The sequence below is a fragment of the Aquarana catesbeiana genome, linkage group LG05, assembly GCF_042186555.1.
Source record: "Aquarana catesbeiana isolate 2022-GZ linkage group LG05, ASM4218655v1, whole genome shotgun sequence".
Lineage (NCBI taxonomy): Eukaryota > Metazoa > Chordata > Amphibia > Anura > Ranidae > Aquarana > Aquarana catesbeiana.
In genome coordinates, this window is record NC_133328.1 from 468,875,170 (window position 1) to 469,019,348 (window position 144,179).

Sequence of the window (144,179 nt, forward strand, 5' to 3'; positions counted from 1 at the left end):
AGAAATTTGGGCCTTAGGTGTTGTTGTGGCCACAACACTGTAAGCCCTCACAGGGCCCTGCTGTGAAATATTAGATCAAGAATTGTAATTACATGCCCCTGTTGACCAGGGGCAGAAAAATTGGGCCTTTGGTGCTGGTGGTGCTGGTGCCACAACACTGTAAGTCCTCACTCGCTCTTGATGGACGCAGAAATGGGCCCTGCTGTGAAATATTAGATCAAGAATTGTAATTACATGCCCCTGTTGAACAAGGGCAGAAAAATTGGGCCTTTGGTGGTGGTGGTGGTGCTGGTGCCACAACACTAAGTCCTCACTCGCTCTTGATGGACGCAGAAATGGGCCCTGCTGTGAAATATTAGATCAAGAATTGTAATTACATGCCCCTGTTGAACAAGGGTAGAAAAATTGGGCCTTTGGTGGTGGTGCTGGTGCCACAACACTGTAAGTCCTCACAGACACTCTAGTTGGAATGCAGGAACGAGCCCTGCTGCAAAGTATTGCATCAAAAATTGTAATTACACGCCCCTGTTGAACAGGGGCTGAAAAATTGGGCCTTAGGCACTGGTGCTGGTGCCACAACACTGCAACCCTTCACAGATACTCTAGTTGTAACGCAGAAACGAGCCCTGCTGCAAAGTATTGCATCAAAAATTGTAATTACACGCCCCTGTTAAACAGGGGCTGAAAAATTGGGCCTTAGGCACTGGTGCTGGTGCCAAAACACTGCAACCCCTCACAGATACTCTAGTTGGAACGCAGAAACGAGCCCTGCTGCAAAGTATTGCATCCAAAATTGTAATTCCACGCTCCTGTTAAACAGGGGCTGAAAAATTGGGCCTTAGGCACTGGTGGTGGCGCCCAGAACCAAAAATGTTCTTACAAGCTATCAGCGTGATCATTGATGAGGAAGAGGATAATTACTCAGGGATAGTCACTCAGCATCAGCATAGGCAGTCTTTGAAGGGATCTGAGATTTCAAAAAAAATTATTCGGTTACATCAGCATCAGGTGCTTGGTAGCTAATGGTGATCCAAGACTGATTCATTTTTAGATCGACCGAGTCGGTGGACAGACGCACCCTGTGATCGGTTACAAAGCCTCCAGCAGCACTGAATGTGCGTTCCGAAAGAACGCTGGATGCAGGACAGGCCAGTAGCTCAATTGCATACTGTGCAAGCTCTGGCCAGTGATCCATCCTCAAGACCCAGTAACCCAGAGGATTTTCGGTGGGAAAGGAGTCCAAGTCAGATCTTGCCCCTAGGTATTCCTGCACCATGTAAAACAGACGCTGGCGATGGTTGCTGGAACCGATCATACCTTGGGGCTGCGGACCAAAAAATTGTCTGAACGCATCGGTCAGACGGCCACCTTCTCCACCGCTCCTTCTTTGACTGACCGAAGCCTCAGCAACACGTTGTCCAGAAACAGGAGTTTGTAACCTCCCAGTCTCTGGGAACGCGTTGCACAGACTTTTCTGCAAGGTATCCCGAAGATGTTTCATCCTCTGCTCCCTCTGCGATGGCAAGATAAGGTCCGCAACCTTACCCTTGTAACGTGGATCATAGAGGGTTGCCAGCCAGTATTGGTCCTTCTCCTTGATACCACGAATACAAGGATCCTTACGCAGGCTTTGCAGGATCAGGGAGGCCATGCAGCGTAGGTTTGCTGGGGCATTCGGTCCGGAGTCCTCTGGGTCACTAAGGACGACATGGTCCGCAGCCACCACCTCCCAGCCACGTACAAGTCCATGTGTTTCTTGGGACTGATCCCTTAAAGACTGCTGCTGATGCTGAGTGCCAGGCTCCACCTCCATACTGACACAATCTTCCTCTTCCTCCTCCTCCTCCTCCTCGTCCTCTTCCTGTGTGATCGGCGGGCATGCAGGAACACTGTCTGGATAAAGGGGGCCTTAAGAGCTAAGGAAGTCCTCCTCTTCCTGCCTCTGTTCTGCCTCAAGTGCCCTGTCCATTATTCCACGCAGCGTGTGCTCCAACAGGTGGACAAGGGGGACAGTGTCACTGATGCATGCACTGTCACTGCTCACCATCCTCGTGGCCTCCTCAAATGGTGACAGGACAGTGCATGCATCCCTGATCATGGCCCACTGGCGTGGGGAAAAAAAAACAAGCTCCGCTGACCCTGTCCTGGTGCCATAGTCGCACAGGTACTCATTGATGGCCCTCTGCTGCGTGTGCAGCTGCTGCAGCATGGCCAACGTTGAGTTCCACCTGGTGGGCATGTCACAGATTAGGCGGTTCTTGGGCAGGTTAAACTCCTTTTGGAGGTCCGCCAGCCGAGCACTGGCATTATAAGACCGGCGGAAATGCACACAGATTTTCCTGGCCTGCCTCAGGACATCCTGTAAGCCTGGGTACCTGCCCAAGAACCGCTGCACCACCAAGTTAAGGACGTGAGCCAAACGGGGCACATGGGTCATTTGTCCCTGTCGGAGGGCAGAGAGGAGGTTGGTGCCATTGTCGCAAACCACCATTCCTGCCTTAAGTTGGTGTGGCGTCAACCACCTCTGAACCTGCCCCTGCAGAGCTGACAGAACCTCTGCCCCAGTGTGGCTCCTGTCCCCCAAGCACACCAGCTCAAGCACCGCATGGCATCTTTTGGCCTACGTACTTGCGAAGCCCCTTGAACGGCTACGGAGCACCGCTGGTTCCGAGGAAAAAGCACAGGAAGAGGCCATGGAGGAAGAAGAGGAGGAGGTGGAGGAGAGAGGTGTGTCACAATCATTAGTAGTGGCATTTTGGAGGCGTGGTGGCGGAACAACCTCCAACACTACTGCACCTTGTCCTGCATCCTTCCCAGCTGCCAGCAGAGTCACCCAACGCGCCGTGAAACTTAGGTAACGTCCCTGTCCATGCCTGCTGGACCATGAGTCAGCGGTAATATGCACCTTACCGCTGACCGCCCTGTCCATCGAGGCATGGACATTGTCTTCCACATGCCGGTAGAGAGCCGGAATCGCCTTCCATGAGAAAAAGTGGCGTTTGGGTACCTGCCACTGAGGAACCGCACATTCCACAAACTCACAGAAGGGGCAGAGTCTACCAACTGAAAAGGCAGCAGTTGAAGTGCTAGCAATTTTGCCAAGCTAGTATTCAACAGCTGAGCATGTGGATGGCTGGGAGCAAACTTCTTTCGGCTGTGCAGCAGCCGGGGCAGGGAAATTTGCCTGGTACAATCTGACGTTGGTGTACCAAAAGCAGATTGCCCACAAGTACTTGGCTGTGACACACCTAATTCTACACCTTCATTCCTCTCAGTGCAGGTCTCAGAGAGGACTGAAGGTATAGTGGGGTTGGAGATCTCAGCTGATGAGGAGCAAGGAGAGGTCCTCTTTGTTCTTTGGTGTGGGTCTTTTAGATATGTTTGCCAACGAACTGCATGGCAGGTCAACATATGTCTCGTCAAGCATGTGGTACCCAAGTGGGAGATGTTTTGGCCACGTGAGATACGCTTGAGACATATGTTGCAAATAGCAGCGGTGCGATCTGATGCACTCGTCTCAAAAAAGGCCCACACCAAAGAACTTTTTTGAATAACGTGCAGAGACTGCAGCGCCCTGCACATGTGGAGCTTTGGGGTGTGATGCAGTCAATGTGCTGCCCTTAGGCTGGCCCCTGGAGGGCATCCTGCCTCGTTGGTGATGTGCCACCTCCTCCTCCTCCTCCTCCTCTCTCCTATCAGGCACCCACGTTGAGTCAGTGACCTCATCATCCTCTCCCTCCTCATCACTGGAGCAAACCTGGCAGTATGCTGCAGCAGGGGGAGCATGACTGCCAGATTGCTGTCCTTCTTGGGCACCCCCTCTGTCCGTGCTCATGTTACTGCCTTCATCGAGCTCAGTATCATCATCAGAGCCTTCCAAACGCTGGGCATCCTCCTGGAGCATGTACCCAACACTGTGGTCAAACAGTTTGAGGGACTCCTCAGGAGGACATGGTGGGGCTAGGGAAGGAGTCACTGATGACATTGAGCCGAGGGAAGAGGCCGCTGCTTTGCCAGACAAAGTACCCTGAACATGAGTGAGAGAGGATGAGGAGGATGAGGACGGCTTGGTCATCCACTTGACCAAGTCTTCGACATGTAGCGGCTCAACACGGCCAGCTGCCGAAAAAAAGGCCAAGCGTGTCCCACGGCCACGTGCTGATGAGGCCGTCTCCACGACCAGCACTAGACACAAAGCCTGCTTGCCCTCTTATTGGCTTGTGACTGTCTGCCTCTCCTTCTTGGCCTTCCAGACTTACTAATGGCCTGTAGCTGCCGTAAGCTGGGATAGAGATATATATATATATATATATATATATATATATATATACACTGATACTGCAGCTAGCAAAATCAACTGCCTGCCTGTAGTATGAGAACACCACCAACCTTCTACAGGTAGCTTTAGTTGAACACTGTGCAGAGCTCGCAAAAAAATAACTTGTAGGTTTAGCTGAACACTGTGAGGAGGACGCACCACACTAACTTGTAGTTTTAGCTGAACACTGAGCAGGACGCACTACACTAACTTGTAGTTTTAGCTGAACACTGTGCAGAGGTCTCACTACACTAACTTGTAGTTTTAGCTGAACACTGTGAGGACGCACTACACTAACTTGTAGTTTTAGCTGAACACTGTGCAGAGGTCTCACTACACTAATGCCGCGTACACACGGTCGGACTTTTCGTCTACAAAAGTCCGACAGCCTGTCCGACATACTTCCGGCGTACCTTCGGCGGACTTGCGGCAGACTTTCTAACGAACGGACTTGCCTACACACGACCACACAAAAGTACGACAGCCTAGTACGCGGTGACGTACACCAAGTCCGACGAGACTATAAAACGGAAGTTCAATAGCCCGTACGACACCCTTTGGGCTCCTTCTGCTAATCTCGTGTTTATCTCGTGTTAGTAGAAGTTTGGTGAGAGACGATTCGCGCTTGTGAGACTCGTATTTTTCAGTTCGTTTTAACTGTTGTTCAGTCTGTGCTTGTGAGGTTTGTATCTGCTTTTCAGTGCGTTTGGTCAGTTGGCATTGAGAAATCTTTGTTTTATTGTCCGCTCGTTCCTGATTTTCAGGTCGTTCTTCACAGGCCTTGCTGTTCTTCAGTGCGTTCTGTTTAGTGCGTTCTGACCAGCCGACCGTTTTGAAACCATGTTACCTGTACGTACTCGTCGTCGAGCTCGTGCATTGTATGTGTTTGGTGCTGTAGTTTATTCTTCAGACCAAGACCAGTCCATGAACAAGGCGAGGAGGAGTTCATGGACCAAGAATTGGTTGCTCCAGCGTGACCAGTTCTGTCACATGCCATTGCTCCGTGAGATCCGTGAGAATAATCCTGAGGATTTCAGGAACTTTCTCCGGATGACGGACCCCGTTTTTGACCGTTTGTTGGCTTTGCTGACCCCCTATATCAGCAGGCAGGATACCTGCATGAGGCAAGCCATCACTCCGGAGCAGAGGCTAGTTGCCACGTTGCGGTACTTGGCAACAGGGAGAAGCCTGCAGGACCTCAAGTTCTCGACAGGCATCTCCCCCCAGGCTCTGGGGATCATTATCCCAGAGACCTGTTCTGCCATCATCCAGGTCCTGCAGAAGGACTATATTAAGGTAAGATATTTTTCTTTTATTAGCATCACATGTTCTTTTATGTAATCTTTGATAATGTAATGTATTTCTTGCTTTAAACACTACTTACCATCATTGCAATATAGTGTGAATGTCCCCTTTTTATCCTCACACATGCTGGATTTTTTTCCTGTTATTTTTTGTCATGCATGTATATTTTCCTTCAATAACCTCCCCAGCATGCAATGATGGGAACATATCCACCTAGTCTACTCATTTTGAATGTATTTTGTTTGAGTGTATTTAGTGTGCTTATAATTAGCAATTAGCTAGATTTACCAACCCCCCCCTAAACTCACTCCAAATAGTGTGCTGATAATTAGCAATTAGCTTGATTTCCCAACCCCCCCCCCCACACCCTCGTAAAAATTTGCTTGAATGTTCTGTGGTGTTGATTTGTCTAAAGCAAATATATGTTGCACTTTGCAAAATGCATGTGCACTCTACAAGTGCATTTGTTCCAGTGCTTTAGTAAATGAGCAGAAGCTCTGCTGATTTCCATCATCAAATCATATGCAAGCCACAAAGTGTTTTCATTAATTGCCCTTGCATGTGATTGTGTACTCCTTGCAACATGAATGCCTTTTTACCTTACCTCATTTACTGTAAGCTGGTTAGCAACTGCACCTGCAGAGTGCGACAACTGCAGTCTTGTAGCCTTTTTAGTCCCTAAATTCCTGCGTGTCCTAAAAGTAATCTTTTTTAGGGATTTCACAACCCCCTAAAATGTAATCAATGTTCCATCAGAGGGGGTGAGCAATCTGATAAGTGTGCCTTTCCATATTAGTTATTCCAGAAGAATTAAATTATTTAATGTTATACTGATGCTGGGGAATAATGTTTTTAATTGTATAATTTTCTTGCAATGTTAGCTTCCAAATTAATGATTTTGGTTTTCTTGTTTGATTCCCCAGTTTCCGTCAACGCCACAGGAATGGCAGACTGTGGCATCCCATTTTGCCAGCCGTTGGGACTTTCCCAATTGTGGAGGGGCTATAGATGGGAAACATGTCCACATCGTGCCACCACCCCATTCGGGGTCATACTATTTTAATTATAAGGGGTTCCACAGTATTGTTTTAATGGCGGTGGTGTCGGCACACTATGAATTTTTATATGTGGACGTGGGGAAGAATGGAGGAGTATTTGCCCAGACGGAGTTCTGCCAGCGTCTCCAGAGTGGTGGCCTGGGATTGCCACCTGATGCGGATAACGTGGAAGGACTCCCCTTTGTCTTCATTGTCGATGAAGCCTTCGCTCTGAGCAAGCACCTCATGAGGCCATTCCCCCAAAGAACCCTCACCCCGGAGAGGAGGGTTTTTAATTTCCGGCTGGCCAGAGCTAGATGAGTGGTTGAGAATGCGTTTGGAATTCTGGCCAGCCGGTTCCGCCTGTTTCAAACATCCATTAATTTGGCGGAATACAAACTTAATTTTATCATTTTATCGTGCTGCATTCTGCACAACTTTTTACACAAACATTCTGTAAATTATATAGGAACAGTTGGGCCTGAGGCCGGACTTATAGATGACAACCTTACGGGCCTGGATACTGTCCGTACTGGCTTGGCCCCCCAAAGTGCCCGTCAAGTTAGACAGCAATATGTTAATTATTTTATGGGTAGGGGGGCCATTGCAATGGGCCAGGATATTTAATTTTTTTAAATAAAAAAAATATTGATGAAATCTGGAATTATATTTATTGCTTGCCTTTCTTTTGGGCTTTCTCCTAGGTTATGGTCGAGCAGTTGTAGTGCCAACTGTATTTTCCTTTTAAATGTCTAAATAAGCTCCATTGCCACTGTAAACAACTTTTTTACAATTATAACCAAACTGATACTGAGCATTGAAATAACAAACCACACATTTATTTAATTCCTATAAGGAGATGTTTTTATTAATCGTTGTTATGCATTCAGTTATGCATTTAGTAGAAAATGTTCATAGACAAAAATATAATCATATCTTAATAATTTGCAAAAATATTATTATATTTAAATATTTCTACATAATCCACAAAAAAATTTTTTTGCCTTTTTGATTTTCGCAAACAGGCTTTTTTTTTTTTTTTTTTTTTTTTGGAAATCCTTTTTTGTTTATTTTTTTGGTTTTTTAAAATCCTTTTTTTTTTATTTATTTTTTTTTTTGGTTTTTTGGAAAATCAAGTTTTTTAATTTTTTTTTTTTTTTGAAAATCAATATTTTTTTTTTTGTTTTTTTTAAAATCAAGTTTTATTTTTTTTTGGGTTTTTTTAAAATCAAGTTTTATCTTTTTTTTGGTTTTTTTAAAATCAAGTTTTTTTTTTTTTTTGGTTTTTTTAAAATCAAGTTTTATCTTTTTTTTGGTTTTTTTAAAATCAAGTTTTATTTTTTTTTTGTTTTTTTTTAAATCAAGTTTTATCTTTTTTTTGGTTTTTTTAAAATCAAGTTTTATTTTTTTTTTTGGTTTTTTTAAAATCAAGTTTTATTTTTTTTGTTGTTTTTTTTAAAATCAAGTTTTATCTTTTTTTTGGTTTTTTTAAAATCAAGTTTTATTTTTTTGTGGATTTTGTATGTATTTTCTAGAAACAGCCCTCCTTTTTTAAATTATGTTAAACAGCCATATATGTTCAGCCAAAAAAATAAAGAGAAGGCCCAGAATGGGGTCAGCAAAACAGGAAATGAAGGACATGATCGATGTTTTGGGGTTTCAAAAAGGGCATTTAGATTCTACCCAAAACATCAATCATGTCCTTCATTTCCTGCTGCATACGATCCAGCCGATTACGCATTTCATCAATCTCCCTGTTCCAGGCCATTATTTGACCAATTAGCCGTTGGGCACTGTCTGAGGTGAAATAGTCACTTCTTGTACCTAAAGTGGAATGAAACCAAAAAATGTGTTTAGAAATATGCACACATACATAGTTTACCTTACCATAATAAAGCTGTTGTCTCAGACACTGACCTGGTGGGGTGCCCATGTAGCATAATTCCTCCACATCCTCGGGGGTGGCACTGTTGCTTGAATCAAGCACAACCAGATCCCCTAAAATAGAGTAGAAAAATTACATTAAAGAAAAGACAGCCATGCATAGATTACCGTAAGCTGGTGTGTCAGACACTCACCTGGTGGGGTGCCCATGTCGCCCACCTCTCCTTCCTCCACATCCTCAGTGGGACTTGGGCTGATTTCCCAATCATGTTGTTTGGCTTGGGGTGGACTGTCTTCTTGTTGGCTGAGTGATTTTTCCCCTATGTGAAACAAAAAATTAGTAATCTACTTAGCACACAGATATTTTAGTACATAGTAATTTTCAAACATTTGGAGTGAAGTGGTTTGTGTAGAGTTCCTATTTTACCTCAATATTTAAAATTATAAAGACATATCGGATAGATAGATATCTAGATATCAATATCTCGAAATATAGTTAATAATCTTTTGATCTCTCTCTCTCTCTCTCTCTCTATATCTGGAACAAAATCTAAATATATAACTAAATGTAAAGAAAAAAAAAAAAGATAACTTAAAATATTCCAAAAGAATGTTTTACATTTCTATATCTATCTATCTATCTACCTATCTCTATCTCTCTCTCTCTCTCTCTCTCTCTCTCTCTATATATCTATATCTATATATATCTATATATATATAGATATAGATATATATATATATCTATATCTATATATATATCTATATCTATATATATATATCTATCTATATATCTATATATATCTATATATATATATATAGATATATAGATATATATATATCTATATATATATATCTATATATACACACATATATATAGATATATACACACATATATATAGATAGATATATCTATAGATATGTAACGAGGTTTATTAAAAGATCGTTTGAAACGATGAGCAAAAAAATCGTATAGGAAGGAAAAACACATGGAGCAGTATACAAGGTAATAAACACAAGAGAAAAACACGACAAGTACTTACTTTTTTTCAGCACTTTAAGGATCCGTCTGTATTGATCCGGCTCCCTGAGCTTGAGGTCAGACCATCTTTTGCGAAGTTGATCCTTGGAGCGCTGGACCCCAAAAGAAGCCTGTAAAGTGTCCACCACCTTTGCCATTATTTTGGCCTTGCGCAAATTTGGCCGTGCGTACGGCCCATACTTCCCATCATAGTCCTTTTTTTGAAGAATGGCCACCATCTCCACCATCTCTTCAAAACTCATATTAGAGGCCTTAAATCTAGGCCTCACAGATCCGGTTGACGTTCCAGCCTCCGGGCTTTTTTCGCTACCTGAGGTAGATAACATGTCAGGTGTCTCCGCCATTATTTACCCCACTACGCGCCGTAACTAAAAATGGGCGGAGAACATGAGTTAAAATCGAACGTCAGGGGCGGGCGACGCAGGCGGAGTTTCACACATGCATAGTGTATAAAGAGGGGCCTTGCGCACGTGTTGTACGTACGTTCTGTGCGTCGAATAAGGGGGCGGAGAACATGAGTTAATTTCGAACGTCAGGGGCGGGCGACACAGGCGGAGTTTCACACATGCGTAGTGTATAAAGAGGGGCCTTGCGCACGTGTCGTACGTACGTTCTGTGCGTCGAATTAGGGGGCGGAGAACATGAGTTAATTTCGAACGTCAGGGGCGGGCGACGCAGGCGGAGTTTCACACATGCGTAGTGTATAAAGAGGGCCCTTGCGCACGTGTCGTACGTACGTTCTGTGCGTAGGTGATAGTGGACCAGGACGTTACAAAACGAAGGTAATTTTAAATATTTTTTTGGTTTTAGGTCATGACTTTAGCGGCCTATATGGCTTGATAGATTGATGAGGCCTACATAGGGAGAAGATGATGAGGGGTTAGCAGAAACCTAATAATAAGTGTTTTTTGTCTTGTGACTTTATCTTTTCCAGATATAATGAATCCCCTATTTAAGGATCCAGAGTTCCTTACAGCTTTCATATCTAAATATCGAGAGATGAGGAATTTGTGGGAGGTGAAACACCCTCAGTATTATGCAAAGCATGTGAGGAAGTCAACGCTGGAGAGACTTCTGTCTTTTGTCCAGGCGACCATCCCGGAAGCAACAATGGAGACATTGCTCAAGAAAATTGGGGTCTTGAGGAATATGTATAAGAGGGAGCATAAGAAGATCCAGGAATCAATGAGATCAGGAGCATCAGAAGATGATGTTTATGTACCCAGGCTGTGGTACTACAATCAACTCCGTTTTCTTGATGACCAGAATGAAGCTAGGGCATCACTTTCAACCCTTCCCTCCACCCTTCCCTCCACCCTTCCCTCCACCCCAGCAGAGGCTGATGAGGAGCAAGCTGGGTCTTCCATCCTGGATGAACCGGATATGACCATCTGGAGTCAGGTAAATTATATTAGCAAATATTTACTGTACTAATATTAATGATGTTAACTGGATGTTATAATTGTCTAAAATAATTTTGGCCTCAAAATTGTGTATACATATCAATTGACAGGAGTGGCTAAATATGTTTGGCACCTGCTATAAAAAATTAGGGTGTCTGATTAGACTCTTTTATTAAAGAGATGTATTGAATTTGCTGGTCATGAGAAGCAAATTGTGTGTCATTGATGAACCCCAAATAAATAAATAAAACTATGTCCTTTTTTTATACACAGGATGAGTCCATCCAGGAGGAATGTGTGGAAAGTGGCAGGCAGGAGGAGACCGGGCCCATGAACAGCCTGGAGGAGGGCGGATTCTCCATCATCCTGGAGGAGGCTGGGCCCAGTGTCAGGCAGGAGGTGGCTGGTCCCAGTGAGGTGGCTGGTCCCAGTGAGGTGGCTGGGCCAAGTGAGGTGGCTGGGCCCAGTAGGAGCATGACCCAATCACAAGTGCTTCCCCTCCACCTTCCCAAAAAAAGGGCCAGGAAGGGGACGGTCACACAGGAGGCATCCCTGCGCCTCATGCAAGAGGCCACCCGTTTTTTGAAGAGCCCCCCCGAAGCGGAAGAGTCCTATGGCTGCTACTTAGCCAGCAGGCTTCTTCAAATGGATTGGGAGCAGCGCCTCATTTGTGAGCGACTATTTGGGGAAACAATCCAGAAGGGGCTGCAGGGCACGCTAACACGAAACACCCAACTACATGAGGCAGCCCCCCCTCCTCCTCCTCCTCCTCCTCCTCCTGCCACAACTGAAACACCAGAGCCACAGCCTCCAAAGAAGGCTACAGGGAAGGCTGCAGGGAAGGCTGCAGGGCAGCGTGGAGGAAAGGCTGCAGGGAAGAGAAGAAAGTGATGACTTGGGTTCAGTCTGGTCTGACAGAAGACGCAGGCTGTTGTAGTACCACAGTCTGGGGACATCTATATCATCTGCTGGTGCTGTTGATCTCTGGGATTCTTGGACCAGATTGTGCTCCCTCTTATATGGACTCCTCAAGATCCCCATTTTCTTGTACACATACTTTTTCCAGCATTGACTTCCTCTTTATTTTATTTAGACCATAAATAAATGGATATTTTTTCAGTTTAGGTTTTTTATTTTAAATCATAGATTTTAGACACAATGTTTTAAATTAACAAGGGACAACAATCTCATTGATTTTGCAAAAACACAACAAAAATAGATTAAAATAATGTTAATAATGTTCGAGTGGTAAGTATTTAAAAAAAAAAAGATACATAACCAAAAACGCTTCTTTGGGTTAACTTTATATAAAAAAAAAAACAAATCACTATAAAAACAAAAATTATAAAGGGTTCTTTGTGGTAACTTTACAAACATTAAAAAAAATTTAAAAAATATATATAAAAATGGGTTCCCTGTGGTAACTTTACAAAAAAATTTAGAGATAAACAGAAAAAAAGTTCCACAACAATCATAAAATAAATATCTGGATAAAAATTACAAGAAAAGATGACTCCACCAAAAAAAAAAAAGTTTAAAAAGTATTATTAGTATGGAAACATTGTTTTGAAAAAGCATACCATGTCATTCATGAGATCAAAGAGAAAAAGAATCCAGAAATCTGTTTGGGAGAACTCTGTTTGAATATGAACAGCAAAACATCTTCGTTCTTTATAGCATTCGTAAAGAAGACATTAAATGCGCTGCATTCAACGATCACAGATTTTGCAGCGTGAGGAATGTGCTACCTACAATACGAACACTAGATTTACTAGACCGAGCGCTTCCGTTTAGTTTTTGCTTATGAGCATGCGTCGTTTTTTTGTCCGTCGGACTAGCATACAGACGAGCGGACTTCGGGGTCCGTCGTAGTTACGACGTAAAGATTTGAAGCATGTTTAAAATCTAAAGTCCGTCGGATTTGAGGCTAAAAAAGTCAGTTGAAAGTCCGGAGAAGCCCACACACGATCGGATTACCAGCCAGCTTTAGTCCGTCAGCGTCCGTTGGACTTTTGTAGACAAAAAGTCCGACCGTGTGTACGCGGCATAACTTGTAGTTTTAGCTGAACACTGTGAGCAGGACGCACTGCACTAACTTGTAGCTTTAGATGAACGCTGTGCAGAGCTCGCAAAAAAATAACTTGTAGGTTTAGCTGAACACTGTGAGCAGGACACACTGCACTAACTTGTAGTTTTAGCTGAACACTGAGCAGGACGCACTGCACTAACTGTAAATAGTCTAGCTGCCTGACTGTGGTACTAATAGGATCAAAAGAACACCAGCAATTTTCTTCAGGTAGCTGTAAATACTGTAACAAGACAAGCCTGCCTGTCAGTAAGAAGATAACAGGAATGGATCTAGCTAAACTGAATACAGTGTGTATCTATCTATCTGTCTATCTGTCTATCTGTCTATCTGTCTTTCAACGCCAGAACACACACTACACAGGGCCGCCGTGTAGGCGGCCTTATATAGTGTGGGGCGTGTTCTAAACCCCCTGAGCCATAATTGGCCAAAGCCACCCTGACTTTGGCCAATTACAGCTCTCTCTACCGACGGCGCTGTGATTGGCCAAGCATGCGGGTCATAGTGCATGCTTGGCCAATCATCAGCCAGCAATGCACTGCGATGCCGCAGTGAATTATGGGCCAGTACGCGCCACACGAATTTGGCGCGAACGGCCCATAAAGTTCGGAATTCGGCGAACGACCGAACAGCCAATGTTCGAGTCGAACATGGGTTCGACTCGAACACAAAGCTCATCCCTACTTGATAGTTGAGTTGAAAACTATCTGGGAGCAAACACTCTCAATATAGCGTAGACATGCAATCCTTAGATCAAGAACTAATAGCCCTACAAAACAAACATGACAGATTAAAGAATAATGTCCTTTTTGACAAAATATGGCAGGAAGTCAAAGAATATCTCAATAAACTGAATTAAGACATTATTCACAAAAAACAAACTAAAATGACAAAGGATAAGACAGCCTTCACTGAAGGCTATGCCTACCTTTGGCAGAATCCCCCATATGCTAGAAGATCAGGAAACATGCACAGACCTCAGGGTCCAAATAATACACACGCATCTAGGGATGAGGATAACTAATCTGATTCTTCTGCATCTACTGCTTGCACACAGTCCACATAGACTCAGTCGACATCTATACGTCCTAATTATCATTTAGGCCCATGAAAAAGGAATTACAATGACAATGGCCACCAGATACTGCACCCTAAAGAACGCCAAGAGGATCATACTAGACATACCACACATCCCACGATGCATCAAGGTGAGTCTGGTGGTCCTGGAGGCAGGTCGACTGGACCCACCATGATCCAATGTGATACGTACCTGGGTCCTGTTGCTGCTCAGGCTCTACAAATACTTCCTAATCAACCTACATCGACTTCTACCATAGCACTTACTTCTGTGTCAGCTGCTTCATCTATGCCTACGATCTCACCACATACACTATTGCCTTCACCCAATGTTCCCACCACTCCAACACATTCACAGCCTAATATGGCCACACAATTACAAATGTTCACCAAACAGAGCACCCTTGACCCTCACCTAGCACAACTAGGTTCACCACCAACAAATTTTACCCAGGTTCTGATGAACCCAGCTCTCACTTAAAACTTAGTGTTATTAATAGGCTATATGGGTAGAGATCAGTGTTTATAAACGTTTTTTATATATGTACCATCATCCCTGAAGTAGTAAACCAAAAAATATGTAGAAAATGGGATTTTAAAGGTACCCCTAATATAGGAAAAGACATTATCTACTAAAAAATTATCAAATATTTATTAAAGCAGTTTTACAAAAAAATATACAATAAAATGTGAGAACAGTTTTACATTCACAGTCAAAGGTATACATCCTCAACCTAATATTGACAATGAAAAAAAACTGTGGTCACCAAGAGTTCAAAGCATAACCACGTCTACATAATTTCAACATGTTTCGCCCAGAAGGCTTCATCAGGAAAATGGACGAGGCTTTTGAATTATTCAACAACAATATTCACGATAAAAACAACCTTGGATGTTCAAAAGAGAAAAAAGGTAAATACACAGAAAAAAAATACATAAAACATTAACATTTATGTAACTTGAAAGCTCTTTAGCTTGTGCAACCATAACTCCACCAAAACCACCCTCCAGAAACAAAAACAAAAACAGGAACAAAAACCATCCCACCCCCCCTCCCCAACAAAAAAAAAAAAAAAAAACCACCCAACAACCCCCATCACACAGGCTCACACCCAACCCTCCCCTAATACTCCCACCCAACACAACCACCGCATCAACTCCATACCTCTGTAATAGAGTTCTGGGGAAGTCGCAGGATACGAGGCGTCAACTGAGAGAAGAGGGGAGGAGGGGTGCCCCCAGAAGTGACTCCCCCCTGTGTAGTCCAGATGGATGCCTGATCACCCGTAGGGAGGGATGTATATTCACATGGATGAAAATCATCAAAAGCAAAAAGGATGATTACGGTATCTGTAACAGATATCATAGATAATAAAATTTCACACATATTACGGGTGAAGAGAGAGGTAGACTACAAGACAAACTAGACAGTGGACACCACTCACCAACCCCCCGAAGAGTATTTGTATTGGGAGCTCATGAGGACTGAATGGCACAATATCAATTGTAAAAAAGCTCCTGTGTAGGTGAAGACAAAGCTGCTCCACAGTTTCTGAAAAAGTATATAAAAAAAAAAAAAAAAAGGGAAAGAGGGGTTCCCCAAGGTTTGGGTGTGGTCATGATTGACCAGACGTTTACTATTCCTCTCGCGACTAATTCTGGATTAGCTGTCTAGGCCAGAATTGCCTCTATTAGAAACAATACATCTTTTAGAAAAGGGATACTAACATATATTGAGTCAGCTGCAATGATATGCATATTGATACAGCTTTTCATATGTGGATGTAAATTAGTGGCGCAATGTTGTAGACAAATTATTGTAATGTGCAATCATGACCACACCCAAACCTTGGGGAACCCCTCTTTCCCTTTTTTTTTTTACCCCTCCCCAGGCTCTATTTTCCCTCATTTTTACCCCCCCCAGTTCAGTGCCATTTGATCCCCGTATGGACGCCCAAGGGTGTATACTAGGTTGGACACACATCCCCCTTGGGCTTTTCTTTCCTGGGGGTTGCCAACCCGGTATGCACCCGCCTTGTGGTGTCCTTATAGTCCTTGGCATACCGGTATAACCGTATCCCACACCCATCTTTCCAACTGTCCAAGTTTTTCTTCTTGGCTCAGCACTGTCCCCAAAGGGAGTCTTAGTGCTGTTTTGGGCACACAGGAAGTAGTTTTACTTCCTGTCTGTCGTTTCTGGTTCCGGGTCATCAGTCCTTGGACCAGGAACCTCCTCTTTGCGTCCACTTGGCTCCAGTGCAGTGTGATGACACGCACAGCATTCTGGGGCCATGGGGAGGGATATTTAAACCCCACACATTCAGATGCTTGCTAGCAGTCAGGGAGCTCATGCTAAACATGGACGCCGGCACCAGGTAAAACTAAACATTGACCGTTAATTGGTTCAACACTCTGTGATATGTCTAATTGTAAACTAAAGCACCACTTTTTGGTGCTCTATTTCCTTTTAAACAAATCTATAATATTTTTTTTTTTCATAGGAAGTGACTATTTTTTGTGGCCTACTACTTTAGGGTGCCCCTTCAGCAGCGCCAATAGAAATGTGACGTAGCTTCTTACATAACGATGTGATATCTTTTCAAGGTGAGCAGGTGCTCTTGAAGATTTAAAACTGCAGCGTACATATGTTCCTCGTTGCATTGAAGTTTAATATAGCTACATGCATTTTTTTTTTTTTTTTATATACTTTTTCAGAAACTGTGGAGCAGCTTTGTCTTCACCTACACAGGAGCTTTTTTACAATTGATATTGTGCCATTCAGTCCTCATGAGCTCCCAATACAAATACTCTTCGGGGGGTTGGTGAGTGGTGTCCACTGTCTAGTTTATCTTGTGGTCTACCTCTCTCTTCACCCGTAATATGTGTGAAATTTTATTATCTATGATATCTGTTACAGATACCGTAATCATCCTTTTTGCTTTTGATGATTTTCATCCATGTGAATATACATCCCTCCCTACGGGTGATCAGGCATCCATCTGGACTACACAGGGGGGGAGTCACTTCTGGGGGCACCCCTCCTCCCCTCTTCTCTCAGTTGACGCCTCGTATCCTGCGACTTCCCCAGAACTCTATTACAGAGGTATGGAGTTGACGCGGTGGTTGTGTTGGGTGGGAGTATTAGGGGAGGGTTGGGTGTGAGCCTGTGTGATGGGGGTTGTTGGGTGTTTTTTTTTTTTTTTTTTTTGGGGGGGGGGGGAGTGGGATGGGGGGGTGGGATGGTTTTTGTTCCTGTTTTTGTTTTTGTTTCTGGAGGGTGGTTTTGGTGGAGTTATGGTTGCACAAGCTAAAGAGCTTTCAAGTTACATAAATGTTAATGTTTTATGTATTTTTTTCTGTGTATTTACCTTTTTTCTCTTTCTCTTTTGAACATCCAAGGTTGTTTTTATCGTGAATATTGTTGTTGAATAATTGAAAAGCCTCGTCCATTTTCCTGATGAAGCCTTCTGGGCGAAACATGTTGAAATTATGTGGACGTGGTTATGCTTTGAACTCTTGGTGACCACAGTTTTTTTCATTGTCAATATTAGGTTGAGGATGTATACCTTTGACTGTGAATGTAAAACTGTTCTCACATTTTATTGTATTTTTTTTGTAAAACTGCTTTAATAAATATTTGATAAATTTTTAGTAGATAATGTCTTTTCCTATATTAGGGGTACCTTTAAAATCCCATTTTCTACATATTTTTTGGTTTAGTGTTATTAATCTCACTCCTCGTGTTTTTTCACCTGATCAAATACAAGTGCTTACATTTGCATTGAGTTTTTGCCCACTGGCACCAATAGATATATAAAAAAACGATCAAGGATCTATATCTTTTTACTAGGAAGCTGACCTTCAAATTTATGTATGACCAGGATCGCATGCGGCGTAAACGATATAGGGATTAGCCTGAAAGTATGAAAACTTCACTATGGAGGATTTCCATGCCCTCCGAAATCTAATGCTGCTCCTTGAAGAAAGTGGCCACTCTGTGACCACAGGGATACCATCTGAAACTCATCATACTTGTTCTCAATCTGTTGACACTACCCTTTCCTTTTCCATGAATGTAGGTAATCACTTTAAATTAAAATCCAAGAAATTCCCAGATTTAAACACCAATCCTCATATTTGGGTTTTTCTCACAGTTACAATGAGCAATTTGAAACACATGTCCCCTGGCTCTCCTAAGAGTAATCTATTCTCTATACAATACCAGGCCCTGGCCAAACTCCGGATTTGGTAATAAAACCATCTGATAAGGGAGGTAACATTGTTTTGCTCACCAATGCACAAAATGAGAAGATGTGTGTGTGTGTGTGTGTGTGTGTGTGTGTATGTTCTCTCTAGTGATGAGACCGTGTTACCGAGTGGCCCGCCCTTGGATATATAACAGCAAATATGTGCTACTTTACAGGCAGACTAAGGGGACCCCCCCCCCGGGCACAACATTTAAACGAATATTTCATTTTTATTGCTTCACTGCTCCTTAAAACACGTTTGTTTTAAAAACTTTTTTTTGCATTGATACATGTCCTCTGGGGCATTACCCAGGTCCCCAAACACTTGCATATAAGCCTTTAAAATTAGCACTTTTGATTTTTCACGTTCGTGTCCCATAGACTTTAATGGTGTTCATACAAATTTTTTGCCTGTTCGCATGTTCTGCTGCGAACCGAACCGGGGGGTGTTCGGCTCATCACTAGTTCTCTCCAATCCACAATGGTATCAACGAATAGCCAGTACATTAGCTTTTCAAACGGAATACAAAAAACCTATTGTGAGGCGTACCGGAATGGACTTATTGATCAGGACATTTTATACCTTTTTGAATAATTGCTTCCTGTGGGAAGCAACTTTCTACACGCTACCAAAAAACCTCTTCTGCCCCTTGGAAGACCTATTGTATCCGGTATAGGATCACTCACAGAAAATGCGAGTAGATTAGGCAATTTTTTTCATTATGCCTCCCAGTTGACATCATACGTGAAAAATACGGGTGATTTACTCAAACAAATTGAAGGATTGGTAGACCCTCCTGATGCCCTGCTCATGACATTGGATATGAAAGCTCTGTATTCCGGCATCCCTCAAAAGCAGGGTGTCAGAATGGTACGCAACTTCCTCATGGAACAGGATCATACATCCTGCCCATTTAATGAGTTCATCCTTAGGCTTCTTCTCTATATTCTCACACAAAACTGGTTTGTTTTCAAGGACTCCCACTACCTTCAGGTACAGGGTCTGGCCATGGGCACATGTTGTGCACCGGTCTATGCCAATCTGTACCTGGAGGGTTGGGAGCAAGAGATATTCTCTGACAAATATTTGGGGGCATACACTAGCCATGTATTAGTATGGCTATGTTACATAGATGATATCACTATCATCTGGACAGGGACCAGTCAATTGCTTGATACCTTTGTGGGGATGCTAAACAAGAATACATTCAATCTGAAATGTACTGTAAACAGTCACCCCAATACCATCACATTTCTAGATCTGCAAATTTTTAAAGATTCTGAGAATTACTTGGCTATCACCACTTGTCCCGAAAGGCAGCTGCAGGGAACACCATCCTGCATGCTCAAAGGGCTTGTTCATAGCATTCCATACGCGGAATATATCGGACTGTTCACACTTATCAGATTTTAGATACCAGCCTAAGCTGTTGCATCAATGGTTATTACAGAGAGGATATACCAAATCACTTTTACGTAAGGCTTTCAATACAGCCCCCAGTCAACCCCGTAATGCACTCCTGTACAAATCAAACACTAAAGAAAACCATACCCCCACCATGAGATTTCTTACCAAATTTTCAGGCCAACAACAACTTAGGAACATTCTATCACACCATTGGCATTTGTCGTATGATGATCCCACTCTTAGGAAATATATTTGCAAGTACCCAGAGATTACCTTTGGACGTGCCACCTCACTTCGGGACAGGCTGATGCATAGTCATTACACCTCTGCCCCGAGTGCAGTGGCATGTGCTAGAGGGATCTATAAGTGTGGTCAGAGTACATTTTGTCTATGGATTTCCACTGGTTCCCGATTTATACTCCCAAACGGAGAAACTTTTTACCCCAAATTTGTGGCAGATTGCAAACCCAAGGTGTGGTTTATCTTATGCTATGTAAGTGTGGGGCCTGCTATGTTGGGAAGACTATTCGACAATTAATGCAGAGGCTCAATGACCGCATTTATTACTCAGCCAATGGCAAAATGCTCACTCCTCTGAGCAGACATCTTGACCTTTATCACAAATTCAACACGTCCCTTGTCACATTCCTGGTTCTGGAGGTTATCCCCCAGGACCCCAGGGGTGGTGACTGGGACAGACGAATACTGCAATGAGAAACCCTCATACAAAAGAACTACAACCCCTAAAGAGGGGGGGGAGGGGGGACTATTGCGGTACTTGATGTAATGAAAGTTAGTGGGAGAAGGGAGGGGACTGATAGGAGAGGAGAGGGGGAAGGGCGGGGGGAGGGGAAAGGGGAAGGGCGGGGGGAAATAAGAGAGGGAAGAGGAAGGGGGATGGGATTGGGAGGGGGGGAAAGGGAGGGGGGGAGTGGGAAAAAAGGGGGGGGAGGGGGAGGAAAAAGTGGTGTGAAAACCAAGACCACATAGGGACCTCATAGGAAGGCCCTGTAGGACACTGATTCATTTAAACCAGGGGGAATAGTGGCGTTGAGTCGCTCAATCCACAGAGATTCTCTCTGGAGTATTAAGCAATCCCAATCGCCACCCCTGGGGTTGGGTTTAACAACCTCCAAAACTAGGAATTTAACCACGGAATTATCGAATCTATGATGTAGGCCGATGTGTCGGCCGATAGTTGTTAGTTTGCCATTTTCTGAGTCATACAAGTGGTCCCCGATTCCCTGCCTAAGTACCCTAATTGTTTTGCCCACGTAGAAGGCTTTGCATACGCAGTTCATGAGATAGACTACCCCTTTTGTACTGCAATCGGCGAAGGTCCGTGGGACCAGGGTCTCGCCCTTGGGTAGAACCACAGTTCTGCTTTCAAAGATCCAGGGGCATCTGGGACATTCTCCACATTGGAAGGTGCCGTTAGGACCACTCCTAGTAGATCTAGTAGGGTTGTAATGGCTGGCGGTTAATTGGTCACGTAGTGACCGTGCTCTACGGAAGACCACTTCGGGTGTATGTCTAACGTATTTGGTTAATACATGATGATCAGCCAGTAGGTGCCAATGTTTCGCTAGGATGTTACGGAGTATACTGTGGTGTGCAGAATAAGTCGTGATCAGTTTTACAGTTTCTAAGGGGGGAGAAGGTTTATTATTTTTAAATAGTAAAGAAGTCCGTGGGCGTGATAGGGACTTGTTAAATGCTTTGCGCAGGTTGGTGGAAGAATAGCCCCGTTGTAAAAGGCGTTCGCGTAGTGCTTTGGCTTGACGTATAAAATCGCTATGATGTGTACAATTCCTGCGTAACCGCAAGTATTGGGCATAAGGAATGCTCCGTACCAAGGAGTTTGGGTGAGCACTAGTGGCAAACAACAAGGTGTTTCCAGCTGTGGGTTTCCTATAAAGGTCGGTGCCCAACGTTCCATCGGGTTGTTTAATGATAAGTAGGTCTAGGAAGGAAATTTGTTCTGGCTCAATTTTGAAAGTGAATTTAAGATTCAGGTCGTTATTATCCAAAAGATGTAAAAATTGTAAGAGTTTGACTCTGGGACCAGTCCATACCATAAACAGATCATCAATGAAACGGTACCATAGGAGAATATTGTCCAGGAATTCTGTGTATTGATTATGGGCATGAATATGTCGCTCCCAGCCGCCTAGATATAAATTGGCATAAGCTGGGGCACACGACGTCCCCATTGCGACACCTTGTATTTGTAAAAATAATTGACCATTAAAAGTAAAATAGTTTTTGGTCAATATGAAATACAATAGTGTCAGTATAAACTGGTTCAAAGGCCAAGTAGTAGTGTCTTGTTCGGCCAAGAAGGAACCAGCCATCCGTACACCCTGCTCGTGGGGGATACTGGAGTACAAAGCCTCGATATCAACAGCCACGAGCAGGGCGTCCGGAGGGATCTGGATTCCCTCAAGGCGCTGCAATAGGTCGGTAGTGTCCCTGATGTAGGACGGGAGGCTGCGAACATGAGGCATTAGAAAAGCGTCAACAAATTTGCTTGCATTATCCGTTAGAGAGCCTATCCCAGACACTATGGGTCTTCCCGGTGGAAAACGCGCCGCTTTGTGGGTCTTGGGTAGGGAATAAAAGGTAGGGGTGCAGGGAAATTTAGGGACCAGGAACTCCAAGGTGTCTTTGTCAATGAGGCCCATAATATAGGCCTCAGTGCAAAGAGCCCGGAGTTCCTGTACAAAGGAGGATATATATGTGGGAGGGATGGGTCTGTACCATTGTTTGTTATTAAGGATAGCAAGGCACATGGATTCATATTGGTGATTGGTCATCAGAACAATATTGCCGCCCTTGTCTGATTGTTTAATCACAACATCAGGACGATGCTGCAAGGATCGAAGAGCTCGAATCTGACTGGGATCAAGGTTTGAGGGATGATCGGGCCATTTTTGTTTCTTAAGGTCACTGATAGTGGCTCGCAAAAAAGCCCAAATCTCAGGACAGGTGTTGAGATCGGGGAGTCTCCGGGATCGTAAACGGAAGGGCTTGATTGAAGGAGTTGGTTTAGTGGTAATTGGGGGACCCGACCTGTTAGATGCAGGGAGGGTCGGTGGAAATGTCCCTGCTCCACATTCACTTGAGGGGACAATAACGGGGGCCCCTGGGTCTTGTGAGGATCCGGGGTCTCCGGTGTCACCTTCATCGTATAAGAGCATCAGGTCGCGAAGCGCCCTGAACTCATCCATGGAGAAGCCTTTGGTGCACTCCGCGAGCTCACGCTCCAGTCCTAGGTTAACACGATCCTTATCGTAGATGAATCTAAATGTTAAATTGCGTGCAAAAAGATACAAGTCTTTAATTGTTTCAGTGACCCTAAGTGCATCAAGAGGACAAAAACCCAGGCCTAATTGTAACAGCGAGATTTCCTCGCTACTGAAAGTAAAGGGGGTAAGATTTATGACGTTACGGTCGGTGTGGTCTGGGGGAGAGGGTTTTGTTGGGGCAGTGAGGGTTTTAGGACGTACGCATCTAGATTGCTCTGATTGCTCTAAAAAAATTGCGTCCTCATTGATTTTCCTGTACTTGTTAGTCAGTAAAGTAGAGTTGAGGATTTTGGGAATTGTGCAATGCAAAGTGGAGTGGCCAGTGGCCCCTTCTACGGGGATATTAGTGTCATGTGGGGTTTGTGTGGAGGGTGTTTGAGTGGATCTCGGGCCTTTTGGGCCTTTTTTGTCTTTTTTAGGGTTCGTTGGTGGGGTGTTACCCCCAAAACGAAGTCTCTTACGTGATGAGTTGAGTGCAGATGAAGTGTTGGGTTGGGTGGTGCTAAGGTAGGATACAGTGGAGGATAAAGATGAATCTGATTCAATGTCAGTGGTAAAGTTCCTATTATTAGTTCGGAGAGGGCCTCGTCTACCCCGGCCTCTCCCCGGCCAATGGTAGGCCAGGCCCTCAGTAAAGGCAGCTTTGTCCTTCCCAAATTTGATCTGTTTTTTAATGATGATGTCTTTATTCATAGTTTCCAAGCGTTCTCTAAGTTCTTTCCACTTGGTTTTGAAAACCGTATTGTCAGTCAGATGGGAGTATTCGATGTTGAGTCGTTCGATGTTGCTATCAAGTGAGGTCATATCGAGGGTATATTGGGTAATAAGTAGTCCAATTAACTCAAGACTGTTTTTGGTTAGAATATCTTCCCATGTTTTTTTAAAGTCCACTGAAGGGTCTTTGAGAGTGGGAAAGATCTGGCCCCTTAGGCCCAGGGGGCAAACCCTTTCACTCACATATAGTTTAAAGTATTCAATATGCCAGTGCAGATGTGACTTACGTTTAAGGAGTTTGGACATTCGCATGAAAAATGTTGAGATATCATCATCAATTTTATGTTCATTTAGGCATACAGTTTTGATATTGGACATAAAGCCTGACCAATCTGTGCCTAAAACATCCATAATGTACCTGACCACCAACGGCGACCCCTAGCGTATGTTGTAATGACAGGATGTCAAAGCTAGAAATCACAAAAAATAAAGGTTAGACAAAATCAGATGAATAAAAAAAAAAAACGCTACTAAATATGTGTCGATGGGTGTGGCTGTTCACCCAGGGGCACAGAAATATGGGTGTGTTATCCACCCTGTGTATACTATGAGGAGGGAAGAGCGTTCTTATCAAAAAGATAAATAACCAAGTAAAAGTACCATCATCCCAAATGTCTAATACAATAATAATGAGGATGAGGTAGAGAGCGGTCGCAGTTAGCTGCCTCTGTTGGCCAGCATCTCAATACCCCATACAAAAGAACTACAACCCCTAAAGAGGGGGGGGAGGGGGGACTATTGCTGTACTTGATGTAATGAAAGTTACAGTGAACAGGGATGGAGAAAAAAAGCAATAATGTATTATAAAAATTCCATTTTAATAGAAAACATGATTAAAAGATTGTAACAATGTCACATAACAGTTGTAATTTAAAAACGGAAGCAGTCAATACAACCAATTGGATTACAACCCATAGTGATAGTAGACACAAATAGAGCTTGAATTCTCGACCGGTTTCGCGGTTTTACCGCTTCCTCAGGAGAGCAATATCTGTGGTGCAACATACGATAATTGTAGTAAGTACAACACACAAAAGTTGCATGGTAACGTTATTAATGCAGCAAAAACATTTAGACAGAATATTACACAATTATATACAATTTAGGTAGGAAAAGGATGAGCTCACCCGTTCTATAGTTCCCTGTGGGTATACACGGCCCCAAGCGAATCCCCCTGCGGTGGACACAGGGGATAGCTAAACAGCCTCTGAATAAATAAATTTAAATGGTAAGATAAAGGGGATTGGACTGGGGAATAATCAGAAGGAAGGTAGGGTGAGGGAGTGCCATTAGTGTGCCTCTACGGTTGAAACAGTGTGCAAGAAAAGGGACCAAAAGAAGTGTAGATGGAAAAGGATAGGCAGTGAGGGAAGGAAAGGAGAGAGGGTGGGGGGGGGAAAGGGGAGGAAGGGGAAAGAGGGGAGGGGTGGGGGGGGGGAGGGAGGGAGGGAAAGGGGGGGGAAATAGTGGGGTGAGTGAAAGGATAGCTGCGGATGAGTATGCAGGAGAAGAAAGGTTGGGAGAGATTGCACACAAGGTATGGAACTAGCACTCACCCCTAAGGTACTGATGTGTTATAAACACATAGGTTGAAATGAGTGAAAACCAGATACAGATTGTGTGGTGAACGAAATGAGGCCAGCTGCTGTTGGATTGGTAGTAAAGGATCCCCCAGGAAGATATTAGTATGCACTGGAAGCGATTACAATGACAACTGTAACGACAATGGTAATGAAGTTGCAAACGGAGTATGCAGGTTATAGGCGTCAAGGAACAGTGCCCACAGGAAGAGAAATCTGCCTGAAAGCAAGAGAGGTGGGGGGCAGCAACACTTACCAACAGCAGTGGTCCTCAATTCGCCAGCGTCCAGGGGCTGTAGGCTCACATAGCGGCCATGAACGGCCGCTATAAGAGCACCCCAACCCGGAAGTCAGGGACGGCATGAGAGGCGGTCCCTGACGTCACCGGGTCTGCTCGTCCGCACTGCGCAGGTGCAGTGTGACACGCTACTGCGCAAGCACACGCTCCAGTCAAAGGGAATCAAGTTCCCGGACAAGGAGACGCAAGCAGCTCTGGGGCTGCCAGGGCGAGCATGTGTCCGCCGCCAAGAGAGGACTCAAGGCAGAGCAAAGCCACAGGAAACCAATGGGGGAGGTCATCCTTGTACAGCAAAAAAGTAAAAAAATATAATACACCAAAACGAATAAATATATGCAAAAGAAATAATCTGTAATATTATAACTAAGCAACAAACAGTCAGTAACAACCATCTAGAGAATTAGCCTAAAATGGAAAGGTATCATAAATGTTGAGACCCAGTAATACAGGAAGGGAAGGGGGAGGGAAAAGGGAAGGGGAAAGGGGAGAAGAAGGGAGGGAGGGGGGGGGAAGTGGGAGAAGGGAGGGGACTGATAGGAGAGGAGAGGGGGAAGGGCGGGGGGAGGGGAAAGGGGAAGGGCGGGGGGGAGGGGGGGGGAAATAAGAGAGGGAAGAGGAAGGGGGATGGGATTGGGAGGGGGGGGGAGGGAGGGGGGGAGTGGGAAAAAAAGGGGGGGAGGGGGAGGAAAAAGGGGTGTGAAAACCAAGACCACATAGGGACCTCATAGGAAGGCCCTGTAGGACACTGATTCATTTAAACCAGGGGGAATAGTGGCGTTGAGTCGCTCAATCCACAGAGATTCTCTCTGGAGTATTAAGCGATCCCAATCGCCACCCCTGGGGTTGGGTTTAACAACCTCCAAAACTAGGAATTTAACCACGGAATTATCGAATCTATGATGTAGGCCGATGTGTCGGCCGATAGTTGTTAGTTTGCCATTTTCTGAGTCATACAAGTGGTCCCCGATTCTCTGCCTAAGTTCCCTAATTGTTTTGCCCACGTAGAAGGCTTTGCATACGCAGTTCATGAGATAGACTACCCCTTTTGTACTGCAATCGACGAAGGTCCGTGGGACCAGGGTCTCGCCGTTGGGTAGAACCACAGTTCTGCTTTCAAAGATCCAGGGGCATCTGGGACATTCTCCACATTGGAAGGTGCCGTTAGGACCACTCCTAGTAGATCTAGTAGGGTTGTAATGGCTGGCGGTTAATTGGTCACGTAGTGACCGTGCTCTACGGAAGACCACTTCGGGTGTATGTCTAACGTATTTGGTTAATACATGATGATCAGCCAGTAGGTGCCAATGTTTCGTTAGGATGTTACGGAGTATACTGTGGTGTGCAGAATAGGTCGTGATCAGTTTTACAGTTTCTAAGGGGGGAGAAGGTTTATTATTTTTAAATAGTAAAGAAGTCCGTGGGCGTGATAGGGACTTGTTAAATGCTTTGCGCAGGTTGGTGGAAGAATAGCCCCGTTGTAAAAGGCGTTCGCGTAGTGCTTTGGCTTGACGTATAAAATCGCTATGATGTGTACAATTCCTGCGTAACCGCAAGTATTGGGCATAAGGAATGCTCCGTACCAAGGAGTTTGGGTGAGCACTAGTGGCAAACAACAAGGTGTTTCCAGCTGTGGGTTTCCTATAAAGGTCGGTGCCCAACGTTCCATCGGGTTGTTTAATGATAAGTAGGTCTAGGAAGGAAATTTGTTCTGGCTCGATTTTGAAAGTGAATTTAAGATTCAGGTCGTTATTATCCAAAAGATGTAAAAATTGTAAGAGTTTGACTCTGGGACCAGTCCATACCATAAACAGATCATCAATGAAACGGTACCATAGGAGAATATTGTCCAGGAATTCTGTGTATTGATCATGGGCATGAATATGTCGCTCCCAGCCGCCTAGATATAAATTGGCATAAGCTGGGGCACACGACGTCCCCATTGCGACACCTTGTATTTGTAAAAATAATTGACCATTAAAAGTAAAATAGTTTTTGGTCAATATGAAATACAATAGTGTCAGTATAAACTGGTTCAAAGGCCAAGTAGTAGTGTCTTGTTCGGCCAAGAAGGAACCAGCCATCCGTACACCCTGCTCGTGGGGGATACTGGAGTACAAAGCCTCGATATCAACAGCCACGAGCAGGGCGTCCGGAGGGATCTGGATTCCCTCAAGGCGCTGCAATAGGTCGGTAGTGTCCCTGATGTAGGACGGGAGGCTGCGAACATGAGGCATTAGAAAAGCGTCAACAAATTTGCTCGCATTATCCGTTAGAGAGCCTATCCCAGACACTATGGGTCTTCCCGGTGGAAAACGCGCCGCTTTGTGGGTCTTGGGTAGGGAATAAAAGGTAGGGGTGCAGGGAAATTTAGGGACCAGGAACTCCAAGGTGTCTTTGTCAATGAGGCCCATAATATAGGCCTCAGTGCAAAGAGCCCGGAGTTCCTGTACAAAGGAGGATATATATGTGGGAGGGATGGGTCTGTACCATTGTTTGTTATTAAGGATAGCAAGGCACATGGATTCATATTGGTGATTGGTCATCAGAACAATATTGCCGCCCTTGTCTGATTGTTTAATCACAACATCAGGACGATGCTGCAAGGATCGAAGAGCTCGAATCTGACTGGGATCAAGGTTTGAGGGATGATCGGGCCATTTTTGTTTCTTAAGGTCACTGATAGTGGCTCGCAAAAAAGCCCAAATCTCAGGACAGGTGTTGAGATCGGGGAGTCTCCGGGATCGTAAACGGAAGGGCTTGATTGAAGGAGTTGGTTTAGTGGTAATTGGGGGACCCGACCTGTTAGATGCAGGGAGGGTCGGTGGAAATGTCCCTGCTCCACATTCACTTGAGGGGACAATAACGGGGGCCCCTGGGTCTTGTGAGGATCCGGGGTCTCCGGTGTCACCTTCATCATATAAGAGCATCAGGTCGCGAAGCGCCCTGAACTCATCCATGGAGAAGCCTTTGGTGCGCTCCGCGAGCTCACGCTCCAGTCCTAGGTTAACACGATCCTTATCGTAGATGAATCTAAATGTTAAATTGCGTGCAAAAAGATACAAGTCTTTAATTGTTTCAGTGACCCTAAGTGCATCAAGAGGACAAAAACCCAGGCCTAATTGTAACAGCGAGATTTCCTCGCTACTGAAAGTAAAGGGGGTAAGATTTATGACGTTACGGTCGGTGTGGTCTGGGGGAGAGGGTTTTGTTGGGGCAGTGAGGGTTTTAGGACGTACGCATCTAGATTGCTCTGTTGTTTTTTCAGATCTAAAAAAATCGCGTCCTCATTGATTTTCGTGTACTTGTTAGTCAGTAAAGTAGAGTTGAGGATTTTGGGAATTGTGCCATGCAAAGTGGAGTGGCCAGTGGCCCCTTCTACGGGGATATTAGTGTCATGTGGGGTTTGTGTGGAGGGTGTTTGAGTGGATCTCGGGCCTTTTGGGCCTTTTTTGTCTTTTTTAGGGTTCGTTGGTGGGGTGTTACCCCCAAAACGAAGTCTCTTACGTGATGAGTTGAGTGCAGATGAAGTGTTGGGTTGGGTGGTGCTAAGGGAGGATACAGTGGAGGATAAAGATGAATCTGATTCAATGTCAGTGGGTTGTAGTTCTTTTGTATGGGGTATTGAGATGCTGGCCGACAGAGGCAGCTAACTGCGACCGCTCTCTACCTCATTATCATTATTATTGTATTAGACATTTGGGATGATGGTACTTTTACTTGGTTATTTATCTTTTTGATTAGAACGCTCTTCCCTCCTCATAGTATACACAGGGTGGATAACACACCCATATTTCTGTGCCCCTGGGTGAACAGCAACACCCATCGACACATATTTAGTAGCGTTTTTTTTTTTTTATTCATCTGATTTTGTCTAACCTTTATTTTTTGTGATTTCTAGCTTTGACATCCTGTCATTACAACATATGCTAGGGGTCGCCGTTGGTGGTCAGGTACATTATGGATGTTTTAGGCACAGATTGGTCAGGCTTTATGTCCAATATCAAAACCGTATGCCTAAATGAACATAAAATTGATGATGATATCTCAACATTTTTCATGCGAATGTCCAAACTCCTTAAACGTAAGTCACATCTGCACTGGCATATTGAATACTTTAAAACTAGATTTGAGTGAAAGGGTTTGCCCCCTGGCCTAAGGGGCCAGATCTTTCCCACTCTCAAAGACCCTTCAGTGGACTTAAAAAAACATGGGAAGATATTCTAACCAAAAACAGTCTTGAGTTAATTGGACTACTTATTACCCAATATACCCTCGATATGACCTCACTTGATAGCGACATCAAACGACTCAACATCGAATACTCCCATCTGACTGACAATACGGTTTTCAAAACCAAGTGGAAAGAGCTTAGAGAACGCTTGGAAACTATGAATAAAGACATCATCATTAAAAAACAGATCAAATTTGGAAGGACAAAGCTGCCTTTACTGAGGGCCTGGCCTACCATTGGCCGGGGAGAGGCCGGGGTAGACGAGGCCCTCTCCGAACTAATAATAGGAACTTTACCACTGACATTGAATCAGATTCATCTTATCCTCCACTGTATCCTCCCTTAGCACCACCCAACCCAACACTTCATCTGCACTCAACTCATCACGTAAGAGACTTCGTTTTGGGGGTAACACCCCACCAACGAACCCTAAAAAAGACAAAAAAGGCCCAAAAGGCCCGAGATCACTCAAACACCCTCCACACAAACCCCACATGACACTATATCCCCGTAGAAGGGGCCACTGGCCATCCACTTTGCATGGCACAATTCCCAAAATCCTCAACTCTACTTTACTGACTAACAAGTACACGAAAATCAATGAGGACGCGATTTTTTAGATCTGAAAAAACAACAGAGCAATCTAGATGCGTACGTCCTAAAACCCTCACTGCCCCAACAAAACCCTCTCCCCCAGACCACACCGACCGTAACGTCATAAATCTTACCCCCTTTACTTTCAGTAGCGAGGAAATCTCGCTGTTACAATTAGGCCTGGGTTTTTGTCCTCTTGATGCACTTAGGGTCACTGAAACAATTAAAGACTTGTATCTTTTTGCACGCAATTTAACATTTAGATTCATCTATGATAAGGATCGTGTTAACCTAGGACTGGAGCGTAAGCTCGCGGAGCGCACCAAAGGCTTCTCCATGGATGAGTTCAGGGCGCTTCGCGACCTGATGCTCTTATACGATGAAGGTGACACCGGAGACCCCGGATCCTCACAAGACCCAGGGGCCCCCGTTATTGTCCCCTCAAGTGATTGTGGAGCAGGGACATTTCCACCGACCCTCCCTGCATCTAACAGGTCGGGTCCCCCAATTACCACTAAACCAACTCCTTCAATCAAGCCCTTCCGTTTACGATCCCGGAGATTTCCCGATCTCAACACCTGTCCTGAGATTTGGGCTTTTTTGCGAGCCACTATCAGTGACCTTAAGAAACAAAAATGGCCCGATCATCCCTCAAACCTTGATCCCAGTTAGATTCGAGCTCTTCGATCCTTGCAGCATCGTTCTGATGTTGTGATTAAACAATCAGACAAGGGCGGCAATATTGTTCTGATGACCAATCACCAATATGAATCCATGTGCCTTGCTATCCTTAATAACAAACAATGGTACAGACCCATCCCTCCCACATATATATCCTCCTTTGTACAGGAACTCCGGGCTCTTTGCACTGAGGCCTATATTATGGGCCTCATTGACAAAGACACCTTGGAGTTCCTGGTCCCTAAATTTCCCTGCACCCCTACCTTTTATTCCCTACCCAAGACCCACAAAGCGGCGCGTTTTCCACCGGGAAGACCCATAGTGTCTGGGATAGGCTCTCTAACGGATAATGCGAGCAAATTTGTTGACGCTTTTCTAATGCCTCATGTTCGCAGCCTCCCGTCCTACATCAGGGACACTACCGACCTATTGCAGCGCCTTGAGGGAATCCAGATCCCTCCGGACGCCCTGCTCGTGGCTGTTGATATCGAGGCTTTGTACTCCAGTATCCCCCACGAGCAGGGTGTACGGATGGCTGGTTCCTTCTTGGCCGAACAAGACACTACTACTTGGCCTTTGAACCAGTTTATACTGACACTATTGTATTTCATATTGACCAAAAACTATTTTACTTTTAATGGTCAATTATTTTTACAAATACAAGGTGTCGCAATGGGGACGTCGTGTGCCCCAGCTTATGCCAATTTATATCTAGGCGGCTGGGAGCGACATATTCATGCCCATGATCAATACACAGAATTCCTGGACAATATTCTCCTATGGTACCGTTTCATTGATGTTCTGTTTATGGTATGGACTGGTCCCAGAGTCAAACTCTTACAATTTTTACATCTTTTGGATAATAACGACCTGAATCTTAAATTCACTTTCAAAATCGATCCAGAACAAATTTCCTTCCTAGACCTACTTATCATTAAACAACCCGATGGAACGTTGGGCACCGACCTTTATAGGAAACCCACAGCTGGAAACACCTTGTTGTTTGCCACTAGTGCTCACCCAAACTCCTTGGTACGGAGCATTCCTTATGCCCAATACTTGCGGTTATGCAGGAATTGTACACATCATAGCGATTTTATACGTCAAGCCAAAGCACTACGCGAACGCCTTTTACAACGGGGCTATTCTTCCACCAACCTGCGCAAAGCATTTAACAAGTCCCTATCACGCCCACGGACTTCTTTACTATTTAAAAATAATAAACCTTCTCCCCCCTTAGAAACTGTAAAACTGATCACGACCTATTCTGCACACCACAGTATACTCCGTAACATCCTAACGAAACATTGGCACCTACTGGCTGATCATCACGTATTAACCAAATACGTTAGACATACACCCGAAGTGGTCTTCCGTAGAGCACGGTCACTACGTGACCAATTAACCGCCAGCCATTACAACCCTACTAGATCTACTAGGAGTGGTCCTAACAGCACCTTCCAATGTGGAGAATGTCCCAGATGCCCCTGGATCTTTGAAAGCAGAACTGTGGTTCTACCCAAGGGCGAGACCCTGGTCCCACGGACCTTCGCCGATTGCAGTACAAAAGGGGTAGTCTATCTCATGAACTGCGTATGCAAAGCCTTCTACGTGGGCAAAACAATTAGGGAACTTAGGCAGAGAATCGGGGACCACTTGTATGACTCAGAAAATGGCAAACTAACAACTATCGGCCGACACATCGGCCTACATCATAGATTCGATAATTCCGTGGTTAAATTCCTAGTTTTGGAGGTTGTTAAACCCAACCCCAGGGGTGGCGATTGGGATCGCTTAATACTCCAGAGAGAATCTCTGTGGATTGAGCGACTCAACGCCACTATTCCCCCTGGTTTAAATGAATCAGTGTCCTACAGGGCCTTCCTATGAGGTCCCTATGTGGTCTTGGTTTTCACACCCCTTCCCCCCCCCCCTTTTTTTTTCCACTCCCCCCCCCCTCCCTTTCCCCCCCCCTCCCAATCCCATCCCCCTTCCTCTTCCCTCTCTTATTCCCCCCCCCCCCCCCCCCCACGCCCTTCCCCTTTCCCCCTCCCCCCGCCCTTCCCCTTCTCCTCTCCTATCAGTCCCCTCCCTTCTCCCACTCCCCCCCCCCTCCCCCTCCTCCCCCTTCCCTCCCTTCTTCTCCCCTTTCCCCTTCCCTTTTCCCTCCCCTTTCCCTTCCTGTATTACTGGGTCTCAACATTTATGATACCTTTCCATTTTAGGCTAATTCTCTAGATGGTTGTTACTGACTGTTTGTTGCTTAGTTATAATATTACAGATTATTTCTTTTGCATATATTTATTCGTTTTGGTGTATTATATTTTTTTACTTTTTTGCTGTACAAGGATGACCTCCCCCATTGGTTTCCTGTGGCTTTGCTCTGCCTTGAGTCCTCTCTTGGCGGCGGACACATGCTCGCCCTGGCAGCCCCAGAGCTGCTTGCTTCTCCTTGTCTGGGAACTTGATTCCCTTTGACTGGAGCGCGCGCTTGCGCAGTAGCATGTCACACTGCACCTGCGCAGTGCGGACGAGCAGACCCGGTGACGTCAGGGACCGCCTCTCATGCCGTCCCTGACTTCCGGGTTGGGGTGCTCTTATAGCGGCCGTTCATGGCCGCTATGTGAGCCTACAGCCCCTGGACGCTGGCGAATTGAGGACCACTGCTGTTGGTAAGTGTTGCTGCCCCCCACCTCTCTTGCTTTCAGGCAGATTTCTCTTCCTGTGGGCACTGTTCCTTGACGCCTATAACCTGCATACTCCGTTTGCAACTTCATTACCATTGTCGTTACAGTTGTCATTGTAATCGCTTCCAGTGCATACTAATATCTTCCTGGGGGATCCTTTACTACCAATCCAACAGCAGCTGGCCTCATTTCGTTCACCACACAATCTGTATCTGGTTTTCACTCATTTCAACCTATGTGTTTATAACACATCAGTACCTTAGGGGTGAGTGCTAGTTCCATACCTTGTGTGCAATCTCTCCCAACCTTTCTTCTCCTGCATACTCATCCGCAGCTATCCTTTCACTCACCCCACTATTTCCCCCCCCTTTCCCTCCCTCCCTCCCTCCCCCCCCCACCCCTCCCCTCTTTCCCCTTCCTCCCCTTCCCCCCCCCCCCACCCTCTCTCCTTTCCTTCCCTCACTGCCTATCCTTTTCCATCTACACTTCTTTTGGTCCCTTTTCTTGCACACTGTTTCAACCGTAGAGGCACACTAATGGCACTCCCTCACCCTACCTTCCTTCTGATTATTCCCCAGTCCAATCCCCTTTATCTTACCATTTAAATTTATTTATTCAGAGGCTGTTTAGCTATCCCCTGTGTCCGCCGCAGGGGATTCGCTTGGGGCCGTGTATACCCACAGGGAACTATAGAACGGGTGAGCTCATCCTTTTCCTACCTAAATTGTATATAATTGTGTAATATTCTGTCTAAATGTTTTTGCTGCATTAATAACGTTACCATGCAACTTTTGTGTGTTGTACTTACTACAATTATCGTATGTTGCACCACAGATATTGCTCTCCTGAGGAAGCGGTAAAACCGCGAAACCGGTCGAAAATTCAAGCTCTATTTGTGTCTACTATCACTATGGGTTGTAATCCAATTGGTTGTATTGACTGCTTCCGTTTTTAAATTACAACTGTTATGTGACATTGTTACAATCTTTTAATCATGTTTTCTATTAAAATGGAATTTTTATAATACATTATTGCTTTTTTTCTCCATCCCTGTTCACTGTAACTTTCATCACATCAAGTACCGCAATAGTCCCCCCTCCCCCCCCCTCTTTAGGGGTTGTAGTTCTTTTGTATGGGGTATTGAGATTCTGGCCGACAGAGGCAGCTAACTGCGACCGCTCTCTACCTCATCCTCATTATTATTGTATTAGACATTTGGGATGATGGTACTTTTACTTGGTTATTTATCTTTTTGATTAGAACGCTCTTCCCTCCTCATAGTCTTTCTCTCTTTCTCTCTTTCTCTCATTTATGATTGAGTTATTTTTCAGAGTTGGTTATACCTTAAAGGTTCCTATATGTAACTTTTGTATTGTAACAATTTTCTCTTGTAACTTTCAAGTATACTGATGCTCAAATCCCCTGCTGGGGCCAGTGCATGCTGGGCTTTGTTGTTTGATGTGTGGCCGATAAGCCGCGGCTTACGTGCTGACCTTGTGTTTGGTACGAGCTGCGGCGTTTGCAATGCCAGAGGGCGATCTACTCTGGTCACGCACCCTTATGGAATGCCCTGTCTCCCCTTCTCCGATCTATGGGCCGGCAGACATCATTGTCTCCTGCGCATATGTGTGGGATTGTTTGGACATGTGCAGTTCCACCTAGCAGGGTTGGGTGATGCCGTCGCACCTGGGTGTGGGCAGCCTGATTGGGATGCATTTAAAAGGCTCACCTGCGGGCCCTACTCTTATGCCGCGGTCGGATTTTCCGACGGGAAATGTTGGTGTGAGGTTCTTGGCTGAAAGTCCGACCGTGTGTATGCTCCATCGAACATTTTTTGTCTGACTTTACGCCAACAAATGTTGGCTAGCAGGTTCTCAAATTTTCCGCCAACAAAACTTTGTTGTCAGCCTTTCCGATCGTGTGTACACAAGTCCGTCGCACAAAAGTTCACGCATGCTCGGAATCAAGCAGAAGGAGCCCAAAGGGTGGCGCACTGTCTATTGAACTTCCTTTTTAATGGCTCATTGTACGTCTTGTACGTCACCAAGTTCCCATGTTCGTAATTGTTGCCCAACATTTGTGTGACCGTGTGTATGCAAGACAAGTTGGAGCCAACAACCTACAAACAAAAATGCACGGTTTTGTTGTCAGAAAGTTCAATAGTGTGTACGCGGCATAAGACAGACACCTCTTCCATCAGACTCATACCATCCAACCAGCAGCTTTGTTCCAGCGACACAGAAAGGGTATGTACACTTCTATGCAGCACTATTCTCACTAGAAGCAAGCTCTGGCCATTAACTATATGATATAGTTACTAGTAGCATTTTTATAGCAAGTATCTTTATAATATTTTCCCTTTAGATTGCTCCGAGAGACTTGTACCTATGCATATTCAAGACACCATCTCTGGGGACTTAACGGATTACTGATCACCATAGCTTACAAATATTACTATTAACCAACCAGAGTTGTATCTCTAATTATTATTATTGGGCATGAATACCTGATACATGCTAATTATTTGAGGTTAGTATGATATATCTACTTTTCAATTAACAATGACTAAAGATAGGGACATATATGGTCCCTGATATATTGATGCATACTATTTATGGATATAACTTTTTCTATATTCCCAGACTAAACATGTCAATTTTGCAAGCTTATTACAAGCCATTGTTAGTATCCTCCTCTTGTGTGTCTGCTGGACTGCTCATACTGAGGAACCTATCCTCGGGCTGCTAGACATATACATACTTGCCCAAGGTAAGTTATTTTATAAGGATACATCCCAGACACAGGGTGTGGCGATGGCATCTGCCTTTTTCCGTTTCACTCTACATATGCACTACTCCTATTAAGGCATCAGGCTTTCTTTTATCATATTAATACTGGGTGTATCCCCACATCTTTTCTCACCCTGGTTGCATGCCTGCTCCTATTTTTGGGATCCTGAACTCAGTCTCAATTTATGTTTGTTTTTTTGCTCATACACTTCTTTCTTTACAAAACAAAATGCATATATTGTATTTGACAATTTGTATATTTATTTATGTGTTTTTTCCATTTATTCTGTGTAAAATATTGATAAGCTCCTGAAGAAGCGTTGTATCGCGAAACATGTAGAGCTTGCATCTCCAAAATGCCATTCTGCTTACACTCTGCTAAGGGATAATCCCAGTGGTTGTTATATTTACCAACCCTGGCCCAGTGGTTAGAGTTGGTTGTGTTGATTATTGTTTGTAAAAGTCTGTATTCACTTTTTATATGCTTTTAAGATACTTTATAAATGCGTTTATAATACAAATTATTTTTTAATATATTGGTGCCTTTCTAAGTAGATGTTTTAGCTGTTGTGCAAACATGTATGCTATTTCCATCATCAGGGTCCAAAAAAATACTTATTTTTTTTTACAGATGCTAAGTACTTGCTCAATGGCTCATAAATGCCAACCTGTTCATAAAGACTTTCTAGCTGTGGTTAAAACCTGTATGCTATTTCCATCCAGTGTCCAAAAAGATTCTTTTTTTTTTTTTTTAAGGATACTAAATGCCTGCTCAATCTGTAAGAAAATGCACCCTGTCCAAACAGGCTTTCTAGCTGTGTGAAAATTGGTATGCTCTTTTCAGCATCATCAGTGTCCAAAAACAGACACTATTTTTTTTTTTTTCACTGATACTAAATGTCTGCCCAGTCTGTAAGAGGATGTCTGTCCAAACAGGCTTTCTAGCTGTGTGCAAAATATAAATGCTAAATACCTGCTCAATGTCTCATAAATCATGGCCTATTTAAAAAGGCTTTCTAGCCTGGTGCAAACCTGTATGCTATTTCCATCATCAGTGTCCAAAAAAGACACAATTTTATGTACGGATGCCAAATGCCTGCTCCATTTGTCAAACTGCAGTCTGTACAAGCAAGCTTCCTAGCTGTGGTGCGAACCTGAATGCTATTTCCATTATCAGTGTCCAAAAAAGACACATTTTTTATGGATACTAAATGCCTGCTCAATCTGTCCAAGATTTTCTGCTTGCTCAAACTTTTTAGCAGTGGTGCAAACCTGTATGCTATTTCCTTGGTCAGTGCCCAAAAACAGACACTATTTTTTTTACAGATGCTGAATGCATGCTCAATCTCTCAGATATTGAGGTCCGTTAAAAAAAAGGCTTTCTAGCTATGTTGCAAACCTGTATGCTATTTCCATGAACAGGGTCCAAAAGTGCTGTTTGTTTAAAGATGTTAAGAAATTGTGCCTTTTTAAACAGGCTATCTATTGGCTAGTCTGATCAATATTCCTATCGCACACGTTCCTGGTAAAAATGGCTCATAAAATGGTGGGTGCTGCAGCGATTACCAGTTGGGTCCTGGAAGCATCAAACATATGTACATATTCGCCAGCACACCATGGATCAGCAATTAGTCATCCAAAAGGTTTTAATGAAAAGAAGTCACATCACAAAGGAAGGTGCAACGTTTCGGGGCCACGCAGGACCCCTTCGTCAGGCATGTGATTAGGTGCAACAGTGTCAGAAACAGAATATAAATACAGTGGTCACCAATCAAAACATGTGCAAGATGAAAAAAAGTACACACCCGCTGCCTCTGACATCAATATGACGTTAGAATCCCACCAGAAAGTGTTAAAAACAATCAGGTATTGAAGTAACATAAAGTTGGCAAGGGCACTGAAACATAAAAATCGCGGAATGCAGATCGCATATCCAGCGGTATCGTGACAGCACTAGATCAGCAATACTGACCATATGTGCCCGATCGGAGCACAACGCCTCTAAGAACCAGTGATTCTGCTGTCATGCAGAAGCTCTTGCCGCCAATCACGGCGCGCCACGTATGCCGCACAGGCGCACGCATCCATGGTAACAGGACGACGGGGAGGACGCCTAACAGCGGGGCTGCCGACATCATAGAAACCAGTGAAGTATGGCCGGCACCGCATCAGGCAACCAAAGAGAAGATGTGAGTGTGTGTGTGAGTGCGAGGCTAAAGAAAAGCGATACACGAAAACGAAGGGTGAAGCAAGGGTGGAGCAGGGATAAGAGGGCAGATGGTAACAAGGGGGTGAACTGAGCAAATAGAGGAAAAGTGAAAAAGGGGGACGGCAAGAGGAGAGGGAAGGGGGGAAAGAAAAGAAATGGGGGGGGGAAGGATGCAGCAACAGAGGGAGGAAAAAAGGAAAGGAAAAAGAGAAAATTGGAGAAAGGGAGATGTAAAAAGGGGAAAAGAAAGTAAAGGCCAGAAAAAGGAAAAGTGGTCAGGGGGAGTGAAAAGGAGGGGGGAGGGGGAAGAGAATCATAGGGGAGGGGCGGAGGGGAAAGGGAGGGGATGGGGGGAAGAAAGGGGGAGAAAGGAGGGAATAGGAAACAGGAAAGGAGAAAAAAAGGAACAAAAGGAAGATCAAGAAAAAAAAGGAGAAGAATCAACAAAAAGATGAAATAAAACCTAAAGTGGAAATAACAAATGCAGTATCAGGAAAAAAGAGATCAAAGCACATCACTTCTATGTGAGAACACACCCTGCTTATATCACAGCGGGGGCCTATGAATGCATCAAACTGGTAATATTCTATTGTATAAGTCAATAGAGATGAACTCATAACGTTTAACCATAAAGAAATATATGGTAATATAAATCATGATCAATACTGTATCAAAAAACATAGATTCATCAATGCGCCCGCTCCCTAGGTACATATCACAAGTAAGCATATGGTGTGAGTAAAAGACAGGGGAGAATAAACAGAATAAATAGACCCGAGAAAAGGAAGGAAAGGTAGTAAGTATATTACATGGTATGTCTCATACCCAATGAGGCATCGCCCAGACAAGGCATCAACGGAAATTATTCAGATATATTGTACATCATGGCGATAAACAAACCATAGAAGAAAAAAATCAAAAATAGAGAAGCGATCATTTGTCATCAATGAAACATTTGAAAGATTGGTGTTGAGGGAGGTGCATGCGCGGAGTCTAGCAGGGCAGACATGCATTGTTAGAGCTCCACACCGCTGAGGAGAGAAGAGAAGGACAAAGCAGAGCCTGCAGGCTCAAAAGGTATCCATTTGAACCTTTTTGCCCCAGGGAACAAACTGTGAAAGTTTGGGCAGGAAAAATGGTACTGGGAGGAAACCGTGGCAGAAATAAAAATCACCTCACAAAGAGCTCACAGGCACTCACTGCAACTAAAGCAGCTCCAGTCACCTCACAATATACAGCATCAGGGCGCTCTCACAGACAGAAAATGTCACAGCAAGACTCTCCATTTGAGTCAGATACAGAACAAATCCTCTCACAAACTTCTCCACAAGCCTCCTCAGCATCCCCAGTAATATTATTACAATTTGAAAAGATGCTTCATAAGGCTTTAAAACAAACCTCAGACCAAATAACAAACAGCCTAACCAAAGAAATAAGAGAGCTGGGAAACCACACCACAGCCTTACAAACCAAGAAAATATAACAGAATTGGAACAATTAAAAGAAGAGATTTAATACTTCAAACTAAGCTCGAAGATTACGAAAATAGAGCCAGACGTTCAAACTTGCGCATAAGGGGAATACCTGAAACTGTGACAGACCTGCAATCTACTATTACTGCTCTATTACAAGAACTAAAGCCAGATATCCCTATTGAACGTTTAGAACCGGACAGAGTACACAGAGCCCTCACAGCCAAAAAGAAAGATGGACCCCCACGTGATATAATCACAAAATTTCATTGTTACAGAACGAAAGAACAAATACTAATTGCTGCAAGAGAAAAAAAGGAACTTAATTTTCAAGGACACAATTATCAAATTTTTGCTGACCTATCCCAACTTACTATTACTAAAAGACGATCCATGAAACCCCAACTAATGGAACTGCAAGGCCACAACATTATGTATCAATGGGGTTTCCCCTTTTCAGTCAGATTTAACTACCAAGGTACAATTTACAGAAGCAGATCAGCAGATGAACTACAACAAACCCTTTTAAAATTAAATCTGACAGAACCCACAAGCAGCAACTCTACCACACGCAGAAGAATGGCATCATCTTCACCTTCAGGCAGCACCCAGAAAATATCAGAACAAAATGGGAATCATCATTCTCACAAAAGAGGCCGTTATGCCACATCATCCATGGACCAAGAAGATTCAATGGACTGACATCCTATTTCCTGATATCTCTTCATTTATTATACTAAGAGATGGTTCTCTATAAAAAACCTGTATTTATAACTGAATGTAACTGAATTCTGATAGTCACACACTGTGTGGGATCATGTTACATTCCAGTTATATTTCTTATTACTTCTGATTCATATAGCCTTAGAATATATAAGTGAAATAAGGAAATTCTTGTTCAGTTATATATTTTCAGGTAATAACAATAGATTTATTACTTTTTAGGACAAATATGTTCAATAATCCAGAAGTAATGGAAGCTTTTTCTTTCTTTTCTTAAAACAAATATATTATTACCTAACTAGTTCCTAGAACTATGTTTTTGTTTATTCTAAACTGAAGCAATACAACCTCAATTTTATGAGTTAACATATCTAAACAGTTACATATGAATAAAATATGTAATTGTTTACTCTAAAAGGGTTAAAATCCCAAAATAATTCAAACCATCTTCATCAATACCAAAGTTATTAACAGTACCTTTCTAACTGAATTATTTAGCCTAGGGCAAAACTAACCATATACAACCACCCTGGAATAAATAATTTCAACAAAAACTATATTCTGCACTCCAATTAATGAATCATCATTTTGATGTCTTCTGACATAGCACTTCTCTTCTGTAAGCGGAAGATCCGTGTACCCCCATTAGCCCTCCTCATTCTCCCAACCATATTATGTGGGAGTGTGACGAAGGCACTTATTCCCCTGAGAGAGATATTTATTCTCTTTCACGGGTAAATTGTGATTACTTGCAAAAAATAATTTATACAATGTATCATCTAATCTCATATGTTTTTTGTTTACTCTTTACTCCAGAATTCACTGGTTTCTTTCCTATCTTTTCATCTCTTCAGTCCACACAGGTTGATCTGCGCAGTCAGCTCTGCATAACAAAAAGTAAGTCAAAACTATTTGATCTGTTGCCATGGCACCACTGAATATACTTTCCCTGAATGTTCAGGGAATAAATGTCCCTCAAAAAAGGACCAAAGCCTTCCGTACTTTCCATAACAAGAAGGCTCACATAGTATGCCTTCAAGAAACACACTTCACCAAAGATTCTACTCCAAAATATATTTCTCCTTTTTATCAACAAATTTACACAGCTTCTGCCTGTACCAAACAAAGGGGTACTCTAATTGCATTTCACCGATCCACACCATTCACCTTATCATCAGAAATTAAAGACCCAGAAGGTAGATACCTGATACTCATGGGTTATATAATGGATACAGCAATCACGGTGATTTCCTACTACGCTCCTAACAAACAACCTACACCATTCCTCTCACATATATTACAAGTGATTAATACAGACAAAATAGGAACAGTGATAATGTGCGGGGATTCGAACCAGGTCCTCCTCCCATTTCTAGATAAATCACCTTTTACACCATCTAAAATAACCTCTAGATTACCTTTTCCTTAACTTCTTTCCAAATACAATCTGGTAGATTCGTGGAGAGAAAGTAACCCAATGAAAAAGAAATTCACTTATTTCTCGCACCCTCATCAAACCTTCACCAGAATAGATCATATTTTTCTAACAATAGGAATGATACCAGAAATTATTGCATCAGATATAATTCCGATTCCGTGGTCTGACCATAATGCAGTATACACTACTATAGCCCCAGCCATACCAAAAGCGCATGACCCAACGTGGTACTTACCGGACATAATGCTCAAACACCCACTACATCAGATGGCCATTGAACAAGTTTTAAAGGAATACATAACAATTAATAAGACAACAGACATTTCCCCAATAACACTGTGGGAAGCTCATAAGCCTGTCTTGCGTGGTACAATACAAAGACAAATGGCACTATTTAAACGGGAACGCAAAAATCTAGCAAAAAAACTGGAACTCAATTTTAATGCAGCCTACATATCATTCCAAGATAATCCATCTTAGAGTACAAAATCTCATCTGGAAAAATCTAGATTGGAATACGATCTATTTCTCACTGAGTCAGTTGATAAATCCCTCAAATGCTCCAAACACAATTTCTACATGAATACAAACAAACCAGGCACATATTTGGCGCGGGCATTAAATTCAACTATCAAATCTTTCAAACCAATACGTTTGAAATTATCAAAAAATGTTTATACTTGTAATCCAGTTAAAATAGTCCATAAATTTCACTCACACCTCGCAACTTTATACAAGACAAACAATGAATTTAATCCTACAGAGGCTGAATCCTTCTCAAAAATAACCTTACCTGAGTTGTCTCAGAATCAAAAAAGCAGTTTGGATGAGCCTATAACTATAGATGAAGTTGCTAACGCCATAAAAGACCTAAAACTTAACAAAAGACCAGGCCCAGACGGCTACTCGACTTTATACTATAAAACGTTCTCAGAAATACTCTCTCCCATTCTCACTGAAACTTTTAACAAACTTCTAGAAGGACATTCTTTTCGGCAAGAAACATTAATGGCAATTGTTTGTATGATCCCAAAACCCCTTTCTGATGATACTTCCTGTGTGAATTATCGGCCTATCTCTCTGTTAAACCTTGATATTAAATTATTAGCAAAAATAATAGCAAAACGCCTCAATAGCATTATAGGAAAATTAATACATAGAGATCAAGTAGGCTTCATGCCAAATAGACAGGCAGGCGATAATATACGCAGGGCAGTGTTATTGGCACATATTGCTAAAAAACGGAAAATCCCTTTATGTTTTCTATCTCTCGATATTAAGAGGGCATTTGATACAGTATCCTGGCAATATATGCAATATTCATTACAAAAATGGGGTTTTGGACCCCACTTTTTAACATGGATCAAAGCATTATATAATAAACCCAAAGCCTATATAAAATATGCTGGATACAAATCTGATGCCTTTAATATCGAAAGAGGTACCCGACAGGGTTGCCCATTATCTCCCTTATTATTTGCCCTTATACTCGAACCCATGGCCCAATACATCAGAACAAACCAAAATATAACTGGCATTGAAGTAGGAGGTATTACACACAAATTATGTATATTTGCAGACGATATATTACTTTTTCTATCATCACCACAGGTCTCTGGTCCTAACTTAATACCAGCTCTTGATGGATTTGCAGCCCTATCCGGCCTTATGATTAATCCTAAGAAATGCCTAGTGCATAATATTTCGCTCACAAACATGGAGTTGATCCCGGCTAGGGCTGCACTCCCATTCGCATGGGCAGAAAAATCAATCCCATATCTTGGAATTCATTTAACAGCATCTCATTCTGACTTATTCTTAACCAATTATCCTCCTGTATTAAGACAAATCACAAATCTAATAAAACAATGGTCGCAACTTCCTTTATCCTGGATAGGGAAGATTAATGCAATCAAAATGACTATTCTACCCAAATTGCTTTATCTATTCAGAGTCCTCCCTATTCCAATTCCTTCCTATTTTTTGAGAATAGTACAAAAAAGAGCAACTTTGTTTATATGGGGCTCTTCTAAACCACGTATACCTATACACACACTACATCTTCCCAAAAATAAAGGAGGCCTGGGATACCCTAATTTTACTAACTACTACAGAGCAGCACATTTGGCCAGTCTGTCCAAATACCATGCAAAACAGGAAATCCCATTATGGGTATTTATAGAGGCTTCAGAAAATGACCCTCTATTAATATCAAACTTGTTATGGCTTGATCCTAAAGACCGCTTTAAAATTCATAATCCCATAACTAAACACTTCTTATCTGTCTGGGATAAACTAAAAACCAAATATCAGTTACAATCTCCACACAATCCTCTCCTTTCTTTTATCAGAAATCCGGCCTTTTATCCGGCATGGATCTACCCAAATTCTTTTAAAGCTTGGACAACATCAGGCATTCAGACACTAAATGACTTCATAGCATCTAAATCATTCCTTTCATTCCCATCGCTTAGAGAAAAATATGATCTACCAAACTCTGAGATATTTAGATATCTCCAAATTAAAAATTTCTATACACCATTCCTAAAGGAGGATACACCATTATCCCAATTATCCATTTTTGAATCAATCTGTACAAAAGATCCATTTGCTAAAGGTACAATTTCATCACTTTATAATCAATTTTATGGAGTAGTAAATCTTAATAGACCCTCTTACGTTCAGAGGTGGGAGGAGGACCTGGGACGAACTTTAGAAGACACGGACTGGTCTAACATATGGCTCACATCTAAGTCATCTTCACCCAACATCTTAGCACTGGAGACAAATTATAAAGTCCTAACTCGCTGGTACCTTGTACTCCTTAGAGTGGCAAAATATTCAAATAATACCTCAGCTCTTTGTTTTCGAGGATGCCCAGAAATAGGCACACATTTACACATATGGTGGACATGCCCAGTAATCCAAACCTTCTGGAAGGAAGTCTTCGTGATTGCATCTAAAATATTTAAAAAAATAATACAACCAGATCCATATATAACTTTACTTAATCTAAAACCGGAATGATTAACACTCTCTCAATTCAAACTTATGATCCAACTAATAACGGCTGCAAAACAAACAGTGGCCAAGGCATGGAAATCTTCTACATTGGTACTAGCAGAAACAATTCACAGAATGAATAATACAATGTCCCATGCTAAGATGGTAGCCATCGATCAAAATCAAATTCCAAAATTTGAAAAACTTTGGCATCCTTGGATAAAACAACAGTTCCTGTCAAATTTCAATGACTCTGTCCTGTTGCCATGGGAACAGATTAAATGACTTACTGAGATACCCATTCTAAGGCTTCAAAGAGAACTAAAAAGAATAATAAACTGACGAGCGGGACAACCTTGTGGACCATACCTCTGCCTTTCTACCATTTTTTCTTCTTTCTCTTTCCTTTTCTCCACCTTACGATTAAAGCTCATTATCAGAATTTATTTGACCTATATACACTCTACCTGTAAACAATATGTATAGTAGGTATAAATCATTTAAATACCTACAAAAGTAACTAAGGAAATTATATATATCTTTAATTTAGGTTTACGTGAACCCAATGTTTAATATTTGAAATTTCATGATATTTACCTATATAAACCCTACTGTAAGACAATGAGCCTACTTTATAGATCCTTGTAAACTTACTTTATGTATCTTTATAATATTGTATACTCAATAAACTTCTTTTGACAAGGAAAGATTGGTGTTGAGACCACCAGGGTGTACCGTACCTAGTGTATTTATCCAGTATGCCTCACGGTGGAGGAGTAACCGATCCCGATCACCCCCCTAAATGGTGGCTTAACATGTTCAAATACCATCCCATGTAGTTCATGGATTTGGTGTTTAGTTGTCACAAAATGCATCGCTACAGGTTTGTTGGAGTCAGCCTGCTTACCCTTCTCAGTTTTGGCCAGGGCAACCCTAATGTCACTTCTGTCTTTCTGGAACCGTTTTTTGAACGGGTCAACAGTCTTTCCTACATATGTCAATGTGCAGGGGCATTTCAGCAAGTACACACAGAAATCAGTGTTGCAATTGAAGTACTCACGTATTGGGTATCGATTACCCCTTGCGTGAATGTGAGAAATGCGTACCACAAATAAGTGAGTTGCATACGTTACAATTATAACATTTATAGCAACCAGTTTTCTGGGATATCTTAGGTAGCGTTTTGGTGTACTTGTGTCTAGGATCTGCCTGTACTAAATGGTCGCGTAGCATCCTCCCCCGTTTGTATGCTATCATGGGTCTAGCCCTGATGGCAGGTCCTAAGGATCTGTCAGATTGTAAAATATTCAGGTTCCGTTCAGTAGCACCTTTAGTCTCACCCGATTTCTGATTGTATGTGTGTACAAACAATGGATGAGTGATAGGACTAGGGGTCCTGGTACGCCTATTCAGGGCTTTGTCAAGGGCCTGGTCGAGTATTAATGCGGGATACCCGCGTTCCAAAAATTTGTGATACATTATCTCTAATTGTATCTTTTTGTCATTTTTCCTATTTGTACACAACACATGCATATCATTCTCTCACTTTCTTTTAACTCTCATTAATATTTCCCTGCCCAAATTCTGCTTTCCTTATTTTGTTCAGATATCTTTTATATCTAGCTTCTATGATCAGACAGGCAGCCAGAGTGCTCATCCCATCTTCCCTCTCTGACAACATATAAAGTATTCTGTTTTAACTCTCATTTCTCTGTTTCTGACTTTTACTACAGTAGTTGTAGTGCCTGACCCCAAATTCATCCCACAACTTAACATGAAAATGTCCCTTTCTGTCTAGTGTTATTGTCACCCTTGATCCATCCTGCTCACATAGATAGCTGTTTCTCTAGCTGTTTACTCTGCATGATTCTTAGTCCCTGTGGACCTTGGTAACCCAGTTACCCATTGTGGAACCCTGTCCACTTTAACCATTAATCTAGGGGCTCAGTATAGGCGGAACCACACCTTCGGTTCATATATAACGCTCCTCTTGCGCTGGGCATTTTTGAGGGTCTCTTACCCTTCATTCTCTTACTTAATTTACTGCCCATAATGACTGGCCAGTCTTCTCTACGTGTGCCTATACCCTCTTGCCTCTAAACTACTTTATCTAGCAGATGTACTACATATACCTGTGAACAGCACTATTCTTCCCTTTCTTATCTATAACACTCTGATGGACAATAGACAGGGATAACATAACATTTAACCACCAATCAATACAGTTCGATTAAGGGGAGTAAAATAAGTGTTAAATAAGTTTGTCCCGAAAATGCCTTACTGATCAAGGAAGTCTGATAACTCAAATGTAAGCAGAAGGCTTACCTCAGCCGGCTGATTATCAGAAATTCCCGGATCGTCTCAAGCTCCTCGTTTCGGATACTCAGAGTCACCTGGAATCCCCTCCTAAGGCAAAGCTTTCTATGCTGACTCGGTTAGATTGATGATAGGCAACTCCTATCCTCATATTGATTAGTGGTTCCATATTTATAACTACTGCAGTAGGGAACAGACACAAAAGATACACTCAGGATCTTTCCAAATAACTGTTCTGCTTTATTATGACGCAATTGAAGGTTTATATATATATATATATATATATATATATATATATATATATAATTATGTAGGTATCACATTAATATTACAATTGTACGTTTATGGTAACAAGGGGCATTACATAGGCAGGCTAATTCTAATCAGGACTCGAAAGAATGTAAACATGTACTGAAAACATTATTAGTGCTGTGTACACCGTGAGGGCAGTGTGCAATACATACAAAATAGTATACAATTATATACAGAACTTACAAATTTCCATTACACCCGGCCTAGAAACGTTGCACCTTCCTTTGTGATGTGACTTCTTTTCATTAAAACCTTTTGGACAACTAATTGCTGATCCATGGTGTGCTGGCGAATATGTATGTATTGCCGCCAGTGATAACTCAGATGCATGTGTCAAACACATATGCCGGCATTTGACTCTGTACTAAGATGGCTGCGTGATGGCGTCACACCCAAGGTTTCGCCCCTATATGCGTTATGTCCAAGACAGGGATGAGGACAAGGACTTCTTCCGCTCGCTAAATACCTACACCGCCACCTGTCTCCTAGCAACTGAAAAGTCACATTTAATTAATAGGGCCAGAGCTACTGCAGAGGGACAACAATGTCCATCAAGTCAATGTAAAAACTGGATTAATAAAATAACTGGGTACATCTTCACATAGCTATCTTGTTCAAATACACAATAACAAATATCTTGTTAATATGACAATGATAGATAGCTATGTATATATAATTACAAAATATCTAAAATATTTATAAGGCATATTCACAAATGAATACACACTATATGACAGTTAAATGCCTTAAATATAACCAAAATGAATACCAACATAAAAGAATCTATATATGTAAAGAATTTATAGTATATTAAAAAATATATATATAAATATTTTCAAACTCAATGGGTCTGTCTCCCTATACCTAAAGTAAGGAAGTACATCCCTAATAAAAATACGATCTAGATTAAAAAAAACATATATATAAAGAAAAATACTTTGGAGAATCTATATACTGCATGTATAAACAAAGACCATACAAAGGTGTTGATAGGAAACTTCTGGATCCTATAAACTCTAGTCCTAGCTATCACCTTACTATTGTTAATCTTATCTTATTATTATTTCTGGCACTTCTCCGTTCACCACACCCAGATTCTGAGCAGGGAACAATGTGTATATATAAAAGTGACCTAACACAGATGATCAGATCTACACACTGTTCCATTTATTGGTCCTGGCACAGCAGACACCTCCCCCATGTGCATACAGTTATTCATAGCATTTCTCGCCTGTCAATGTTCAGACAGTTTTTATAACAGCTTTTAGAACACTACACAGGCTATCACATCACTTTGATTAAGGCGTTAGTTTTGTGGTTAACAGAAACCTAAACAAGACTTCCAAGTTCTCAGTAGAAACATCTCTCTTACATCTAAATTCAGAGCAACAATATAATTAAAGGAGTAATAATCCAAAACAAAAATATATATCAGGGGGGCTCTCAACCACCTCTTTCAGGTGACAGCACCATCACCTAAAAGAATCTACATTTGGTGTATAAAAACAATACAGAGTTGATAGCACCATCACCGATACCAATCATTCCTGAACATAATTTGACTTTGTCTTTTTGAAATGTACCTGCCTACTCACAAACTGTCCTTTTTTAATTTTAACACGTGAGCCAATGATTTTAGAAAAAATAGACATTTATTAAGAGTCATAACAAAATGAAGAGGAAGGCAACGCTGGATAAACTGGTGAAATCGGCGAAGCCTTTGTACCCCAGGGCACACATCAACTATTTGACAGGCAAAATTGGAAGCCTGAGGAGTCCATTTAATAGGGAGCACAATCTGGTTGAACAATGCTGTACCTGACTCAAGCTGGGCTCCTCCACATCTTCTTCCTGGGTGGAAGGTCCAGGTTTTACATCAGAAGCCTCAGCTGGGGTGAAAGGAAGAGTGGAAGGAAGGGTTGAGAGTGATGGCCTGATTTCAGTCTGGTCTGACAGAAATCGCAGTCTGTCATAGTACCAGAGCCTGTGGACATAAATGTCATCTGCTGCTGCTCCTGATCTCTGGGAATCCTGGACCTTCTTGCACTCCCTAATATATGTGCCCCTCAGGCCACCAATTTTGCACTTCAAATAGTTGATGTCTGCCGTGGGGATCTGCGGCTTCACAAATTCCAGCAATTTATCCAGTGCTGCCTTCCTCTTTAGTCGATTTGTATAAAAGGGTTGTTTTGTCTGCCACAGACAGGGCAGCTCTCTGTACAAATCAATGAATTGGGGGAGGAAATCATGATCGCTGAATCGATCCATTTTATCTGCAAGACACAACACAAGACAAACCCTAATTTCAGGCTAAACTCGCATAATCTTGTCCCAATATAGGCCTCAATCTCTAAGCAGTATAGGCCACTGATGCCCCAAGTTCAAATTGTACCTTCGTTAGAACAATCGGCGCTTCCGCTACTCCATCCTCCCATCACAAATTGTACCTACGACGCATGCGTGTTACGCTTTATATACACTGCGCATGCACGAAGCTCCCCCCGCCCCTAACCGTCTTTATAGTATATTCCCCGCCCCTTGTCTTTCGACGCAGTGGGAGAGCACATGGCAGAGAAAGAACAAGTGTATGAAGAAGACAAGCAACGACGAAAACCCGGAGCCACGAACTTCCCAATCCCGGAGGAGATTTAAAGCCTCTAATGTCCTTTGTAGAGATGGTGGAGATGGTGGAGATCTTGAAGAGGGCCGACTATGAAGGGAAGCATGGACCTTACCCAAACCCAAATGTCAGAAAGGCCAAGATCATGACTAAAGTTGTGAAAAGTCTGCAGAAGAATTTTGGGGTCAGGCGATCCAAGGATCAACTGAGGAAACGATGGTCAGACCTCAAATTGAGGGAGCAGGATCAGTACAGAAGAACAAGAGAATGCTGCAAAAAAGTAAGTATTTTGTCATGTATTACTATTCTTCTTATTACATTCGTGCTGCTCCATGTGCTTTTCTTTACTGTTGTACAGTTTAAAATGGCAAGTTTCAGGTTCGTGGGCATAGTAATCGTTCGTAGTAAACATTGTTCATTCGCCCACTAATACGATGTTTTTGGCAGATACAGGTTAACTACATTTGTTCAGGCCTATTTGTATTAAAATAAGTTTAGTACATTGTTGTCTAGATGGGTTTGTAACTAGAATGAGATGATTCAGTTTAACCACTTGCTTACTGAGCACTTAAACCTCCTCCTGTCATTTTTACCCCACAAATAGAGCTTTCTTTTGGTGGTATTTGATCACCTCTGCAGTTTTTATTTTTTGTTAATAAAATGTAAAATACTGAATTAATTTTTTTTTTTTTTTATATTTTGTTATAAAAATTTAAAAACAGGTAATTTTTCTCCTTCATTGATGTACGTTGATGAGGTGGCAGTGATGGGCACTGATGGGTGGCAGTGATGGGCACTGATGGGTGGCAATGGGCACTGATCGGTTACACTGATAGGCAGCACTGCTAAGTGGCACTGATTGGCACCACTGGTGGGCATTAATAGGTGGCACTTGTGGGCATTGATAGGTGGCACTTGTGGGCATTGATAGGCGGCACTGATGGGCATTGATAGGTGGCATTGGTGGGCACTGTCAGGTGGAAATTGCAGGTGGTTGAGATGAGGCATAACTGCCTCTTCCTCTTCGGGGACCGATGTTCCTTGCAGATGAGCCGGCTGTCAGCGTGAGGAGAAAAAAAACGATTACCGAGCTTTTGTTTACATCATGTGATAAGCTGTCATTGGCTGACAACTGATCACATGGATCACATGGTAAAGGGCCTGGACTAGCCCCTCACTTGGATCGGTGATCACCCAAGTCTCAGTGAATCGGTGATCACAGCGCACTCCGGATTCCCGGAAATTCAGGTCATTCGGCTATAGCGCGGATGTTTTGGATTCAGAACAAAAGTTCGAATATTATATCTACCCCTGATCAGATTGTTGAATACAAAAGCATGCATGCTTCAAGTAAGCTCACACTGAGACTGCTTAGTTTAGAGTCAAATTACTTTCTGTTTAATATTTCCGCTTCTCAAGACTTTTATACAATCCCATTGAAGATTGAAATACGTTAACAAGACTGGCGCATACAAACCACAAATATAAAAATACAAATATGTGACACAATTTTGGCTTTCAGCTGATGCACATTTACAGAAGTGAATAATTGTTTTTGCAGCATTCTCTTGCTCTTGCTCCATTGTGTTATGCTGTTATATTCTGAATGTATTCTGGGAAGCAGGCGCAAACTTTTTGATTAGCTCTTTGCAGTCAGTCCAGTTCCTAAGCAAGCTTTGAGCTTTGCAGAATATCTGTAAATGTCTTAAGGCTTAATAAGCATAGAAGCTGAGTTTATATATATTAGGTATATAAAGCAGGTATTGGAATATGCAGTTCACCATGATCACATCCATTACAGTCCCCCCTTGAAGCTGTCTATTTCAAACTGTCCCTTATACTAAAGTCCTACTTACTACCCTGGCCCTCTCCTCTGCAACTCTTTTCAGCTGTATATAGAGAAGAGCAGTGACTAACTCACTACCCCCCTCGATACAGCTTGGAGGGGCAATCAGGTGCTCTCTGTCCCTGTAATCCTATGCATCTCGGGAGTAATGAGCGTAACACATAATTCTCATCAAGTCTTACATAATCTTCATCATCATCTGGTATTTCCTGGTTCACAAACATGGGAGTGGATTGGGCAACAGCTTTTTCTACACACTTCTTAAAGCAGGGAAGAACACAGCAGACCATGACAGCTAGGGTCACTAGAATTATCAGAATGGATAATCCGATCTGTGTTAAAATTCCCTGCCATCCCACTTGATCCAGGTGAAGTACTGATCCTAGGGGTTGGAGAGCCCTGAATTCTTCTTTAATTCTTTGGACAAACCCTCAAGCTTCTGGATGGCTAAAGTCACTTTACCATTTGGGCCTGTGTTATCTGGGATATAAGTACAGCATGTACTTGTTTCAGGTAACATCTTGTACACACCACCCTTTTCAGCTATGACCATGTCTAAGGTCATACGGTTTTGGAAGGTCATATGTGAAGCGGCTTCTAGTTGTTCTGCTAAAACTTGGGGTGCATTTCTGGTGTAATTAACAAACCTTTGTTGGTTGTAGTAGATGTAATTTATTCAGTCTACATTCTTGTTTACAGTGATGATGGGGATCAGGGACTCAAATCCTGCTGCTACTTGGTCTCTTGCTTTGAACTCATCTGGGACCCCTCTAGGGACCCCTATGGCATCTATGTATACATGAGGGTCAAAGCTTCCTGCTGGGGCACTCCTATGCCTCCTGTTAGGTCGGGGTGTGTTCTTTGTATTTGGCCTTGGGTTCTCCGAGAGAATATGTAGAGGCATTATGGCCTTGGCCAATGCACATTCTCCTGTCCACTGTCCTGTCAATCTGCTTCTAATTTTCATGCCTCTGTAGATTCAGTACACGTCTCCCAAAGACTGAACTTGATTTTGCACCAGATCTGCAGACACCTCACTATAAGATTCATAGTAACCCTTAGTGAAATTCCCAAGAGGTTTCCCCACTCCCTGATACTGTCCATAGCATATGTAATTGCCAGGATATATGGTGATACCTTCTACTGGCTTGGGGGTCTTGGTAACTATTGGATATTCCTTCTTCCAATGTTCACACAGGGAGTGGTCAAAGGTTGTGTTGGTAAATAGGCTGAGGAAACAGGTCTCATGTTCTGGGGGTATGTTTAGGGGTACCGTTCCTAAATGTGGTCTAGCCCCCTCACACACATAGCAATTGGTCTTATTGTGTTTCCTTACACTGTACCTCATCCATTTGAGCCACAAGTTGACATCTGAGAACCCGGTTTCTGCAGCCATGGTATCCTCAAAGGTAGAGTCTGCTATGGCCACCATGTCCTTTAATGTCTGTATATGGGGCCTCAGGGGGTTTGAGCTAGATGTGGATTGGGGAACTCCCCACTCTGGGTTACTGAACATATCTTTCAGTTGGAAAGGCTTTCTAAAACCGGGATACCCACTTCCCCACCATAGGCCCAGAACATAGGTCCCACTGTCTTTTGGGCTAGAATTCTCAACGGTCAGCCTGAACTCTTTGGTGTAAGGCTGATCTGTGTGTTTGTTGATTGTCATTCTATCTAAGAGTGACTTCACATTTTTGTCTTTTCTATTTTGGGCGGTTTCAGGTTTGTATCCCCAGTTTGTACACCCAGTGTTCCAACCCACTTCTCCCTAGGAATCACAGTTGTTACCCCAATAGGTGTCAGTGACGCATACATACAGTTATGGATCTTACTGCTTCATCCCAGGTCCAGATCTTGTAGATAGTACCTGGAATTATCTGTTCATAAGACTATATAAGTGGCAACATGTGTATTGGATGAGTTATACCAGAACTGGGTTATACCATCTTTTTGTTTGATGGCTACCTCTTGCGCCTGGGCAATGATTACTATGAAAAGGATATACAGAATCATTTGGTCCCCCTGGCCTCTTCCTCGGGTACAGGGACTTTCTTGCAGAGGGAGGCGTGTGTCCACGTGTTCTTCCCTGCCACTTTGACTGTTGTTAGGAGAACCTGGAAAGGACCATCATATCTGGGTTCACGACTGTGCTTTCTCACAAACTTCTTTATCAGGACCCAATCACTGGGAACCAGCTTGTGTGTGGCTGTATCTAGCTCAGGATCTGGAATGGAAGAAAACACTTCCAAATGGATACGGGTTAATTCTCGAGATAAAGCAGTCACATAATCAGTTAATACATCAGATTGGAGCTGCAACTGTTGTGGGAAATAACAACCTTGTCTGGGGGCTGAACCAAACAATATCCCATAGGGTGACAGACCATGGTTTCCCCTTGGAGTGTACCTAACACTGAATAAGGCAATGGTTAGGCTGTCTGGCCAACTCATTCCCGTTTCCTGAGACATTTTTAGCATTCTAGATTTTATTGTGCCATTCAATCTTTCCACCGTCCCACTGCTCTGAGGATGGTATGGAGTGTGGAAAGCTAGTGTGACCCCCAAAGCTGCCCATATTTCCTTGGCCACTGAGGCCGTGAAAGCCAGCCCCTGATCGCTCTCTATGACCTCTGGGACACCATATCTGCACACTATTTCTATTAAATGTCCTTTAGCTGTGGTTTTTGCTGTCATGTTGGTGACGAGATAGACTTACGGCCCACGTGGCAGACAAGGTCTCTTGTTTAATTCCATGATTCCTTCAACTTCTGTGGCTCCTTTTTTGATCCACACTACTTTTTCTTCTTTGTCAGCTGCCTCCGGTTGCTCCTTGAGGTGAGTCCTGTTTACAGGAGGGTTTTGTAGAATCATAGTGGTTTGCACAGTCTCTTCAGCTGTGTTTATTGGGTCATCCAGGATGGTGCATTCACTCTGCTGACCACTTCTCGCATCCCAGCTGCAGCTTGTTTCGCAGCGGTATCTGCAGATGATTGCCTCGTGCTTCTTGAGAAACCAGCTTGTCGTGCACCTTTACCTTAAGTATAGCCACTTGTGCTGGGAGGAGTAGGGCATCCATTAAGTCCTTGATAGCTGCGCTATGTTTTACAGGTGTTCCTGCTGCTGCTGTCAGGAATCCTCTGGTCTTCCAGATGATCCCAAAATCACAGTCCACACCAAGAGCATATCTTGAGTCTGTATAAATGTTGGCTCTCTCCTTCTGTCAATTTGCATGCCATAGTTAGAGCCTGGAGTTCTGCTTCCTGGGCAGACATGGAGGAGGGTAATGCTGAAGCTTGAAGAACTGTATCTTCGGTGGTGACTGCGTATCCTGTGTGGTACCGTCCAGTACTGTCCGCATACCTGGAACCATCCACAAAAATTGTCAAGTCAGGATTCTCAAGGGCTGTCATCACTTCGAAGTAGTCATGAGTAGTGAGATGAGCAGCAGAGTGGATGGGTTAAGGGTATCACATCGGAGGATAGTGATGTTATTGGGGAGAAGCAAGGCACACTGAAGTCTGAGGTGTCTTGCTGAGGACAGGTGTTTGGGCTGTACTTGGTTAAGTATGGCAGTTATGTCATGAGGGGTATTGGGCTGCAAAGATGGCTCTGAGGGTCCCCCCCTGGCCACTGAGTCCAGTTGACAGGAGTAATACCCAATGGGTCTGAGTCTGTTACCATGAAAATCTGAACCAGACTACCATGAAGTTGGAAAGTCCCAAAGCATGGGCTGTTGAGAGGATCTTCTTCAGAGTTTCAAAATTATCCACAGCTTCTGGAGAAAGCGAGAAAGGGTCAGATTTCAGGGCATCATAAAGGGGTTGCATCAAGAGGGAGGCTTCTGGGATCCAAGAACGGCAGTAGGAGATTAGTCCTAGAAAGGCGTGAAGGGGCTTTTGACCTTGAGGTAAAGGGATGGCCTTGATTGCAGCAACGCTGTCTTCAGTGAGATGTCGGGTACCTTGCGAGATACAGTGACCTAGGATAATCACCTTCTCTCTGGACTTTTTGCTTTAAGGCCTTGCATCCTTGCTCAGTCAGGTAGTGGAGGAGGCTTTCAGAGAAGAATGAGGCATCACCAAGGGTATCTGCACAGGCGGGAGGTCATCTACATACTGAGGGAGTACAATGTCTAATTGTAACTTCATCCAGGTGTCCAGAATGAGGGCCATTGCCTTGGCGAATTGGGAGGGGGAGTTCTGGGCACCTTGTGGCATAACAGTCCAAGTGTAGCTGGCAGGTGAAACGGGCTTGCCTGAATCCTTGTGGAGAAGGTCCGTATGATCTGTAGTGGGGTGGGGTGGTGGATGAGGTGGGGTGTCATGTGCCTGGTACTGGGCGCTTTCATGTGGACCATGGTTGGGGCTTGGTTGACTGTGGGTGAATTTCCGGGGGCTTCCGTATTCCCTTCTGGAGTGGCCGGGTCTTCCACAGTTGTAGCAGACACGTGGAGTTGGTACCGGAGGGCACAGATAGGGTGTGTCAGAGCCCATAATGAGAGGAGCTACTCTTTACTGCTCCATGAGGTTTCTGGACCTAATAACTACTAATAACAACATCTCAAGCTCCATTACTCTATACTCAGACCCTTTCGGATTGACTCTTTAAGACCTGAAATAAATGCAGCAGCTAACATGTGTCTATGCGCTTTGGTTGGTCAGTACGCTAAAACCCAAATCGGTAAACTTTTGTGCTATTCTATTGTGATATTTCTCAACAGATTGCCTTTCCTTGTGTGACCTCTTGTACACATATTGGCTTCGACGAGTTTTAGAGTGGAGATATGAATACATCTCCATACAGAATAATTTTTTTTTTTTTTTAGACTACAAAACGCTCAGATGTGAATGGGACCTAAATCTAGCACATAGATTTAAGTAAGGAAAGCACTTTCTCTTTTGTTCTTCTGGCATAATGCCCAGAATACATAAACTTCCTCTTTTATTTATAATACTCGTAAATATTGAAATTGAACATTTTAAACTCCCCAATTATTGCTAATACAATTAAAACCATTTGCATAAATATAGCACATTTGCTACATTTACTGTTATTAGAGAAATTCCTTAAAGTCAGACTGAAATAATCAAGACACCTTATACATAAATTATTTATTTAATTAAAATGCTACATTGATTGCTACTATGTTCCATCACTGGAAACATGTGGGTGGGTTCCGGTGTGGGCAGTTTAGGGGGCGTGGCACAGGGCGTGTTGCCACAAGGGGGGTGTCACTTAGAACAGAGGGGTGGTAGACGAAGGGCAGTGTCTACTTCCTGGGGACCAGACGCCATTATAGGGCGGTGGCTGACTACTTAGCTTCATCTTTTCTAGTTTTCTATACTAATATACAATACGACCATTTCGATAATTTTGATTAATTTCATGTTCTGTCCACCACCTTCTTCATGAATAGCGTTTGCAACTTTAAACCAAGCATCTGCTGCTCGTAGCAACCCATAATCTGACAACAGACCTTATTTACGTTTCAAAAACAGTACGCCATTCATCTACTTGTAGCCTTCCGCCCAAATGCATATCAACCACACATATTTGCCAATTTCTTTCCCCTTTTGACAGCACCCTCTCCTTCCCGCTCTAATACCAAGTCACAAGCCAAACTGCCCTCGTTACAGAGTGAGAGAGTGAGAAAGAGAGAGAGAGAGAGAGAGAGATGGAGAAACCTCTCAGCAAGACACTTATCAAACAGATAAGGAGTACAGCAGTTAATATTCAATAATGCTCCACACAAACAGCACAAATGTTATTTACATGTTCCAACTCAAAGCCCAAACTTCTCACTCTGTCTTTTTCCCTTTCTTCTAATCCTTCCGGTTGTTCAGGTTGCAAGGGGCACCTTTCGGCTGCGTGTCCTGTTGTTCTAGCTTGAGCCTCGATGACCCCCAATGACTTGCCAACAACAATTTTCACTGGATAATGCACATTCAATCTAAACACCAATAAATGTGTAGTATGTGGCAGTAGGGGTTTGTAACCAAGAGACTCAGCCCTATATCCTGGCTCTACCACTTAAATCAACCCCCAACCCTCTTTATGTATCCCAAATAACAGACCGCAAACACACTTAGGACATGACATTACCACCAACAACAAAAATGTGACCCACAAGCAATGTGTGACAACCGTAGAGGAATACAGGATTGCTCAGATCTCACGGGATCCCCACGCCACCGCTGGGCATATTCCTGACACCCCCTCCTGGTTACCCGTGCTTTGCTGCACAATTATTTCCCCCAGGAGAAGTTTAACCATGTCCTGATGCCCCTTCCTGGTCCCTATTCCCCAGGAGAAGTTTAAACCACGTCAACTAATTTCATCCGTGGCTATATAAGCAATCCCTCATTCCCAACAGCCGCCACAAAACACAAGATCGATCAACAAAACAGAACAGAACAAAACAGGCGGTAGATATAATTGCAGGTTCCTTATTATATCAACAGACTCAAGGCAAGATATATACCTGTCTTTGAGGGCTGCAGGAAGCCGATATGGGCACAGGGGTTGACCAGCCACAGGTACAGTATAAACAGTAGACTAGATATACGAGATATCAAAAGTGTCTTACCATTTTTAGAGGTGATCAGTCTCCATACCTTGTCTCTCCATGTTGGCTTGTCCCGGTCCCTTCTGGATCCGCTATCCCTTGGGATCCTATCCTCGAGCCCCACGTTCAAGCGCCAAAATGTTTTGGATTCAGAACAAAAGTTCCGATCTTATTATATCTACCCCCGATCAGATTGTTGAAGACAAAAGCATGCATGCTTCAAGTAAGCTCACACTGAGACTGCTTAGTTCAGAGTCAAATTACTTTCTGTTTAATATTTCCACTTCTCAAGACTTTTCTACAATTCCATTGAAGATTGAGATACGTCAACAAGACTGGCGCATACAAACCACAAATATAAAAATACAAATATGTGACACAATTTTGGCTTTCAGCTGATGCACATTTGTAGAAGTGAATAATTGTTTCTGCAGCATTCTCTAGCTCTTGCTCCATTGTGTTATGCTGTTATATTCTGAATGCATTCTGGGAAGCAGGCGCAAACTTTTTGATTAGCTCTTTGCAGTCAGTCCAGTTCCTAAGCAAGCTTTGAGCTTTGCAGAATATCTGTAAATGTCTTAAGGCTTAATAAACATAGAAGCTGAGTTTATATATGTTAGGTATATAAAGCAGGTATTGGAATAGACAGTTCACCATGATCACATCCATTACACGGACGTCAAGTGGTTAAGGAGAGGACACTCAGCAGCTGTTTACACATCTGGATGCAGGAGCACTAGTGTGGGACACCAGAACAAACTTTTAGAGTGTCCCACACAGGTGCTCCAGTGGATACTAGGGGTGTCTCCATGTGTGAAACTTTACCCAAAAAGGTAAGTATTCCAGCTTGAAGAAAGGGAAAAAAATATGTCTTCAGCTTGGAACTCTGCCAAAACAGACAATTGTACGACACTTCAAGCAATGTTTCATATTCCTATTTCTTGCCTCAAATATCTGTGTGCTAAGTATACCTATTTTTTATTCACATAGGGGAGAAAAGAATCGGGACGTCAGAGGACACCAGGGACCCACAACCTCCTAAAGAAGGTGAAATCCCAAAACCACAACCTCAGGATGTGGAGGAAGGAGAGGTTTATGAATTGGGCGAAATAGTCACCACAACAGGTGAGTGTCTGAAAACACAGATTCAGGTAATAGATGTATGCCTGCATATTTATAATACATGGTGTGTTTTTTTATTTTAGATGATGTGGATGTTGTGGAAGAAGAAGAATCTCATTTCACAAGTGCAAGTGCACTTATCCTCATTGGGGAGATCATGGTGTGCAATTGGGATTTACAGAAGATCAAGGAAGACATCAATGATGTTGAAAAAAGACTCAAAAACATCATTGATGTTTTAGGCAGAATAAAAAACACACCACATTTTTTGAATTTTTAAATTTTTATTAGAACTTTTCTAAACAATGTTGAAAGCCAAATTTTGAAGATGCACAAAGTGTATCAACATGTGCTATCTGCCATCACGGGATATCAAGGTATGCGTTTTGTGGGTGCAACCCCTTCCTCGCAACACAAGTAGCTGAGAGGAAGGGGTTGTACCCCCGAAACACATCCATTGATCCCCCATGATGGGAGCTAGCACATGTTGAACTTAGGCATGGGATCAGGAGTGAAATCCCCATTTTGACATCACCCCATCTGATAAAGGCAATATCAACACAGTTTGGACATACTAGTGTCTGATATTGCCTTCAATTTATCAAACTTGAGTTGTGTATTGTTTTGTGTTTTTAAAAACTTGCCTGTTTACCACAAAAAAAGGATATTTCTACTGTCCCCAAAAAAATATATATTCCAAAAAATATGTTGGTTTGTTCAAAAACCCTTTTCTAAACGCACATGTGAATGTGCGTGCACAGAGTAAAAAATGTTCTACTCAACAATGTGTGGCTTCTTCTTTCAATGCTCAATAACAGTTTTTTGCTTAAGTTGGTGTTTACAGTGACAATGGGGGATATTTCCTAAAGGCAAATCCACTTTGCACTACAAGTGCACTTTCAGTGCAGTTTCAGTGCACTTTCAAGTGCACTTTTGTAGTGCACTTGTAGTGCAAAGTGGATTTTCCTTTAGTAAATAACACCCACAGTGCTTTATAATTTGCATCAATCAGGCCATTATCGTCACTCCAAAAAATTAATTCAGGGTGCTGAAAATGATGAATATTATTATCATTAATGCATTACATGCATTAATAACAAAAAGAAAATGTGTGTGTAGCAGACCCACAACATAATAGTTAGCTGAAGAAGAGATTGTCACCTCATGTATCAAAGAAATTATGTTGGAACTGTTGAAGAAAATGGCCAAAAAAAAAACACATTGGGGAACCTAGGAGACAGCTAAAAGAAACACAAGCAGTAAATCAAAGGAAATATTGTTCAGTTTAAAATACAAATTTATTTTAAAAATACATTTATTTAAATACATATAATGTAATGTTAAAGGATAAAACTTACCCTAATATAGTCTTTCTGCAGGACCTGAATGATGGCAGAACAGGTCCCTCGAATAATGATCCCCAGCACCTGGGGGGAGATGCCTGTTGAGAACTTGATGTCCTGCAGACTTCTCCCCATTGCCAAGTACCGCAAGGTGGTGACTAGCCTCTGCTTGGGAGTGATGGCTTGCCGCATGCAGGTGTCCTGCTTCGTAATATAAGGGGACAGCAAAGCCAACAGACGGTGAAAAACGGGGTCCGTCATCCGGAGATAATTTCTGAAATCATCAGGATTATTCTCACGTATCTCCCGCAACGAAGGCATATGAGAGAATTGGTCACGCTGGAGCAAACAATTCTTCGTCCTCCTCACCCTGTTCATGGACTGGACTTGGGTCAAAGTAAGAACCCCAACACCAGGCCCCTGCACAGCACGAACTCTACGATGAGTACGTACCCACAACATGGCTTAAAAACGGTCGGCTGGTCAGAACGAACTAACAGAACGCACTGAAAATCAGAAAGGCCAGAGAAGAGCGAGCTGAAAATCAGAAACGAGCAAACAAGAACGCACTGATAATCAAATACGTAATATAAGAAAAGGGGGGCAATGGAGAAGGGAGTGTTATATTTACATGACTACAGCCGTGAAGAGCTCAGGGAATTCCATATTGACCAGTTGGAAATATATCTTGCAATAGAACCGTCTTTGAAAGCTAATATCTTTTCATATTCTACTACAATATTAACTTTTATTATTAGCTTTCTCACACTGGGGATTTCGTTGGTTTTCCAATTGCTTACCATCAGGGATCTAGCGGCGAATATAATATGCATTGCTATAGATCTTACCACTAAAGGATAATCTGACATATTAATACTCAGGATTGCTTTCTCAATAGAGGGCTGAACAAAGACCCCAGAGACCTTTGCAATCAATTAAAAAACTTTTACCCAGAACCCACGGAGGTGGGGACACGCCCATACCATATGGACCAGCGTCCCTACCTGTCCACAACCCCTCCAACAAAGATTTGAGTTATTTGAAAATTTAGCGACTATATATGGGGTAATGGGGTATAGTGCCATCTTGCATGAAGTCTTTGTGTTAGTTCGTCATAGTTCGAACACCTTGAAAATTGGTGGTTGCATTTGGTCGCATTGATTCATTGTTTGTCTGTGAAAACCTTGCCCAATTCCTTCTCCCATTTGATTAGTGGGTTGGACTTGAGAAAGACTGACTTGGAGTTGAGCAAGTCATATATCAGGGAAATACCTTTCGCTTTCGGGTTAGTGGAGTTTAGGTGATTCCAAAGTAGTATGGGGATTAGGAAATTATTTGTATTTAATTTTTGATAAATGGAGGATATTTGAAAATGTGTTAAAAATTCAGAGGAAGATATACTAAATTTGTCTTGGATATCTGGGAATGTCATCAGTATGTCATCCTTCATAAAGTCTTTTAAATGGAGTATTTCCCTTCTCAACCAGTGAGACAGGGAAATGTTTGGAATTAACCAATGTAGGGATTCCAGAGGGATGGAGACCCTTGTAGAATGTGTCTTAGGATGTGATGCTTCTTTTAAGTATGACCATGCGTTCACTGAAGCTTGTATGGTGGGGTGGTTTATTAAAATATTTGTATGCGACATGTTGTGTGCTATCAGGAGGGACCTTTGGAGAGTAAGGAAACAGCCAAGACTGTTCCAGTTGGCACCATGATTTAGTTGCGGGCTGGTCAATCCAGCCTCTGAGCTGGTCTAGAATGGCCGCTGTATAGTAATCTTTCAGGACTGGGATACCCAGCCCACCTATTGACCTATGTTTCATTTGCATCTTGCCCTCTTGCCTGCCCATACAAAATTTGAAAGTTGTTTTTGCATGGATGTAAAGAATGATGACGGAATAGGGATTGGAAGTGTTCTGAAATATGTTAATTTTAGGACTGTTACTGATTAAAATTTTCGTGTTCGATTAATCATTTTTTTTTTTTTAATCGACTAATTAATTATAACGCACATACAGATCCAACTACTTTTAGCTGATCTCCTTGCATTACAACTCTGCATTTCAGTCAGTGGTAAATGTGGTATACACTATATACATTTACCCAACACTAGTTGGTTTCCACAATCCATGACTTAACTTCACAGTTCACACAAATACATTTTAAATTCAAACTGTAGCACAGACGTAAGTAATTTTTTTTTTTCCACAGTAGCGTGACAATCCCTCCTCCTCCGGTCTAACTAATCACTCTCACCTTATGGCATGGACCCCTCTGCAAACAGGTGGTCATGCAAGCGGGTATCAAAAGGGTTAACACGGACCATAAACTTCTCTCACGTCTCCTTGGATCTCAGCAAGGAACGCTAGATCATGGGTAGAAAGAAAAGATCTAAGTACTCACCGTTTCAGTATAAGATTACATTTTTGTGTTCAAACACAAACTACTCACATAAAGATGATAAAAACACAGCATGTAAAGCCGACAATCGTGTTAGTTCCGTAAGGGCAGCAGCGGGTGACGTCATTCGTAGCTCCTCCCCCGTATGCGTTACGTTCAATCAGAACTTCAATGTCACTGGACTCCTCCCCCCTTCCCCAAGTGCCTCTGTCTGCTAACGTCACCAGATCTCCAACGGAACTCCCTGAAGACCCGGAAGCCGGTGGAGAGGTGAGTACCGATTAAAACAATTTTAATCGATCAAAAAAATTAATAACTGATCTTAATCTTGATTAACAAGTTTTGGTAATGGACAATCTATTCGCAATTAATTTGGCATATAATTTGATGTCAACGTTCAACAAAGATATAGCCTGGTTTAGGTAAAGTAATTATAGTTGCTGTGAGCATTTCTGGTGGGAAAGAGGCTTTAGACATTGCAGCATCAAAGACTTGTTTTAGGTATGGTGATAATTCATTTTGGAACAGCTGATAGTACTCAGATGAATAACCATCTGGACCACGTGATTTGTTGTGCGACATACTTCTAATTAATTTTTCAATTTCAGGGACTGTAAATGGTAAATTAAGTGAAGATAACTCCGTTTGGGAAAGTTTTAGAAGGTGTATTGAAGTAATAAAGTCAGTTATCATGTCATCAGAGGGTTGGTGGGTATCTGGCTTGTCCTTAAGATTATACAAAGATTCGTAGTAGTCGCTGAAAGCGTTTGCAATTTCTTTAGGGTTTGAGACTGATTTCCCTATTTTGGGGTTTGGCATATGTTGTATTTTTTGTTTAATAATTTTATCTTTCAGCTGATGCGCCAGCAGTTTCCCTGCCTTATTGCCGCAACGGTAGGTATTGGCTTTTAGATTTGCTGGTATTTTATTTATTTTTAATCATAAAAATTTTTAATATGTCAAAAGTAAAAGGCACTATCAATACAAATATGTATATATACAGTCCATACAGAGAGTATAAATGATTATACAGCTACAGGGATAATGCATACAAACTTTATAATGTAACTTAGTTCAAAACATTTTATTGTTGTTTTAACATGACATACATGAGAAAGCATATATTTCCGGCAACTGAGGAAACATAACTTATAATGTGTTACAAGTATACGAACAAATATTGTAAATTAGTGCCAAATAAAGGAAACAGAACTATCTTTACAAGAATAACTCTAAGCTGTGATATGCACTTCAGTTGTAAAGGATTATCCATGTAACGTCACAGAGAGTCTCGTGATCCGAGCATCACAAGTCCTGGCTTATATAGGATAAAGCCCGGACACCTGGGTCTCAGAAATACCAAATGAGGAAATATTACTGTGTATAAAGCTTTCAGACAGGTTCCTCAGGAGTCTCAGGGTACCTTAATGTGAGCACAGATCCTTTGATCCATATGTAATAATCAGGGTTGTCCGGTGGACCCCTCCATCCCAGGTGGACAGTCATAAGTAAAGATGCATTCCCTAAGGAGAAACGTCGGATGACCCCGGGCGCCCTAGCACACCCCCCCTGTGGGATCTTCCTGTGGGTGTGGTCGGGTTCTGCTCCGTGTCATCTGTCTCCCCAGGAGCATTGTAAATTGTCTGGTGGGTTAACAGAACAAAACCCCCTATTTCTGTTTCATGTCGAAATGCCCATTCATCCTCCTGAGAGGGGGGGGTGGGTCCCCCAAACACCCCGAGCATCCAAGTCCCGAGAACTCCGCACATTGAGCAGAGAGATCATGTTATACCTGAGAAATAACAGGGTCTAATCAGACTTAAAAAGGGGAGACAGAGAAGGAGTGAGAAGATGAATAATAGGGAGTAGAGAAGGTGGAGAGAGAGGTTTATTTACACAATTTACGACAATTGCGCCGCTTGGAAGTAGTTCCATAGATCCGGGAGGCCTAAGCCTCCTTGTGTCTTAAGGCGATACAGTATCTTGGAGGAACATCTGTAACCCTTTTTACCCCAGATAAAGCGAGTAATCTCTGATTGAAACTTTCGTATGACATTCCTCGGAAGTGGGATTGATAGAGAGCGAAATAAGTATAAGAGACGGGGAAGGAGGGTCATTTTCACTGCGTGAATTCTCCCCAACCAGGATAGACCACATCTTGACCACTTTTGTAGATCCCCTCTACACTTATTAAACATGGCAGGGTAGTTGGCTTTAAAGAGGTTATTAACATCTGTGGTTAAATTAATCCCCAAATAAGGAATGGTTATGAGAGCCCAGGAGAATTCAAAGTTATTAGTTAGTTGTGTCTTCATGTCGGGATTAACAGTTATGTTTAAAGCAATGGATTTGGACATATTAACCTTTAAACCGGATATTTTGCTAAATGAATTCAGGACCCTGTAAATGTTCGGGGTAGTTATTAAAGGGGTGGTAATGTATAGTAGGAGATCATCCGCATAAAGTGCACATTTATGTTCCTGTTCTCCGCAAGTCACCCCCTTAATATCAGTGTTCGATCTAATCGATATGGCCAGTGATTCAATGGCCATAGCAAAGAGGAGGGGCGATATGGGGCAGCCCTGCCTAGTGCCCCTCCCAATTGAGAAGGAGGAAGAATATCTTCCCATTAATCGAACTTGTGCAGATGGGTTACAATACATGGAGTTAATTATATTTAGGAAATGGGGGCCAAAGTTCCAACATCTAACGGTTTCAGAAAGGTATTCCCAGTCGATTGAATCGAAGGCTTTGTGGAGGTCGATAGAAAGAATAAAACCTGTTTGTGGGGAGCTTCCATCCCAGCTAGATTTAAGGAGTTAGATTATGTCAATTGTCCTTCTGATCTGGTCTGGGCCTTGTCTTCCAGGTATGAACCCTACCTGATCATTTTTTATATATACGGGGATAAAACTGGCAAGTCTATTGGCTAGGATCTTGGTCATAATCTTTATGTCGTTGTTGATTAAGGAGATCGGCCTGTAATTACCTACTTCGCTCGGATCCTTCCCTAGCTTGGGGATCACAGAAATGTATGCAGCATTTAGATCATGACCCAGAGGGTGACCTTCCCTAAGGAAGTTAAAAAGCTTTGTGAGATGAGGGGCTAAGGTTTCCCCAAATTTTTTATAGTAACCAGTGGAAAACCCATCTGGTCCAGGGGAGGAGCCGATCTTCAAGGAATTAATGGTGTCTAGAACCTCTGGGACCGAGAAAGGGCTTTCAAGTAAGTTCCTGTGTTCTAGGGACAATGAGGGCAGAGGCAGGGAATTAAAGAAGTCATCCCGTGATAGATCTGGACATTGACTTTGGGGTCTGTAAAGTTCCGCATAGAACCGATGGAAGGTTTCCATGATCTTGGTAGGGTTCTGGGACAGGTCACCTGAGTTTAATTTAACTTTAGGGAATGTCAGTAGGCGAGGCTTAGGAGTGAGTTTTACCGCCAGTTTCGCACCTATCTTATCTTTCTGTGAGTAAAAGCGCGCCCCAGTCCACCTGAGGTGTCTTTCTGCTGTTGTCGTTAGGTTCAGGTTAAGAAGGGCCCGAGCTCTATCCAACTGGGATAGTGATTCCGCAGTAGGATTACGCTTATGTGCTTTTGCAAGTTCACGAAAATTTGCGGTCAGTTTGATCATATCGCTTTTGTGTTCTGCTTTCAGTGAAGCTGTTAGTTGCATTATTTTCCCCCTGATTACTGCTTTATGAGCAGCCCAGACTGTGGATGGAGAAATACCTGATGTGGCGTTTATTGTGAAATATTCTTTAATAGATTTCCCTATTATGGTGGCTTGTATGGGGTCGTTAAGGAGAAATTCCTGCAGGCGCCAGCGGTTCTGTTCTCTATGGCCTGATGATCTATGGGTGGACAGAGTAACCACTGAGTGGTCCGACAGTGGGGAGTCTATAATCCGGATTTAACAATCACAGGGATCATAGAGGTTTGTATGAAGATGTGGTCAATCCTGGCATAAGAATTATGGGGAGCAGAGAAATGAGAATAATCCTTAGTACGAGGATTAGTTTCCCTCCAGGCGTCTACCAATCCCGCTTCGTGTAGTAACTGGGCCACTTTAACGCTCTGTTTAGTAGGGCGTTTGAGTTTCTTTAGACCCTCTCCTGATTTATCCATTGAGGAGTCAAAGGTTAAATTTGAATCCCCCCCCAAGATAGTTGTTCCCTTAAAGTGAGGGCGTAGTTTGTGTAGCATGGAATCAAACAATGCCCGCTGGCCTTTATTAGGGGCGTAATATGAGACGAAAGTGTATAATGAGCCATCTATGGTCCCTGAAACTAGCAAGTACCGTCCCATGGGGTCTATAATTGTATTAGAATGAGAGAGATTGATGTGTTTCACAAAACATATGGCCACCCCTTTTGTCTTGTTGGGAGCTGATGCGATAAAAAATTGGGGTAAGTAGCGATGGAGAAATGTAGGTTTATATGAGATGGGGAAATGAGTTTCCTGTAGAAAAAGAATATCCGTGTGCATGGATTGGTATACTTGGAACAATTTCCTCCTCTTAACAGGGGAGTTCAATCCTTGAGTGTTGTGGGAGGTAAAATTAAGTGTTGGACGAGCCTTGTGGTTATTGGTCATGACTGGTATGTTGTGGGGTGCGCTCATGAAAAAGGACATACCTGAATTTGTAGGATAGGTCGTCTCGATGTTTGCTTGTAGGAATCCTGATTGGGGTGAAAGACCCGGGAGGAGAAGCCATGAACGAGCGCAGAACCTGGAGACTCTCGAGTTTGGGACAAGAGGAAGAGAAAGAAAAATGGAGATTAGACCTGTTACGAAAAACCTATACACAAATCTGTCATACACGTATCTAGAGCAGCGTCTATACAGACAGGGGTTCCCTAACCCCTTCCCATCCCCCAGGTAGGGTGAACTGCCCATACCTTACTCGTCACTTACGAGGGCCGGTTACCAACTGATTAACAACCGGGCAAGGAACCAACTGCACTCTAGTGAACTTAGATTCCAATAGAGGTGCATTAAGTCCACCACGGCCCCGCCACCTCTAAATCTATACTTCTAAGAAGATGTGAACTTTCAATTATTACTTCCATAAACTAAACCGAACCAGGAAGATAATAAAAAATTAAAGGAAGAACCTAAATGAACATTATGGAGAGCAATAAATCGGAGCAACCCTATTCTCTAATGGATGAGTGTAAAATAGGGTTATACTGTCCTAACCGGACTTCAGGGCTCCAGTGAGCCATCAGGGATAAGTAAATGGTAGGGTCTATTGTAGGGATCAGGCCCATAAAGGAGAACAAAATGGTATAAAATTAGAGATTAAACTAACGTAAGTGCTATTGTGGAATCTGCTGGCGAGGAGAGGGTCATCAAGACCAATTACTCATATGAACCCATCAGACCTAAACAATAGTCAGTAATAGCTATTTATATATAATATCTGATGGGAAGACAAGAGACCTCCTCCCGTCTCAGCCACCATCTTATGGATTCACAGAGACCACTATTGCTGGGTCTGCGAACCCTGAGATGGTAGCAGCAGTGTAAACCACTGCAGAGAAATGGAACGTCTTTGATATAAGTCATCTTTGTAGCGGACATAGATATGAGGAAGAGGGAATGTCCCGTAAGGGATATCTGTATCCCAATAAGTCCATCAGGGATCACCGGGGCAGGATCTGGGTCCAACTAGCGAATAGTCCGTCATGGTGGAAGGTTCTCTTTGGAGCGTTTGGAGCTCTGTTTAAGCCAGTTGTGTTGTAGCGGGCTTGCTGGTGGGGGCCTTTTTGTAGATGATGAGGTGCTCCTGCTGTTCTGTAAGGAGGCTGGATCTTGAGGGATCAGTCCCAATTGTAGAAGCAGACGTTCCCCTTCAGCAAATGAGAAATTCAATCGAAGTGGAAAGGACCAGCGATAAGTGATTTCTTTGTCCAGCAGTGGTTGAAGCAAAGGTTTGAGAGAGCGTCTTTTTTGCACGGTGTATGGTGACAAGTCCGCGAAAATTTGGATCCTGTGCCCCATCAGAGATAGATTTTCATGGCCCCTAGATCTTCTCATTACCTCTTCTTTGATGGAGTAGAAATGGGTTTTCACAATGATGTCTCTAGGGAGCCCATCTGAGCGGGAGGGTTGAAGGGCTCTGTGCGCTCTGTCCAGTTCAAGTTGTTGTTCCGTGATGTCCGGTATAAGGTTCCGTAATAGGGTCTTTACTGCACCATGCCCTTTTTTCTCTGATTCAGGGAGGCCTCGCACCCTAAAATTATAGCGTCTCGACCTGTTCTCGAGGTCATCTATTTTGGCAAATGCTGATTCCAGCTGGTCTTGCATATCTTGTAATCGTGCTGTATTTTGATTAATCCGGGAAACTGCCTGATCTGCTTTCTTTTCAATTATGTCCATCCTCATCCCTATTTGCTGCAGGTCAGCATGAATGGATGAGGTAATGTGAGCTGCATTTTGGGCCAGGCTTTTTGAAAGGAGCTCAGAGAACGCCTCCATCATGGAGGGGAAGTCTGATGGCACAGGGATTTCATGCTGGGTCTCTGTGGCTGACAGGAGCATGCCTGTATGAGGATCTAGCATTGGTGTAGAGGGAAGGCCCAGACCCATCCTGCTCAGGAGGGATGCTGTGGAGGCTGGGGATGTAGCCAGGGGCAGGGGTGGGTAGTCCTCACCTGGGGACTGTGGCGGTGGAGGAGGCTGAGAGTCCTGTTCCCCCCTCGAGAGCTCCATCTCCTCCTGTGTGTGAGGACCTCGTGGAGCCGCCACCATCTTGGCGTAGCTGAGCGGAGGGCCCATCACGGTCATCTGGCTCAGCAGATTCCGGCGGACGTTCGCCGTTTTTGGGGATCTGTTCTAGGGGGTTTCCCCCGTTCGTACCGGCCGGTTAGAGGCTCTGTGGGTTGCTCCTGCCGCTCCGGTGGTTAACGCTGGGCCGTGGTGGAGCGGAGCACTAACAGCCGGCGGCCATCTTGGGTGACTCCGCGCCTAGGTATTGGCTTTTAATGTACTAAAGCGGTTCTCTTGCTGAGAAATCAGGTGAGTACGTAATTCCTGTCTAGCATAGAAAAATAAGTCTCTAGTTTTTTGTGTGGTATTTTGTTTGTTGCTAGTTTCTAGATTTTTTATTTTGTTTAACAAGTCATTGAGCCGCTTCGCCTGCTGCCTCCTGAGCTTGCTGCTCATTTGTATTAGTAAACCTCTCACATAGACCTTATGCGTGTTCCAGAGTATGAAGGGATCGTCCACCGATGGAGCATTGAGTTCGAAGAACTCCTTCAGAGCATTTCTAATAATTTTCGAGTTTTCAGGTTGGGACAAAGTAAATATATCATTCCTCCATCTATTTGCTCTTGTTTCAGTGCCTCGATCCCCCACACTAATGGAAGGGGGCGCATGATCAGACCAGGATATGACATGTATATCAGACATTACAATCTTTTGTAACATAAATTTATCCACTAGAAACAAATCTATGCGTGAATATGTGTGATGCACATTTGAAAAAAGTAAAGTGCCTTTCCGAAGAGTGTTGACATCTCCACACGTCGAATAGATCAGAAGAAGCAAGAAACTGGGCTAAAGTTGCTCTTAGTTGCGATCGCATGGAATTGGAGACGTCTAGCTCTTTATCTGGTATTGCATTAAAGTCTCCAGTCAAAATTACATGACCTTGTTTTATGGACTCCACTCTTTCCAGATCTTCTTTAGGAAACGTATTTGGTTCGTATTTGGTAGGTACAAGTTAACCAAAATGTATTTGGTTTTGAAAATTTCACACACAAGAATAATGTATCTTCCAGATGCATCTAAGTGTGTTTCTATTTGGGTGAAAGGAATATAATCTCTGATGGCTATAGCGACTTTCTTTTATGGACTGTTCGATAGATACACATGAGGTTAATTTTGGTGGTTAAAGGGTGGTGGTTTGTGAGAGACAAAGTGTGTCTCTTGAAAGCAATTAATGTCACTGATTGCCTGATTGCTGATTGCCTGATTGCTTCCTTCCAGGCCATTTGCCTTTTGTCTTTTGTGAGGGCTATTTAAGCCTTTCACATTAAATTATGTGATGTTCAATGCCAGCTTGGAGGAGTAATAAAACAATTTACATACCGTGCTGTAGTGGTGATTTGGGACTGTATGGATTTGTGTTACCTGGAGGCGGTTCTCTCGCTCTTGTTATGGTGAAAGAGTGAGGCAGGAATCTGTAAGATGTGACTCTATAGACCTGTATAATCATCTATTATAGACTGTTGGTGTATGTCCTGTGGGAAGAAGAATGTTAAGGGAAGACAAGAAAGGAACTAGACAAAGATGTAAAAACAGGCGATTCCGTTGGAATCTGTGCGAAAAAACAACCGCTGTAACTTGGGGGGGGGGGGGATACAAAGAATAAAATAAAAAATAAAAAACTGTGTGGCATTCTCCAGGGCCATCAGAGGAGTTATAAGAAGCATCAATGATGAGTCAGGATTTCAGCCTGTTTCAGTGTCAGAGTTAGAACGGGTGGATGGGGGTGATTGCTGCATGATCTCTGCCGTGTTTTTTGGTTCCAGAATTTGCCATTCTTTCATGAGGCCTTCTTTTATACTAGCAATCACGAAAGAAGTGCCGTCTTTGGTGACCAGTAGTTTGGCAGGGTATAGCCATCTGTATAGAATGTGATGGTTGTTCAGCGGCTTGGTGATAGTGGCTATTTGCCTGCTTTGCTGCATGGTGAATGCAGAAAGGTCTGCAAAGAAGGATAAATCCTGCATTTCAGGTGGTAGATCATCACGGCATCTGGCAGCAGTCATGAATTGATCTTTTATGTGGTAGAAATGCACTCGGACTATGATGTCTCTGGGTAGATGAGAGGGCATATTTTTAGGCCTTGGCAGCCTATGGATGCGGTTGATGACCAGGTCCACAAATGGCGCTTCTGGAAGCACTGCTTTCATGAGATTGACAAAATAATTCTTCAGGTCAGGGCGTTTGACCGATTCGGGGATTCCCTGGATTTTAAAGTTGTTACGTCTTGATCTGTCTTCCAAATCGTCCAATTTGAATTTAATTTGCACAATCTCATCATCTGTTGTTCTGGGCATCAACCATGTCATTAAATGTGGTTGTGAACTCTCCCATTTTTGATTCAATGTGAGTAACTCTGTTGGACACAGCAGTTACCTCTGATTTCAATTGTTGCGTAATAGAAAGCATATCAGCATGCAAAGTGGTGTGCAGGGATACCAGCATGTCCTTGAGGGTAGTGTCCATGACAGGCTGGTTTAATGTGGAGAAGTCAGTAATGGAGTCTTGTAACTCCCTAGTGTCATTTAGCAAAGAGTTAAATCCGCTTACCTCCTCAGTATCTGCAGGCTCTATAGATGTTCTGCTCTTTGCTGGGCTGGAGGAAGCTGATGGAGGTGGGGAGTAGCTATCATATCCTTGGTTGAAATTATTGTTGCAGCGGCATCTGTTTGGCTTTGGAGCCGTTCCATGCTGCTTGTAATGGCCGCATGTGTCATCTTGGCTGTGAGGACGGCGCGGCAATGTGAAAAAATCTGTCATCTTCCCCGGAATAGCACACTTATTTCTCCTGCGGGACGGCATCAGGGAGTATGCCCGCTCTGGTTGTTCTAGTTTGTGGGCAAAAACGAGGCTCGTAGTCGCTTTAGATCCCCTTTATGGCCCGGGATGAAGCATTCTTTCAGTGTGCTGCCATCCACGCCGTCAGCTAGCCACGCCTTCCCCAATACGTAATATAAAAATATGCACTGAAAACCAGATGCGAACTGACTACATGCACTGAAAACCAGATACGAACCCACAAGCATAAACTGAAGAGCAGTGACTAACTGAAAAGCACGGGGCTGAAAATTGCGTATCGTCTCTCACCAAACTTCTACTAACATGAAATAAGCAAGAGATTAGCAGAAGGAGCCCAAAGGGTGGCTCGCTGGCTATTGAACTTCCTCTTTATAGTGCTGTTGTACGTGTTGTACGTCAGCGCGTTCTTGACGATCGGTATTTCCGACATCATGTGTGCGATTCAAGACAGGCTTGAACCAACATCCGTCGGAAAAAAACCCAGAATTTTGTGGTTGGAATGTCTGTTTGTGTGTACGCGGCATTAGTCTCTCCATCTCTATCAATTCAGCACTATACCATTTTTGAATAAATCTATTAATCAGAATATCTGATTGTTGTAGATCCTCTGTCTCTAAGAAGCAATTCCTTCTCAGTCTTATAAATTGCCCTCTAGTTAAATTAAATAACCATGACTTGTGATGGCAACTGTCTAGTGGTACACTATATTGCCAAAAGTATTGGAACGCCTGCCTTTTTATGCATATGGATTTTAATGGCATCCCAATCTCAGTCTGTAGGGTTCAATATTGAGTTGGCTCACCCTTTGCAGCCCTAACAGCTTCAACTCTCCTAGGAAAGCTGTCCACATGGTTTAGGAGTGTGTCTATGGGAATGTTTTTCCATTCTTCCAGAAGCGCATTTGCGAGGCCTTGCACTGATGCTGGACAGTAGTAATAAAAACAATGCAGCACTAAGGATGACCAATGAGTGAAAACAAAAGTGTAGACAAATAACAAAAAACCTTTGAAAAAATTGCGAATAACATAATATCATAAACCTGATAACATAAAAAACATATCATAGGGTTATTATGATCACTAAAGAATTGTGTATAAAAAATAATAATCAAGTGATAGTGTCATATAAGCAGAAAATAATTAGAAAATAATCATACAAAAAATCCCATCACATATGGTGCAATTTCAAAAAATAACGCGTTCATAAGCATAAAAAAGCTGATCCAGAATCTGTGATAAGAAAATCCAATCTCCCAAGAGATGAATGCACCCAAGTGAATATGAGGCTCCTTACCGACATCTGGGTCTGCGGCAGAAACTGTATGGCCCAGGGAATAAGAACAAGAAAGGCTCCCATAGTGTAATCGTTCCAACCAATAAAAATTTAATGAATAAACTCTGCCGAGTCTGATGGGAAGTGTGTGCACAGCGGGAAGCCTGCGGAGACACCGTAACATCGTGATTGCCTTTATACTCGCTTATTGGATCTGTTTGTAAGTGCATCTTTTATTCATTAAATTTTTATTGGTTGGAACGATTACACTATGGGAGCCTTTCTTGTTCTTATTCCCGGAGCCATACAGTTTCTGCCGCAGATCCAGATGCCGGTATAGGTTGTTGGGAAACCTCTAATCTCCCATATGCCTGGTCAGACCGTTGTGGTCTTCCGAGTCGGTAAGGAGCCTTATATTCACTTGGGTGCATTCATCTCTTGGGAGATTGGATTTTCTTATCGCGGATTCTGGATCAGCTTTTTTATGCTTATGAACTCTTTATTTTTTGAAATTGCACCATATGTGATGGGACTTTTTGTATGATTATTTTCTGCTTATATGACACTATCACTTCATTATTATTTTTTATACACAATTCTTTAGTGATCATAATAACCTTATGATATGTTTTTTATGTTATCAGGTTTATGATATTATGTTATTCGCAATTTTTTCAAAGGTTTTTTGTTATTTGTCTACACTTTTGTTTTCACTCATTGGTCATCCTTAGCGCTGCATTGTTTTTATTACTAGTATCTGGAGTTTGTGTCTGACTTTTTTGATGCTGGCTGCTTTGGTAATTTAGGGTAAAACTTTCGATTTTTGTTTATCTTTATATCAACTTGTTTCAGGCTGTAAGGGTTAATCCTTTATAGCTACCAATCATTTACTAGGTTTGTAGCGCAGCGTTAACCTTCGGGTTTTTTATACACTGATGCTGGACAGCCTGGCTCACAGTCTCCACTCGAATTCATCCCAAAGGTGTTCTGTCGGGTTGAGGTCTGTGCAGACCAGTCAAGTTCCTTAACCCCAAACTCGCTCATCCATGTCTTTATGGATCTTGCTTTGTGCACTGGTGCGCAGTCATGTTGGAAGAGGAAGGGGCCGTCTCAAAGCTGTTGCCACAAAGTTGGGAGCATGAAATTGTTCAAAATGTCTTGGTATGCTGACATCTTAAGAGTTCCTTTCACTGGAACTAAGGGGCAAAACCCAACCCCTGAAAAACAACCCCAGACCATAATCCCCCATCCACCAAATGATTTGGACCAGTGCACAAAGCAAGGTCCATGAAGACATGGATGAGAAAGTTTGGGGTGAAGAAACTTGATTGGCCTGCATAGAGTCTTGATCTTAACCTGATAGAACACCTTTGGTATGAATTAGTGTGGAGACTGTGAGCAAGGCCCTCTCGTCCAACATCAGTGCCTGACCTCACAAATGCACTTCTGGAAGAATGGTCAAACATTCCCATAGACACTTCTAACCCTTGTGGGCAGCCTTCCCAGAAGAGTTGAAGCTGTTATAGCTGCAAAGGGTGGGCCAACTCAATATTGGACTCTACTGACTAAGACTGGCATGCCATTAAAGTTCATGTGTAAAGGCAGGTGACACAATGTCATCCCGCGGCCAGCTTAGTACAGAGTCGCATGCCAGCATATGTGTTTGACACGTGTATCTGAGTTAGCACTGGCGGCAGTGCTCTACTTGTAAGTGCAATATTTATCATTCTTTTATACATTAAAACTTTTAAACAGAGAGCATTCGATCTTGTGTGCTTCCCTTTCCTTCCCATATACATCTGGTGTTCCTGAGCTTCTGAGGACCTGTGCACCCAATTTTAAGGAAAAAGGAGTGTCTATCAGAGCCATTATCCCTGGGAGGAGCACAGCTTGCATTGACCTTCTGGTAATACAGAGGTCATATCCTTGAGGTAAGCAGCCAACTTATATGGGTGGTGGAGACACGGAGTATTCTTATCATTTGGATAACATTGTCACAGTGGTGGTCACACTATTTATTAATTGGACTTTATATTTTGATTCTGTATCCATTTTTTTGGGTTGTAATTTTCTGTTGTACACTAAATATGTTGATCATATTGGAATAGCATATCATTTAGTGCATGGTAGATATGAATTTTGCTGCACTGTTTTTTGTTATTTAATGTCCTTATTGAGTGTTCTGATTTTGCTTAATTAGTGTTAGCTGGCAACATTCTTTTGAATATCTGAGCACAATTTGCATATTTTATTTATTATTGTGGTTTGCTCATTGATTTTGTAGCACAACAAGCAGATAGATCTAGATTCTTCTCTCGACAAATATAGAAGTGTGGATGCTCTCTGTAGATTTATCAGCCTCTAACATTCACATTTACTGGCCTATCAGAAATGTCTTTGTCATGCGGTTGTCATGGTTATGCAGTAATCTATCTCTGTCAGCTTACCTTCTCTTCATGTGTTCAGACTAAGAGGCCAGCCACTCACACCTGGCTGGTTTTATAGCCTCTCCTCTAAGCATGGCTCCACCCCAGGCCCTATCAGGGAACCCTATATTAACCCGTGCACTGCAAGCCAGCAGTGCTGATCAACCATTGTGTGCTAGCTTTCGTGTGTACTTGCTGTGTTTCCTATGTCTGATTCCAGTTATTGACTTTGGCCTGTTCTCGACTTTCCCTGTCTGCTTGTGACCCTGACCTTTGGCATGTTATGTTTATCCTTGTCTGCTAGTTGCCCTGACATTTGGCTTATCCCTTACCTTCCTCTTCTCCTGTAGTCTACCGTGAGCGTGAGAGTGAGCTGTGAGACCCTGGGGGCTGCAACCTGGAGCCAGACTGCAGCTCTGTCCATCCTCACCACTAGAGGCTCTGGTGAACACCTGCTGGCTCTTAGACTCTGCGCCCTGGGGAATCTATGCTCTAGCTCCCAGTGGGATCTGTGTTAGTGATCCAGTAGACCTGCTTCCTAAACCTCCCAGGGTTCAATCCGCAGCAGTCAGTCCTAGGGTCCACTACCTAGTGGTGCACTTCCGACTCCTACAGATTGCATCTGTCATCTAGCCTCAAGGTGACCTGACAGCGGTCCACCACCATCATTTTCAATTTTAGACTCTGCCCTTCAGATTATCTACCTCACCCAGGACTTTCACAAAAATACTTCTACCAGTGATAGCTTTGTTGAGAGAGAGAGAAAGAATTGAGAGTACATCATTATCTGGACAACGTCCTGGCCAACAGCCAAGAAGTGCTTATCCAGGATCAGAGGTACAATGGCACACCCTTCAAAATTTTGGCTGGCTGATTAATCGGAAAAAGAGCTGCTTATGCCTTACACAGAGGATGGTGTTTCTGGGAGCACTGCTAGATACTCAGGCCAACATAGTACAGCTCTCTTAGGCAAAAGTCTGCCCATTAATACAGAAAGTGAAGCTTGCTTTAGGTACAGTCTCCCTTCCTGCCAGAACCTGCTTGAACATCTTCGTTCATTGACATCCACCATCCCAATGATCCAGTAGGCTCAGTGGCACACATTCAACTCTTCAAGAACTCCTTTGTTGAGCAGTGAAATTGAATCTCCATGCATTGCTGGGGCAATGAAACACTCTCCTACAGTGGTGGACCTGCACAGCAAATTTCAAAAGGTATTGCCCAATCGTAGTCACCACGGATGCCAGTCTGCAGTTCGATAGCTTTCCTGATCTTTTCCAATACAGGGACACTATGGATGCTCTGCACCCCACCTTTTCTAGTGAGGGGGCTTGAATATAACAAAGACTCTATTTCTTTCTGTTCTAAGATGGCTGACAAATGTTTAAAAACCTTCACAATGTATTGTCATTACAGTTAATGAAGGGCGGAAAAACTGCTGCATTAGTTTGCCAGGACTGCAAACTTCAAATGGCGTGGGCTTGGCTGGCAGATAGAAATTGGTGAATAGCTTGCTGTGACTTCCCTTATTCCTGTTGATGGAAAACTGTACTGTTGCTAGGCAATTTCTTTTCAAACTTTTTTATTGAGAGTAAGACATAAGGTTTAACAGGCAATACATATGTCACATAGTTGGATTTGTCATTATACATAAATACCCTAGTGGGGATTGTGTTATAACAATTTTCAGGAATAAATTATACGGTACGGTCCAGTGACAAGTTTTTCACAGAGTTGAGTGAGAACAAAATATAACGGTTTCCTGTTACGTCTAGATGACAAAACAGGGTTTATATCAAGAAAAATTAAAAAAAAAATAAAATAGTAAGATTAATGTCAAGAGTAAGGTGATAGCATTTAAATATGGATAGTAAGTCTGCGAACATATAAAGGCTCAAAGTTGGTAGACTTTATATAATCTTCAATAAAGTTACCTGTAAAAAGAGCGCAAGAAGAAGGAGAGAGTAAAGAGAGGGAAATCAGAAAGAAAAGAAGGATAGGGAAGATAGAGAAAGATTAGAGAAGGATAGAGAGAGGGAGGAGGGGGGTCGGGGGGAGCGCACGAGAGTCTGGCTCACCACCAGGTCCATCTATTGTGATATTGGGTCATTAGGGGTTAAGGAGGTTCTTATCAAAGTCTGGGGGTAGAAAATGTTCAGTCCAGGGATTCCAAATTTTCAGATGTTGAGGGATCCTATCAAGTATCGTGGCTTCTATTTTACTATGGATCATAGCCTGGGTGACCCTATTTTTGGCCTCAGCTAGGGAAAGTTTCGGGGTTTTCCAGGCCCTAGCTATCGTCTGTTTAGCTGCTGTTGTGAGCTGAAGAAGGAGGCGGGTCTGAGATCTGGTGAAGTCCGAGGGGATTAGGTTCAGCAACGCTATAGCTGGATCTGGTTCAATTGGATGTTGAAATAAGGTAGAGGCTATTTGAAAGATCGCAGCCCAAAATTCCTGTGCTATAGAGCATGACCACCATATATGCGCGTGGGTTCCTTGCTCGTTACAGCCACGGAAACAATTGGCTGAGTAATTTGGGAGAAATTTGGCAATCCTGGCAGGAACCAGATACCATCTCATAAGTACTTTATAATTTGCCTCTTGTGCAATTATGTTTTGAGAGGATATTTTCGTATTGGACCAAATGTCAGACCAGTCCTCTGTATCAAGGTGTAATGCAAAATCCGCAGACCACTGTGCAGTATATGGAGGGAGGTTGTTTGGGGGAGAGGTCAGGTGAGCATATAAAAGAGATATTAGACCAGGGGCGTGAGGGTCAGAGTTGCAAATTCCTTCAAAAAGAGATAAGTCGTCTAGTGACGTATGTGTACCAATCGTCGTTCGGATAAAATGGGATATCTGTAAGAATCGAAAGATTTCTGTGTTGGGAATATCAGTTAGGTTTTGTAGAGAGGCAAACGTCTTTATACCTGATCCTGAGACAAAATCGCGTATGCGACATAATCCTGCCCTGTGCCAGATTTGAAACGAGTTCGGACTGACTTGGGCTGGGTAGAAGTTCGGATGGTCTAGAAAAGAAAGAAGTGGGGAGTGTGGGGATTGTAATTTAAAGGGACCTCGGAGTTTGTCCCACAGCTTAAGAGAATGTCCCGTTATGGGGTTACTAATTGGGCCACGAGTTGTGGGGGGCAACCATAGTAGGTTAGATATGTTGAGCGGGTATAGATCAATAGCTTCCAAACTGACCCAAAGTGGTATCTCATTCTGTGCATGAAATAAAGTAATCTGGGCCAGTTGGGCGGCGTGATAATATCCCATGAAATTAGGTAGACCCAACCCGCCCTTGGTTTTACTACGGAGCAGTACCGTTTTGGAGACTCTGGGTCTAATTGGGCCCCATATGTATTTGGATACTCGCGTTTGAATGATTCGATGGTAATATGGGGGGATTGGGATCGGAAGGACTCTATATAGGTAAAGCAGTTTTGGAAGTAGGGACATCTTTACAGCCGCTATCCGGCCTAGCCAAGAGGTACATATTGGGCGCCACGCTTCCAATAAGGCTGTTAGGTGTTTTAACATGGGGAGATAGTTGGTTTTAAAAAGCTGGTCTGGGTCACTGGTTAGTTTAATACCAAGATAAGGAATAGAAGCTGGGGCCCAAATGAAAGGGAAGAATTCCTTTATGTGTACCAATTCAGGTTGTGGTATGGATACGTTGAGAGCTTTTGATTTAGACTGATTAACTTCCAGGCCTGATATTCGGGCAAATTTGTCAAGGAGATGAAGTAGGTTGGGGAGTGTAGTTCTAGGTGATGTGACAAATAGCAGCGCGTCATCTGCAAATAAGCATAACTTATGTGATGTAGAAGCTATATCAAGGCCTTTGATATTTGGGTTTGCCCTTATGAGGGCTGCAAGGGGTTCTATCGCCAGTGCGAATATAAGGGGAGAGAGGGGGCATCCTTGTCTAGTACCTCGTAAAATTTGGAAACAGTCCGAACGGTATCCTGAGTATTTGACATAAGCTTGTGGTTGATGATATAGGGAGTTAACCCATTACAAAAAATTTGGTCCAAATCCCCATCTCTGGAGTACATAGTTAATATAGGGCCATAAGACTGTGTCGAACGCCTTACGAATATCAAGAGAGAGTAGGTGCATGGGGATCTGGCGTGTTCGGGCTAGGTGTTGGAGCAGAATGACGCGTCGAATATTGTCACTGGCTTGACGTTTTGGTATGAAGCCAACTTGGTCTTTGTGAATTAGGCTACCTATAATTGGATTGAGGCGTAATGCCATAATCTTGGCTAATATCTTTATATCCAAGTTAAGTAAGGATATAGGCCTATAATTGGACCATAAGGCGTTGTCTGTGTTAGGCTTGGGTATCATGGAAATAATAGCTGTCAACGTATCTCGACCAAAGGAATATTGTTTAAGGAGAGAGTTAAAAGTATTAGTAAGAAGGGGGGCTAAAGTGGGGGCAAATTTTTTAAAATAAGAGCTTGATAAACCGTCGGGGCCTGGTCTTTTATGGGGTTTAAGAGATTTTATGGCAAGAAGGACTTCCTCAGACGTAATGGGGCGTTCCATAGACTCTCTGTGGGCCTCTGATAGATTTGGTAGAGTGATATTTTGAAATAGTGACTCCGCTTGCGTTGCCGAGAATGTGCGTGTCGGGGTATATAATTCAGCTAACTTCTTACGGAATTCTGCAAGAACTTTAACAGGATTACTCGTGAAGTTATCTTTGGCCAGTTTGAGTCTGATAGGATTATGCGCCCTTTCCGGTCGGCGAAGTCTTAGTGCCAGGAAGGAATCAGGTTTATTGGCTTTTGTGTAGATTGTATGGTTGAATCTTCGAATGGTTTTATCTGCTGATTCTGCTAAGATTAAATCTAGCTCAGTTTTCGTTTTTTCAAGTAAGATCCTATGGGGTTCAGTTGGGGTGGATTGGAATTGGAGGAAGAGACGATGATATTCAGCTTCTAGTTGTTGTGTTTTAAGTTTTTTATCTCTTTTGAGATGGGTGGATGTAGATATACAAGTCCCTCTAATCACGGGTTTGTGGGCTTCCCATAACAGGATAGGCGAGATGCCGGGTGTGGCATTATGTTGTATGTATTCTTTAAGGGCTAGTTGTATGTCAAAACAATAGGATTGATTGGTCAAATGCGCCTCATTAATGCACCATGTACGGTCTTTAGATTGGGGGATCAGGGAGGAGACTGTTGTTACTACTGCGCAGTGGTCTGACCAAGTGATTGGATGTATGTTTGAATGGAGCAGGGTTGGGGAGGATGAAACTGGTATAAAAATATGGTCAATCCTTGAGAAGGATTTATGTGGGTAGGAGTAGAAGGTATAGTTTTTCTTAGCTGGATTGCATTCTCTCCAAGTATCTAGTAGGGAGGCTTGTTGGAACAGTTTGCAAAAAGATAGAGAAGGGGAATATTGTTCTGGGGCGTAGGGAGATTTGTCTAGGTGTGGGTGTAGTACTTGATTTGAGTCGCCGCATAGAAAGAAGGTACCTTTACAATGTGCTCGTATAATTTGTAGGAGGTGAGAGAAAAAGGGGTTGGGATTAGTATTGGGGGCATAATAAGAGACAACAGTAGTTGTCACATCTTGTACATGCCCAACTAAAATAATATAACGGCCTTCAGGATCTTTAATTTCATTAGTTAAGATAAACGGAAGTGTGTGGTGGAACGCAACAAGGACACCCCGTTGCTTAGTAGCTGCAGATGCAGTAAACACTTGGGGGTATTTGGAGCTAAAATATTTAGGTGTTGCTTGATTAGAAAAGTGAGTTTCTTGTAGAGCTATAATACTAGCTTTCAGGGATGCAAAAGTACGGAAGGGCTTAACCCTCTTGTTAGGAGAGTTAAGTCCCTTTACGTTAAGGGAAAGTATGTTCAAAGGGGCCATTTAAGCAATTTGGGAGGACGACTACTGAGAAGATATGTATGGATCGTGCAATCCCCCCGACCCAGTGAGAAACAATCAGGAAAGGAGAGGTGGAGAGAAAAGTGAAGAAAAGAAGAGAGAAAGAAAATAAGAAACAGAGAGAAAGTTTTGTAGAAGGAGAAGGTAAGTGTCAAAACACTTGGTGTGTTGGACTTCTCAGTACAACAGGTAGATGTCCGTACTCCCAAACCAGCCGGCTGGGCCGGAAGCACGTGCATCTTGTAGGGGGGAGCAGTGACAGTTCCCCACCGCAGACTGGGGAAAAAATAGAAACAACATAAATCTCAAACAGTCCAAACAGCTCGTATTAGAGAATTACCGGTATATATAAAGAGAACAAATATAACATTTAGGTAACGTGCCCACTTAGTGGGAGAACTCAATGTCGCAATTCTGGTAAAAAGGCAGAGACATGAGGGGAGGGGGGGGAATGGGTGGGGGGGGGGAAGAGGGGGAGAAAAAAAGAAAAAAAAAAAAAAAAATTTAAAGGGGAAAGGGAAGCAGGGAAAGGGAAGAGGGGAGGAAAGTAAAAGGGGCAGAGATGGCACCGTTAAACTGAAGATTACCAGTACTTTTGCAGAAATGTAGAGGAGGACCTCTTATCAAAATTCTTTAAATTCTCTAAGTTTCAGTAGCTATCACCTCCTAAATCCTATCTAAAAGATAAGGAAAAAATAAATAATAAGCAAAGTATAATACAACATTTAAAGGTTAATAACACCAGTGCCTAAGATTACAGGGAATGGGATGTGCAAACCAAAAGAGGGGGGGGGGGGGAAACAAAATTGAGTGGGGTATATTAAAAAGGATATATCCCAAGGTTTTGATAAAAAAAAAAAAAAAAATGCAAAAATATGAAAAATAATAAAGAGTATATAAAAGTAAAAGTAAGGGGGGCGTATTCAAAGCGTCTCAGATTGGCAAGAGTTCTCACAGGTATAAGATCACCTAATAAGGTAAAACCACATCTGTGTCCGGTCAATATATTAGTACCAATATGACCAGAAGTTCACTTGTGGTGTGAAAGATGATCCGAGATTAGTCAAAAATCAATCAACGTGATGTATGAGACTTTGGGTCAAACAGGTTTGCTTGGCGAGATGGAGTTCCTTTGCGAATCGAGGATGGGCCTTGCTGGTTCTGCTTCGGTGTGGTGGTATAAGGGTGATATGATGAGCGTGCTGGGGTGCGTGGTAAAGCAGTCTCAGATTGGTGTTGAGGAGAGGACAGGTGAAGCGTTTCAAGGAGGCGTTGCAGCGATTCTGGAGTGGTGGAGGAGTGTTGCTGCCCCTGGTATGTAAATTGAAGGGAGAAAGGGAAACGCCAGGTGTATTTTATTTGATGCTGTATCAGAATTTGTAGTTGTGGTTTCATGGCTCGTCGCTTAGCTATAGTAAGGGGTGCCAGATCAGAGAAAAGCTGGTAATTATGGTCTTGGAACTGGAGAGCGTCCTTGTTACGAGCAGCAGTGAGGAGTTGTTCCTTAGTGCGGAAAAAGTGTAATTTAATTATTATATCTCGTGGAGGGCCGTCTTGCTGGCGACGAGTAAGCGCTCTGTGAATTCTATCGAATTCTAGACGTTCGATGGGAATAGAAGGGCAGAGTTCTTGGAAGAGAGCTGTGGCGAAAGATTGTATGTCCTCAACCACTTCAGGGATACCCCTGAGGCGTAAGTTGGACCTACGCGAACGGTTTTCTGCGTCTTCCAGACGTGAAAGTAATGTGGCATTTTCTTCGCGGAGGGCTGCCTGTTCCTGGGCATGCTCTTGGAGAGTAAGCTCTATGTCATCTACCCTTGTTTCCAAATCTGCAGTGCACTGTCCTAGTTCCCTTATCTCACGTGATAGTCTGTTAGTGATTTGGTCGGAGGTGACTTTCAGGGCCTTATTAAGCATCTTTTCCATGTGTTTCAAAAAGTCAGGCTGTGACATACCTGGTTGTGAGGGGGTGGGAGAACCGCTGTATGCTGGATGTGTGTCCTCATCCTCCTCGCTGTACGCTCGATCAGATCTGGCTGGAGATGCAGCGTGCTGTGCGGCGAGAGCTTTCGCCGCCATCTTGGACGAGGCGCGGGCCAGGGCCTCCTTAATCGGTTTGGACTTGTTTTTGCCCCTGTGTCCCGTTAAAACCATCCCGATTGTATCTCGGGACTTGCGGGAGAGGATCGCTTGATAGCTGGAGCGTCTAGACGGTCCGAGAGTGGTGTAGGGTCTCGAGTCTGCGGCGGGGAGTGCGGAGCTCTAAGAGGAAGCGTCCTCCATGTTAAGCCTCGCGCATGCGCCCCCGTTGCTAGGCAATTTCAATCAAGCTCTCACTAGGAATTAAGAGATCACAGATGATACAGGAGTGTAAAATTGGCCAGCAGCAGGATATTTTTATTGAGGGATAATTGGCCAAAATTTACTAGAGAAAAAGAATACAGGCAGGCGTTTTACTATTAGAACTAAGAGAGCAGAAATGGAACAAAAATGTTAAATTGGCCAGCTGCAGGACAATTTTAAATAGAAAGGCTAGTCCCAGTTTACTAAAGACAAGGTTTACAAGCTGAGGATTTGCTGCAAAAATTAAGAGGATACAACAGTGTAACATTGGCCACCATCAGAACAGTTTTAATTATCAATAATAGGCCAAAATGTACTAGAGTTAAAAGGTTAATTTACTGAAGGAGCAGAGCATGTCCACTTTGCAAGGGAATTTTCACTTTGCAAGGGAGTTTTCACTTAGCATACTGAATAGGGGGAAGCTGTGCTGAACTATCCAATCATGTGCAATCATAACTGTTGTGTTGCCCTGTTTGTTTTCATTCTCCTTTCACATGACTGGGTAATTTTTGCAAAATTAAAATTTCAATATTATTAACTAAGCTAACTGAAAATTCCTGTAGTGAGTAAACATCAAAAGCCGCGTACACATGAGCGGAATGTCCGGCAGAAAAAGGCCCTACGGAAGCTTTTCATCGTCTATTCCGATCGTGTGTGTGCCTCATCTGACTTTTTTTTTCGAACATTCTGACCGACCTAGAAATAGAACATGTTCTAAATATTTCCGACAGAACCAATTCTTATCGGGAAAACTGCTCGTCTGTATGCTGTTCCGACAGACCAAAAACGACGCTTGCTCTGAAGCAAGTACGAGACGGAAGCTATTGGCTACTGGCTATTGAACTTCCTTTTTCTAGTCCTGTCATACGTGCTGTACGTCACCGCATTCTGGACGGTCGGACTTTGGTCGGACTTTGGTGTGACCGTGTGTAGGCAAGACCGCTTGAATGGAATTCCATCGGAGTTCCGTCGGAGAAATATTCAGAGTTCTTTCCGACTGCAAAACCGGTCGTGTGTACGCATCATAAGAGTATAGACAGATGCTTTACTACATGAATTAGGAGACTGCAGTAGAGTAAAACTGATAAAAAAAAAGAAATCCTTAAAGTTCCACTCTACAAAATAAATGCCTGGAGGAGTCAGCGGTAATATTCAAAATGCAAAAAATACAATACAACTCTGGTTTAGACTTCATGGCATGCGTACTTTTATTATTTATACCATGGAGCTGAATCTAAACCAGGGTTGTATTGTATTTTTGGTAGCGTGAAAATGGCCAGCAGTAGGACAATTTTACCAAGACTAGACCAAAACCAAAATGGAGACAAATAACACAGACTGGGGCTTATTTACAAGAATTAGGATACTACAGGGAGTACGAGAGTGCAAAACTGACCACCAGCAGGACGATTTTAATAGGGGATAATAGGCCTAACTGTTTTAACTTGTATTTTATCTATGGTTATAGGGTGGTATGTTAACCACTTCCCATCCGCGCTGTAGCCGTCTTACTTTGCCAGGAGGGCATCCATGGACATCCTCCCATGATTGTGCTGCCCACGCGCAGCCTGCGGTGTACAGGCGGCATGCTCTGTGATTGCTGCAACCTTTGGACATAGATGATCAAAGATCAGGGGAAAGGGCCAATCACAGCAGCACTTTACCACATGATCAACTGTGTCCAATGACAGCTGATCACGATGTGTACACAAGCTGGTTATCGGCATTCCTTCCTTTACACAGACAGCGTGAGGAAAAGAGAAGAGAGCCGATAACTGGCTTGTGTGAAAGGGACATCTACACTGATAATCAGGGCACTGTTTGTCAATGTCCTGATTATCAATGCAGTCTCATCAGTGCCCATCAGTGCTGCCAATCAGTGCCCATCAGTGCTGCCAATCAGTGCCCATCAGTGCCTCCTCATCAGTGTCACCTATCAGTGCCGCTTACCAATGCCTATCAGTGCCCATCAGCACCGCCTATCAGTTTCACCTATCAGTGCCCATCAGAGCCACCTATCAGTGCTCATCAGTGCCGCCTCATCCGAGCCCATCAGTGCAGCTTATCAGTGCCCATGCATGCCGCTTCACCAGTGCCCATTAGTGAAGACTATCAGTGCCCATCAGTGCAGCCTCATCAGCACACTTCAGTGAAGGAGAAAAATTACCTGTTGGCAAAATTTTATAACAAATTATGAAAAAAGGTTTTTGTTTTTTCAAAATGTTTGGTCTTTTCTTGTTTGGACAATAATTAACGGATTAATTACAAACCGCGCTCCTTGTAAAGTGCAAGTGCAGAATCACACTCTAATGTAAACCAAAACATATATATTATAGTGTACAAATAATAACAATAGTGATACTCATAGATAACTAACAACGGAGTGAAATCAACAAATAACCATACATTAAATATTGAAAATTAAAAATAACATTGAAAATTAAAAATAACCAAAATAGGTGAAAGCAACAGTTCAAATTCAAAATTGAATTCCAAAAAATTCAAAAATTGTGTGTTCAAAAAATTTTCAAATAGTGATGAAATTAAACTTCTGGATAAATCCTCCTGGGGTTCAGCAAGGCATCAAACAGTAATCCACCACCATCACTGGCCACACAGCCTACTCAATTGAAGTGACTCCCATGACATCCCAAGTCAAAAACGCTTCAAGAACAGCCAAAGAAGCTTGCGATCACGGCTTTGTTCAGGTGCTGGAACTCAGGTGCTGGAACTCAGGTAGCTTAGGTGACACTGTAGCTGCTTGGATGAATGCAAACTAACTCGCAAATAGAGATGGGTCATTGAAGACCATTAGTGCCATGAACGGGGAAAAATTAAATGGAAAACTACCATTGTGAAGTATGCCAAAAATTTATTGAACAGGCTAAAAACAAGCTAAAAACCGCATCACCCACGTGTGGGTATGGACAAACAAACAAACTATGTTGCGAACGGAAGTGGTGGGTCACGTTCGGTACGTCCGACCGGTTTCGTCAGTGCGTTCTGACATCATCAGGAATCATACGAACGGGCACGCCGCCTCCTTAAATACACACATCTATCAAAGGCATCCAATCCGGTGACATCCCACCTCACAGAGGGATTAACCAAAATTAAAAAATAAGATTAGAAGAAACACTGCCATCTTGTGGCCAGCGAGCACAATACAATTATAAAATTATTACGGCATCTGAACTGCCATCTTGTGGGTAGATGCCAAATTGCACAACTGGATAAAGTGTAATTTTATGAATAAAGGTACATATTAAATTAGAAAAATATAAAAAAAAATGAAATATATGTAAGAAATATATAAAAATATTATAATAAAAAGTAATAAAAAGTAATAGAGTTGGATAATTTTAAAGTTGAAAGAAATATAAAGGGGAATGTAAAGAGACGAGAATGGATGAGGTACGTAACAAAGGTAGATTTACAGGTGATGAATTTATCTATTTTGTAATCTTTACCCGTGCTGAAGGATGTGAAGAGTTCTACTTTTCTCATATTGTTCCTAGTTAATTTGCAGGCTTTACACTTCCTACAATAAAAGAACCCTTTGACATCCAAGAAAGTGGGAGCTCTCCTAGGGGGGTTTAGTACATTTGGGACTAGTTTATTTAGTAAATTTGGTGCACGCCGATAAATGAATCTAGGACGTTCTGGTAGGAAGCTAGACAAAGTCCTGTCTCCTAGCAAAACTGACCAGTGTTTTGAAGAAAAAATTTCAACACTTTTGTGATCCCTATTGAAACCAGTCAGAAAAGGAACATAGTCCAGTTCACCTTTCTCTTTGATATTATCTTTCAGAAGTTGATCCCTATCCATCTGTGATATAAGAGACCGGGTGGCCCTGAGATCTTTTTCGCGGTACCCTTTTTCCTTGAATCTGTCAACCAATAAGTTGGATTGAGACATGTAATCTGACCTAGAATCACAATAACGTCTAATCCTTAGTAGTTGCCCCTTGGGTATCCCTTTGAGCCAGTTAGGGTGATGACAGCTGGCCATGGGTATATAACTATTGATATTGGTACTCTTGAAATGGGTCTTTGTCTGAATTTTACCATTGCTCTTATATAGCGTTAAGACAAGGAAACTAATCTCACTTGTACTCCAATTGCCTTTGAAACTCCATAGTCCATAGCAGTTGTGGTTGATGGTACTAAAGAACGTTTCCAATGCCCCCACTGTACCATTCCACAGAAACACAATGTCATCAATATACCTTTTTGTACAGGCAGATCTCGGGTGTGTGGGTTCCAAATATGCTATGATCTTCCCAAAGGCTCAGGAGTATGTTGGCCAAACTGGGAGCATACTTGGCTCCCACCGCCACTCCCTTGATCTGCCTGTAACAGGACCCCTCATTCCAGAAATAGTTATTAGACATAGCCAGCTCCAAGATCTCAATCAGAAACTCTTTCTGTTCAACCTTGAGGCTGGACTTAAAATCAAGGGCCCTCCTAGTTGTTCTCAGAACATCTTTCTGAATCAGGTTGGTATAAAGCGATTCGACATCAATCGTAACAATGACTGTGTCATCCTGAACCGGAATATCCTTAAGTAAGTTCATAAGATGTTTACTATCTCACAAATATGAGGGATACGATTGAACAATGGGCTGCAAAAAATAATCAACGTATTCACCTAATCTCAAGGAAAAATAGAGTCTATGCCGCTGATAATAGGTCTGCCGGGTGGGCATTGGGGATTTTTGTGTATTTTGGGCAATTGATATATTATAGGGAGTCTGGGTGCATCAGGGACTAAATATCTGGCTTCTTTCTTGTAAAGGATTCCTATCTCTTTGGCTCTGCGTATACTATCCTTCACTAAAATGTGAAGTTTTTTTGTGGGATCACCTTTGATTTTCTTATATGTCACAGTGTCACTAACCAGCCTATTGAGTTCTTTCATATAGTCATCTCTGTTTAAGACCACTATTCCCCCCCTTTGTCCGCTTGATGGATAGCGATATTTTTTTTTTCTCAAGTGCCTCTATGCCTTTTTGTATGTTACCCTTCTTTTTCCCTTTTTTGGTTTTAATGAGTCTAATATCTTGCTCAACCAAACTTTTAAACGTCTCGAGAAAATGATTAGATGACTTTTTGGGGTTGAAGACTGATTGATTTCTCAATCCGCTGTGTTGGTATTCTGATTCTGTGGGCTGGGTATTAAGAACTCCTTTCTCTGCAAAAGGTTTTTTAATATTAAGTTTACGCACAAATTTTTCAGTATCAATGAACACCTCAAATTTACTTAGTCCTTTATCCGGGGCGTATTTGAGACTTAACTCAAGTATTTTAAGTTCATTGAGAGTGAAGGACTCATCACTCAAATTGAAAATTCCTTGGTCAACTACTCTCTCTGTCTTTTTGTTCTTCTCTCCTCCTCTCGTGCCTCTACGTTGTTTCTTTGGGGGTCCTGGGTGGGCCAAACAGGTGGCTCCCATTGTTGCCAATGGGAATTCACCTGGTCCCCATATCGGATCCCTGGTGGTGGATTGTACCAGGATGGGTTGGGTGGTCCACCCCTCCCCCTTCCTCTCCAATTTCCCCTTTGGCCGGAGTAACCCCTGTTTCGATTCCAGCCCCCCGGGAGGGTGGATCTCCATGTCCTCTCCTGCGAAAACCCCTATGTGGTAACCCGCCTCTCTGTGGGTCACCCCCTTGGTAAAGGGGTTGGAACCTATTGTACGTGGGGATATCATAACCTCCATAATAGCCATTATCATAGTGGCTGGAACTAGATGTAGATGTACAGTGGGGACGGAAAGTATTCAGACCCCCTTAAATTTTTCACTCTTTGTTACATTGCATCAATTTGCTAAAATCATTTTAAGTTCATTTTTTTCCTCATTAATGTACAGAAAGCACCCCATATCGACAGAAAAACACAGAATTGTTGACATTTTTGCAGATTTATTAAAAAAGAAAAACTGAAATATCACATGGTCCTAAGTATTCAGACCCTTTGCTCAGTATTTAGTAGAAGCACCCTTTTGATCTAATACAGCCATGAGTCTTTTTAGGAAAGATGCAACAAGTTTTTCACACCTGGAGTTGGGATCCTCTGCCATTCCTCCTTGCAGATCCTCTCCAGTTCTGTCAGGTTGGATGGTAAACGTTGGTGGACAGCCATTTTTAGGTCTCTCCAGAGATGCTCAATTGGGTTTAAGTCAGGGCTCTGGCTGGGCCATTCAAGAACAGTCACAGAGTTGTTGTGAAGCCACTCCTTCATTATTTTAGCTGTGTGCTTAGGGTAATTGTCTTGTTGGAAGATAGACCTTCGGTCCAGTTTGAGGTCCTGAGCACTCTGGAGAAGGTTTTCGTCCAGGATATCCCTGTACTTGGCCGCATTCATCTTTCCCTCAATTGCAACCAGTCATCCTGTCCTTGCAGCTGAAAAAAAAACCCCACAGCATGATACTGCCACCACCATGCTTCACTGTTTGGACTGTATTGGACAGGTGATGAGCACTGCCTGGTTTTCTCCACACATACCGCTTAGAATTAAGGCCAAAAAATTCTATCATGGTCTAATCAGACCAGAGAATCTTATTTCTCACCATCTTGGAGTCTTTCAGGTGTTTTTTAGCAAACTCCATGCAGGCTTTCATGTGTCTTGCACTAAGGAGAGACTTCCGTCGGGCCACTCTGCCATAAAGCCCCGACTGGTGGAGGGCTGCAGTGATGGTTGACTTTCTACAACTTTCTCCCATCTCCCGACTCTCTGGAGCTCAGCCACAGTGATCTTTGGGTTCTTCTTCACCTCTCTCACCAAGGCTAGCTCGGTTTGGCTGGACAGTCAGCTCTAGGAAGGGTTCTGGTCATCCCAAACATCTTCCATTTAAGGATTATGGAGGCCACTGTGTTCTTAGGAACCTTAAGTGCATCAGAAATGTTTTTGTAACCTTGGCCAGATCTGTGGCTTGCCACAATTCTGTCTCTGAGCTCTTCAGGCAGTTCCTTTGACCTCATGATTCTCATTTGCTCTGACATGCACTGTGAGCTGTAAGGTCTTATATAGACATGGTGTGGCTTTCCTAATCAAGTCCAATCAGTATAATCAAACACAGCTGGACTCAAATGAAGGTGTAGAACCATCTCAAGGATGATCAGAAGAAATGGACAGCACCTGAGTTAAATATGAGTGTCACAGCAATGGGTCTGAATACTTAGGACCATGTGATATTTTAGTTTTTTTTCTTTTTTAATAAATCTGCAAAAATGTCAACAATTCTGTGTTTTTTCTGTCAATATGGGGTGCTGTCTGTACATTAATGAGGAAAAAAATGAACTTAAATGATTTTAGCAAATGGCTGCAATATAACAAAGAGTGAAAAATTTAAGGGATCTGAATACTTTCCGTCCCCACTGTAGATGCTTTCACCTGTTATGGTTATTTTTAATTTTCAATTTTATTTTTAATTTTCAATACTTAATGTATGGTTATTTGTTGATTTCACTCAGTTGTTAGTTATCTATGAGTATCACTATTGTTATTATTTATACACTATAATATATGTTTTGGTTTACATTAGAGTGTGATTCTGCACTTGCACTTTACAAGGAGCGCGGTTTGTAATTAATCCATTAATTATTGTCCATTTATTTTTATTTTTGTTATAACGTGCTGCTCCTTAATTAATTAATTTTATATCAATTAATTTTACATTAGTTCTATCAGCTTCCATTTGCGCAAGTTGGTAGTTTCTACCGTTTACTACACTCTTTCCTTTTTTGTTTGTTTAGCAAAAAAATAAAAACCCAGTGATGATCAAATGCCACCAATAAAATCTTTATTCATTCAAAGTGTGACAGCGCTGAAAGCCCAAAATTGGCCTGGTCTGGAAGGGGGTAAAAGTGCTAAGTTAGCAAGTTGTTAAATGTGTTAAGGTGTACACCATTTTTTCGTTTTCTAAGTTTCAAATGAAGCAGTGGCATGCTGTGAACAAAATGCAGCTTAAACCGTTAACACTGGCCATACGCATACAGTTGTGCTCATAAGTTTACATACCCTGACAGAGTTTATGATTTCTTGGCCATTTTTTCAGAGAATATGAATGATAACACTAAAACGTTTCTTTCACTCATGGTTAGTGTTTGGCTCAAGTCATTTATTACCAATCAACTTTGTTTACTCTTTTTAAATCATAATGACAACAAAAACTACCCAAATGCCCTGATCAAAAGTTTACATGCCCTGGTGATTTTGGCCTGGTAACATGCACACAAGTTTACACAGAGGGGTTTTAATGGCTATTAAAGGTAACCATCCTCACCTGTGATCTGTTTGCTTGTAATTAATGTGTGTGTATAAAAGGTCAATGCGTTACTGGACTCCTGGCAGACCCTTGCATCTTTCATCCAGTGCTGCACTGATGTTTCTGGATTCTGAGCCATGGGGAAAGCAAAAGATTTGTCAAAGGATCTGCGGGAAAAGGTAGTTGAACTGTATAAAACAGGAAAGGGAAATAAAAAGATATCCAAGGAATTGAGAATGCCAATCACCAGTGTTCAAACTCTAATCAAGAAGTGGAAAATGAGGGGTTCTGTTGAAACCAAACCAAAGTCAGGTAGACCAACTAAAATTTCAGCCACAACTGCCAGGAAAATTTCCAGGATGCAAAGAAAAACCCACAAATAACTTCAGATAAAATACAGGACTCTCTGAAAACATGTGGTGTGGCTGTTTCAAGATGCACAATAAGGAGGCACTTGAAGAAAGATAGGCTGCATAGTCGATTAGCCAGAAGAAAGCCATTACTTTGCAAACGCCATAAAGTATACCGCTTACAATACACCAAACAGCACAGAGACAAGCCTCGCCTTCTGGCATTTGGAGTGATGAGACCAAAATTGAGATTTTTGGCCACAACCATAAACGCTACATTTGGAGAGGAGTAAACAAGTCCTATGATGAAAGGTACACCATTCCTACAGTGAAACACGAAGGTGGATCGCTGATGTTTTGGGGATGTGTGAGCTACAAAGGCACAGGAAATTTGGTCAAAATTGATGGCAAGATGAATGCAGTATGTTATCAAAAAGTACTGGAGGAACATTTGCATTCATCAGCCAGGAAGCTGCGCATGGGTTGTACGTAGACATTCCAACATGACAATGATCCAAAACATGAGGCCAAGCTGACCTGTCATTGGCTACAGCAGAATAAAGTGTAGGTTCTGGAGTAAAAATAAAGCAGAGGACAATCAGCCCAAACTAAACGTAATAATGAATGCAAGCTGGACACTTAAAGGATTCACCAACCTCAATAGCAAATAACTAAACAAATGAAAGTGCAGCGCAAACTGTTAAAAGCATTAAACAAAAGCATTAAATAAAAAGTCCATCTAGTAAGACATATATTAAATTCTTCTTGGCACAAACAGACTGGTCCCCTTTTCCTGCGTCTCAGATGTCATATACAAAATCGTATGGGTACGCTTACCGGAAAGGATGGACCCCTTAATTACAGGGAGTCAGACACGCCTGGATGAATATCTGATGGGCAGCTGCCTTAGATCTCATCTGCGGTGGTCAGTCAAACAGTATATCTGAAGTGAAGCCGTAACCTGGCAGCATAAAGGGTTGCTGATTCGAATCCCGCCCGTGACACCATCTGCCTGGAGTTTGTATGCAAACTCCAGGCATGCCCAGGGACTCCTAGCATGGCCAGGGACTGTGACGGCATAAGGGGGCAGGGTCTCCGCCTATATAAGTCACAGCGGAGCGCTCAGAGATCAGTCCAGCCGGAGAGAGCATCGTGTCAACATCTGGAGAAGAGAAGAGGGAAGAAGACAAGAAGCCCAGAAGTCCGGACCTCCACTGGCAAAAGAGCGGCATGAAGACAGCGGAGGAGCCGGTAGAAGAACTGGAACACCGGGAGAAGAGGCCAGAGAGAGCGGAGAAGAACCAACCGGACGCCGGGAGAAGAGGAACCGGAGGGACCCCTGAAGCCTGAGGAAGACCCCCTAAGCCAGAGGAAGTCCCCCCCGGAGCTGTTTAATAAATTATTTAAAAAACCTGTGTAGTGTGTTTTATTATTGACACTTTTTCCCTAGGTGAATGGGTAGGGGTACCATGTACCCCATACTCATTCACATAGGGTGGGGGGCTGGGATCTGGGGGCCCTCTTATTATAGGGGGCTCCCAGATTCCGATAAGCCCCCCGCCTGCAGACCCCGACAACAAACGGCCAGGGTTGTTGGGAAGAGGCCCTTGTCCTCATCAACATGGGGACAAGGTGCTTTGGAGAGGGGGGGCCACAGGGCGCCCCCTCCCCCAAAGCACCCACCCCCATGTTGAGGGCATGCGGCCTGGTACGGTTCAGGAGGGGGGCCCCCTCCTCCTTTCCTGACCGGCCGGGCTGCGTGCTCGGATCGGGGTCTGGTGTGGTTTCTAGGGGGGACCCCACGCCGTTTTTTTGGCGTAGGGGTTTCCCTTTTAAATCCATACCAGACCTAAGGGCCTGGTATGCCCCACACTTGCCGCAATAGGAAAATGTTTTTTTTTCCCTATTGCAGCGAGCGCGAAATGCAATACCCTGCCCTTGCGTCGTATCTGGTCCGTCGGACCAGCACACAGACGAGCGGACTTTCCGTCAGAAACTGAGTTCGACGGAAAGATTTAAAACATGTTTCAAAAAGTCCACCGGAGCCTACACGCGATCGGATTGTCCGGCGGACTCTGGTCCGCCGGACCAAGTATGCCGAAAAGTCCGCTCATGTGTACGCGGCATTACATTACTCTGCAAAGAAGGAGAGAACTGCGGCCACTACTTGATGTCCTCAGAGCCAGATCCATAGTCTATAGATGGAAGTTCCCTTTTGGCCTCTCAGCCTCCCATCAAGGGTGGACAGCAAGAAGATTTGGATCACTTTTGCTCCCAACTGGATATCCCTCTAGTAGCCTTACCGAATTGGTATAGTGAATTCCTCTCACCATCTCTCAAACGAGCCATCTCCATGGACGGAGTCACGGAAGCAGGCAACTTCAGTATCGGGCACCGCCTGCACCCATTACGTCCTCGCTCCCCGCTGAGAGACCAAAGTGAGCCTCGAAATGGTAGCCCAAAAGCGTCTCCAGTGCACTGTAGGCCCTGGGTTACCTAAGCAGAAATCGGGTCCTCTCCTTACTCATATAAATGACACTGAGTTCATATTACTATAACCCTTACCTCAGTATTACTGTCGCTTGTTTCATTTTATTTTATTTTATCTTATTTCATTTTAGTATGTCTTACTCCGCTTCTTCAACACTGATTAGCAACCACCCACACTACGGTCGTATCACCGTTAAAGTAACGAGTGCCGGACCAATCTCACACCAGGCCAGCTACAGCACTGAAAGGTAGACATGTGCAATTCGTTAAGTTACGAATTCGTTATTTGCCAAAATTCGTTATATTCATTAATTCGTAAACATACAATTTAAACGAACAACGAATTATCTAAAATAACGAATATGTAAAACAACGAAAATACGAAATTATTAAATTGGAAACAGGGAAAAACGAAAGAATGAAAAAACAAAAACATAAAAACAACGAAAAGGCCAAAGACAGCAAATAACGAAAATCAAAATTAACGAAAAATCAAAATTACGAATATTCTGAAAACAAAAACAGAAAAATGAAAATACTGAACAAAGATTCAAAATAACGAATATCAAATTGAACGAAAAGTCGAAAAATTACGAATATTCGGAAAACGGAAGGCAAAAACAATGAAAATGTGAAATAACGAATATTCTGCAGAACGAATTAGTTATTTCTGAAATATGTCTGGACATTGGCCAATAAGCTTGTCCCTTCCCCTGAAGAGGTCGTCCTGTCCCCCAATGAACTTGTTTCTTTTTCCCTTGTGTGTTTTTCTGTGATAGACTGCAGTGCATTCCATCCAGAGTCCAGACAGGGTGTGGTTGGGTAGGTGGCACCTTTTTTGGTGGATTTGTGAGTTTAATTGTGACTTGTGAGAGAGAAATTCTTTGTTTCTTAAACATACCCTGTCTATTCTAATTTCTATATTTGTATTTTGTAATAGCTCTGACATATTTTTGTTTTCTCCTATGTCAGACTGCATTCTAGACAGGGTGTGGTTGGTGCTGGATTTGTGATTCAGTGTCACTCTCTTGTGACACAGAGTGATAGAGAAAATATAATAATAATAATATAAAATATCTAATTAGGCTTATTTTTTATTATTTCAAGGATTTCCTGGAGTTATTTTTTTTCCACTTTTGTGGGACTGTGTGTACTATCTTGCTGTCTGTCTGCCCTACATAATATTTTTTTGTTGTGTTAGCCATAGCCAGTGCCACTACTAGGCCAGTCCAGGCAACATCTACTAGATATTGAGGGTGGTAGTAGTAGATTAGTAGATCTTTGTTGCATGTTAGGACCAATAAATTAATGATACTCCCAGTCCTCAATCCCTTACTTTTTCCTGAAAAAAAATATATTTATTTTTTTTTAAAAAAGATAAATAATACTATTTACAAATAGAAATATTGTATAATGGACTCTACTTCTCCCACTCATCACATTCTCCCCATGAGGGAAGCAACAGAGGAAAAAGTTCAGTGTGACACAGCAACAACTTCCACAAAGAGGCCAACTGTAACACCAGCTCTTTTTTACAAGCGAGGCCTGGCAGTTCCTGCAAAGGCTGTTCCTAGTGTCCATAATTTTAGGCAGCCAAAAATTGAAATTTTACAACTTGAGGAGGAGGGAATTGCTCAGCCTCCAGATGTCAAAATATCAGACAAAATCACAACAGATAGCAGCAGCTGTTTTGATAGTACTTCAGTATATCCAAGTACGCACCAGGCAGAACAGGCTACTGAAGTAGAATTACCTGTGAGTCCGACCCTTGAAGGTCTTGACCTAGAAGGAATTGATTTCAATATAGAGGATGAGGCACAAGTACACCAATATCAGGATGATATTATTTCTATGAGTCCTTACTCCCCTCTGTTATTTATCGAGTCCTCCTCACCCTCAAAAAGAGTGTCAGCACCATTACAATCCCCTTCTGACTTTGTTGTTTTGCCAAACTCTCCCTCCCATTCAAGTAGTGCCACTGCCACCATTGTTAGGCCACCAAATTCTTCAGAAGCCACGGAAGCTGCACATACCCATCAGCCAGAAGAAATTCTACAACATTCTTCACCGGCCGCTGGCAACCGCCGATCAAAAATCTGGGAACACTTTGTTTCAGTTGGTGATGGGCGCCTAGCAAAATGCAAATTATGTGCCAGGGAAGTGAGCCATGGAAGAGACTTAGGCCATTTAACCAATGCAGGAATGAATAACCATTTTCGTACACACCATACACCAGTGCTGCTTAGAGAAGAAAGTGGAGTTGCAGCTCCACCTATTAAAAAGAGAGCAAGCAGCACTACTACTGCTGCCATTACCACCAAAAGGCAGAACAAGGGACAGGGTGATCAAGGGACTTCTTGTGTAGCTGACATGAGGCGTCCCATTCCTTTACAGCAGCCCATGCTGCAACAATTTAGCAGCTTTCAATCAAGGGGGGATGTCCCGTCAACAGACAAATAAAATTACCCGTCTTATAGGGCAACTAATAGCAGTGGGGGGAGCACCCTTTAATATTGTTGAAGGTGAGCCGTTTAAACAGCTCATGAAGGCGGTTGCACCTCACTATGCTCTACCCTGCCGTACTACATTTAGTCGCAAAATTGTACCCTCTTTGTATAATTCCTATGTTGGATTATTGACAGAGGAGCTGGGCAGAGCAGCTGGCCAGTCTATCCATTTCACTACAGACTTGTGGAGCACTCCTAGTGGGCAACATGCCTTTTTGTCATTGACGGCACACTGGTGGCAGCCCAAGGAGTTGCAACTAACACAGCAAAAAGCAGGGACAAGAAGCACAGGGGCGAAGGCAGCAGTAACTGTCAACCATGGAACCGCACATTCTTGCTACATGCAGAAGTCATGGACCAGCAGCACAGTGCTGTAAATATTTTACGTGCACTTGAGAAAATGGTGGCGGAGTGGCTTGGGGAGGAGGCAGGCACACGGCCAAAGATGGGCTTTATAGTCACTGATGCTGCAGCAAACATGCTCAAGGCCGTGCAAGATGGCAGATTTGTTGGCATTCGTTGCTCTGCACACGCTCTGCATCTCATTGTGAAGGCTGCTTTGGATGATGAAAGTGGCACTAGAAAATTGTCTGCTATCTTAGACTCCTGTAGAAAGATAGCAGACCATTTTCATTGAAGTGTGAAAGATAGTAATATACTCAGACTTGAGCAGAGTAAGGCTGGCGTTCGAATTATGGAACAGCAAAAGCCAATACACGCCATGTCAAATGGACATGTTATCGGTATAGCTAGGCCACTAAGCAGGGAGGAATGGAAAATAATCAGTCAGGTGGTGACGGTGCTTAGCCCTTTTCGAGATGTTACTGAAAAATTGAGCCAAGGGAATGCAAGTCTGGCTCAAGTCATCCCTCTCTTCACATATCTTATCAATAAGATGGATGGCTTTCAGAACAACAGAGACCCTTTGCCTGGCGGCATAGTTGCAGATGTTGCTGCAATTGTAAGGAGGCTGAAGACACAATTAAATCAAAGGATAAACGAGCTCATAGAGGCATGCCCTGAGTTAATGCTTGCCTCTATGTGCGATCCACGAATCAAGGGAAAAATGGCACTCCTCAGGAGTTCCCTTACCACCTATAGGGATCTATTAATTCAGAGGGTGTGTGACAGTCACAGAAAACTGTTTAGGCCGTTAGAGGGTGATGAGGAAGAAGAGCAGGAGGAGTCTGATAGTGACATTGTGCCACTACTGAACCACCACTACTGCGCACAACACCAGAACACCTGACGTTTGGAGTTTGGCATTACATTCTTTAGTTGGACCCACAAAACTGCCCACCATGAAACAAAGCATTGTGTCAGATCATGTTAAACTTTACCTGTCAGAACCACATTTGCCCTCTACTACAGATCCATTACAGTATTGGGATGAGAAGCGGGGTATTTGGCCTGCTCTTTCTGTGGTGGCCCAAGAGCTTCTTTCCTGCCCCCCGACCTCTGTCCGAATCGCAGTCTTCGATCAGCTAACCAAAACCTCCTTACCATTCCCAAATACCGCTACAAAGCAAAGGGAGAACGAAGATTCGCAGTCCAAGGACCTCGACTATGGAACGCTCTTCCTACCAACATCCGCATGGAAGAAAACCACCAGGCCTTCAGAAAAAAACTAAAGACCTTCCTTTTCTGAGAAGTGGACATCAGAGAATGCATCCAGCGCCTTGAGGCGATTCAGTTCGCATTTGCAGCGCTTTATAAATCATTCATTCATTCATTCATTCAAAGTGAGCGGGTATTTTCTATCACGGGAAATATTCTGTGCCCACAGAGATCACAACTGGCCCCACAGCTGATGGAGCAGATGACATTTCTCAAAGTTAATCTCCCAAAGCTGGGCTACCCTGACCTAAGCTTTGAAACCAAGTAATTGTACTACTATTACTAATAGCTATTGTCAATTCTACCTGTTCCAAGATTAGATGCCAAATACTAAATACAACAAAACCAAATATAGTGCATGCCAGGATATGTACCAAAATGAATATGTTTAATGAATATATGATAAAGTATCAATCACAATGCAGAGACTGAGAGAACATGAGAAGCTGTGATCAGACCCAGTGTATATTATTCAATGATTTCTTTTTGGGTGGGGGGGCAGGCCCATCTCAAGTGGTACAACATTGATTGCCTAAACATTTTATTTACCTAAATATTTTTGGGACAATTGGCTTACTCTCTACCCCACCAAATAAGGCCGAGGTTGTAAACCCGAAAAAGAGATCATACTGTGAGGCTGATCCTAGCTTGTTAGGCTCTCAGTCTCTAAAGTTGAGAATTAAACTAAACTAAAAAAATATTTCTTAAAGTAGTTGTAATCCCACTTTGCAAAAAAATAACAAATCTAACACCAGCAAGACAAAGGCATAATGAGCTAGTATGCATAGCATACTAGCTCATTATGTAATACTCACCTGAGATCGAAGCGGTGCACGACACAGCAACGGCCGGCGACATGTCATACGGGAGTTACGTTTGGGTATCGTGGCTCCAGACAATCACAGCGCCGGAGCCGTGATATCAGGAAGTAACTCTGGGACGATATGTCACCCGCCGGTGCTGTGTCGTGCACCGCAGCAGGGGCTTCGATCCCAGGTGAGTATTACATAATGAGCTAGAATGCTATGCACGTGGGAGCCGCCAGTCACGGCATGACCTCCTTTAGAAACGGCTTCTAAAGTGTGCCATAGACATTGGCGGACTTCTCTTTTGTAAATATATCCTAACCATGGAGGTTTAGGAGATATGTCCAGCACCTAAAGGTAAGCCTTAATCTAGGCTTACCTGTAGGTAAAAGTGGTTGCACAGGGTGTAAAACCACTTTAAACATATTCATTCATTTGTATAGATATCCATTCCTGACATGCACTGTTTTTGGTTTTGTTGTATTGATTATTTGCCATCTAATCTTCCAAGTTGCAACAGGTTCAATTGAAGTAGATCGATCCACTTGGTTAATAATAATTATAGTTTTTGCTCACATATCACAAATCCAATATCTACTACAATATCTATCTACTACAACCATTTGAAAGAATGTGATCATCAACCCAAGCTGGGGTTAGTTTGTTTAGTTTTCGTTCATTTTTGGAGTAGTGTTTTCACTCCATGGCTCACAATTTTCCCACTCAAAAATATGTTAGCATTCCAAAAAGAAAATTACTCTTTAATTCCATGGCTCACAATACTCCCACAAACACTGTGGCTCTCCTCCTACTGTACTGCTACTGCAGACTGCTGCCACCTGCCCTCAGAGAAGAAATCTTGTAGGTCACGTTGGAAGACATCTCACCACACTATGGATTTCATCATGGAAAAGTATGTTCCCTGTGGCACCCTCAAACATGTGAGTGACTTTTCAATTTTCCTTCACTCACCTTCGATAATTCCATTAATCATTTCTGCTAATTTATATCCCTCTCTTTATTTTTTTTGTGCAGTTTAGTGACGTCACACATGCATGCGGAACGCTAGACCTGGATGAGGAAAAATCAAATAGATCCACACATGAGTTTTTGAGCACTTCATAGTAAGTATTAAAAGTACACCACACTTTTAGAATGTTATAATGATAATCTTATATGACTTTTTTTGTAAATAAAAAATATAGATTTGTCAGTGTGTGTGAGTGAGTATGGGGTCAGTCTGTGGGTGTATGGGTCAATGTGAGTGTGTATGGGTTTGTCTGTGACTCTGTGTATGTATGGGTCAGTCTGTCTTTGTGTACGAGGCAGTTCATTAATTGGTCACTGTGTCTGTCAGTTAAGCTGTGTGTCTGTGTCTTTATGGGTCAGTGTGTGTTTGTGTGTATATGTATATTTTAAGTGGGTGTGAATATATCAGTGTGTGTCAGTAAAGGTCTGTGTCAAGGAGTGCATACATTGCAAAAATGTTCTTTTGATGTATATATGAAGTAAACTAGTGTTACTTAATTTATGTTTTTTACATTGAAAATTATTCCTTAATATCTATGCCATTGCCAGTGCAGCACCTCCACTTTCCAGAGCTCAAAGAGAGAGATACTGAGATACATCTGAACTCATGGCCTACCTTGGCCATGGTATTTAGCGGCCCTGTTGACCACCAGGGATCTGAATGCTCACCTCCATGCAAGATAAGAACAGGAGACTGGGACATTTGTTATCTTTTGTAATAATGATTAAAATAAAATTACTAAAACTATTAAAAAATACTACTGAAGAAGCTTTACCTTGTTGCAAAACGCAGATATTTTCTCATTAGTTTACTACAAAAGCAAACACGGTTGCTTGTTGAATAACTCACATAGTGACATTTCTACTTTTACTCTAATTTATAAACTTTATAAATGACACTTACCTGTTGCCACCTACAGTATAAATACATTTTTGTCACGTCTACCCCAACATAGCTGGTCAGACACTATAGCTGGCTTCTGTATTCTTCGCCTATAGCAGACCCCTTTCACATAAGCCAAGCAGGCCTTCCAGTACGTGGTTGCCCTCAGGCCTTAGACACAATGCTATAGTGCCTGACTACCACACCGGGGCAGGTGCTAACTGAGCAAAGCAAACAGGTACTTGCGGTTGGCAGATAGGCAGATGGCTTTCTATGACAGTCCTGGTAAAAGGCAGGCTTACAACAGGTTTGGTTTCTACCCAGAGACTGGCCACATTAACTATTTGCCGACCGGGCCATAGCCGAAAGACAGCTGCAGCAAGGTCGGGTAGTTCTGGGTGGACATTCATGGGACGTCATTCCAGATTGTTGCTCCCGCGCACCCCCTGGGGCGCGCATCCGGGAACCTTTATGACCGCCGGGTCCCGAGGACCCGGCGCATCAGGGATCACGGTAAATAGCCGCTGATCGCGGCCGTTTACCACGTGATCATTCCGTCAAATGACTGAGCGATCACATGTAAACAAACTGGCGTCACGTCATGACGCCGGTTCCTCCCTCCCCTCTATATACCGATCAGTACAGTGCGAGGGGAGGTGGGGGAGTGATGGCAGTGCTGTGGGCTGGATGTTTAGCGCCCACAGCGCTGCTCAATGTAAGCAATACTCTGCAACAGTGCAATGCTCTGCAAAACTGTGCAATACTCTGCAACACTGTGCAAAACTCTGCCAATACTCTGCAACACTGCAAAACTCTGCCAATACTCGCCAATACTCGCCAATACTCTGCCAATACTCTGCCAATACTCTGCCAATACTCTGCAATACATTTTAACAGAAACAAAGATTTTTTTTTTTTTTTTATCGAAATTTTTGATTTATAGCACAAAACGTAAAAAACCCAGCGGTGATTAAATACCACCAAAAGAAAGCTCTATTTGTGTGAAAAAAAGGACAAAAATTTCATATGAGTACAGTGTTGCATGACTGAGTAATTGTCATTCAAAGTGTGAGAGCACCGAAAGCTGAAAATTGGTCTGGTTAGGAAGGGGGTTTAAGTGCCCAGTGGTCAAGTGGTTAATCACCTTAAAGGTTGACATACAGTCAAGGAGAGTGCCCTAACCAAAACCTCGGATGTTCGAATGAGGAGCTTGAGTGCTTGATACTCCTGATAATTTGTGTGTGTATATATTTATATATTAATTATATTACTAAACATATATATATAGATAAATATATAAAAATTATTTCGTTTTTTTAAATGCACAAAATTATTGCGCCGCCTCCCCACCCAGATTTGAATGAGGTATGTTATATCTTATGTGTCTCCCCTATATTTTGTTCCTAGAGTCACCAGTGCTGCTTGCCGCACCATTTTTCCAGTCTGCCCTTTGGACCTTTCAAAGAATTCTACTCACCTAAAGCTCATGTATCACAGATTACAGTGGCCTCACAGGTAAGACCTCTCTTAATGGTGACACACATTCTTGTAGGATAGACAGAAACACACACACATATATAATGTATGTGTGTGTGTATATGTATATGTGTGTGTATATATATATATATATATATAATATAAAAGTTATTGCGCCCCCCCCCCCTGATTTGAATGAGGTATCTTATATCTTTTTTTTTTTTTTAGAATTGACAATTTTTATTAAGCTTTCAAGTATACAATACAATGGTTGAAAGTGACATTGCATGTGAAAAGACAACAAAAAATTTAGAAAAATAAAAAATAGGAAAGCTATAAAAGCATAATGTTCATAACAAATTTCTCTAGAAAAAGGGGAAGTCAGACCAGAGAAAACTAGAGTGACTTATGAAAACATTGTTTGGTCCATTCTTCTCGAAGACAAAATATGATAGAGAAGAGAGAAGAAAAGAAAGAAAGAGAAAATGGAAGAGGTAGCTAGAGAAAGAAAGGGTGTACCACAGCTCAACGTGGGGTAGGTCTCATGGAATCACGGGGGGGCTCCAGCCTCCTGTGCCATGGTTCCCATGTAGCTGTATGCTTATCCATTTTATCTGTGAGTTTGGCTGTCATGGATTCCATAATCTCTACGTCTTTAATTCTGGTATACAGATCAGATAATGACGGAGGGTTCCGGCGTTTCCAGTATAAGGATATTAAGCAGGTATCTTATATCTTATGTGTCTCCCCTACATTTTGTTCCTAGAGTCACCAGTGCTGGGTGCCACACCATTTTTCCAGTTTGCCCTTTGGACCTTTCAAAGAGTTCTACTCACTTAAAGCTCATGTATCACAGATTACAGTGTTTTACAGTGTTTATTGCCTCACAGGTAAGACCTCCGTTAATGGTGACACACATTCTTGTAGGATAGATAGAAGTGCGTTATCTGACTCCTATCATTCATATAGATCCCAAAATGTACCAACTGCCTGTCTGATCAGGTACAGGATGAGAAGAAGCTCCTCTGCCTGGGCTGCCACTAGGCTGTGCTGCATACCGATATTATTCAAAGATACACAATTGCAAATTGCCTCCACGTGTCTTAAAAAGATGAGGTAGTGCTTGGGTGGGATCCACGTGTTTCCTGAATGCCTACAGATATTGTCCCCCGCTACCTCCCCAGCCCCTCAGTGTCTATTTTTCCACCCCGCCTATTTTTTTTCAAGTACCCCCTCCCCGCAGCTCCTGTGTCTAGTATCCCCCCCTGGCTTCCCCTGTATATTCACTGTCCAGTACTGCTCCCCCAGCACCAGCTTGTAGGGCAGCCAAAACAACAGTTGCCGGTCATATCCGGTAAATTCTCGAGCACTTCTCCCTTTAGTGAATAGACAAGTATGTTTCATCCATGGACTTAGCATCAAAAAGTGCAGGTAACTTTCACTACGCACTTTCTGTCACTTGACTAGATGCTGAGTTCAGTCTAAGAAACTGTAACGTTGGCTGTGTGCACAGGGAGATAAGGGTGATCATAGCACACTATGTGCGTATGCCTATAATGTATTTTAATTTCAGATGTTTATTATTATTATCATCAAAACAAACAAAATATCAAACATTTAAAATACTTACCATTCATGCAACAGCATTCATACCCATAAAAAGCCATGTCTCACCTATAATGTACATGTAATTATGAGCAGGAGTACAAAAATAGATATATTATTTTCACCCCCTGGCTCATGTTGCCAGTGTGGGGGAGTAGATATATGTATAAGCACAGCAGGGTCCAATATATTGGGCCAGTACTCCCGCAAGGAGCTGTTTATATATCATTCTGTTTATTGGATAGCTCCCTATAAGCAGCCCCTTGCAGGAGTACTGATCCAGTATATTGGACCACGCTTATACATCTATCTACTCCCACACACTGGCAACATGAGCCAGGGGGTAGAACTGAAACCAATATATCTATTTTTCTACTTGTGGTCATAATTAATTATATGTACATTACAGATAGTTGGACATGGTTTTTTAGGAGTATGAATCCTGTTGCATGAATGTTGCCAATTTTTATTGTTTTATTGTTTTTTCTGTTTTAATACTAATAAACATATGACATTTTATAACATATACAGTGAGTTGACCGATAGTTTTTAGATTTGGATGGTTAAGTATAATCAGATTTTTTATTTGAGTTGGTGTACTATGTGTTTCTTACTGATATCTCCCATCTCATCTCCTTCCACCTCTTTCTACTTTGAGAAAAGCACATAGGGAATTATTGCAATGTGTATGAGGCAGTATCTTGAGAGTCTGATTAAATTTTGATTGTCTACTCTAAAACATCTTTGTTTGATGGTTATAAAAAAAAAAAGTGATGCATGTGCCTTTAAACATGAAATTAAGACCGTTGTACTAAAGATAGAAGATAAATACTCAAATAGGTGAATATTATTATTTTAAATCCATTTCAACAACTTTGGACTACAGTATAACACAATTTTGGAAATGACTTAACAAATTTTAAAAGAACACTAAGCCCCGGTTCACACAGGGGCGGCATGACTTGCAGGTCTCCTCACCGAGGCGACCTGCACACGACTTCCATGGCGACTTGCCAAATGACTTCTGTACAGAAGTCTATGCAAGTCGCCTCAAGTCGCCCACAAAGTAGTACAGGAACCTTTTTCTAAGTCGGAGCGACTTGCGTCGCTCCTATTAGAACGGTTCCGTAGTACAGAATGGGAGGCGACTTGTCAGGCGGCTAGGTCGCCTGACAAGTCGCCCCTGTGTGAACCGGCAGTAAGAGCAGTGAGGCACAATAAAGTCTAAATGAATAGTTAAACAAAGTAGGAACTGTTTTTTTTTTAACTATTGTGGACTTTGAGTTTGAAGTTCTGAATAATTATTACTGTGTGTGTGGGGGGGAATAAATTAATAATTTAGCAGATATGTGATAGTATTAAAAAAAAAAAAATTATTATAATAATCAAACTATCAAACTATTACACCAAAAATATTTTTATTTATAGTAAGAAAAGAATTTGTAAAAATGAAAAAATATAAAATGTATTAAGGTCTATTATTTATTTACATGTACAGTAAAGCCGATGTATATGCTCATACAGCCACTGAAATAAACAGACTCAGGCTATACACAGAGATTAAACAAATCTCCCTACACAAGTAATAAATAAAACTTAGGTGTCTAAATGCAAATAAACGCTGAATAACTTTACAACACAAAAACGCCCCTGCCAAAAACTGCTGATAACAGCCATGGACACATAGGATAACATGCTGGGGAGTTAATTGGCTGCAGAAAAAAACTTTGGAAGCCAAAACCAGCAACTGTAAAAACAAACAGTCTACATGTGGCCTAAAATTGTGAGCTGAGCTGGCATGGGTCCTGGGGCAGAGGAAGGTGTAGCCTTCAGCTTTCAGAAGGAGACTGTTCTCTGCTGCTTAAATTTTCAGAGGAGCTCCCAGGCAATGGAGCAATGTGTCTTGAAATAGCTTCAAGTAAAGAAATCCTAAATTGCTCCATTGCCTGGTTGTGCTGTTGGTTTACCCGGGCCAACATTATTTCAAAAGTGTCAGTTTGCTGTCTGCTCAACTGATGAATGGTCCGAGTAAGCCTCCGGATATCCCTTTGTATTCTTCTGTTGTCACGCCTTTGTTCTGTAAGCACCCTCAGAATGAGTTCCTGCACAGTTGGGCCAGGCGGTACAGCAGGAGGTGGCATCAGGGCAGGAGGTGGCAGCATGTGGGAACCTTGGCCCCTGTCCTCCTCCTCTGGCCATGGGGAGAAAAAAGGAGTCTGGGGAATCATAGGGGTCATCTCTGGCTCAATCTCCAGGCCCTCCGAAATAAGGACAGGCGAGTGCGAGCTGCCCTGCGCTCTCCCCTCAGGCTGGTCTTGCTGATCTGAAATAGATGAGATAGTCAATGTTGATGATAGCATTCAAAGTACTGAATTTGTTGAGATTGGACTTGAAAGTAGTAGTAATAATGAATTATGGAGCATATGAAAGATCGAGTTGGGGAAGGGGGATACTTTGTATTAATGATTAAGAGAGAATACCAAGAAGGTTTATCTAGCTAAATACGGTTACAACTTATTTATCTAAATCTACCCATTAGTTTAAATTTCATTTATATCCTATATAGACATAGTTTGCTTTCTCTTACTTTAAACAAAAAAACGCAAAGCACATTTATATTTGATTTTTGACAGTTTTAATCAAATAACCTTTATAGAAGTAAATACAATTTAAAATAGCAGAGGCAGATAAAGTATTAAACAAATATTGTGTTTGCTTTTTTTTCTTTATTATATACCGTATTTATCGGCGTATAACACACACTTTTCTTTCTCGAACATCACGGGACACAGAGCCACAGTAATTACTGATGGGTTATATAGGTATCACTGGTGATTGGACACTGGCACACCCTATCAGGAAGTTCAACCCCCTATATAATCCCTCCCCCTTGCAGGGATACCTCAGTTTTTACGCCAGTGTCTTAGGTGATGGACGTGTAAAGATGTCCTGTGCTGAGCTCCAAAGGGAATATCCTAAGATCCTATACTGGGGCAAGCCAGGCGAACCGGATCCATTCAAAGTGTCTTTTCATGGCCGAATTGAATGGTACCCGGGCCTCGTGTCCGAAGAAACGAGGTTTTACCCGTAATGCTTCTCTTTTTAGAGAGCTGGACCCCGCAGATCAGAAAATGGCTTTAAACTTCCTAATTTCTGGCGAGGTGCTTTACGGTCCCAGAACTGTTGGATCCCCCTACTGATGGGGGCCCCAGTCTCTGATGGTTTTTTCAAACGGAGCCCACCGTGAGAGGTGAAGATTGGGTCTGTGTAAACGGCACCCTGCGGCTGGATAAGGTAAGAGGAGATTCCACAGAATTTTTGAGTTCTAGTGGCTTTTCTCCTTTAAGGTAAATGCATGCTATGCCTATTGTGACCACCCGGGGCTGCCAAGAGCACAAACCTACACATGCTGAATGTCTGTCTCAGGTGTTGTAATCGCTGTGTATGTCCCAGCGTATCAAGCAGGCTGCAAGCAGGTAAGGTGGATGGGGGGATTTCTCATGTTTGAATGTTCCCCCCCAGGCTAGAGAGGGGCCACAGGGGTCTAGAAAGTGGTTATACCACCCGGGCTCTGTGGCCTAATGGCCACCATCTCTGAAGATAGCCGTTCAGGCAAATCTTGTTACCAGTCTCCCTCCTCCCCCCCCCCCATCCCCAGCCTTTTCTCCAGAGCATGACAGGAGAGTCGGCAGTGCGGGAAGCGCTCGTTTTTTTCAAAACTCGAGGGGGGGGGCGGTAGAGGAGGGGGCGGGATGTCAGCACAGAGTGTTTAGACTCCCACTCAGGCCAGCTGCAGGCTATTAAAGGCACTCTATACAGGTGCACTCAGCCTTCTGAGAGACACAGAGCTGACGGTCGCATGTAAGGTGGGACACAGGCATTCTCCTAGGCAGCATTTACTGAAGTAACACCAGACTGAGCATTGGGTAGCAAGGCTTTTAGCCAGACTACATCGCTCAGCGGACAGTGTTCATTTGTATACCTCACACCTTGTTGCTTTGCACTATGGGTAGAAGAGGTTCAAGCACCCCAGGAACCAGAGACACTAGGGGATCTCGTTCAGGTTCTGAGGGCCCCCTGTCGGCAGCATCCTTCCCCCCTAAAGATGGGCCAGGGACGGCTAGCCAGGGAGAGCCATCGGGGTCAGGGGCTACACCTGCTTCTGGCACTTCAGCCCCTGTATATATTACACAAGAGGTTTTTTCCTCAACCATTAATGGTCTAGAGGAAAGATTAATGGCCGTGATTACGTCTTCACTCAGTGGAAGAAAACGCACTAGGCTTTCCTCTGTTCCCCAAGACCCTCAGACAGAGGAGCTCTGGGATAAAGGAGATGAATCCCTTTCAGAGGATCGGGATGGGATGGATGATTCCTCTTCGGAGGATTCAGGTGGAGAGGGACCCTCTGCGACTTCCCAAGAGGAGAAAGTCTTAGTGCAGATCCTCACGGGATTGGTCCGCTCCACATTTAAGTTGCCCATACCTGAAACTGCTAAAGAATCCTCTTCTGCTTTGGGGTCACTGAAACCTTTCCAAGCAGCACATGCTTTTCCTGTTCATACTTTACTTGAAAAGCTTATTTATTCTGAGTGGGATCACCCAGACAAACGTTTTTTTCCGCCGAGAAAGTTTTCAACACTTTATCCGATGGAAGAAAAGTTTATTAAAATGTGGGGAATACCGGCTATTGATGCCGCCATTTCCTCCATAAATAATAGCCTGACTTGTCCTGTAGACAATGCTCAGATGCTCAGGGATCCTGTAGATAAAAGGATGGAATCCCTATTGAAGGATGTTTTCTCCTTAGCAGGATCAGTGGCCCAACCTGCAAAAGCAGCGATTGGAGTCTGTCAATACTTAAGAGACCATGTTAAGCAGGTCATCAAAGTATTACCTGAACAGCAGGCCCAGGGGTTTGCTAACCTTCCAGCGGCCTTATGCTTTGTGGTTGACGCCATTAGAGATTCTATCGTGCAAACCTCCCGTCTTTCACTGGGGTTGGTGCATATACGTAGAATCCTATGGTTGAAAAATTGGTCAGCCGAAGCACCATGTAAGAAGCTACTGGCTGGGTTTCCATTTCGTGGTGCAAGGTTGTTTGGAGAGGACTTGGATAACTATATCAAGAGAATCTCTTGTGGGAAAAGCACTCTCTTACCTGTCAAGAAGAAGAGTAAGCGTCCCTCTTTCAAACGGACTCTTTCCCCAGCGCCGGGGGCTTCAGCCTCCAGGCAGTCTCGACGGCCGCCTCCATCGGGGTCCAGAGACAAGAGTCAACCCCAGGGACAAAAGAAGTCCTGGGGAAAGAAGCCTACTAGGCAAAACACTAAGACCTCTGCATGAGGGGGCGCCCCCGCTCACTCGAGTGGGGGGAAGACTGCGACAATTCTCAGAGCTCTGGCAGGAGGACTTCCAGGACAGATGGGTAGTCTCCACGGTAACCTTAGGGTACAAGCTGGAGTTTCAGGAATTCCCTTCTCCTCGGTTCCTCAGATCAAATGTTCCCAGAGACCCAGAGAAGAAGCAGTCGCTCCTTCTAGCGTTAGAGCGACTTTTGTCGCAGGAGGTCATTATGATAGTTCCCGCAAAGGACCAGGGATTGGGCTTCTATTCCAACCTTTTTACGGTCCAAAAGCCAAATGGGGATGTCAGGCCCATTTTGGACTTAAGGGATCTGAACCGATTCCTAAGGATTCAATCCTTCCGCATGGAATCAATTCGAACAGTAGTTCCCACCCTGCAGGGAGGAGAATTTCTGGCATCAATAGACATCAGAGATGCATATCTGCATGTGCCCATTTTTCCTGCTCATCAGAAGTTTCTGCGCTTCGAGGTAGGAGGGCGCCATTTCCAGTTTATGGCTCTGCCCTTTGGGATAGCCACTGCACCTCGAGTGTTCACAAAGATCTTGGCTCCTCCTCTGGCCAGATTAAGGGCTCAGGGTATAGCTGTCATAGCATACCTAGACGACCTGCTCTTGATAGACCGGTCGGTAGCCTCTTTGAATGGAAACTTGAGGACCACGGTCAGGTATCTAGAACACCTGGGTTGGATCCTCAACTTAGAAAAGTCTTTCCTAAAACCAGTAAGAAGACTGGAATATTTAGGTCTGATTATACATACAAGCCAGGAGAAAATATTTCTACCCCAGGCAAAGATCACTGCTTTGAGAGAGCTGATTCTGACAGTAAGGACCAAGAAGGGTCCCTCAGTCCGCCTTTGTATGAGGCTACTAGGGAAGATGGTGTCTTCATTCGAAGCAGTTCCCTATGCTCAGTTTCACTCAAGAATGCTGCAACACAGTATTCTGTCGACCTGGAACAAGAAGGTTCAGGCATTAGACTTTCCGATGCACCTGTCGCATGCGGTGCGTCAGAGCCTCAATTGGTGGCTCATACCCGAAAACCTGCAGAAGGGGAAATCCTTTCTACCGGTTACCTGGACGGTGGTAACAACAGATGCCAGTCTGTCAGGTTGGGGAGCAGTTCTGGAACAGGCTGCGGTCCAAGGAGTATGGTCCAAGACAGAGAGGACCTTACCCATCAACATTCTGGAGATCCGGGCGATACATCTAGCTCTAAAAGCCTGGACTATCAGGCTACAGGGTTGTCCGGTCAGGATCCAGTCCGACAATGCCACAGCAGTGACTTATGTCAATCATCAGGGAGGCACCCGGAGCCGAGCTGCTCAAAAGGAGGTGAACCAGATCTTAGTCTGGGCAGAGATGCATGTGCCATGCATATCGGCAGTTTTCATCCCGGGAATAGAGAATTGGCAGGCGGACTATCTAAGTCGCCAGCAGTTACTTCCAGGGGAATGGTCTCTGCATCCCGACGTCTTTTGGGCCATATGCCAAAGATGGGGGGTTCCAGATGTAGATCTCTTTGCATCCCGATTCAACAAAAAGATAGACAGATTTGTGGCAAGGACAAAAGATCCTCTTGCATGCGGGACGGATGCATTGGTGATTCCGTGGCATCGGTTCTCACTGATTTACGCATTCCCGCCTATTCTGCTACTACCACGACTCCTTCGCAGGATCAGGCAGGAAAGGAAGTCGGTACTTCTGGTGGCCCCCGCTTGGCCCAGAAGGACTTGGTATGCAGAAATAGTAAGGATGACGGTAGGTTCCCCGTGGACACTACCGGAACGCCCAGACCTGTTATCTCAAGGCCCGGTGTTCCATCCTGCCTTACAAACGCTAAATTTGACGGTTTGGCTATTGAGACCCACGTTCTGAAGAGTCGTGGGCTCTCAGGTCCTGTCATATCTACCTTGATTAATGCAAGGAAGCCAGCTTCCAGGATGATTTATCATAGAGTCTGGAAAGCTTATATAACCTGGTGTGAATCCAGAGGTTGGCATCCCAGGAAATATGTCATAGGTAGAATCCTTGATTTTCTACAGATGGGATTAGAGATGAAGCTGGCCTTGAGTACCATCAAGGGCCAGGTCTCTGCTTTATCAGTATTATTTCAGCGGCCACTTGCTTCGCATTCTTTGGTCCGAAACTTTATGCAGGGGGTGATGCGTCTTAATCCTCCGGTTAAAGCGCCCCTAAACCCCTGGGACTTGAATTTGGTCCTGGCTGTGTTACAGAAACGGCCTTTTGAACCAATAAGTCAGATTCCTTTGGTCTTGTTGACAAGGAAATTAATTTTTCTGGTGGCCATCTCTTCTGCTAGAAGAGTATCAGAATTAGCAGCTCTTTCCTGTAAGGAGCCTTATTTGATTATACACAAGGATAGAGTGGTACTACGCCCTCATCCTAGTTTTTTACCGAAGGTGGTTTCTGATTTTCATTTAAACCAAGACATTGTTCTACCTTCCTTTTTTCCAGATCCCTGTTCTCCGGAAGAGAGATCTCTACATTCGTTGGATGTAGTAAGAGCAGTTAAGGCCTATCTAGGGGCAACTACTCAGATCCGCAAGACGGATGTTTTGTTTGTGCTGCCAGAGGGTCCCAATAGAGGACAGGCAGCGTCAAAAGCTACCATTTCTAAATGGATTCGACAGTTGATCATTCAAGCTTACGGTCTGAAGCAGAAGATTCCTCCGTTTCAGATCAGGGCACATTCCACAAGGGCTATTGGTGCTTCTTGGGCAGTGCATCACCGGGCCTCTATGGCTCAAATCTGCAAGGCCGCAACCTGGTCTTCAGTTCATACATTCACCAGATTCTATCAGGTGGATGTGAGAAGGCATGAGGATATCGCCTTTGGGCGTAGTGTGCTGCAGGCAGCGGTACAGGGTCCTCAGGTCTGATTGCACCCTACTTGGTCGTGGTTCCCCCCCCTCAGGTAGCATTGCTCTGGGACATCCCATCAGTAATTACTGTGGCTCTGTGTCCCGTGATGTTCGAGAAAGAAAATAGGATTTTTTAAAACAGCTTACCTGTAAAATCCTTTTCTTTCGAAGGACATCACGGGACACAGAGGTCCCACCCCTCTTCTAATACACTATATTGCTTGGCTACAAAACTGAGGTATCCCTGCAAGGGGGAGGGATTATATAGGGGGTTGAACTTCCTGATAGGGTGTGCCAGTGTCCAATCACCAGTGATACCTATATAACCCATCAGTAATTACTGTGGCTCTGTGTCCCGTGATGTCCTTCGAAAGAAAAGGATTTTACAGGTAAGCTGTTTTAAAAAATCCTATTTTTTCCCCTAAAAACAAAGGGTAAACAGACGGCCACAGTCCACCCCAGGAGCCACTCATTACGGGGGTGTCAGGCCGACCGCCCCGCCTCTCCTGGCCCTGGGACAGCGCTCCCTGCATAGTCTGAAGTTGAGAAAAAAATCACTTGCCAGCCCCTTCTACACCGCTCCTCCTGTGTCAGTGTCATTGTAAAACGAAGCTTGTAAATATCTCAATAGCTCAGTTTTTCTGGCTGCTCTCCTCTTCCTTCGACTGTAGCTGTGATTGGAGGAGGAGAGTGGTCACATGACCAGCTATGTAACATCAGAAGAGAGCAGTCATGTGACCAGGTCAGTAAAAAAAAACTGAGCTATTGAGGTATATGGAAGCTTCATTTTGCAATAGGAGTGACACAGGAGGAGCAATGTGTAAGGAGCTGACAGTGATTTTTTTTTTTTAACTGCAGAGACTATGGGGTCTCCTGGGAGTGCAGGGGGGCTGTGTAATGGATGGGGGGATGTATAATGGATGGGGGCAGTATACAGGGGAGGGGGGCTGTATAATCGATGGGGGGGGGGGGGCTGTGTACTGTGCAGGGGGAGGGGGACTGTGTACTGCAAACGGGGCTGTGAAAACATGTTTTCCTTAAACCTCCCTCTTAAAATTGGGGTGCGTATTATACGCCTGTGCGAGTGTGCGTGTTATACGCCGATAAATAAGGTATTTATAAAAATTTATATTTTCGGTTCTCTTTGTTTCACATATTAAAAGATAACACGTCTTTGAATGATTTTGTGGAGAAGTGATTGAGGCATGAGGTGTGTGTATGAATTAGAAAATGAATGGTAATATTTTTTACGTGTTTTATATGAGAATGCCTGTGTGTAATGTGTAGATGATTATGGTGTGTCCTGTTTCTTTATATTGGCAGCTTGTGTACAGTACTTACCCTGAGGAGTATTGGGCCGCTGTTTTCTGCCAGAAGATGATGCTGGAGGGATACGGCTCGGGCTTTCTGTTCAAGACGGAAAAAAGAGTCAAGGTAATGTTCAAGATAAAGTTCTAAAGGGTCCCAGCAAGTCGAAGGTAAAAGGGCAAATTGCTCATAAACGTTTTTTCATTTTACCAGGGGACTGGGATATGGTAGTGTTGGTATACTATTGTAGTAAACCTTTAAAGCGGTTTTATACCTGCAAAAACAATAAAAATAAAAACCTGTAAAGCAAAGAAATATTTACCTTCTAACGAAGCGTCGGCATCGCATCATGGGCAGCGCTGAGGGAGCTCATTTCCAGCAAGGAGCTCTGGTTTTCTATGACTTCAGAGTGCATGGCTTTTATCTACAGGTAAGCCTTATTATAGGCCTTATTATAGGCTTACCTGTATGTAAAAAAGTGCTAAAAAGGTATACATCCACTTTAAATCAGGGGTACTTAATTAAAATTCATTAAAACAAAAAAAAATTAATAAAAAATGTTTCATTGCGGCGGAATTCTGAATCACATCTTTTTGCTATAAATGAATCTATCACATAACAGCCGCTCTCTTTTATTTCCCAATCCAATGCTTACATCAGTTTACTCAGTCCCCCTTCACATCACAGTTTCCCCTTAACAGTAGTGTTCTGAAGGTATGAGGTGTCATGTTTGTATGAATATGAAAATGGATCTCTTATGTGTATGACATGATAATGCCTGTGTGTAAATAATGTGCAGATAGATGAATGATGATGATTGTGTTGGTTGTGTGTCCTGTTTCTTGCCAGCTTATGTACTTACCCTGAGGAGCAATGGTCCTGCCAGAAGATGACACTGGAGGGTCCTGAATACAGCTTTCTGCTAAAGATGGAAAAAAAGGCAAGAGTCAAGGTAATGTTCAAGAAAAAGTCAACAGCTTTATTTATTATTTTTGCCTGGTATATGTTATACAACAACAGTTTTGATTATCAAAGCGGATATTCACAAAAAAAGTGCACTGAGGTGAATTAATTTGCACTGGAACTGTACAATCTAATCTGAATTTGCTGATGTGTTAAAACAGATGCTACATTTCTGGGCAAGTTTTTGTGAATAGACGTTCACATATAATTTACCACAGCCCCCATATACATACTATCAGGGCTCAATCCTGAGCTACTAGCCAGGCCTCAAGGTTTACTCACAAACAGTTGCCCCACCCAACCCCGACCTTGCCCCACCCCTAAACACACCCTCATAAATAATCTCATGAAATGACATTTAAATGTTTTATGCAGAATTAAATTATCAAAATAAATATTAAAAAACAACTTTATCCATGCCCACCAATGCAGCCTGTGCCCACCAATGCAGCCTGTGTCCACCGATGCACCCTGTACCCACCATGCAGCCTACCTGTGCAGCGGAGGAGAGGAACAGGAGAGCCACCCGGATGATCAGAGTGCAGGGAACACAGCAATAACAGCTTTCATTTCAATTGCTGTGTTCCCACTGCTCAATCACATACAGCCCCGCCTCCTGGCCAGGGAACTTTAATTGACAGATCACCCGTCCTGGGATTGGACGGGTGATCTGTCTATCAGAGTCCAGGAGGAGGGCATGTTTGTGGCAGTGAGCGGCGGGGAACACGGCAATGTGAAATTAAAGCTGTTATCGCTGTGTTCCCTGAGCTCTGGTAATCTGGGCGGCTCTCTTCCCCCCTGCGATCGCTGGGAGAAGGACTCCCATTCAACCCAGGCTGTCGGCGGATCTTGCCCCCCGGCTCCTAGCCATTCCTTGCCAGCCCTCAATATCTACTCGCAAAATGCGAGCAGCCAAGTGGAATTTTTTGAGGAGTGCATAATACTATAACCCCCTCTTTTATTTCACAATCCCATTCTTACACATCACAGTTTCCCCTTCACAGTCGTGTTCTGATCTGAACCCCCTTCACAATGGTATTTTTTCCCCCACATTCACAGCACCTGAGCACAGCTGTGTTCTCTGTCCCCCCCTTCACATCTTCACCCCTTGCAACTCGATACTTCTTCACATACACAGCCCTCCGCAGCTCTGCCCCCGTCACAATACAGCCTCCACAGCTCAGCCCCTTCCTACCTTGCTTGGGCACACAGAACCGGAGACACAGAACCACTGAATAGTGGGCGAGAGCAGGAGTTGTTGAAGTTAACCAGCAGGTGATTGGTTGTTAGAGCCGCATAGCAACCGATCACCTGCTGGTTAACTATGAAAGTTCTCTTCAGCTGCTCCATTCCCGCCCACTATTCAGCGCTGCTGTGTCTTCGGCTCTGTGTGCAGAACGTTTCTGCCTGCTGCTCTCCGCTGTGATAGTGACAGTTGAGGAGACAGGGAGACAGAACCGGCACCTAAATGGATGGACTATGACGGTCCGGATGACACAGTGACTTGGTCCACATCCGGCCCACAGTCCGCCATTTAGTGATGCCTGTTTTAAATGTTAAATAGAACTTCATTATATCTGTATATACTTTGTGTTAGGTACTCACCAGAATGTTGATAGGATGTACTTGGAGCTGATCGCTTTACAGATGATGTTGCTCGATCTGTAAAACATGTATGTAAAAAAAAAAGTCATGCGTAGTCATAAAAAATAAGAGTTAGCTTGAAACAACCATATAACTGCAATATATAATGATATATTTCATTTTACTCACCACCAGCTCTCTGATGTGGACCCCTGCTGCTGAATCCAGGGACATCCTCTGCCAGAAGGCCATCTCTTATCTCTGCCTCCCATTCTCGGAATTTAACAGGCTTTCCTCCAATGTTTTCTCCTAGTAGAAGCTTCTCCATCTTTTTGTTAACTGTTGACCGACAATCATAGAACCTGCAAATGAACATAAACATTATTAATTACATAAATTAAAAACCAAAGAGATTAATTTTTTATAAAAAAAAACAACTTTCATTTCACATAGTGATGGTTATATATATGTATATATACATACACTTACAATATTGCCATGTATTTAACTGTTCTGCATGTGGCTGTGCCAAATAAATATTTTTGTTAAGCTGAACTGTTACTTTTTATTGACTACCGCAGTAACCGCACTATGTATTTTTTACATACTGTGTGTTCTAAGAAAGAAAGAATATTAGAATAATAATTACCTGTGTCTGACGCCAGTGGTGGGCCTGCGAAACTTGGAGACCGCATTCACGGAGTCCCGGACTCGTCCCCAGGCTGCTGCCTTCTCAGATGTTGGCACAGATTGGCAGAAGAGTGTAGATTTTTCAGTTAAAACTGCAGCAACCAATGCAGCATTCTCCTCTTTAGTATATACAGGTCCCCTTGATTTCTGTCTCTTGTTTCGCTGCCTCTGCTGCACATCTGAGTCCGCACTCCCTGACATGGGAGGGGACACGTGTATCTTTTCTTGGCCATGCTCCCGCTCCACTACACCTCCACGCTCCCTTCCATGCCTCATCTTCACTCTGCGCCTCCGTTCACCCCCACTCCTCTCCCCTCCATGCCTCTCCTCCCCTCCACGCCTCTCCTCCCCTTCATGCCTCTCTTCCCCTCCATGCCTCCTCCTCTTCCCCCCATGCCTCCTCTCCCCTCCACGCCTCTCCTCCCCTCCATGCCTTCCCTCCCCTCCATGCCTCCCCTCCGATCCCTGCCTCCCCTCCCCTCCACGCCTCCCCTCCGATCCCTGCCTCCCCTCCCCTTCACGCCTCCCCTCCGATCCCTGCCTCCCCTCCACGCCCCCCCTCCTCTCCACTCCTTCCCTCCGATTCCTGCCTCCCCTCCCCTCCACTTCTCTGCTTCACTCCACACCTCCCCTCCCCTCCACGCCTCTCCCCTGATCCCTGCCTCCCCTCCACTCCTCTGCTCCACTCCACACCTCCCCTCCCCTCCCCTCCACGCCTCTCCCCTGATCCCTGCCTCTCCTCCCCTCCACTCCTCTGCTCCACTCCACTCCTCCCCTCCACTCTCAGTCACACCTACAAATCTCACATCAACACACTGACTAACACCAACATTCTCACTCACAAGACTCACACATCCATTCTCACTCCCAGACATTCTAATTGCAAACAAAATTAACAAACCACCACACAAAAACAACCAGAAATCTAACAATCCCACTCTGCTCTGCTCTCTGCTCCTCCCTTGCCACACCACTGTACACCCTCTCAAAATGGCGTCCAGGGGCGGTGGCTATAGCCGCGTGTAGAAAACGAAAGTAATTTACGAATTATTTCGAATAATTACGAATAACCGCGATGTACCTACGAAAGTACGAACACATTAAACACGTTAGTAGCTAGCTAGCGTAACGCCATTCTGACACATTCCGTAAAATTACGAATTATGGTCCGATTACGAATCTACGAAAATAATGTTACAAAAGTACGAATATATAAGTCAGTCAATCACACAAAAGTACGAATTACAAAAATACGACGAGTAGTGTTTCGAATAAACGGAAAAGGTATTCTAACGAAATTACGAATGTAATTAAATCTATGAAAAGGCGATTTTCACATCAACAGAAATTAGACTCACAGAAATCCGATTCATAGCAAATCAACGAAATTATAGCTCTTACGAAAATACGAACGCGTTCAAATATGAATGAAATATAACGAAAATAAGATTCTCAAATCAACGAATATCAAACTAACGGATATGCGAATCAACGAAAAAATAACGCTTACAAAAATCCGAACAAGCCCAAATCCGAAAACCCACGTCTTACGAAATTACAAATCGTTACGAATAAATGGGAACGAACAGAAACTAAACTAAACAAATTTTTTTGTAGTGCACATGTCTACTGAAAGGTCTCCTAACCACCTAGTATACCTCAGGAGCACGAATAACTCAGGCAACATTAGCTCCCAAGGCCTCCTGGACTACCCCCCTCCCATGGACAAGGTAATCACTCTCACAGGAATGACTATCGGTTTTTGGATCCTCCCCCCACAATTATACCACACGGCTTGAGCGAACTTAAGGACGTCATACAGCGGACCCTCTCTGAAAACCTAGGGCACACTCCATCAATCCTCTCAACAGACTAAATTTATGCCAAGAAAACAAAATAATCAGCGGACTATCACCACTTTGTGCTTTTAGACGAAAGATTACCTCTCGCATTAGTTCCATTGGACATTAGAGGTTTGCCCAAATCACGCATTGGTCTGCTACACATAGATGTCCCACAAGAAAATTCCCTCAAGACATCAAAAGACTTGTTTCTACCTGATCAGGACCACCCACTTGTTCCCTAACCCAGATCTAAGTCAAGTCAAGTCTAAGTATTCTAACCGGTATAACCTTCTTTTAACCCCTTCCCCACCATATCCTTTTTCCCCCTCTTTCCTCCCCTGAGCCTTCAAAACTTACCATTCCTGCTCCATTCCTACTCCTCCCTTCCCTCAAGCCTCTGTACGCTCTCTTTACCCCTCCTACTTTTTCCCCCACTATTCTTCTCTCAGGGAAAACTGTTATATGTTATATAACTGTGGTATATTGACTTAATCTCCATTTTTCATTTGTCCACCTTAGATAGGCCTACCCTGTAGGAGCCCTAACCATTAAGCTCAGTTTAGCTGCCTGGGTTGGGAAGGAGACATGCTTAGGTAAGATATCCATATCTATTCCCCCTTCGCTGCAAGGCCTCATATGGAGGTAAAAATCTAAACTCCCCACTGCAGCAAACCATACACCGTCTAATTTAAAACCTGTAGAGACGCAAGTAATCAATGCCGTCTCCAAGATCTGAACTGGACACGTCTCCTTCAGACCAAAACATAAGTACCAGACATCAACTCACTATTATACATATAGATATCCCTCCCCTTCCGGCAATGAATACAGACACCCTCTATATATGTAGTAATGGTTATAAGATTTGTTCTTTATTTTACGAGCCCAACCCACACCCAGTGTCATTATCATCATTATCATTAAGATTAAGTTCAAGTTATGGTTCCTGTCATGATAACTGCCTGGTTGATTGCTTTCTTAGTCATATTGTTTCAAGTTTCATGCCTCATGTTATATGTTTCATGTTTATAGCTCCATAATATAGCTATACTACCGACCTATAAACTCAATGCCCTGCACTTAAAATGCAGACATGTAAACAACTCACCAAGACATCATAAACATACACTCTCTCCTTATCTAGAGATGCGATTCATACACCACTATTAGACTATTGCTTACCACTACATACACAAGGCTTAAGCCAAATTATTTTACCTGACTCTCTCAACTAAGGAATATAGGCTCTCATATCTACTGCCTCCTCTAAAACCTACGTCTTCTTGGGAACCCATAGAGATTCTCACCTACTCCTATTAGACAGTTAAAATTATCCGCTACCTCCCCACACAACTTGAATGACCTCACAAGGACGTGGTTTTCCCTCCTTTGGACGACCAACACCTATTACCCCCACCAACAGTGATCTCTGGTAGATCTCGCTGACTCAATCCGGTTCCCCCGCCACATCAAAAGGAACTGCTGGACTTTCCTTTTAACTGGTATTATTCCCAGTTTTGCCCTGCTGGGTGTTCCAACACCCCTCACATCAATACCCCCTTTCTTTCCCATTACCTCTCTAACCTTGACCCCCGCCCATTCCCTTCCCGCCTCTCCCTAAGTGTTAGGCCCCACTCCACCCTCCCTTATCTCTGGCTTCCCTCCCAGCAAACTGTTCGGAGTGGTGCCACTCCAGCCAAACTTTCAAGATGGCTCATCTCAAACCGAAACCCCTTACTTCACCACTGAAAATTATATCCCTCAATACCAGGGGCTTGAACACCCCAGAAAAGAGATCACAACTCTTAGCTTACCTGTGAAGCTCAAAAGCAGATATAGTTTTCCTCCAGGAAACCCATTTTTGCTCCAAAAACACACCGAAACTCAATAATCACTCATTCCCCCATGGATTCCATGCAACTTCCACTATTACAAAATCTAAAGGAGTTTCAATCCTCCTTTCCAAAAATTCCCCCTTACACATCACTGACACTTACCTGGACGAACAAGGGAGATTTATTTTTCTCAAGGGACACATCAAAAACAGACCAATCACATTAGCTAACGTCTATTGCCCTAATACAGCTCAGGTTCCCTTTCTCCGAACAGTTACAAAACATTTGTCCTCTATCCAAGAAGGGCTACTGATCCTCAGAGGAGACCTCAATGTCCCTTAGATTACCGTACAGGGCACTTAGACAAATTAAGCGATGCCTCCAAGACCTTTCACTTCACGACTCCTGGAGAACTCTCCACCCAAATGAAAAGGACTTCACCTATTTTTCCATCCCACATAATAAATACTCGCGCCTTGATTACCTTTTCATCACCCAGGGAGACCTTCCCTTCTTGAAGGCGGCATCTATAGACCCAATGACGCTCTCTGATCATCACCCCATCTCCATGACCATCACTATCCCTGATGAAGGCAATCAGACATATATCTGGAAACTAGACCCCTCTATTTTGACAGATGAGATAAATGTACAAGAGATTCACAAATGCCTTTCTGACTACTTCTCTGAAAATGATACCCCAGACACCTCTAAGATGACGCAATGGGAGGCGCATAAATGTGTAGTACGTGGCAAATTGATCTCTATAACAGCATCGATTAGAAAGGCAAAGAAAGCAAAACTAGCAGATTTGCCAAACTTAAAAAACTAGAAGCACTACATAAACATAACTTAGCACAGAAAACACATTCTGAACTGGTTGAAATACGTACACTCATTCAAGATGCACTGAATCAGAACATTAAGAAAAACTACATTCTTTCCCAAAAACTCTTTTACGAGTACGGTAACAAGAGTGGTCACCTCCTCGCACGGGCACTAAGAAAGAAAAAATCCAATAATACAATCCATCAAATACATTCTCCCAAAGGAACAAATCTTGTAAACAATAATGCCATTGCAGCAGAGTTTGAGAAATATTACTCCTCTTTATATGACCTCCACAAGTCAGAACCTCCTACATCCTCTCCAACTGTAAGATCCAAGGCACTTAAATTGTTTCTAGAACAATTTTCCCCAGATAAAATCCCTGCTGATATAGCAAACTCTCTAGAATCCCAGATTATCGTATCTGAATGGGAGCAAGCGATTACACAACTAAAGCCCGGAAAAAGTCCGGGACCGGACGGTTTATCCGCGGCCTACTACAGGACGTTCTCGAAAATCCTCCAAACCCCCTTTAGAAAAGCCTTCAATTCTTTGTCTCCCACAGTCCCTCTTAATCAGGGGATGTTGGAGGCCCACATTGTAGTCATCCCCAAAAAGGGGAAAGATCCCACCCAAACAAGTAATTACAGACCAATATCACTTTTTAAATTTGGATATTAAGTTATTCTCCAAAATCCTAGCAAACAGGCTGTTACCTATTCTCCCCTCCTTAATTTCACAGGACCAAGTAGGGTTTGTCCCTGGACGAGAGGCCAGGGACAATACCATCAAAGCCATCAATCTACATTACCTGATCACCCAAACAAACCAGAAAGGCTTTTTTCTGTCCCTAGATGCGGAGAAGGCATTTGACAGAGTGTCGTGGGCATATATGGAGTCGGTCCTCAAGGCCATGGGCCTGGGCCCCTTCATGATCGGCCTGATCCTATCACTATACACCAACCCCTCAGCCAAGGTCAGGGTGAACGGCACTCTGTCAAATGCCTTTCCCATCCGTAATGAGACTAGACAGGGGTGCCCTTTGTCCCCCATCCTCTTTGTACTGACCCTCGAACCCTTCCTACGCAAATTGAGATCTAATGCAGAAATTCAAGGTATTCACTCGCGCACTAAGGAATACAAGTACGCTGCGTTTGCGGATGATATCTTGCTATTTCTTAAAAACCCATTGATAACTCTACCAAATGTCTTATCCGAATTTAAACCATTCCAATCTATTTCCAATTTGTCGAAATCTTATGCCCTGAACATCTCACTCCCACAAACCATAGTAGACCAATGCAAAGTCAACTTCCCTTCCCAGTGGAAACATGACTCGATTACTTATCTGGGTATCCAAATTCCCTCCAAATTGACGGATCTATACATGAAGAATCACATTCCCCTATTGAACAAATTAACCACTGATTTAAAAAATTGAAACAAACCTTTATTCTCCTGGTTTGGTAGAGCAGCCATTCTGAAAATGAATGTTCTACCAAGGATCTTATATATACTCCAAATTATCCCCATTCACATTCCACCCTCCTTTTTTAAGGTGTATAGACAACTATGCTCCAAATTCCTCTGGTGCGACCGCACACACAGAATCAGTTACACTCAACTTACTTGTCCAAAACACCTAGGAGGTATTAGTCTTCCAAATCTCCGTAACTACCAAACTGCTTCTCTCTTTACCAGGATAGTGGATTGGAATATCCATTCTCTCCATAAAGACTGGGTCACTCTAGAAGCCTCGTTTACACACCTATCCCTAAATACACTCCAGTGGATTCCACCGGGTCACGTTCCTCTGGAGATACGCCTTCACCCACTAATAGGCCCCACTATACAATGTTTCCACCAAACATGTAAGAAAAAGACCATCTCCTCCATCCCTGGCCCCATGACTCCAATAAAACTGAACCCTGACTTCCCTCCAGGCATGCATCCTCTATTTCTAACTGACCAATGGCCATCAGACCATGTGAGAGCCCACCAATTCTTTCACCAGGGTAAGTTACTCTCTGTGACACAGGTTGCCAACAACCTAAAGAAAGCACCCATCCCCCCCTGGACATATTTACTAATTGCCCACTACCTGAAGACCTTAAACAAAACTCCCCTCTGTTCAAAACAACTCTCCCCCTTTGAAACCCTTTGTACTAAAACAACTCCCCAAACTCATCTCATCTGTTACATAACCTCCTCTTTGCTGACCTCAAAGCCAATGACAATCTAGCATGCAAAAAATGGGAAAAAGACCTTTCCATCTCACTCACAGAAGAGAACTGGGAGAATATATTTGAGACCATACACAAAGGGTCGTTAAATGTAACCACCCAGGAAAATGGCTTTAAAATCCAATCCAGGTGGTACCGAACCCCTGCTCTCCTACATACCTTTAACTCCGAAATCCCGGAGACATGTTGGAGATGCCACAAAGAAAGAGGAACTCTTCTCCACATTTGGTGGTCATGCCCTCCCCTATTACACTACTGGTCTGAAGTACATCGTATCACAACCCAAATTACCTCCTACAATCTAGACCTGACCCCGTCACAATTCCTCCTCCATCACTCACCCAGATCGCACACCTCATATCACAAATCATTGTCAATGCATATGATCAACGCAGCTAAACAATGCATCCCGATTCACTGGCACTCAACGCAGACACCCACCCTCAAAGAATGGTTCACAAGGATTCATAAGGTAGCAGAAATCGAGAAATTAATCCACATTTCTCGAGACACACCGACAAAATTCAACTATAAATGGGCCTGCTGGTTACACTATAAGACGAAACAAGAATACTCTGACATTATGAACCCACCTACATAACTGGATCATCTAATTCTGATTGAACTCATTCTGTTTTCAGAACATCACTCCGTCCCCTTCTTACATCTGACGGATAGCAACTAAGGGAAGCCAGAGACACCCTTCCTTCCCTTCCTACCCCTCCCCTCACCCTCCCCTCCCTCTCACCCTTCCCCCTTACCCCACCACCCATTCCCCCTCCTTTCTCCCCTTCAATACGTTAGCGCTATACCTGCCTAACCGATTTTTATCCCCACTTCACAAGACTTATAGATGCCCGCCTTGAGATTCTATCACAAACAAAATACTAGCTCACTTTTTTGAAAAAAAAAAAAAACCTCAACTGGATCTTGATTTACACTTGCCCCTATTGCTCCCTATCCCACTTCTTAAACATCCAAAGCCCCTTACAAGATAAATTATTACCCCCACTGACTCATACAGCTACTGTACTGACTACAATTTAGTGTCACCAACATAAGCTCTTGTTGGATTCCACCTAATACCAAATGAACCTATAGACCGGGCCATATATCTCAATGTGTTCAACTTGACATTGAGGTGTTTGAATTTCTGTTGTACAACGGTATACCTGTACTATGCAATTCTTTGTTGTTATACCAATGTTATTGATATCTGTACCTGCATTTCCCTTTTTTTATCAATAAAAGAAAATTTTCTGGAAAAAAAAAAAGTGTCCGGTATTGAAGTGGTTAAAGTACATTTCATGACCATAATCTTTCCTAATGCAATTTTTTTAGCTTTCCCTACTGCAGCTTCTTATCACTGACACTATAGCTGCTTTGTGCTCCCCATTTAAAAAAGAGATGGCTGGCTTATACAAAAGTCCACTTCTAATGCCGTGTACACACGATCGGAATTTCCATCAGAAAAAACTTGGATGGTTTTTCCAACGGAATTCCACTCAAGCTTGCCTTGCATACACACGGTCACACAAAAGTTCTCTGAACTTTTGACCGTCAAGAATGCGGTGACGTACAACACTATGACGAGTTAAGAAAATAAAGTTCGATGCTTCCGAGCATGCGTCGAATTGTTTCCGAGCATGCGTCGAATTGTTTCCGAGCATGCGTCATTTTTTGCGCGTCCGAATTGCATACAGACGATCGCATTTTCGGATAGGAACTTTTCCCGACCGAAAAATAGAGAACATGCTCTCAATCTTTTGCGGGCTGGAATTCCGCCAAAAAAGACCGATGGAGCTTACATATGGTCACATTGTCCAACAAAAAGCTCTCATCGGAGTTTTGCTGGCGGCATTTCCGATCGTGTGTATGTGGCATTAGCCTGCTGGTCATAGTTCAAAGGCCCTACAATGCATTATTGTTTGAAAACAATTTCCCATTCAATTTTGCACAAAAGATTGCCTGCACCATGATTCTTGAACCTATAGTATTCCCCTTAAACCCATGTTAGTCATGACCCCCAACCCTTATCCCTAGTTTATAGTGCTGATATTATGTAAATTCTGTAGCTGGTGAGGAAATTGTATATCCTTCTAGCATTGCTGTCATAGATTTTCCCTTTTGTGCTGCATAATACATTTTATACAGAAAATTCTCAATTTTATGCAGGCATATTTTGTGCACATTAATTATTTAAGCACTCCTCCATCATTGGCACCTGCTCTACAATTTGTAACCTTAGAGAATAGTGAGTAATAACACTAAATGGCTCTACAATTTGTAACCTTAGAGAATAGTGAGTAATAACAGTAAATGTACCTCTACTTTGCAAAAACAGATGTTCACTCTTATATCCAGGTGGTGTTTTGGTTTTTCTGCAAGAAGATGCTTAAAAAGTTTACAGGAAAAAATAGAATCCCCTAGTAAATTCCCTAGTGTGTCTAAACATTATACTCATGGTTACCTGAACTGCTAAGACTTATTTAGTATGCAAAACATATAAGCAAAAATTGCAGTGTGTGAAATAAGTCTAATTGTGTTCCAGCAAAACTTTATCTGCATAGGGTAATAGTGTGGTTTTTTTTCTGAGCATCTTAAACACTGCGAGGGCACAAAGCATCCTGGTAAAATACAAAATTATCTTACAGATTTATCTGAAGAGTAAAATACATAAAAACATATGTATAAAGTATTCTTCAGTATTTCTAAATGAAAGTTTATAACTATATGTTATATATAATCAAGTTTTAGGTGTCATTGGTGCTTAAGTGATACTTAAGGTGTCTTCTGAGCATACTAGCAATATTATTATGTTCATCAAAAAATGCACAATTATATAACAGCTAGAACTTAATACCATGTTATGTAACTGTGAATATGGTTATCAAATCTAGTTTTAGTGAATACCAATGTTTACCAAAAATCCTGTCCTGCCACTGAATGATAAAATAGAAACATTTCAAACAGTGACAATGTTTTCAGAAATAACATATATGTGTTGTTATATGGCACAGGATGTGCAAATGCTAAGAAATACATCCGAATACCAGTCAAGTGACAGAACCTCAACAGTTAAAATATCTCCCATCTTATGGATTAAAATACACAGTTAAATAGTATAATATAAAAAGGGAAAATACAATCATATCATGGATTGAAGCATAGAAGAGAATTGTCAGGAAAGAGGCAAGTACCAGTCTCGCCAATATCGCTGCCTTCCTTCACACATGCGCAGTAAAGCGGCACTCCGGCGCCTCCCTGGGCACAATACAGTGAAATGGCTAATGCGCGTGAGCAATTTGGCTAAATGGCCAATGTTTGTGTGCAATTCAGCGAAACAGCTAGTGCGCGATTCAGCGTAACGACGAACGCGCGTACGCAATAGCGCGCACAACATGAGCCTCCCACTGGCCTATAAAAGCCACTCTGTGCCATGACCAGATTGCTGGTTTGTCTTTCAGCTCCCCATGTGTTTCCTGCTTTGTATCCTGATTCTTGATTACCTGTTGTGACCCGGATTGACCTTGACCTGCTCTGATCTCTACCTGCATCTGACCCTCGGCTTGCCTCTCGGACTTCTCCACTTGCTTACTGTGTTTGACCATCGGCCTGTCTACGGATATTGCTTGATTGACCCTCAGCCTGCTCCTGGACTTTGCTATTGTCTTCAGTGCTCGACCCCTGGCTTGCTCACAGACTTTGCTTCCAGTCACCCGTGTTTGACCCTCGGTCTGCCTACGGATTTTTGCTATCAATCTTCAGTACTAGTCATCAGCCTGCTGACAGACCTGCTAACAGTCCTTGCACTAGACTGTTTTTGCCTGTTTTTATCTAGAGACTCTTACTAGTCAACGGTGTTTGACCCCCGGCCTGTTGTTGGATCAGCTGTTCATCCTCCTTCCTGAGCTTCAGCATCTTCCAGTCCTGCACAGCTCTCTCCTTGCCGGTGACCTTCACGCAAGACCCGCCCAGCCTGCTGGTGACTCGTGCCTCTTTGTGCCCTTCACCCCCCGTACCATCTCTTAGTCGCAAGAGGTTACCGCTCTCAGCATCTCGGCCTCGGTGAGGACCCTTATCTGACAAGAATAGATGCAATTGGGTGAATGGAGGTATTTCCAGTTAAAACACTTTGTGACAACACTACCACAACCAATCAGATCTGAGGAGAACTTAAATCCAATAGGTACTGTACATCTCAGATCTATAAAATACTCATGGGGTTGGAGGGACCGTAAATACCCCCATTGTAAAATTGGGGTATTCCCAAATTGTAAAAGGAATTGGTGTCATGCTTCAAAGAGCAACATGTAAGTAAAGTATTGAGAGCTGTACATGGTTTTGTGATAGATATAAACACGATAGAAATAAATTATAAAAGTCTGGAAAGATGGTACATAATGCCTGATAAGACACAAAAATACCAGCTAGAAAAATTTTCCCTGTGTTGGAGAGGGTGTAATCAGAAAGGCACGTGTCCCACTTATGGTGGGAGTGCCAGAAGATATGGCAATATTGGCAGGAGGTACAGCAATACATAGGGGAGATTATGGGATCAGAGATTCCCGATGACCCATGGTTTTGCCTATTTCATAACATAAATATCACAAAAAGCAATATAAGAGCACAGTATTGCCACACTAATAAATACAGCAAAGGGAGTAATATAAAGAAAATGGTTAGATCAAGGAAAACCCACAATAAGAGAATGGTTTAAAAAAATCGAATACATATTAAAAAATGGAGTACATGAATAGCAGGGAAGAAGACCAGGCAGAAAGATTTGCCAGTATATGAGAAAGGTGGATGGAATTTAAGAAAACTAGGAACTACGTAGACATGTGAGCAGAGTAGGGGGGGGTGGAGGGAAAGAAGTGAGTGGCACAATTTGGATAGGGGAGAGGAGAGGGTAGGTGAGGGGAATGGGGAACATGAGAAGATTTTTTTTTATGTGATACTTTGTTCTTTATTCTTTATTGTTTCTATCACATGGAAAATCAAATAAAGTTTAAATTAAATAAAATATCCATCCCATCTTTATTGATATGGTCCAAAAAATAAGCTGTAAAGTGTTAAAGCACTAATACTTGCTGATTGCCAGAATTTAGAAATAAGGTAGCTTTTCAGACATATGTGTCTACTGTGATAATTAAGATTTGCTACGTATGAGTACTTCTAACTGTAGTGCTGCACCAAATGACAGCTAAAATGTTTCTGCCAACATTTAGTAAATATACTTGCTTAAAGGCATTGTTTTTCTTTACTATGCAAGTAAGGGCCGTCTATAAAAACGAGCTATTGACAGAAATTTTATAATGCCTTTGCTATAGGTGTAGACCGTTTACATACTCCTGGGACATTGCTAAGAAATGCCTAGCTGTTACTGTTCACCTTCACCATCACAGGAGCTTTCTCTGATTCAAACTTCCTCACATGCGCTTCCTCTCTCCTGATTCAGTAGCTCTGAGCTATCCTAATTTTTTTTTATTTTGCTTGGCATTTTTTTGTCGCAAAGATAAAATCAAAAGACCTAGGATAACAATGTAATGTGAGGGAGATTTTTATCCCTTGTAAAGAGAGCTTGCTTCAAACATACAATCTTGTACTTGAGGATTTTATTTTTAATTAAATGTTTTGCTTATATCTGGTGCTTAGAACTGAACATAAGTCACAGCAAAAGTGAAAATTTTTTTGATGAAGTCCGAACATCGATGTAACGCGTAGGGCAGAGCTTTTTTCCTTGAGGCATCAGGTCGGAGCAGAGGAGAAAAGTTCCCCCAGCCACAGCTTGATCCATCCCAGCTTTTGAACTGTCAGCCAGCAATAGCAGGGAGCAGCGAGCTGTGGGAATCAATCTTGCTCTGTTTACTGATAACCCTGTGCCAGACTAACATTGTGAGTGTGTTGTTTTTAACGGAGATAATAAAATCCTTGTATGAATTTTAAAACAGAGAGCACTATCATTTCCTTTTTCTTTTATATGGTTTATTTATAAGAGATATGAAGTAATCTTCATCAGAACAATTAGCAACCATAAATGGCTGATCCCGGCTTTTAAAGGGGGAAAAGGCGCATCTTTTTATATAAAGATCCATATTCAAATGTGAGCACACATCTTTTCTCTCTTTGGTGCCGGAGTTACTCTTTAATTCACATTGCGGATTTCATGAAAGGTAATGTTGAAGACTTTATGGTCACTGGCTTATGATATTTATTGACATATAAATGAAAGTTAAATGATTGTTTTTTTTATCATAGAAATTATTCACTGAGCACATTTTACTTTTGGGTGGGTGGAGAGCTATCACCTGCAATGTATCCAAGATTTGAGGATTGTTTTGGTCCACTTTACATTTTTTTATTGATTTTTAACATGGCATTGTTTTTGCACTAAAAGTGAAAATTACTTTTGTAAATCAGACCTCTGTTCTATTTTGTTTATGCAGTGCAAAATGTTTGTTTCAGGTTGTTGTTGTTCAGTCGTTTAGTCATGTCCGACTCTTCGTAACCTCATATACCATAGCGTGTCGGGCTTTTCAGTCCTCCATTGCCTTCCGGAGCTTGCTTAACTTCATGTTCATTGTTTCGATGACGCTATCTATCCATCTTGTTTTCTGTCATCCTATTCTCCTTTTTCCTTCCATGTTTCCCAGCATCAGGGTCTTTTCCAATGAGTCGTCTCTTTGCATTAGGTGGCCAAAGTATTCCAGGATCTGTCCTTTCAGTGAATATTCAGGGTTAATTTCCTTCAAGATTGACTGGTTTGATCTTGCTGTCCAAGGGAATTTCAAAAGTCTTCTCCAATACCATAGTACAAAAGCATCAATTTTGTTTCAGGTACTCAACCCTTTTTTAATAGATACATTTGTATATGGGGATAGCTGAAACTATGTATACATTTAAATTTATACATCACCTTTTTTGTAAATTGCATAGGTCTCAAAATCACAAATTTTCACTTTTTTCACTTCAGTTATTGGATTATAATTTATTAGCACCAGAATAATGGAAATGGAGCATATTTTAGTTGACAATGTGGCTTACTGTAAAAGGAAAACAGATACAGAGCGCAATATTGGAAATTGAAATGTTTTTAAAACTGGAACCTCATATGTGGAATTTATTTGGTTGTCTTACTAATGATAATTATTTCATTAGAATTGGCTGCCAAAATCAATCCAAATAAATTAATAACATGTACGACAAAAGTGGCCCTTTCAAAAAGAAGAGTTTGTGTCAAAGGTCCCCTCCACCGGTAATATTGATCATTTGGCGTGCAGTACTGAGGTCCACCAGCAGGTGTCTCCTGGCAGTTTGGAGCTGTCAGAAGAGCTTTTTCCTGCTGGTATTTTGTCACCTTTGGTCCGCAGTACTGGCGTCCACCACCAGAGGGATCCTGGCAGTATGGAGCAGGTATTACCCTTTGCAGACAGGCATCACCTGACTTTAATTAGCAGCTGCAGTATAAATACCTGGCAAGTGCACACACATCTTGCCTTGGTATTGTCCTTGAGCCCTGACCTGCAGCCTGCATCCTGTTACCCTGATCCTGAAAACCTGATTCCTGTACCTGAAACCTGATTTCTGGAACCTGTTTATCCTGTTTCCTGAACCCTGGACCCTGAGCCTTGTATCTGACCCTGTGATCCATCCATCCTCTCATTGTCCTGTTTATTTCCCTTCCCCAGCTGCTGACCTCCCGTTGACGACCCTGGCCTGGCTCTGCTTATGATCTCGGTACTCCCCTTTACTTGTATATATTTATCTGTTACTATTACTATTTGTGGTTTTCTGTCTGTTATTGGCTGTGCACTGAGTGATATAGGAGGTGGTTGTATTTATATTTATTAATTTATCTTTAATCACATCTTTTCACCTTATCTGTGTTTGTTCCTCTGTTGCTGTCCACACAGCTCTGGTCACACCTGTTACATGACAGTTTGATTTCAGTGAGCTGACATTATATTGTCAAATTTGTTCTTAGAGGAGCATATTAATTCAAATTGTATAGTTGTGCAGATTTATAAGCATGCCAATAAATCAGAGTAAAGTGCGAACCAGTAAACTATAAAGAACAATCCGAACCCTTTTCAGTGATCTGCCTTCAGTAAATTTAAAGATAACCTTTACCCTCTCTTCACACCTCTTCTTTCATATTAAGAAATGTATTTAGTTTTGTTTTTGCTAATATTTTTTTTTGGGGAACCCTCCTTGCACTCCTGGGATTTCTACCTAGATGAGAAAGATGCACCCAGTTGCTTGCAGCCTCTTGGATTATGACATCAGGTATGCACCATGATGCATCATGAAGGGGCTGCCTGTGTCTTTCTGGTTCTTGCAGTTGGCAAAGCAATGGCTTGCCATAGTACATCATTATCAGACTTTAAAAACCCAGAACAGACAACCAGCTTCTGATGTCAGAGAAGAATATGGCAGTATGGTTCTGGGTGTGAAGCAGTGGAGCGGCAGATAACTTCTGAGCACAGCTAGATTTGCTGAGTGTTGGTTTTTTGTGGATAACCCAGCCAAAAAGATAAGAGAGGGTAAAAATACATGGAGGTTAAGTGCTTATGGGGGACTATATCAAATGCCTTTGCAAAATCCAGGTACACTAAATCCACAGGCTTTTCCCTGTCTAGATGGCAACTCACTTCCTCGTAGAATGGAATGGAATGGAACAGATTGGTCTGGCAAGAACAACCTTTCATAAACCTATGCTGATTACTACTAATTAAACTTTTTTCCTTAGTAAATTTTTGGATATAGTCCCTTATCATCCCCCTTCAATCATTTCCCTCCTCCTAGAGTCTCCTCGGCTAATCCTCACTCGGCCGATCTAGCCTCATATATGGGGGTGAAGTAAATAGATAAGCCTCCAATAGTTTATTAATGTTCCAAACCAATTTAATCACTTCACTACCCGCCCATAGTCATATGACATCCTCAGATGGGATCTCCCATCCTGGGTGGGTGTCATATGACATCCTCGGCTTTCTGGCGGTATAAGGGGAGCGGCGCGTAACCGAGGAGCCGATGCGCGTGCCCGCCGGCCGCAATGCTTGCCGGTCACCCATGTTCACTCGTGACAGAGCAGGAACGTGGAGCTGTGTGTATAAACACACAGCTCCACGTCCTGTCAGGGGAGAGGAGACAGATCGTGTGTTCCTAGTATATAGGAACACCAATCGGTCTCTTCCCCTAGTCAGTCCCATCCCCCAGAGTTAGAATCACTCCCTAGGTAACACATTTAACCCCTTGATCACCTTCTAGTGTTAACTCCTTCCCAGCCAGTGACATTTACATAGTAATCAGTGCATTTTTATAGGTCCCAAAATAGTGTCCGATCTGTCCGCCGCAATGTCACAGTCATGATAAAAACCTCAGATCATCGCCATTACTAGTAAAAAAAAAATAAATAATAAAAATGTCATAAATCAATAACCTATTTTGTAGGCTTTATAACGTTTACGCAAACCAATCAATATATGTTTATTGCAATTTTTTTTACCAAAAATATGTAGAAGAATACATATCGGCCTAAACTGAGGTGGGATATTTATTATAGCAAAAAGTAAAAAACATTGTGTTTTTTTTTCAAAATTGTTGCTCTTTTTTTGTTTAGAGCGCAAAAAATAAAAACTGCAGAGGTGATCAAATACCACCAAAAGAAAGCTCTATTTGTGGGGAAAAATGATAAATTAATTTTATTTGGGTACAGTGTTGCATGACTGCGCAATTGTCATTCAAAATGTTACAGTGCTGAAAGCTGAAAATTGGCCTGGGCAGGAAGGGGGTGAAAATGCCCGGTATTGAAGTGGTTGATAAAAGTATTAAAATCTGCTTACATCTAAGCAAAATAAAAAACACTCAAACGATAAAACATCAGTGTTTCTGCCTCTCTCATCACTTCCGGTCCACTGCGTTCTACGGCCACGCCCTACGCGTTACGTCACATGACTTCTTCAGGGGAACCAAATTGGCTCTTATCTCAGTCTATTTATGCGCTGGGGACAGGAAGTGTCTCAGATGCCATTTTGTTGAAGCTCATGTTCTCTCAATGATGGTCCATATGGCTCTAATGTGTATGTAATTATTAATGATATTAAGAGAGTTTTCATCATATGTATTCATTTAGATTCCTTCTGACTGAAAATTCACACCAGAAGGTTTGAACGTTGAGTTTGACTTTAACTGCTTTATTAGCAATTATTAATATAATTAATAATTACGTACACATTAGAGCCATATGAACCATCATTGAGAGAAATGATTTTATTATGACTGTATTACTCATTCAAGATTTGATTAATATCCTGATATATTTTGATGTATTGCAACATGTAAGCCTCACATCTCATTTCCAGTGTGCTCGGCAGACCAATAATTGCCATATTCAACTATTTTTAAGATAGACTCCAATCAGCATGGATTCACATTAATTTCACTATGTGAATTGGCTCTTGCAATTTTTAGGATATAAGTTCATTGTTTACATTCCTCATACATATGTCAACTCATTTATGCTAGCTATTTGCCACTTAGTTATATATTGACATATTTGATTACTTAATATATTGATGTCAACCATCATAAGTTTATAGGGTAAAGGCCGCTATGGTATGATCTTTAGCAAAACGGCCATTCATTCATTTACCTGGAAACAATTTTACTAGTCACAAGGAAAATGGCAGCTGTATATTTGTTTTGAACTTCAACAAAATGGCCAATATCTGTTTTTAATCTTCCAACATTTAAAACCATTATACTAACCATAGGGAAAATGGCCGCCGTATCATTATTTTCATGAGCTCCAACAAAATGGTGTCTGAGACACTTCCTGTCCCAGCGTATAAATTGATTGCGTTAACAGCCAATCCAGTACCCCTGAAGAAGTCATGTGACGTAATGCGTAGGGCATGGCCGTAGGTCGCCAAGAGGCGGAAATGCCAATATTTTATCATTTGATTGCTTTTTATTGTGCTTAGATGTAAGCAGATTTTAATACTTTTATCTAATTGGTTGGGAACGTTAATGCACTATTGGAGGCTTGTCTGTTTACTTCACCCCCATATATGAGCCTAGATCTACAAAGTGAGGATTTGTGGAGGAGACTCTAGGAGGAGGGAGCAGCTTGCTCCTATTAACATTCAAGGCTTATATTCTGTGGATATGAGGTGAGAGTTCTTCGAGCACTGAGGTGTTGGTAGCGACGTATAGACTCTCTGTGAATTACACTAAGGATTGGTCATTTGATTGGAACTGTATATTGAAGGATTGCACATTGATCACATTGGAAACATTTATATTTCAGTCCCCATTGGACTTTATTACTTTTATCATCCATTTGTCAATTAGATTGGAAACTGAATATTTTGTAATTATTGTTTTTCAGTCACTATTGGATTTCACTATTGTAATACTTATTTTGAACTAACACCACATTGTTTATTCATGTATAGAGGATGGAATAGCACAAAATCACCCATTTATTCATTTATACCCCCACCATTCATTTCCCACTTCTTCTCTTTAAAGTTCTACCCATACTGATTACAGCCCCCCTTGTCCCATTCACAATGTCGCTCCTCTCTACCACCCTTGCATCATTTTTTACATATAGATACACCCCTCCCCCTTTTCTACCTTCCCTGTCCTTCCAATACAAGGAATACCCCTGCATATTTGCCAGCCAGTCGTGTGAGCTGTCAAACCAAGTTTTAGTTATTCCCACAAAGTCTAAGTCCTCCTCATGTAAAAGCAGCTCCAGTTCCTCCATTTTGTTAGCTAGGCTCCTAGCATTTGTGTATGCACCTTTCAGCATTGTATGGGTGCATATTAACTTCCCCTTAGTTTTACTCTGGTTTTGTTTTTGAATTGTCCTTGCATTCCCCCCAGGATTAGAAGTTACAGCTGTATTATCACTATGCTCACTGCTGGCTATTGCTTCCTCTGACACCCCCCCCCCCAATGCCTAGTTTAAAAGCCCCTCCAACATTGTGGCCATCCTTCCCAAAAGGGCTGTACTATTCTCATTAAGGTGCAGCCTGTCCTTACTAAAGAGATGGTAACCGACTGAGAAGTCAGCCCAGTTCTTCAGGTACCCAAACCCCTCTTAGCCACTTGTTCAGTTCCCTAAGCTCCTGTTGCCTCTCTGGTGTGGCTCACGGTACAGGTAGTAGGTCCTTTTCCTCAATCTATTCCCTAAGTCCCTGAAATCATTTTTTAGGACTCTCCATGTTACACCCACTTTGTCATTGGTGCCAACATGTACCATGATCACTGGGTCCTCCCCAGCCCCGCCCAATAATCTGTCCACTTGATCTGCGATGTGCCAAACCCCAGCGCCCGGTAAACAACATACTGTTTGGCGACCACAGTCTGACAGATTTCCCTCTCTGTCCCCCTAATAATTGAGTCTCCCACTACCAGCACTTGTCTAGCCTTTCCTGTATCTCTGCCCCCCTCCTTACTGGAACTGTCACTCCCCTGGCAACTAGGGAAGGTCGCCTGCTCCACCACTGCCACCCCAGAGCTTATATCCCCAGCATCATGCAACCTGGCATATTTGTTGGGATGTACCAGCTCAGGACTGGCCTCCCTAGCGCTCTTCCCCCTACCCCTCCTTCTAGTTGTCACCCAGCTACCTACCTGGCTACTGTGCCTCCATGTCTCCAACCTCCTCTTCACTGGCCCCTGCCAGCACCTGCTGGGTAATGTCCAAGCTCCTTTCCAGGTTGCAGATGCTTCCCAGAGTTGCCACCTGATTCTCCAGGATCAGGATCTGGGCTGTCAGAGAAACAACTCGCTCACATCGTGCACAGCAGTGTCCACCCTCAATTGGCTCAACAAGGAACGCATACATGGAGCAGGATGTGCACGGAGTGGCATCACCAATCCTCTTGGACATTTTATCCTTATTCTAGTGGGGATAATAAGACTTACTATTGGTATCCTACACTTGATAGTTCACAAGCTAACGCCCTACACCAGTGGTTCTCAACTCCAGTCCTCGGGACCCACCAACAGGCCAGATTTTAAGTATTACCTTGGGGAATTGCAGACTAGAATACTGCAATCACTGAGCAGCAAGTGATATCACCTGTGATGTATTTCAGCTATCTTGCAAACCTGGCCTGTTGGTGGGTCCTGAGGACTGGAGTTGAGAACCACTGCCCTACACCCTGTGATACCTTCACTGCGCTTCTGAATAAGTGAAAAAAGTATAATTTAAATAAACTATAGCTGCCACTTAATATGTAACAAATACGTGACTGAATTTAAACCTCTAGAGATAAGTGGAGTAAATAGTAGCGCTAAAATAAATAAAAAATGAAAAAATTAAAATGAAAAATAAAAATGTGCTAATGAAGGCAATGATCAATCTAAATGAACAGTAAAGGTATATATGTGTGAATATTGACAATAATACCCTCATTGAAAATCAGTCACAATATGAATGTATTCTGATAAAAAAGTTATTGGTGAACACTGTGAGCAAACACATCCTATCACATAATGTTCAAAGCAACACACCCTGTGGCAGATGTGAAAATAATAAGTTCATATCATGTGAATATATTCTAACAAAAAAAGTTATTGGTGAACACTGTGAGCAAACACATCATATCACATAATAATCAAAATAACACACCCTGTGACAGATGTGAAAATAATGAATAAAGTGTTGACATAAAGTTCATAAATATTCTGATGAATGGCCTGAAACAATCTATAAATGAAAACTCGTGGTTGTTCTTTGTGATCTTCCACCACACCTCAGTGTTTGTGCTTCCACTCCCACTTAAAGATTTGCACTCACCAGCTATGCAAGACGTTGTGACGTGACACGCTGGATCGAATGGTGGAGGCTTGAGACTAGGAGTGGGTGAGACGGCACAGCTGACACATTATCCTGGGTCCGCTGTGACCACTATAGATTGCTTTACCAGTGCATGGAGTTTGTTATGATTTCCTTTGGAGTGTTTTTTTGGCCTGCTTTGGTTTTTACACATGTCAGTGCAATGGTGTGCGATGGTTTGAATTTTTAATAAATTTGCTGTATTTTATCACACTATTTGGAGCATTTTTTCATTTTCATGTGGAGCAATCACTTCTTGAGGAAAAAGATTTGTTGCATTTACGCTCGCTATTTGGAGATCACGTTTGGAATCTGAAGATCACATTTTAACCCCCAATAAGTGTGGGTTGAGGCGAGTTATGCCAAAAACAAGAGTGGGAGGCAATTGTAGCTGGTGAGGGCAAGTTAGGGATGAGCTTCGTGTTCGAGTCGAAACCATGTTCGACTCGAACATCGTCTGTTCGCTGAATTGCGAACAATATGGGCCGTTCGCGCCAAATTCGTGTGGCGCATCATGGCCCATAATTCACTGCGGCATCGCAGTGCATTGCTGGCTGATGATTGGCCAAGCATGCACTATGACCCGCATGCTTGGCCAATCACAGTGCCGTCTGAACAGTGAGCCATAATTGGTCAAAGCCAAGGAGGCTTTGGCCAATAATGGCTCAGGGGATTTAGTACACGCCCCACACTATATAAGGCCGCCTGCCCTGTGTAGTGTGTGTGTTTCGGCGTTGAGAGAGAGATAGACAGAGAGACAGTGTCATTTGATTTAAGTTAGATAGATTAGGCAGGACAGTCAGTGAGTTAGCTGCACTTACAGTGTATTGTGTATATATATGCATCCCAGGTGTTGTGTGTGTGTGTGTGTATATATATACACTGTATTCAGTTTAGCTAGATCCATTCCTGTTATCTTGCTACTGACAGGCAGGCTTGTGTTGTTACAGTATTTACAGCTACCTGAAGAAAATTGCTGGTGTTCTTTTGATCCTATTAGTACCACAGTCAGGCAGCTAGACTATTTACAGTTAGTGTAGTGCATCCTCCTCACAGTGTTCAGTTAAAGCTACAAGTTAGTTTAGTGCGTCCTCTGAACAGTGTTCAGCTAAAGCTACAAGTTAGTGTAGTGCGTCCTCTGAACATTGTTCAGCTAAAGCTACAAGTTAGTGTAGTGCGCAGTGTTCAGCTAAAGCTACAAGTTAGTGTAGTGCGTCCTCTGAACAGTGTTCAGCTAAAGCTACAAGTTGGTGTAGTGCGTCCTCCTCACAGTGGTCAGCTAAAACTACAAGTTAGTGTAGTGCGACCTCTGAACAGTGTTCAGCTAAAGCTTCCTGTAGAAGGTTGGTGGTGTTTTCCTGATCCTATCACTACCGCAGGCAGCGAAATAAGCTACAAGTTAGTTTTTTGTGAGCTCTGCACGGTGTGCAGCTAAAGCTACAAGTTAGTTTAGTGTGACCTCTGCACAGTGTTCAGCTAAAGCTACAAGTTAGTGTAGTGCGTTCTCAGTGTTCATCTCTATCCCAGCTTAGTGCAGCTACAGGCCATTAGTATGTCTGGAAGGCCAACAAGGAGAGGCAGACAGTCACAAGCCAATAAAAGAGGACAAGCAGGCTCTGTGTCTAGAGGCAACAGTGCTGGTCGTGGACACAGTGCATCCTCATCAGCACGTGGCCGTGGGACACGCTTGGCCTTTTTTTCGGCAGCTTGCCGTGATGAGCCGCAACATGCGGAAGACTTAGTCGAGTGGATGACCAAGCCATCCTCATCCTCCTTATCCTCTCTCACTAATGCTCAGGGTACTTTGTCTGGCAAAGCAGCTGCCAACGCGGCCTCTTCCCTCGGCTCAATGGCATCAGTAACTCCTTCGCTAGCCCCACCATGTCCTCCTGAGGAGTCCCTCAAACTGTTTGACCACAGTATTGGGTACATGCTCCAGGAGGATGCCCAGCGTTTAGAAGGCTCTGATGATGATACTAAGCTAGATGAAGGCAGTAACGTGAGCATGGACAGAGGGGGTGCCCAAGAAGGACAACAATCTGGCAGTCATGCTCCCCCTGCTGCAGCATTCTGCCAGGTTTGCTCCAGTGATGAGGAGGGAGGGGATGATGAGGTCACTGACTCAACGTGGGTACCTGATAGGAGAGAGGAGGAGGAGGAGGAGGCACATCACCAACGAGGCAGGATGCCCTCCAGGGGCCAGCCTAAGGGCAGCACACTGACTGCATCACACCGCAAAGCTCCGCATGTGCAGGGCGCTGCTGTCTCTGCACATTATTCCAAAAGTTCTTTGGTGTGGGCCTTTTTTGAGATGAGTGCATCAGATCGCACCGCTGCTATTTGCAACATATGTCCAAAACATCTCCCGCTTGGGCACCACATGCTTGACCAGACATATGTTGACCTGCCATGCAGTTCGTTCTCAAGCGTATCTAAAAGACCCACACCAAAGTACAAAGAGGACCTCTCCTTGCTCCTCATCAGCTGAGATCTCCAACCCCACTATACCTTCAGTCCTCTCTCTGAGACCTGCACTGAGAGGAATGAAGGTGTAGAATTAGGTGTGTCACAGCCAAGTACTTGTGGGCAATCTGCTTTCGGTACACCAACGTCAGATTGTACCAGGCATATTTCCCTGCCCCAGCTGCTGCACCGCCGAAAGAAGTTCGCTCCCAGCCATCCACATGCCCAGCGGTTGAATGCTAGCTTGGCAAAATTGCTAGCACTTCAACTGCTACCTTTTCAGTTGGTAGACTCTGCCCCCTTCCATGAGTTTGTGGAATGTGCGGTTCCTCAGTGGCAGGTACCCAAACGCCACTTTTTCTCACGGAAGGCGATTCCGGCTCTCTACCGGCATGTGGGAGGCAATGTCTTGGCCTCGCTGGACAGGGCGGTCAGCGGTAAGGTGCATACTACCGCTGACTCATGGTCCAGCAGGTATGGACAGGGACGTTACCTAAGTTTCACGGAGCATTGGGTCACTCTGTTGGCAGCTGGGAAGGATGCAGGACAAGGTGCAGTAGTGTTGGAGGTTGTTCCACCACCACGCCTCCAAAATGCCACTACTAATGATTGTGACATACCTCTCTCCTCCACCCCCTCCTCTTCTTCCTTCATGGCCTCTTCCTGTGCTTTGTCCTCGGAACCAGCGGTGCTCCATAGGCATTCAAGGGGCTACGCAAGTACGCAGGCCAAAAGATGCCATGCGATGCTTGAGCTGGTGTGCTTGGGGGACAGGAGCCACACTGGGGCAGAGGTTCTGTCAGCTCTGCAGGGGCAGGTTCAGAGGTGGTTGACGCCACACCAACTTAAGGCAGGAATGGTGGTTTGCGACAATGGCACCAACCTCCTCTCTGCCCTCCAACAAGGACAACTGACCCATGTGCCCTGTTTGGCTCACGTCGTTAACTTGGTGGTACAGTGGTTCTTTGGCAGGTACCTGGGCTTACAGGATGTCCTGAGGCAGGCCAGGAAAGTCTGTGTGCATTTTCGCCGGTCATATAATGCCAGTGCTCGGCTGGCAGACCTCCAAAAGGAGTTTAACCTGCCCAAGAACTGCATAATCTGTGACATGCCCACCAGGTGGAACTCAACGTTGGCCATGCTGCAGTGGCTGCACACACAGCAGAGGGCCATCAATGAGTACCTATGCGACTATGGCACCAGGACAGGGTCAGGGGAGCTTGTTTTTTTTTCCTACGCCATTGGGCCATGATCAGGGATGCATGCACTGTCCTGTCACCATTTGAGGAGGCCATGAGGATGGTGAGCAGTGACAGTGCATGCATCAGTGACACTGTCCCCCTGTTGGAGCACACACTGCGTGGAATAATGGACAGGGCACTTGAGGCAGAACAGAGGCAGGAAGAGGAGGACTTCCTTAGCTCTCAAAGCCCCCTTTATCCAGACAGTGTTCCTGCGTGCCCGCCGATCACACAGGACGAGGAGAATTGTGTCAGTATGGAGGTGAAGCCTGGCACTCAGCATCAGCAGCAGTCTTTAAGGGATCAGTCCCATGAAACACATGGACTTGTATGTGGCTGGGAGGAGGTGGCTGCGGACCATGTCGTCCTTAGTGACCCAGAGGACTCCAGACCGA